The 144,179-nt window shown below is 36.8% G+C and overlaps 1 protein-coding gene across 1 annotated transcript; it reads right to left on the bottom strand.

Moving 5' to 3' along the window:
• Window positions 1-69,672: 69,672 nt before the first annotated feature.
• On the bottom strand, window positions 69,673-70,821 carry LOC141392723 (uncharacterized). Its single transcript, XM_073965608.1, has one exon. It carries the CDS (start codon window positions 70,819-70,821, stop codon window positions 69,673-69,675), a length of 1,149 nt encoding a protein of 382 aa, XP_073821709.1.
• Between the last annotated feature and the right edge of the window lie 73,358 nt (window positions 70,822-144,179).

Below are 144,179 nucleotides of genomic sequence, written 5' to 3'. Positions count from 1 at the left end.
CATGGAATTATCTGCATTTTACCTACGGGATTTTTCCGGGAAACAAAATCATATTTCCCGGGAAATATTTATTTACATTTCTCACAACTGATATTGAATGAATGAATAAACTATGCAATAAGTTAGGAACCAATGAAGACGAATTATATGCCGTCTCTTTCATACCATGGAATCAGAATCCGATTACAATTTTACAGAATCAGTGAGTGACAAAAGATTTGTAAATAAGTTACATCCTTTGGATAATGGAAATGGACTTTGTGGGCTTAATTCGCAGGACATGGTGGATGATGCGCCAATTCATAACCCAATCCATTTATCAATATTTTTTCGTTTTTAGTCGATATAGAGATATCGCGTCAGCCATTTTTCAGAACGGAGCTCCCGAAAATTTGCATATAACTGTGTGGAAAGGTGTGTGGCACCGTGGTGCAATGGTATGCACACCCGACTTGCACATTGAAGGTCGTGGGGTCGATTCCCCGGCCTGGCAACATAAAAAATTTCAACGGTGGAAAAAATACCCTTCAGTAATGTTTGCGACATTTCCTGAGTATTTCAGCCATGTAAAACTCCTCTACAAGTGGTTTCTTAAGACATGACGTTCGGACTCGGTGATAAACTGTAGATCCCATATCATTGAGCTAATATGAATCGGGGTGCACTCATTGATATGAAAGAAGTCTCCATTGTCCCGCATGGGATATTTGTGGAACAATTATTATATAATATGGAAAGATGGAACAAATCACGGAAACAATGATCCACTCTCGAATTTAAGAAAACAAGTAAAAAAGTATCGTTCGGCTTTGCCGACAGAGATATACCCTAAGCCTGTGTGGATTGAAATACTTTTTTCCAAAAAACAGAAATGTATGAGCGTATGAACCGACAGAAATATGGATTGGATTAAAGCTCAAAAATTTGCGGCGGATATCGATAGATAGGGCTTTTGTACCATACTAGCCTACGAAAAGCATAATATCGGGGCACTGGGGAAACCTTCAGTAAAAATGTCCAAAGGATCCTCGAACAGACCCGCAACTACAAAAATGTGTTGAACATTTGTATGATTGGTTCCCCAAGTATTGGACCGATAGGGCCCAAATTTGAACATAAACTGAGCTTGGACAAAAAATTTCGAGATCGAAAATTTGGACCAAATCGGTTACTACGTTTGTGAGATATTGCGCTTATCCTTTTAGCAAATATTTTCAATCATTTTTGGGAGAGGTACAGGAAGAAGTGGACCTATAAGCACTGCCATAGAATTTCATCTAATATTCGAAGAAATATTATGATATCCAAAGTGTCGACGAACGCAGAAATCGGTTCGAGCTCTACAGCCACTAAATATGGTGCCGTAGGGTTTTTTTTTACAACTTTCGGGCTGTTTTCTCAAGAAGTATGGACTTGCCCCTGAAAAAAACGTTTACTGTCGTAATTGAGACAGAGAATGCAAGATGCGTCAACAAAAATCAAAGTGATTCGAGAACAGGTCTTAAAGTTAATTTATCCAAAATTTTGTGTGGGAGGTACCCGAAGGACTGAACAAAACAAATATAGTTGATATTCGAACCTGATCTATATCTGGTAAATATATTAGGATGTGTAACGTATGGACCAAATCGCTCACTCCCATCCAGAGTTATCGTGCGCACAATTTTTCCGAACATTTTTGAACTTTTTTGGGGGAGGTACTTCGAACTTAAACTAAGTTTGCACAAAATATTACGAATCCCACATTTTGGACCGACTCAGTAAATCCGTTCGATCCGTTCCGTGCGCTCCAAACCCTACACACGGTGTCATAGGGGTTTTTTTTTAACCTTTAAGGCTAGTTTCTCAGGAAGTGTGGACTTGCGGGCAGTGAATACAAGTTGCTACAACAAAAATCAAAGCGATTCGAGAGCAGGTCCTAAACTGAATTTTTTACGAAATTTTGTGTGGGAGATACCTGAAGGGGTGCACCTATTGAGTCCACATTGAAACCTCATATTACTCTAGTAGAAAGTTTACGCGATACAATGTATGGACCAAATCGTATCAAAGTGTATATACCGTCTTTAGCCTAAAGGCTAAATTCCCGTGAAATCCCGCATTCCTGGGAATGGCGATTTTATTATTCCCGTTTTCCGCGAATGATAAAATCTGGAAAACCCAAACCCCTAATTTCTCTCTACTTGTTGCTTTATTTCTCCAATTTCTCCAATACCTCGTTTTTTATTCTCGCCTTCCACTTGTTTACTCCAACGAAATGTTGGCCTTCCAGTTCAGCGCGTACCATCATGGGGCCCATATTTATAAGCCTCTTTATCGGGTTCATAATCGCTCATTCTTATGACATGGCCTAGCTAACGCAATCGTTGTATCTCAGCTCATGGTTCATACGTCGCCTATATTCACCGTCAACGCATATTGCCCGAAGATATTTCGATAATTTTTCTCTCAAACACGCCATGTACTGCGTTCTTTGCTAGCGTAAGTACCCACGCTCCGGAACCATACACTATCAATGGTAGTATCAGTGATTTGTAATGTGTTATATTTGTTTAACGAGATGTGGTTTTGTTTGAAAACTGCTTACTTTAGCCAAAGTAGCATCGTTTGGCCAACATTATTCTTCTTCTTATTTTACCACCGATGTATTTGGTTGTGTTATCGGCGGTGCCGAGCTAGAAGAAGTCTTCAAATACAGTCAAAGTCTTGTCGACGTTTACGTCCAGATCCACGTTAGCAGATTCTCCTTGATCTCCTGATCGACCCATGTTGTCAATATCGTCAGCATAAGCAATTCAGATGTGTCTGTTGGTGCAAATTGTGCAATTTATTAACATCTGCATGTTCAAAAGGTCACACGAAAGGCTTTGTCTTGTCTGTAATCTCTTTTGATAATGAACTCCTCGGAGATATTATTTCCTATTTTGACTGAGGACCGAGTATCAGTTAATATCATCTTTAAAAGCTTGGAATATCTTTGAACGTAGCACAGTGCGCTAATGACAAGTCACCATTTTAAACATTTAAAGATGCAAATCGCTTCTAAACATTTCAAATTTTTCGAAACTCATTTTTATACCCTCCACCATAGTATGGAGGGTATATTAAGTTTGTTTTTCCTTATAGCCTCCACCATAGTATGGAGGGTATATTAAGTTTGTTTTTCCGTTTGTAACGCATTGAAATACTAATTTGCGACCCTATAAAGTATATAAATTCTGAGTCGATCTGTGCACGTACGTCCGTCCGTCCGTACGTCTTTTTTTGCAGGCAGGTCAAGTTCGATGATGGGCTATATCGGTCCACGTTTTGGTATAGCCCCCATATAACGGTACCCCCCGATTTACGGTATTTTGACGTTTTTAGCTACATTTTCAGACCGATGTAGCTATAATTTGACATTTAGGGTTCCTAAGTGTCAATAAGCTTACATAACAAAAGTTGTGGGCATAGGTCCACGTTTTGGTATAGCCCCCATATAACGGTACCTCCCGATTTACGGTATTTTGACGTTTTTAGCTACATTTTCAGACCGATTTAGCTATAATTTGACATTTATGGTTCTTACGTATCAATAAACTTATGTAACAAAACTTGTGGACATAGGTCCACGTTTTGGTATAGCCCCCATATAACGGTAACCCCCGATTTACGGTATTTTGACGTTTTTAGCTACATTTTTAGACCGATTTAGCTATAATTTGACATTTAGGGTTCTTAAGTGTACAAAAGTTGTGGACATAGGTCCACGTTTTGGTATAGCCCCCATATAACGGTACATCCGATTTACGGTGTTTTGACGTTTTTAGCTACATTTTCAGATCGAATTAGTTATAATTTTATATTTAGGGTTCTTAGTGACCAAAAAACTTATATTCGAAAAAATTATGAACACAGCTACATGTTTTGGTATAGCCCCATATAACGGTACCCCCCGATTGACGGTATTTTTAAATTTTTACCTACAAGTTTTAACCGAATTAGCTGTAATTTGAACATTTGACATTTAATGTTCTTAGTGGTCACCACGCCTTTCCACCAAAATTGTCAACATAGGTCCATGTTCGGATATAGCTCCCATATAACGGTACCTCCCACTTTTCAGTAATTTGGAAATTTTAGCTACAATTTTTAACCGAACTAACTGTAGTTTGACATTTGAAGGTTGTAGTGGTCACCACACATCTGCAGCAACAATTTTCAACATAGCCCCAATATAACGATACTTCCCGATTTTCGGTACTTTGTGGATTTTACTTAAAATGCTTAATCGAAAGTAGGTCCATGTTTTGGTATAGCCCCAAAACAAACCTCCCGATTTTCCGTACCTTAGCTTTATTTTTTGGACGAACTTTCTGTAATTTGAAATTTAAAAGTCAACAAAAATTCTGCTACAAAAATTGTCCATTTAAGTTCATATTTTCGTATAGCCCACATACCTCCGAACTAGCTGTTAATGACATTTGAAGTTCCCACGTTATGTACCGATTTTCGGTATTTTGAGGATTCTAGCTACAATTTTTAACCGAATTAGGAGTTATTTGACATTAAAGGGTCCCATCAAAAACTGTAACATAGGTCCATGTATAACGGTACCTCCCAATTTCTAGGCTATCAAAAATTTTCAACATACATAGTTAGATAAAGGCACCATAAAAAGGGGTCGAATGAAGCATTTTATGTACATTATCTGACATTTTAACGCACTCAATTTAAGTTGGGACAGGAATGAAAACTAATTATTTCATTTTGCTTCAGAATATTTTATGGTGAAGGGTATGAAAAGTTCGGCCCGGCCGAACTTAACGCTTTTTTACTTTTTTTTTCATTTTTCTCGGTTCTTTTGGAGAAAAAGGCTTACAAACATGACTAATTTTGGCAAACAAATATATTTTAAAATGAGAAAAAATGGTTATATTATAATTGATTTTCTGAAACAAAGCTTCGTTTTCCCACATTTAACAATTTCCATAATTTGCAAGGATTACCAAATATGTTAGTTATAATGTTGGTCATAATTGATAAAAATTTCAGTTCGATATATTATCTAGAAGTATTTTTGTAAGTGTCACCGTAGGGGACTGTCGACGGCTGCTTTTTATAATAGCAAAAAGGTGGCAGGTGTCCACCTGCATTTCTTGGGTCTTTTCCAGGATTTGTCTCAATGTAAATATGTGGTCAGTGGTGGATTTGCCAGGTCTAAAGCCGCACTGATAGGGTCCACTTATTTCATTGACCATAGGCTTTAGTCGCTCAAACAATATGTCAGATACTATCTTATATGCAATAGAAAGCAGACATATGCCCCTATAATTAGAGCACACAGTTTTATCTCCCTTCTTGTTCTGACTTGTTATTCTTCAGTCGGTTTATTGTTGCTTTTACCTCATCTTGGCCGGGCGATATATATTCAATACCATCTTCTGGGATTGGATCTATGGTATCTTCGTCCTCTTCGTTAGTATTGGATGCCAACAGTTTGCAAAAATGCTCTTTCGATATCCCGAGCACACTATCTGTATCAGTTACCAAATTCCCTTGCTGGTCTCTACAGGAGGATGTGCCTGTACCAAAGCCATCAGTTTTATTTTTACTGTTTGGTCGAATATTCCGACTTCATTCTGACTCCTGTACATCTCGATTTGTTCACACTCCCGCTCTTTTTCCTGCGAAGAAGACGTTTCTCCTCTCGCGAAGTTAAGTAACCCTATATGCCGCATTTTTCTCTTCAGTAGTAGCACGACACTCCTGTTCATACCATATTCCTTAGTGGTGGTATCTGGTATCCAAGTATGGATTTGCATAGAGTGGCAATATTTTGCCATTGTGCTGTAATGTTTTCGGTACGAGGAGTGCTTTCATTAAGCAGTTAGGCTAGTTGATCTGTTGTGATTTCAGCTTATCGATTTCCAAATTCCGTGTTGTGTCTGTTTGTATTTTATTTGTTACTGTTAACCGGTTACGTTCCTTTGCTGCAACAAGGTGGTGATTCAAATCGATGTTTACTTCTCGGACATTCAAAACGCTCCATGAATGTCTTTCACCTATCATAACGTGATCAATTTTATTTCTTGATTTTTGGTCTGGTGACGAGATACTTAAATCTATTACTGCAAACTACTATGATTTTTGCCGCTGTGAATTCTATCAGTCTCACTCCATTGTGATATGTTTCACTGTTGGGCCAAAAATATTCTCCTTTCTTGGTATCTTTCGTCCCCTACGTCAATTTCTTAGTTATCATTATTGAAGATTGAATCACAGCGCTAACGGGAACTAACTTTGTGAGTTGTGTGAGTCTATGGACTTACAAGTGATAACACTGGTCAAATATTTTTGGTGACCAAGGATAACGAAATAGGGCATGGTAAAATAGGGCCCCGAAGCTATATCTCAAAAACAAGAACTGATGGCTAATTTGAAAAAAAAAATCCAAAAATTAGAATGAAGCAGCCAACTTGTTTCATTTTGTTGACCAGTGTAACTGATCGATTATTTTGACAATGTCATAGGCTATAAATTGATTTGTTGCTTGAACAAAATGTTCATCTAAAATTTATTTTTTAGCAGAAATCATTCTAGTAAACTAACAAATTTTATCTTATAATCACATAAAAAAATAATAAACATTATTATTTTCAGTTCCTTTCGCATTACAACACCCTTTTCATGATACTATTACATCATATTTGTATGTTTTTATGTACAGTTTACATACGCTACATCTCCATCAAGGACAAACAATCTGTTTTCGCTGTACGACAATAGCCACTGATGTTCGTATTAATGTCCCATAGATGGTTGGCATTTTTTGTGGTGTTTAAACTCTTTATTTCCTTCATTCTATGTATCCCTTTTGAGGAAAAAAGTCAACAATACCAGACCTTAGTCTAGCAAGGAAGTTAATAAAAAGGGGTACAAATGTCGTGTTTACAAAACATCCATTAAAATTAGAAATAGCCAAATGACTTTCAGGCGGAAGTCATTCACGTAGCGGTTGTATGGTAAAGCCATTCCAAAGTGATCGTTTGAAATGTTGGTTTGCTTTCGTTTTGTTGTGTAGTTTCGAATTCTCCCACCAGTTTTCAAAAACAGAAAGCAGAGAAACAAAAGGCATATCCATTAGATTTATATTAAATGCCATGTGCGTTCTATATTGCCTGTGTTATGTTTTTTTGTTTGACCATTTCATCTTAAGTGTCGTTTTTCCTTCCATTCGGTCAATTCCGACCAATGACCAACTACGACTGAGAAAAGTGTGGAATTCTCATAGAAATAATTCAATATCTTGACAGTTTTTGCGTATGCTATGGAGGGTTTTGTTGCCTTTTCAACAATATTTGATTTTAATTTACGTTGGCAATGAACGATGAGTGTTTCAGGATTTATGTGAATTGCAAAGAGGGGGGTGGAGTAGTGGTCATAAAACCCTCCTCAATGCCAATTAATCATGTTTTATAGAAACGCTGAAATTTTGGGATATAATTTATGCATTCCGTTACCGGTTGTTGTTGTTGCTGTTGTTTAGCTTTTTTCGCACTCAGCACAATATCCTGCACCAAAAAATATGTTTTCAAATGTATGAGCTTCTTTTTACAAATTCGTTACAGATGAAATACTGGCATGGATGGCATTCTCCGTGTAATGAACAAAAACATGGGATTTATTGACTGAAAAATGAATTTAATGAAGAGGATATTTTACTTGGAGTTCAGGGGTAGATCTCAACATAATTATGGAGAGGGGCCAGAAAAGTTTAAAATTGATGCATGTAAAACATAGGAAAATTAATTATTTTATTGTAATACACATAGACCAGAAAATGTTAATTATCAAATATAACTATTTTTTTACATGATGACAGTATTTAGGGCTATTTTTGGGGTTTCTGCAACAAAATTGTCAATTGAAAATATTGTGGGCTGAACATTTTGTATTAAAGATAATTAAATTTTATCTTCCTCTGACAAAATCATTTATTTTATATTTCTGTATATAATTCAGAAATAACAAATTTCAATCTTTCGGTGGGATATTGAGAATAAAGAAAATATGGAGGTAACGTTCTATGGAAGCTATATCGAAACGTGGACCTATACCGACGAATTGCAGTCAGAAAGGCTTTTACCTTCAACAAAGACCATTTTCAGCCATTGCGGTGGATTATTCTGACCACAACCTTCAAAATACCGAAAATCGGGTGGTACCATTCTATGGGGGCTATATGAAGGCGTGGACTTATACCAACACATTTCATATGGAACGTTTTATACCCCAAATGAAGACCAAATACTAAACTTCAGCCATTTCGGTGGAATATTGAGACCACAACCATCAAAATACAGGAAATAGGGAGGTACCGTTCAATGGGGGCTATACTAAGGCATGGACCTGTACCGACAAGTTTCTGGGGCAAAGTGTTATACCACCAAGGAAGACTATATACCAAATTTCAGCCATTTCTGAGGAATATTGAGGCCACCACATCCAAAACACCGAAAATCGGGAGGTACGTTCTATGGGGGCTATAAGAAGGTGTGGACCTATACCTACAAGTTTCATATGGAACGTGTAATACCCTATATAAAGACCAAATATCAAATTTCAGCCATTGCGGTGGATTATTATGCCCACAACCTTTAAAATACCGAAAATCGGGTGGTACCGTTCTATGGGGGATATATGAAGGCGTGGATCTATACCGACAAATTTCATATGGAACGTTTAATGCCCCAAATGAAGACCAAATACTAAATTTTAGCCATTTCGGTAGAATATTGAGACCACAACCTTCAAAATACCGGAAATAGGGAGTTACCGTTCAATGGGGGCTATACTAAGGCATGGACCTGTACCGACAAGTTTCTGGGGCAAAGTTTTATACCACCAACGAAGACTAAATACCAAATTTCAGCCATTTCTGAGGAATATTGAGGCCACAACATTCAAAACACCGAAAATCGGGAGGTACGTTCTATGGGGGGCTATAAGAAGGCGTGGACCTATACCTACAAGTTTCATATGGAATGTTTAATACTCTAAAAAAAGACCAATTACCAAAATTCAGCCATTGCGGTGGATTATTGTGACAACAACCTTTAAAATCCGGAAAATCGGGTGGCACCGTTCTATGGGGGTTATATGTATTCGTTGACCTATACCGACAAATTTCATATGGAACGTTTTATATCCCAAATGAAGACCAAATACTAAACTTCAGCCATTTCGGTGGAATATTGAGACCACAACCTTCAAAATACCGGAAATAGGGAGGTACTATATACCAAATTTCAGCCATTTCTGAGGAATATTGAGCCCACAACATTCAAAACACCGAAAACCGGAAGTACGTTCTATGGGGGCTATAAGAAGGCGTGGACCTATACCTACAAGTTTCATATGGAACGTTTAATACCCTAAATAAAGACCAAATATCAAATTTCAGCCATTGCGGTGGATTATTATGGCCACAACCTTTAAAATACCGAAAATCGGGTGGTACCGTTCTATGGGGGGTATGTGAAGGTGTGGATCTATACCGACAAATTTCATATGGAACGTTTAATGCCCCAAATGAAGACCAAATACTAAATTTTAGCCATCTCGGTGGAATATTGAGAACACCACCTTTAAAATACCGGAAATAGGGACGTACCGTTCAGAATACCGAAAATCGGGAGGTACCGTTCTATGGGGGCTATATGAAAGCGTGGACCTATACCGACAAATTTCATGTGGAAAGTTGTATACCCCAAATTAAGACTAAATACCAAATTTTAGCCAATTCGGTGGAATATTGAGGCCACAATATTCAAAATACTCCAAATCGGGAAGTACCGTCCTATGGCGGCTATATGAAGGCGTGAGCATATACTGACAAAATTCTAGGGAAAAGTTGTATACCTCCAATGAAGACTAAGTACCAAATTTCAGCCATTTCGGTGTGATAATGAAGCTAAAACCTTCAAAATGCAGAAAATCTAGGGGTGCAGTTCTATTAGGGCTATATGAAAATGTGGACCGATACAGCCTATTTGCAATAACAAACATCCTAGGAGTAATAGAAACTCCTACACCAAATTACAAAGCTCTATCTTGAAAATTGCGTGCTGTATCTGGATTTGAACAGACGGACAGACTGGCATGGTCATATCGACTAAGAATTTTACCCTGATCAAAAAATGTATATACTTTATAGGGTCTCTGATGAATATTTCGATGTGTTACAAACGGAATGACCAATTTAATTATACCCTCCATGTTATAGTGGAGGGTATAAAAAGGTACATAACAGAAGCATCAAGAAACTCTACCACAAATGTGTTTCGCCACTATTGTAAAAACTATTATCAGTTCATTTGCTAACAATATTATTACAGATATTCGAAATCGAAGGTCTACCATTGCGACCTACAAAATTGAATACAAATTTCGTTTTTGGTCCATTTCACTCCCTAAATACTGCACGATCATCGCCAAAAACCATAGGGGTCTATTCTGGTCTGTACCCGACATCCATGTAAAATTTCGTGGAGATAGGTCCATAATTGCGGCCAGTAATTTGATTAAACTTGTTAATGAACGGACAAACGGACGGACAAACACCCATCTCAAAATCGCGTTATCTCGTCGAAATATGAATTTTGATATACCACATCGGGAGTCTACGACGAATATTTCGGTGTTACATGAATTGTTCGAAAAACAAACCTATAATACCCTTTCCGTACTGTGGGGTAGGGTATAACTAGTAACTTTCTTCCAGAAAAACATACTGTAGAGAGTACAACATGTAAAGTCCTTCTGAAACATGAACATGAAAAGTCTGAATTAGGTTAACTCCTTATATTTTTGTACAGTTTACAAATAATCTGCACCGTTCTACCCCATATCAATGATTTGAAAATAGATTCGGGTTGCAAGATATCAGATATGTTCATACTTGATTCCCTATTATTTCTTGTTATTGAAGTTGGATTATAATGGCAGGTATTTTGTTATAGTGATATAACGGTGTCGGTTTAAGATACTTAGAAGCTATTTGCTTTATATATCAGCTGAATTAGCAGAGTTGAATTAATTTTTCGTATATTCGAATATATCGTACCACTTTATATACCGCTTTACCAAAGTAATTAACATGGGTACACATTGATGTACAGTGACTGTCACTGAAAATGATGCAACCGGAAATAAAAAAGTATCAGTCGGCTTTGTCGGATATACCCTCTACCTATGTGAATTGAAACTGTCATCTACGGACAGATCGAATGTATTTTGGGTCTTTTCAGAATTTTGTGGCCCTATTTAAACATTTGAACAAAATTGTGGATAAGGAATAAAGTTGAAGTTGAATGAATGGACCGACATAGTCCATTATGAAAGTGGATCTAATTGAGGGAGTCATATCTTTTCGATAGATATCGCCAAAACTAGTCATTTCAATGGGTCATCGTATAACATCAGGAAACATGAACATGTCAACGGAAAACATAATATCGCTGTAAACAGGGCCACAACCAATAGTATACATTCCCAAAGGATCTTCGAACAGGATCTTGAACTTTTGCAGGGAAGGTACCTAAGGACCCATAAGGGCCATTTTCGACGTTAAACTAAATTTGGACAAAATATTAGTTGATCCAAAGTGGTTACCCTGTTCAAGAAAGTGTGTCGTGCATACCATTTTAGTGACATTTTTTAAATTTTGGGGGGAAGTACTGGAAGTTGTCGACCAGTATTGCCCATCTTCGAACTGAAACTAAGTTTGGACAAAATAAGCCACTACACATGGTGTAATAGGGATTTTTACAACTTTCGGACTATTTTCTCAGAAAGTATTTACTTGCCCCGTGTACCATCATAAAGGGGTTTATTAAATGGAAGTTGGTTCAACAAAAATCAAAGTGATTCGAGAGCAGGTCTTAAAGTGAAGGATCGGACAAATAAAGTCCATACTTGAACCTGATCTATACCTGGCAGATACATTAGGATGTGTAAAGTATGGACTAAAACGGTCACTCCCTTCAAGAGTTGTCGTACGCACAATTTTCCGAACATTTTTGAACTGTTGTGGAGGAGGTACCTTCGATATGGCTTATATTCGAACTTAAACTAAGTTTGCACAAAATATTGCGAAGGCCAAATGTTGGACGAATCGGCAGATCCGTTGGAGAGTTGTGCTGCGCTCCAACAACTACACACGGTGTCATAGGGGTTTTTTGCACCTTTCAGGCTATTTCGTCAAGAAATATGGGCTTGTCCCTGATGATACTTGTACCGTCGTATGGAGGGCCGTGAATACAAGTTGCTGCTTTTGTGTAGGAGGTACCTCCGATATGGCTTATATTCGAACTTAAACTAAGTTTGCACAAAATATTGCGAAGGCCAAATGTTGGACGAATCGGCAGATCCGTTGGAGAGTTGTGCTGCGTTCCAACAACTACACACGGTGTCGTCAAGAAGTATGGGCTTGTCCCTGATGATACTTGTACCGTCGTATGGAGGGCCGTGAATACAAGTTGCTACAACAAAAATCAAAATGATTCGAGAGCAGGTCCTAAACTGAACTTTTCCGAAATTTTGTGTGGGAGGTACCCGAAGTGTTCAAGGTGTGGACCAAATTGGTTACTCCCTTCAAGAGTTATCGTGCGCACACATTTGCCGAACATTTCCGAACTTTTGTGGGGGAGGTACCGGAAGGGGTGGACCGATATAACCCATCTTCGAACTTAAACTAAGTCTGGACAAAATATTGCGATAGCAATTATGGACCGATCGTCCTGAAATTTGATGTGGAGGTCGGTTTCACATCAGAATAGATCGCTATTTTAATTGGTGATGATCGTGAAATATTTAGCGGGTGAAATGGACCAAAAACAAAATTTTTAACCGATTTTTTAGCTTCTCTGTAGTTCGCAATAATAGTCCGATCGCTTCGAAATTTTAAATAAGGTAAGATAATATCAAAAAGAAGAAGCTTGCAATTTGAGATGGCGATCTTATATTATTTAGATAGTTAAATTAACTACAACTTTTGTGTGAAAATTGTCAAAAATTTTAATATACAGCTTTTATCATTATTCCTGGAAGAGACATTTCGGGCAAGTAAGCTATACTTGGAAGAGGAACGCTTAACCTTTCTATTGATGTCAATTGTTGGTGTACATGATAAGATAACAGAGTAACAGCCTAATATACCCTGTAATTTCTTTGTAGTGTAATCATAAACACATAGAGGTCGCAATTATAGCTCAATAATCACGAAATTTTACCCGAGGTAAAACTTTAGGTTGAAGTATATGCTTACAATTTTAGATGATGATCTGATAATATATAGCGGTTAAAATGGACCATTACTTTTGTATGAAAAAACATTTTTATACCCTCAGCATTTATGCTAACGAGGGTATATCACCAATATTTTTGAAAATTTAACATAGCTGAAGCCAAGGTTTACCCTTTCAGAACACGCGACTTGTGATTGTATATTATACAAATTAAATATTTTTGGATAAAATGAAATGCTTTTGGACGTGGCAAAAAATATTGGCCTAATAAGATAATTTTTTTGTATTTTTGTATTTTTTTTTTTTTGTTTTCTCTCGATTTGTGAGTAAACCACACTTCTCTCGATTTTCCTGTCAAAGTAAAAGTAGAAGCAAAATTTGAACTGTTTCTACCATTAAATGATGCTGACATTTTGATGCCAGATTTTACGTGTTTTTTTCTTATAATTTCGTTCCACAAACAGATTTTTCAAAAAATCATATATAGGAATGAAGAACTCACGATTCTGATTTATTTGATATATGTGTCGTGAATGTAGCCTACACAGCTTCAGAGAAATTTGTATCCAAAAACGAAAATTTTGTGCGAACAAATTTCTAAAAATCATATAATTCGGGTCTAATTTGTACAATTGGCATTCGATTTACTCGTGCATGATTGCAAATTTTGGATTTTTACGTTGCGGATCTAATAAATCATTACTCGTTAAAATCCATCTACTAAAACGCGAGATAGGAGAAATTCCAAGGTAGGAAAATCACTAGTGCAGCATCTTCCCTTTTGCGGAAACGGAGATTTAAAAACTTCACTGATAAGGGAACTACATTAATTTTATCCAAAAAATAGTGTGTGATGCTACATCCACTGTTGTTGACTGATTGCCTTGAAATAGGTATATATCGATGCAGATTTTCATTGTGACACTAAAACCGGATGCGGAACGAAATTGTATGAACTTTGGGCAAATTAGCGATGTTTTATAGGTTTTTTAATGCTAAGATGCAGCCGATGCTACATCTTAGCGTCCAAATTATATTTCGAAAAATATATACAAATTAAAAGATATGGTCTTGCTGTACATGAAAATCACATGCGGACAAAACGATTTTGATAATTACGCGATTTACACATATTTTAATACTGCATATAAGTTAAAGAGGTTTATTTGAACTCTATTTCCGTTTAAGAAGTCTAATGATTTATTTCAACAACCCGATAACTTTCCACAATGGGAAAGCTATGTGAATGTAGATAAAGCAAAATCCGCCCATTTTCTTGGAAGTTTCAAGAAAAATAAAAGAAGTACTCCTATAGAATTTTTCCAATATTTTCAACTCTAGAATGCATGTGAAAACTATTATTCCAAACCAAAATTTGTTTTTTGTAACACAAATATGTGTTATTTTGGCTATAATATCCTAACTACTATCAGGATGATTATAAGTTTGGTCTTATTTGATTCCCCGGGGAGTCGTTATTTAAAACTGTTTTTTTTATACCCTCCACCATAGTATGGAGGGTATATTAAGTTTGTCTTTCCGTTTGTAACGCATTGAAATACTCATAAAGTATGTATATTCTTGATCAGGGTAAAATTCTGAGTCGATCTGTGCAAGTCCGCCCGTCCGTCCGTCTGTGGTAATCACTCTAGCATCCACAGAAATGGAGATAGGACGCTGAAATTTTGGGCAAATGCGTCTTTTGTTTGCAGGCAGGTCAAGTTCGATGATGGGCTATATCGGTTCATGTTTTGGCATAGCCCCCCGATTTACGGTATTTTGACGTTTTTAGCTACATTTTCAGACCGATTTAGCTATAATTTGACATTTAGGGTTCTTAAGTGCCAATCTATTATATAAAACTCAAATGACGTTCGTACGTGAATCAAAAACTCGACCAATTTACCACCGATTTGCTTCGCGTTTGTCTTAAAATGTTCGTATTTATCCAGTGAAGGATCTGACGTATAATATTTTTGAGATATCGCGAAAACTTCGCTAACAACAAAAGTTGTGGACATAGGTCCACGTTTTGGTATAGCCCCCATATAACGGTACCCCCCGATTTACGGTATTTTGACGTTTATAGCTTCATTTTCAGACGGATGTAGCTATAATTTGACATTTGGGTTCTTAAGTGCCAATCTATTATATAAAACTCAAATGACGTTCGTACGTGAATCAAAAACTCGACCAATTTACCACCGATTTGCTTCGCGTTTGTCTTAAAATGTTCGTATTTATCCAGTGAAGGATCTGACGTATTTTATTTTTGAGATATCGCGAAAAATTCGCTAATATTTGCAAACATATATTTTGAAGAAAGATTATTAGGGAATGTTGCTTCAAAATGTTAGTATATCCAAGGAAGGAACTGACGTATTTTATTTTTGGAATATCGCGAAAAATACGCGAAAATTTGCAAAAATATATTTTGAAGAAAGATTATTAGGAAATGTTGCCTCAAAATGTTCGTATTTATCCAAGGAAGGATCTGACGTATTTTATTTTTGAGGTAGGGCGAAAATACCGCGAAAATTTGCAAACATATATTTTGAAGAAATATTGTAAGAGAATATTGTCTCAAAATTTTCGTACTTATCCAAAGAAGGATCTGACGTATTTTATTTTTGATATGTCGCGAAAAATCCGCGAAAATTTACAAAAATATATTTTGAAGAAAGATTGTCAGAGAATATTGTCTCAAAACGTTCGTATTTGTCCAAGGAAGGATCTGACGTATTTTATTTTTGAGATATTTGATGTATGTCCACGCTATGTATGTCCAATTTCATTGAAATTTGGAATGTGGTTTAGAAATATATTTGCCAAATTATATTAAATCAGTTGAGATTTGAATAAAGCTCCCACATATGTGGCGCTAAGCGCCAAAGGGGACTAACCCACATGACAAAAAAAAAAAAAAAACAGGCTATAAAGATCTAACCCGAACCTATTGAAATAACTACTAAAAAATTCCGTATTGCATTGAATAACACTAGCTTTTAATTCTTCTAAAATAAGACAATATGTTTTTTTTAATGTATTGCAAAAGGTTCCAGTTACATCTTTATAGACAGTTTGATTTTTTTGGGCATGTGGGTTAGGTCGTTTTCGCGATGAGCGCCTCACATATTTTCGATATTGAAATCGGTTTAGATTTGAATATAGCTCCCATATATGTATATTAACACGCTATATAAATATTTTTTATATTTGAGGCACCAAACACGATATACATGCCTAATAAATTTGGCAATATATAATGAAATCCAGTCAGATTTAGTTATAGCTCCCCAACATATTTTCGTCCGATGTCATGCATTTGATGTATCAAACACGCTATGTATGTTCAATTATGATTGAAAAATCAGATTGAAATCTGTCAAGATTTGTAAAATATGTGCAGAACTGTTGTGAAATCAGTTCAAATTTCAGTTTGTTCCTTTATTAAAAAATATCACAGGTGTATACATAAGGGATAATAATAAAATATTGAATTTCGGATTCGTTACTTAAGAAGCGATTTTGATGTCAGTAAAAGTCATCATTATAGTTCGCGTGTACTTATAGTCAGAAAGAAATTAACCGAGGCTACATTTACTAAATACCACATAATAAATGCCACATACCACATAAGAGTATAATTTGTAAATGTGACCTACGTAAGAGCACCTTTTTGAAGAGGAGCGTTACCTCCTGCACCATACAAAAGTACCGTGTTATGCTCTATACATAGCACTGAACGGGTAGGAAATGTCTCCATCCTACATGTATACATTGTAATATTTAAAAAAAGAAATTTAATTATTGGCATTTCTTTATAATGTACCTTATTCGGGGTAGCGAAGCGCACCGGGTTAAGCTAGTAAACTTATATAACAAAAGATGTGGACATAGGTCCACGTTTTGGTATAGCCCCCATATAACGGTAGCCTCCGATTTACGGTATTTTGACGTTTTTAGCTACATTTTCAGACCGATTTAGCTATAATTTGACATTTATGGTTCTTAAGTGTCAATAAACTTATATAATAAAAGTTGTGGACATAGGTTCACGTTTTGGTATAGCCCCCATATAACGGTACCCTCCGATTTACGGTATTTTGACGTTTTTAGCTACATTTTCAGACCGATGTAGCTATAATTTGACATTTAGGGTTCTTAAGTGCCAATAAACTTATATAACAAAAGTTGTGGACATAGGTCCACGTTTTGGTATAGCCCCCATATAACGGTACTCCCCGATTTACGGTATTTTGACGTTTTTAGCTACATTTTCAGACCGATGTAGCTATAATTTGACAGTTAGGGTTGTTAAGTGTCAATAAACTTATATAACAAAAGTTGTGGACATAGGTCCACGTTTTGGTATAGCCCCCATATAACGGTACCCCCCCGATTTACGGTATTTTGAAGTTTTTAGCTACATTTTCAGACCGATGTAGCTATAATTCGTTATTTAGGGTTCCTAAGTGTCAATAAACTTATATAACAAAAGTTGTGGACATAGGTCCAGGTTTGGTATAGGGTTCTTAGAGTGGTATAGCCCCGTATAACGGTACCTCCCGGTTTTCGGTATTTTGAGAATTTTACCTACAAGTTTTAACCGAATTATCTGTAATTTGAACATTTGACATTTGAAATTCCTAGTGGTCACCACACCTATCCACCAACAATTGTCAAGAAAGGTCGATGTACTGATAAGGCCCCCATATAACGGTACCTCCCGATTTTCAGGAATTTGATGATTTTAGCTACATTATTAAACCGAACTAGCAGTACTTTGACATTTGAAGTTCTTAGTGGTCACAACACCTCTCCATCAAAAATTGTCAATATAGGTCCATTTTCGGATATAGCTCCCATATAACGGTACCTCCCAATTTTCAGTAATTTTACAATTTAAGCTACAATTTTTAACCGAACTAACTGTAATTTGACATTTGAAGGTTGTAGTGGTCACCACACATATGCATCAACAATGTTCAACATAGCCCCAATATAACGATACTTCCCGATTTTCGGTACTTTGAGGATAGACCAACGTAGGTCTATGTTTTGGTATAGCCCCAAAACAAACCTCCCAAATTTCCATACCTTAGCTTTATTTTTTGGACGAACTTTCTGTAATTTGAAATTTAAAATCAACAAAAATTCTGCAACAAAAATTGTCCATTTAAGTTCATATTTTCGTATAGCCCACATACCTCCGAACTAGCTGTTAATGACATTTGAAGTTTCCACGTTATGTACAGATTTTCGGTATTTTGAGGATTTTAGCTGCAATTTTTAATCGAATTAGGAGTTATTTGACATTAAAGGCTCCTATCAAAAACTGACATTTTAACGTACCCACTTAAAGGTGGGGACAGGAATGAAAACTAATTATTCCATTTTAGTTCAGAATATTTTATGGTGGAGGGTATGAAAAGTTCGGCCCGGCCGAACTTAACGCTTTTTTTTTTTGTTTTCAATTGTTGAAGTGTAAATGGACCTATATTTTCAAAAAATTCGGATTACGTTTAAGATTTTGTCAATTTTTTGTAAATTCCGCGAATGCTGAGTAACATTTTACAAATATTATGCAATCTACTTAATGACGTCACTTCGTAATAGCTTTTTAGTGAGAATTGTGCTCAATAAAATAAATAGCGGTTTTTTAATAATTTTTTCTTAAAAGCAGAAGTAAAACCGCGATAACATTTGTCCGCAACAACCAAAAATTTGCTCGCGAGCGGATTTGGACTGGGGAATTTTTTCTTAACCTATGCACCAAAAATCGTTAATGTAGCGCGTTAAGAAAAAATTCAATTTTTTGGAAATGGAATATGAAATAATTGGCAACATTTCCCATATACCCTTTCTAGCCTAAAGGCTGATGGTATAAAGAGACATTCTTGGAAATTAAATTGATTATTGTGGTGCATCATTTTGAATGATCAATTTAAAAATGAAAATTTTTTGTTTTCCGGTAAAATTTTAGTATAACGTTACTGTAAACAAAATATTTTCGTATGCCATCTTAAAGACAAAATAGTTTTTTGAATTGCTAAAAAATCTCAACTCGTTTCCAAGTTATTAACGTTTAAATTTTTATTACAGGTAGCATCATTTCCAGTCACAGTCACTGTATATCAGTTCTCATACCCAAATATTCAAACCAATTTCCTGTAATGTTATATTTCATACTTTCAGTAGAGAGAAACAAATCCTAACTAACATTTATTTGAAGACATCTTTGCTAGATCCTTCAATATTCAGTAATTTTTATTTTACTCAATTTTTTTACTCAATTCCTGCATACATTTATATAGAACATTGAAGAGAAGTAAATACAACCATTAATGTTGATTGAATTATTGGAATATTTTGGGTTTCCGTTAACGAAGGTATATGTGCATTAATGTGAAAAGAATAAACAATTTTATGGTATTAAAGGTGTCGTCAACTCATAACAATTGATTGTGATTTAAAATATTTACGATGTGAGAGTGGAGGCTGTTCCCAGGCTGCATAGGGGTCTGATTATAAAATCGTACGCTAAAACGAGCCTAAGAAGCCACTTGAAATATTCACATAGACAATAAAAGAAAGTGATGTAGGCAGACAATTCTCATGTCTGGCGACAGAGATAAAAAATAGATTTATTCTCACATTCATTGATTGAATAGTGAAAAGAATCCTTTTTATTGCAGCGTGTCTGGCCATTGTTAGTTTGGACCAATGTCCTTCAACTCATCCATTCTCTCACAAATGATTATCTAAATGCAATTGAATACTTTTTTGTGTTCAAATTTAATTGTCACGTGTCTCTCATTAAACACATCACTTGAAAATTTAACAAATCACTGAAAAGCTCACGTAAACCGTTTTTTTTCGACGTTGACTTAAAGAGTTTTCCACTGTAAAAGGGGATGGATGAGTGGTGCTCTTGCTTTTTTCGTTTTATGGGTGGGAAAATAAGTGCAGAGTACCAACAATAACCCTTAACAAATTGTTGCCAGTCCTTATCTATGGGCAAATGTCAGCCTGCTACAAGCATCTGCCATAAGGCGTCGTCCGTCCGTTCTCCCCTCTTTGTAGCATTTCAAGTGTTCGTTCGCAACAAACGTTCAAGAAGTGAAATGGTTAAGCATAAATTAATTAAACCAATTATAAAAAAGTCAAGTAATTAAGTTGTTGCGTGTTTTGTAGGTTGATTTTACGAGTCTGTGGCACTTCATCCGTCTAAGCTTTTTTGCTCATTTACTCAAGATTGCTTTCTTAGGTAAATTATATGTACTCCATCTCTTTGTGTGACTAGGTATTTTGCTTATTTCCGCTTGTATGTAGTTAAGAAATCATTTTGATTGCCCTGCTTTTTTAGAAATTTGTCATGCTTAGTGGTGGCAAAGTGGGAAAGCTCCTTAGAATTTTCTCCTCACCGAAAGTAAAGGAATCACATGACATTTTATTTCATTCAACTCGACTTTCTTTTTTGCTTAGAAAATATATGTTACTTTAGAAATAAAGGGCTCTCCTAAATCAACAGTGAGAAATGTGAGTCTTCTTTCAATATGTTTGGTTCGACTTTGTTAATTCCTATCACAAACCTTAATGAAAAATATGAAAAGATAAGTAAAAAAGCAAAAGCACAGGGCCGATTATATGACACACTACACCACCTCTTTTGTGCAGTAAATGCAAATTATAGCTACTTCAAAGAACATGGACATCATCTACAAAATAATTTTAGTTCGAAGATGCGTGCACTGAATATTTATTTGAGAACATAATCATAATGTGCACCAATGTAAAACCGAAAATTCCTCTTTGTAGCAAATAAGGCGAATAAACGAAGGCGAATTTGATGAGCAAAAATAAAAGTGGAACCTCTAGAGTAATTATGGTGAACTTCAAACATTTAAAAAACAAGTGAGCAAAGGCTATAGTCGGGATGGGGCCGACCATGTGATACCCTACACCACTACCCCTGTGCATAAGCTTTTCACTGGTAAACATTTCTTTTAGGGAATAAAATCCGACTACTACCAAAAATAATATGCCTCTTTCTCTCTGGGACCCCCATAAGCAACCAAAATTTCGTGACCATCCGATCAAAAGTACGACCTGTAGCTTGATTGCAAAAAATGGAAGAATTAGGTGCATTACCGATTATTGTGGTATCTCCCTTGTTTGACCACCTTCGCCAACCTGCTTTACACCAATGTAAAGGTAATATTTTCTTCTTCCATTGACAGGTTTTGCCGTTGGAATACCACTACTAGAAGCCGATATATTCACAAAGAATAAAACTTTGAATTTGTCTCCAAATGAGTTTTCCCCATTATCCGACTATCACCAAAATCAATAGGCTTCTTCCTCAGTGGGGCCCCCATCTACCCCCAAAATTTTGTCACTATCCGATCAAAATTCCAACTTGTAGCGTGATTACAAAAAATGGAAAAATTGGGTTTATTACTGAATCTCGGTTTGCTCACTTACGCCAACATACTTTGCATCAATATACACGAGATCTTTTCTTCTTCCATTGACGGGTATTCCTTTTGGAATACTCCAACCAGAAGCGGAGATATTCGCATAAGAAAAAAACGTTGACTTTCCTCCACATAAGCTTTTCGCTTATTCCGACTCCTGAATATTATCCGACCATCACCAAACTAAATTGGCTTCTTCCTCTGTGGGACCCCCATTAACCCCCAAAATTTCATAACGATCCGATCAAAATTGCGACCTGTAGCATGATTACAAAAAAAAAACGGAAAATGGGTTGCATTATCGACTATTGCCATATCTCTGCCATTTGACCACCTACGACAACCTACTTTACATCGTTGTAAAGGTGATATTTTCTACTTTCCTTGCCTAGTTTTGTCTTTGATATACCTCTTAAAGAAACAAAGATATTGGCTTCGAAATAAAATGTTGACTTTTCTCCAAATAAGTGTTTAATCATTCCGACCCCTGAATATTATCCGACCATCATTAAAATCAGTAGGCTTCTTCCTCTGTGGGACCCCCATTAACCCCCAAAATTTCGTGACGATCCGATCAAAATTGCGACCTGTAGCGTGATTACAAAAAAATCGGAAAATGGGATGCATTATCGACTATTGCCATATCTCTGCTATTTGACCACCTACGACAACCTACTTTACATCGTTGTAAAGGTGATATTTTCTACTTTCCTTTCCCTGTTTTGCTTTTGATATACCTGTTAAAGAAACAGAGATATTGGCTTTGAAATAAAATGTTGACTTTTCTCCAAACAAGTGTTTGCCCATTCCGACCCCTAAATATTATCGGACCATCACCAAAATCAATAGGCTTCTTCATCTGTGAGACCCCCATTAACCCTCAAATTTTTGTGGCGATCCGATCAAAATTGCGACCTGTAGCGTGATTTCCAAAAAATAGAAAAATGGGATGTATTACCGACTATTGCGATATCTCCGTCATTTGGTTACCTACGCCGACCTAGTTTGCATCATTGTAAAGACGAGATCTTCTACATTCATAGTCAGGCTTTGCTTGTGGAAAGTTTACAACTAAAGCTGTGATATTCGTCAATATAATTAAAATCGCAAAAATTAAAATTAGGGTTTTATTTGCTACTATTGTGATATCTTCGTTGTTTGATCACCTACGAGCACCTACTTTACATCATTAGAAAGGTGATATTTTCTACTTTCATTGCCAGGTTTTGCTTTTAGTATACCCCATATAGAAGCTGAGATATTCGCTTTGGAAAAAAACGTTGTCTTTTTATCCACCTAAGTTTTTTGCCCTTTCCGACACCTAAATATTATCCGACCATCACCAAAATCAATAGGCTTCTTCCCCTCCGGGAACCCCATCAACATGCAAAATTTCGTGACGATCCGATCAAAATTGCGACCTGTAGCGTGATTACAAGGTTTAGATGGACAGACGGACAGACGGACAGACGGACGGACGGACGGACTGACGGACGGACACACATAGCCAGATCGACTCAGCTCGTCGAGACATTCATTTTGGTATATATAAGTATGGGTCTACGACCATTATTTCGATGCGTTACAAACTTTTTGGGCAAAACCAACTTATAATACCCTCCCCACATAGTGGTGTAGGGTATAATGACAGTTTTGTATATTCTGAACATATACATACATCAACATAATTGGCATCAGGGAAAAGGTCAAAAGTTTATGTTTCATATGAAAGTTTCCCCGAAATTATGTGTTCTGCAGGAATAACGATATATTTCAATATCTGATCACATACATCTACATAACACTGTGCTACAGTGAAAATTTGCAGGGGTTCTGATGCATAAATTCGGTTTTGTGGGAGTCCACAGAAGACGAAAATACCTTTAGTTTCTTTGGGTCACTTCGGGTTTTCATTTTATAACGGTAAATGTAGTGAAAAATGGGCTTTCTTCGATTTTCAACTTTAAACGGACATTACTTCCTTTTTCCACAACCGATTTGCACACACTGTTTTTCATTATAAAGGGGAGAGTAATACCTTTCGAACAAGCCATAGATTTTTAAAATCGGTTAACAAATGGCTAAGTAATAGTGGTTTAAGTGTGACAAAAACGCATTAAAAAACAGTAAAATGTTTTTCCTTGTGCTCTAGGCTTCGTAAATGACACCTAACAGTACAATTATTTGCAATTAGCAAGTAGGAAATTTAGTTGGCTTTCCAAAATGAGAAAAACCAACGAAATCGTTTGAAAAATGAATGCGTTATGGCATTTTTTGTGATTCAACTTTTTGGTTTTTTTTCATATTTTCCTTTATAAAACATTGATACCTTGTGCGTGATTGTTAAGCAGGATAATCACAATTAGAATCGTACATGCTAAGCTACCCATCTTTTATAAAGGAAAATATGAAAAAATCCCAAAAGTTGAAAAACAAAAAATGCCATGACGCATTCATTTTTCAACCGATTTCGTTGGTTTTTCCCATGTTGGAAAGCCAACTAAATTTCCTACTTGCTAACAGTAAATAATTGTACTGTTAGGTGTCGTTTACGCAGCCTAGAGCACAAGGAAAAACATTTTACTGTTTTTTAATGCGTTTTTGTCACACTTAAACCACTATTACTTAGCCATTTGTTAACCGATTTTAAAAATCTATGGCTTGTTCGAAAGGTATTACTCTCCCCTTTATAATGAAAAACAGTGTGTGCAAATCGGTTGTGGAAAAAGGAAGTAATGTCCGTTTAAAATTGAAAATCGAAGAAAGCCCATTTTTCACTACATTTACCGTTATAAAATGAAAAACCGAAGTGACCCAAAGAAACCAAAGGTATTTTCGTCTTCTGGGGACTCCCACTAAACCGAATTTATGCATCAGAAATCCTGCAAAAAAATTTTGTCCCCATTTGTATCACAGTGTAATTAACTCCACTGATCCTTTAATTAAAGGTGAAGGTTCCTAGTGGTCAAAAACATCTCCACTAAAAATCTCAATATAGCTCCCCATATAATGGTACTTCCCGATTTTCGCTGTTTTGAGGAATAAAACTACTTGTTTAAATTTGAGATTCGCAGTGGCAACAGTAATTGAAAATTGAAAAATTGAAAACTCACTGTGCCAAATTTCAGCCAACATGATTCACGGTGAGCCTTAACTAATTTTAAATGGAAAGTGCTTACACCTCGGAAGTTTTTGCTGATTCTGAAACTACAATGCGCATAGATGAGAAATATCATGAAACAAAAAAATCGCCGGAGGGATTTTAAAATAAATCGCGATTTAAGTTCACATTTTTAGGGGTTCTTTAGGTTTTCACGATTTTGCTTGGAAACAGCGAGTTCTATGTAAATGACACTAAAGCAAATGTTGTAGCAGAGAAAATTCTCCACAAGATTGGCCTTTATGATATTTTCGTATATTTTACCGTTTTTAAGATATGGAAGTTCAAATGTATCGCCCCCTTATAAAACAATATCATGCACAGTGTCCCTTAACTAACTTTTAATGAAAACGGCTTACACATGGCATGTTTTTGCGGATTCTGAAACAGCAATGTTCATAGATGAGAAAAATAAAAAAAGAGACAAAACCGCCGGAGGGATTTTTAAAAAAATCGCGATCAATATTCACAATTTTAGGGTTTTTTTTGGTTTTCACGATTTTGCTTGGAAACCGCAAGTTGTATCGAAAAGATTCTAAAGAAAATGTTGTAGCTGTGAAAATTCTCCCCAAGATTGGCCTTTATGATATTTTCGTAGGTTTTACCGTTTTTGAGATATAGAGGTTCAATTCAAAATTTTAGGTTTTTATCTTATATAAGTTTAATTTGGGAAATTGCAGTAATGACATTGTTTTATAAGGAGGCGATACAAGTGCATTGTCCCAATTTGAACTTCCATATCTTAAAAACGGTAAAATATACGAAAATATCATAAAGGCCAATCTTGTGGAAAATTTTCTCTGCTACAACAAGCAAAATCGTGAAAACCTAAAGAACCCCTAAAAATGTGAACTTAAATCGCGATTTATTTACAAAAGCTTTGGGTATATACTCGAAATCGGGGTACCCTTATATAGGGGCTATTAGAAAACGTAAACCTATGTTGACACATTTTTGTAAGGATATTTTCTACATATTGAGAACTTACTGTGCCAAATTTCAGCCATTATGATTGTAAAATGTGGCTAGTAGTTACGAAATACCTTAAATCGGGAGGTACTCTACTTTCTATAACCGATTTTCTCTTGATATAAGTATGATTTGAGCCAAATTTCGTCAGCATACGTCCAGTGGTTCAACAGATAGAGTTTTTACCCAACATTTACCCACTTGTTTAATGTATTGCAAAACTATCCATTTTGACACGATTTCACAACCTAAACCCAGAAATAGGGTAGACGTTGTATTGGCGATTCAATATAGTAAATACCCAAATAAATACCACCGTATGGGTATTTACCGGGTAAATTCCCGGTAAATACCATCTCTAAATATTGAGGGCACATGCTTCAAAACACCGAAAATCTGGAGGTACCGTCGTATGGGGGCTTTGCGAAGGCGTGGACCTATACCGACAAAATTCTGAGAAAAAGTTGTATACCCCCAACGAAGAGTAAATACCAAATTTCAGCCATTTCGGAGGAATATTGAGTCCACAACCTTCAATATACCTAAAATCGGGAGGTACCGTTCTATGGGTGCGATACGAAGTCGAGGACCTATACCGACAAATTTCATTTGGAAAGTTGTATACCCCAAATGAAGACAAAATACCAAATTTCGGCCAATTCGGAGGAATTTTGAGGCCACAGCTTTCAAAATACTGAAAATAGAGAGACACTGTTGTATGGGGGCTATATGAAGGCGTGGACCTATACCGACAAAATTCTGGAGAAAGTTCTATAACTCTAACGAAGACTAGATACCAGCCACTTCTGAGGAATATTGATGCCACGACCTTTAAAACACCGAAAAGCGGGTGGTACGTCCTGTGGGGGCTATATGAAGGCGTGGACCTATACCGACGAATTTCATATGGAACGTACAATACCACAAATGAGAGCAAGTACCAAACTTCAGGCATTTCCGTGGATTCTTGTGGTAACAACCTTCAAAATACCGAAAATCGGGTGGTGCCGTTCTATGGGGGCTATATCAAAACGTGGACCGATATAGACTATTTTCAACACCAAACATCCTAGGAGTAACAGAAACTTCTATACCAAATTATAAAGCTCTATCTTAAAAATTGCGAGCTGTATCTTGATTTCAACAGCAGACGGACGGACATGGTTATATCGACTTTGAATTTTACCCTGATCAAGAATGTATATACTTTATAGGGTCTCCGATGAATATTTCGATATGTTACAAACTGAATGACAAATTTAATTATAATCTCCATATTATGGTGGAGAGTATAAAAATGTTCAAATGTGTCTATGTTTTGGCCCCCAAATAACGGTACCTCGATTTTCGGTATATTGACGATTTAAGCAACATTTTTCTTGTCCAAACGAACTGTAATTAGATATTAATGATTACAGAAAACTTCACCACCAACAGCTTTTATCATAGGTAAATATATCGGTATAGCCCCCATATAAGGGTACCTCCCGTTATAGATATTTTGAGAATTTTAGCTACATTTTTTTGACCGAACTACATGTTTTTGACTTTTGGGATTCACACTGTTCAGAAAATTTCTTCACTAAAAATTGTCGATATAGGTACATGTTTTGCTAAAATTGCATGTAATGGTTTATCTAGTTTTTCGCTATTTTAATATTAGCTAAAATTTTTGACCGAGCAGGCTGTAATTTGAACTTTGAGGTTCCAAGTGGTCAAAATAATTATCTACCAACAATTGTCAATATAGGTCCATGTTTTGAAAAAGCCCCTTTGCTACACTAAAATTTGTCAATATAGGCCCATGTTTTGGTAAAGCTCGCATATATCGTACCTCCCGGTTTTCGGTATTTTGATTTTGTTGAGAATTTTTAAGCATTTCTTAAAAAAAGAGATTTTTCTCTAGAACGAATAGTTTTCCTGCAGTATGGTTTTTTTAAAGTTCCGAAAACTTTGAAGAGTAATTCTTACTCGTACATGACAATCCCTTGGTTTTTGATTGAGAAAATACTCTTACTACATTCCTAACAAATCCCTGAAGTTATATGAATGTAACATTTTTTTGGCTAATTTTGGCTAATTTAAATTTTTGATCAAAAGTAGATAATTAAAAAAGTGGGGTTTTTTGAATACCTTGGGTTTTAGGCCAATTGTGTTGAAATGCATAGGTCAAATGAACATTTATAAGGGTTTTAGGCCAATTGCGTTGAAATGCATAGGTCAAATGAACCTTTATAAGCGTGAAATGACACATAACAGACAATATTATAACAGAATGCTAAAAACCCCACAAAAATATTCGAAAATACAGAGTTTTACGCCAATTTTTCCAAACACTTTTTGTGGCGTTAAACTCGTCGTCCACTAGTCTACTCCACCGAAACCTCGGCGTTCAATTTCAACTTGAAGTGCCATGTTGTTCGTATTAATAATTCTTTTAAGTGGGTTCTTCGTTCATTCTTATGACAAGGCATAGCCAAAGCAATCGTTGTATCTTGATACGTTTAACTATACTGATATCGTTGTACAGTCGATACAGCTTCTGCGTCAACGCAGATCTTTCGAAGATTTTTTCGCTCAAACACACAAATCCCACTCTTCGGAACCATTCATTAGCACGGGTAGTAACAGTGATTTGTAAAGTGTTATTATTGTTTGACGAGATGTGGGTTTGTTTTTAAACTGCTTACTTAAGTCAATGTAGCATCTGTTAGCCAGTACTATTTTTCTTCTTATTTCACAACTGATGATTTTTACCGTGTTTATGGCGGTGTTAAGGTAGACGCAGCTTTTATCTAACTCAAAATAACACATTTTCCGTCGATACCATCAGCTATCCTTAGCAAACTACCAGTATCAATTACCAAATTATTTTGCTGGTCTCTACAAGAGTGTGTGCCTGTACCAAAGCCATCAGTTTGATGTTGCACTCTTTGGTAACATTTTCAGATCTCATTCAAGCTACTGTAAATCTCGATTTTTTCACGATCCACTTTTTCTATTTCTCTCTTTTTCCTACAGAAAATATCTTCTCATTTTCTGTCGATACCTCTCGTATGCTATGCGTTGGTATGGATCGTAAAGTAGCCCTATATACGGCATTTTTCTCTTTGGTAGCAGCACGACACTCCTCGTCATACCATGGGATACTTGGTGGAGATCTCTGGTATCCAAATATGGATTTTGCGTCTTTTATGGGTACGAGGAGTGGAGTGGACTATCCTGTGGCTATATGTTGTGAAAAGAGCTAACCGATTATGATTAAATTTACACCCTCAGCCTTTAGGCTAGAATAGGTATATGCACTTTGATACGACCAAAAATGTGGCTCATCTAAAGAACGGGTTTAGACCCCAAGTTTCGTTTCAGACAATTTGGAGTCGATTTAGTCCGATTCCGTCCGTCCGTCCGTCTGTCGGTCTAGCTGCTGCGCACGATAACTCTCGAACGGGTAAACCGATTCGAACCAAATTTTGGGTATCGTAATATTTTGCCCAAACTTAGTTTAAGTTAGAAGATGGGCCATATCGGTCCACTCTATCGGGTACATTCCCCACAAAAGTTCAAAATTTGTCTGTAAAATGGTTTGAACTATAATTCTAGAAGGGAGCAATCGATTTAGTCCAAACTTTGACATCGTATTAGTCCTTCTATATATAGATAGATGGGTGCCACAGTGGTGCAATGGTATGCACGCCCGCCTTGCACGCAGAAGGTCGGGGGTTCGATTCCCCGGCAAGGCAACATCAAACATTTTTCAACTGTGGCAAAATACCCCTCAGTAATGTTGGCGACATTTCCTAAGTATTTCAGCCTTCTCCACAAGTGGTGTCTTAAGACACGCCGTTCGGACTCGGCGATAAACAGTAGGTCCCCTATCATTGAGCTAAATAAGAATCGGGGTGCACTCATTGATATGAGAGAAGTCTCCCTTGTCCCGTATGGGATGTTGTGGAATAATGTTATGTTATGTTAGATATAGATCGGATTCAAATATGGAGTGTATTTCTCCACTCCTTCGGGTACCTCTCACACAAAATTTGGTTAAAGTGAAGATTAAGAGCTCCTCTCGGATAGATTTTAAATTTATTTTCTTGCAGCTCCCTATCTTGCGCAAGTCCATACTTCCTGAGATATTGGCTTAAAAGTTCCAAGAAACCCTGACGGCACCAACCAAAATGGCAAATCCGCAAGTAATTCTCGCAGTGATTTTTTGATTGGTGCAGACATTGCACATCATATTATTTAATCTAGTCATGTATCAGGTTGGAATATGGACTATATCGGTCCACTTCTTCGGGTACCTCCCACACGAAATTCGTATAAAGTGAAGTTTAAGAGCTACTCTCGGATCGTTTTGATTTTTTTTCAGCAGGTTGTCCTTGCCACTCCCTTTATGACAGTACAATTTTTTTCTTGCGCAAGTCCATACTTCTTGAGATATTGGCTTAAAAGTTCTAAGAAACCCTGATTGCCCAACCAAAATGGCAAATCCGCAAGATAATTCTCGCAGAAGTTTCTGATTGGTGCAGACTTTGCACATCATATTATTTTATCCAGTCATGTATCAGGTTGGAATGTGGGCTATATCGGTCCCCTTCGGGTACCTCCCACACAAAATTCGAAAAAGTGAAGTTTAAGATCTCCTCTCGCATCGTTTCAGTAGGTTGTTCCAGCGGCCTCATTTTCAACGGTAAAATCTTTTTCCGGAGTAAGTCAATACTTCCTGAGATAATGATCCAAGCTCCAAAACCCTCCCGGCACATAATAAAATGGCTACGAGGGCAGTTCGGAAACTTCTTAGCCTAGCACAAAAAGCGCGGTATAAACAGAAAAAAAAGTTAAGTGTTTTGGAAACTTCCATCTCTGTTATGAACACATGTTACATTTTGTTTCGATCTGGCAACTCCTTCATATAGAAACAGGTGTTCAAAAAAGACGCATCCGCAATTTTATTACAATGGCAAAATTAGAAATGCGTGCTGTCATTAAATATTTACATAAAAAAGGTTTATCGGGACAAGAAATTCATAATGATATGGTGAATGTGTTAGGTGAAAGTGCTCCTTCATATGTAACAGTAAAAAATTGGGTTGCTGAATTTAAACGTGGTCGTACAAGCATTGAAGATGAAACACGTAGTGGACGTCCAAAAACAGCAACAACAACAGAAATTGTAGCCAAAGTGCATGGTATTAAATGATCGACGAATAAAAGTGCGTGAAATTGCCAATATCATAGGCATCTCAAATGACCGAGTAAATTTAATTTTGAATGAAGAACTACAGATGAAAAAGCTTTCCGCAAAATGGGTGCCGCATTTGTTAACAGTCGATCAAAAACGCATAAGAATGAACATTTCTCAAGCTTGTTTGGATCGTTTTAAGCGAAATAAAATGGATTTTAAGCGTCGTTTCATAACTGTTGATGAGACATGGATCCACTACTATACTCCAGAGACAAAAGAACAATCCAAACAATGGACTGAACTGATACTTTCTTACTTGTTTTTTATACCCCCAGCCTTTAGGCTAGAAAGGGTATATACACTTTCATACAGGCAAAATGTGCCTCATCGAAATAATGGTCTTAGACCCCAAGTATGTTTGGACGAAATGTGTTTCAGACGATTTGGTGTTGATTTAGCAATGTCGTACGTCTGTCCGTCTGGCTGGCTGGTGCGCACAATAACTCTTGAACGGATGAACCGATTAGGTTCAAATTTTGGCTTTCGTAATATTTTGTCCAAACTTAGTTTAAGTTCGAAGATGAGCTATATCGGTCCACTCCTTCCGGTACCTCCCCCACAAAAGTTCCAAAATGTTCGAACATCGTGAAATTTCTACCAGACTTAGATGAGGTTCCAATATGGACTCAATCGGTTCACTCCTTCGGGTACCTCCCACACAAAATTTCGGATAAGTTCAGTTTAGGACCGCTCTCGAATCGCTTTGATTTTTATTGCAACTACTTGTATTCACTTCCCCCCATACGACGGTACAAGTTTCATCAGGGGCAAGTCCATACTTCCTGAGCACATAGCTTGAAAGGTGCAAAAAACCCCTATGACAGCGTGACTAGTGGTTGGAGCGCAATATAAATCTCGAACGGATCTGCCAATTCGGTCCAAAACTTGGCCTTCGTAATATTTTGTCCAAACATAGTTTAAGTTCGAAGATAAACCATATTGGCCCACTCCTTCAGGTACCTCCCTCACAAAAGTTCAAAAATGTTCGGAAAAATTGTGCACACGATAACTCTTAAAGGAAGTGACCGATGTAATCCATCCTATTACATCCACGAGACATAGATCAGGTTCAAATATGGACTATATTTGTCTACTCCTTCTGGTACCTCCCACACAAAATTTTGGATAAGTTCACTTTAAGACCTGCTCTCGAATCACTTTGATTTTTGTTGAAGCGATTTGCATTCAGGGCAAGTCCATATTTCTTGGGAAACAGCCCAAAAGGTGCACAAACCCTATGCCACGAAAACTCTCGAACTGTTCATCCGATTTGGTCCAACATTTGGCCTTCGTCATATTTTATCCAAACTTAATATCATTGGGCAATACCGGACCACAACTTCCGGTACTTCTATCCCAATAAAATGTCACTAAAATGCTAGGACGATATCACTTGAATTCGTCAACCAATTTGGTCCAAACTTTGGTTCTCCTAATATTTTGTCAAAATTTAGTTTAACTTCTAAAATGGCCCATATCGAATGTATTTAGGGTCTCTTCAGAATTTTGTGGCCCTATTTGAACATTTGAACTTGCCGACAAAAATGTTAATTAGGAATTAACTGCAGTTTGACACAAATGTTGAACTTTTGTGGGGAGGTATCCTTAGGGGAGTGCAGTTAATTCCTAATCCACATTTTTTGTCGGCAAGTTCAAATAGGGCACAAAATTCTGAAGAGACCCAAAATACATTCGATCTGCCCGAAGATGAAAGTTTCACTTGACATTGGCTGAGGCTATATCTCTGTCGGCAAAGCCGACTGACACTTTTTTTTTTATTGCTATATTTAGTCGGTGAGGTACCGTTGCTGCAAGAATTTGGTGGTCCGAGTCAATGTTTGCTCTTTGGAACGATCGTACATCCAGTATGCTCGATGATTGCCTCCATCTATCGGAACGTGATCAATTTGATTGCTTTTGTCGTTTGTCTGTTCGCCTTGTATTCAGTGGGAGGCGTGTTGTAGCAAGTCTTTCATTCACTGGGGTGAAGCTGGAGACCAGACGTTTTAACCTCCGACCAACTAAAAATTTGCCATCAAATGCATGCATTATTACATCCTTAATACAGTCTGTCACGCTTAAGTCTTCTTGTGACACATTTTCCAAACTAATGCGAAAACTGAACTTCTCCATAAAGAGTCCGAACATTTCAGGTGCAAATGCGCATAAGCATTTTCGATTCCTTAAAACATTTTAATCAATCTTATGATTTTTAATCCTGATATCTGTTTTAAAATGTTCAATTTATATCTGTATCTAGATATTCTAATATTTGAATGGTAAATGCTGTTTTATTCAGTAAATAACTTATACCAGCACAGGGAAAGTACACGTGCACAGCCAATAGAATACACGCTCTTAAGGTAGATTAAAAATTATTTACTCAATTTCGTACACTAAATAGATAATTATTATATTTCAAGTATGGCCGAAAAGATATTTATTTTTATCACCAACTGACCAGCCTCTTTCATGTCTTGTTTATTTCGAAATGACGTGCAATTCTGAAAATATTCAGTTTCAAGCTGGTGTTCTCCAATACCATAACACACGCATACACTCATTTATTGTGGCTTAATTGCAATTTGTCGATTTTAGATACTCCTTTTGTTTGCACCCACCACATTGCTCCTCTCGTACACACATAACCAGGTATAATTCATACATAGACCATAACAATAACAATAATCGTAACTTTTATTTTATTTTTTCTCGTTTGCAATTTCCACTCGAGTAATTGCAATTGATACGAACGGACGAACGAAGGAACCGGTTAGGTTTAATTCTAACATTTATGATTATGTTGGTCGAAATGAATTTTTTGAGATATGTACAATTATGTTTTTTCTTCAATTGGTACAAAAGGGGTTCAGAATTTGAAAGACAGACTGTTTGGCATATCTCATACAACCCTTAACCACCAAAAATAATAAAAATTTTGTTATTGTTTTTGTGTTTGCGTAAATCTGTCCATGGTATCTTTGATAATTTAATTCCGTTATCCTGTTGTTGTTTTCTATTACTGGTTGCGGCTGGACATTATTTATTTTTGCGATGAATTTTTTGGTTTATTTTGCAAAGGGTTAGAAATTTAATATTTTTACGGGTTTTGTTTATGGTTATATGTGTATATTTTGGAAACCAGTAAAATGTATCAAATAAAAAATTTGATATTTTTTCTATAAAATATTTTGTGTTTGAGGGAGTTTTGTCGTATGTCGAAAAGGAAAGAAATTACAATATCACATGTCGGATGGGGAAGATATTATAATAGGAAGAAGTGGAATGATGGCCACATTTTATATATTTATTGTTAATCGTTAAGCTTTAATGATTTTTTTTACAACAACAGATGATCGAAATTTTCCAAATTTAACGTTTCTTAAATTTGAAAAGGAGTCAACACCTCTGAAAGAAGTTGCGAAATTTAAACATTTTTAATGGAAACGAAAATAAAAGTTGGCAATGTACATACCCACCAAAATATAATGAGTGTTTCTGCTGCGTACGTATGTATATACGGGGATTTCTGAGTGAAATCCACCGACGTAGCCTGCTGAAATGATTTTCGTTCCCTTTTTTTTTACACATTTTTTTTTATTTTTGAGTAAAGTATTTGAAGGAAGTATTACAGAGAATTATTTAACTACATTGGTATACTTATTGTCCAACATATTTGAAAGTATAAAAATAATGAACACGATAGGCTTTTTGAGCAAATTTTCTGCATAGTTGTTGTTAAGTTTTAGGGTGTTGTTTAAGCGTTTAATCGTAATTTTAGGCTGACAGTAAGAGTTATTGAGTTCAGAACAAGACGTTTATATTGTATTTATTGAATACGTCCAATAATTTGGCTTATAAACAACATCTAGAAAAAAACATTTTTGCGATCTTTTGTTTTTGAAATTTTTGATTAGAGCAATTCAACAATAAAAGATAAAATCGTTACTTAATCTTTGTGATTTTAAATTTTCGTATATAGTCTCTAACACGTTTTTGTAATGAACTATTTTGAACATCATAACAATTACAAATTCTTTATTATGTTTGAAATTTGCAAAAAAAAAACAAGTAAGAAAAGTCTATAGTCGGACGGAGCCGACCATGGGATACCCTATACCACTATCCCTGGACAATCGCTCTCCACGGAACTTCTTTTCAATGATTGTGAAAATTTAATTATCAAATATCAGAGATGTAATGTATAATACTTATGACCAAAACCAAAAAGATATCTAGCACGACAAAGACATTTTTGTAGCAGGAAAGGAAAATTTAGTTCACACAAACTGAAATGTAATGAAACCCACTTATGCAGTACTACTACTTCCGTTGTTTAACCGCTACGTTATTGAAATTTTTACCAATTTCACACAAAAGTTTCAGTCCATTTAACCCGCTAAGTATTATCTGATCTTCACGTTGGTTTGTACGCTTCTTCTTCATCATAAACTCAAACTTTGTTTAAAATTTTGCGGGTTATTATTTTGACCTACAGAGCCGCTACAAAATTGGTTAAAATTTTGTTTTTGGTCCATTTCATCCCCTGAACATTTCACGATCATCAGCAAAAACTAATCATTTCTATTCTGGCCCGAACCTAGCCTCCTTAAAAAATTCGTTACAATCGGTCCATAATTGCGGCCTTAAGCTTGTTTACAACTTTTAATGGATGGACACACATCGCTAAATCGCTCTATCTCGTCGAGATATGAATTTTGGCTTACCAAATAAGGGGTGTAGGACGAATATTTCGTGGTGTTACAAAAACTTTTGGAGAGACAATATGTAGCATGGGACGAAAATGTGGTTCTCTACACAGAACCCATTATATATTAGGCAGTAGGCCCGTTATCTAGCAAACACTTTATTGCAATTTACATCAGAGGAAAGGTCAGTAGTTTTTTTCCATATGTAGGCTACTTTGCGAACTATATATGTCCTCAAGGAATTAAAATATCGACCAAATATAAAATTTTTATATGTTTCATACAAAAGCAATGGTCCATTTCACCCGCTAAAGAATATCAGATCATCATTCAAAATTGTAGTCATCTTTTTCGACCTTTACTCTTACCCGGTGCAAAATTTCGTAACTATTGATGTATAATTGCGAGTTTATTATTACACTACAAACAAATAACGGAATATATTAAGCTGTAACTCTGTTATCTGATCATGCACACCAACATAATTGGCATCAATTGAAAGGTCAAGCGTTCCACTTTCAAGTATATCTCACTTGTCCGGAATGTCACTTCCAGGAATTATGATATAAGCTGTACATTACCAATTTCAAATTTTCACACAAAAGTTTTGGTCCATTTAACCCTCTAAATATTATCCGATCGCTATCTCAAATTGCGGGTGACGTAGGGGATGAATGATACCAAGCAATGGTCTTGACTGGCTTTAACATGGCAAAGCCCAGGATCTATCTTGGTCCCTCTTTCATCTCAAGTGGACACTGACCTCCCCGTGGTGTCACCTGGGGAACTGCCTTTAACACCCGTTAAAGGTAGTGAGCTAACACGCGCGTTCACCCATAAGAACGTTAAAAACTTGGGTTTGGGCGTCGGGTTAGTAACCCTCCCCTAGAAAAAACATCCTACTATGAAAAAACGAAAGAAAAGAAAAACAAACCCCTCTAAAGTTGACGAACCCCGCAAACGTTTTAAGGACCATGATCTGCGAATCTGCACCTGGAATGTTCGCACTCTTTATAGAGAAGGTGCAGTCTTCGCATTGGCAGACGTACTTGAAAAGTACAAGGCCGATATTACTGCCATACAGGAAATACGATGGATTGGGAAAGGCGTCACAACAACACCTAAAGGTGACGCACTGTATTATAGCTGCCATGACGTAAAGCATGAATTTGGTTGCGGATTCGTAGTTAGTCGGAGACTAAAACATCTGGTATCCAGCTTCACCCCAGTGAATGAAAGACTTGCTGCAATTCGAATAAAAGCTAAATTCTTCAACATCAGCTTTATTTGTGCTCATGCTCCCACTGAAGAAAAGGACGAACAGACCAAAGATATATTTTACGAGCGCTTAGAAGAAACATATGACCGTTGCCCTGCCCATGACATTAAAATCATTCTAGGCGATTTTAATGCCAAAATTGGAAAGGAGAATATCTTTGGCCCAACAGTCGGGAAATTCAGTCTCCATAGTGAAACATCTGACAATGGTATGAGGCTGATAGACTTTGCAGCTGCAAAAAACATGGTAGTTAGCAGTACCAGATTTAATCATCTCGATATTCATAAGGGCACCTGGCTGTCTCCAGATCAAAGAACAAGTAATCAAATTGATCATGTTGTAATAGATGGAAGACATTCATCCAGCGTGTTGGATGTACGATCGTTCCGAGGCGCAAACATTGATTCGGACCACTACCTTGTTGCAGCAAAGGTACGTACCCGTCTAAACGTTGCAAATAAAGCACGAACAGACTCAACGCGGAAGTTGGACATCGATAAGCTGCAAACACAACAGATAGCCACAGCATATTCCACTCAACTAGCCCAATTGCTTAACGCGAGCACTCCTTGTCCCGATAACATAACAACACAATGGCAGCATATTGCCCACTCCATGCAAACAGCCGCAAAATCCACACTTGGATTCCAGAGACCTCCACAAAGGAATTCATGGTATGACCAGGAGTGTCGTGCTGCTACCGAAGAGAAAAATGCGGCATATAGAGCTACTTTACAATCAGTAGCAACGCGTAGCGCACGAGAGAGATATCGGGAGAAAAGGAGAGAAGAGAAACGGTTTTTCCGCAAGAAAAAGAGAGAAAAGGATAAGCGGGAGTGTGAAAAAATCGAGATGTACAGGAGACAGAATGAAGTCCGAAAATTCTACCAAAGAGTGAAACATCAAACAGATGGCTTTGGTACAGGCACATCCTCCTGTAGAGACCAGCAAGGTAATCTGGTAACAGATACAGATAGCGTGCTCAGGATATGGAAGGAACATTTCTCCAATCTGCTGGTATCCAATAGTTGCGAAGACGATGATACCACAGATCCAATCCCAGAAGATGGTATAGAATGTATACCGCCCGGCCAAGATGAGGTAAAAACAGCAATCAACCGGCTGAAGAATAATAAAGCAGCAGGAGCCGATGGCTTACCAGCCGAGCTGTTTAAAACCGGAGGCGACGCGCTGATAAGGTGTATGCATCAGCTAGTTAGCACCATCTGGCAGGAAGAACGCGTACCCGATGATTGGAACCTGAGCATCCTATGTCCCGTCCACAAGAAAGGAGATAAGACTGTATGCTCAAACTATAGGGGCATAAGTCTTCTCCCTATTGCCTATAAGATAGTGTCAGGGATATTGTGCGAACGACTAAAGCCAATGGTCAACGAAATAATTGGACCATACCAATGTGGCTTTAGACCTGGCAAGTCCACCATTGACCAGATATTTACCCTGCGGCAAATCCTAGAGAAGACCCAAGAGATGCAGATCGACATATTTCACCTTTTTGTCGATTATAAAGCAGCATTCGACAGTCCCCTCCGATCAAAGGTATTTCACGCAATGTCTGAATTTGGTATCCCCGCAAAGCTCATCCGGCTTTGTAAGATGACTTTAACTGATACTAGGTCCTCAGTTAAAATTGGAAAGAACCTCTCCGAAGAATTTTGTACCAAAAGAGGTTTCAGACAAGGAGACAGCCTTTCGTGTGACCTGTTCAACATTTTGCTGGAAAAGGTAATACGAGATGCAAATGTCAAAAGAAATGGCACAATTTACACCAATAGCCACATGTTACTTGCCTATGCTGATGACATAGACATCATGGGACGATCAGTAAAGGAAGTAACTGATACCTTTAGGAAGGTCGAAGCAGAATCTGCGAAAGTGGGTCTGGCGGTAAACGGCGAAAAGACCAAATTGATGGTGTCGACGCGCAAAGCGTCCATAGAGCTCGGACCAACCGTAGAAGTTGGTACCTACAATTTTGAGGTAGTTAAAGACTTCGTCTACCTCGGCACTGCCATAAACACAACAAACAACATCAGTTGTGAAATAAGAAGAAGAATTGTATTGGCCAACAGATGCTACTATGGATTAAGTAAGCAATTTAAAAACAAAGCCACATCTCGTCAAACAAAAATAACACTATACAAAACGCTGATACTACCCGTGCTAATGTATGGCTCCGAAGCATGGGTACTTGCGCAAGCAGATAAGGCAGTGCTTGGTGTGTTTGAGAGGAAAATTCTTCGAAAGATCTACGGGCCGATTTGCGTTGACGGTGAATATCGACGTCGTATGAACCACGAGCTATATAAGCTATACAAAGACATGCATATAGTTAAACGTATCGAGATGCAACGATTGCGTTGGCTAGGCCATATCATGAGAATGAGCGATGATGAACCCGCTAAAAAGGCGTATAAATACGGACCGATTGGCGGTGCACGCAGAATCGGCAGGCCTAAGCTTCGATGGAGCAAACAATTGGATGAAGAAATGGAAAGGCGCGGTATTCCAAAAAGTCAAGCGAAAAACAGAGAGGAATGGAGATCTTTTCTTAGTTCGGTCTATAGAACAAATGTTCTGTAATGGGCCAACTAAGTAAGTAAGTAAGTATCTCAAATTGCAAGCTTCTCCTTTGTGACATACTCTTACCTTATTTAAAATTCTCGTTGATCGGACTATTATTGAGACCTACATAGCCGCTAGAAAATTGGATAAATATTATGTTTTTGGTCCATTTCACCCGCTAAATATTTCACGATCATCACCCATAAGAATAGCGATCTATTCTGATCTGAACCCGACCTCCATACAAAATTTCACCAAAACAAACTTATAATACCCTTTTCCACATTGTGGTATAGGGTATACAAATGGAGTTAAACTTTTAGTCATAATTTCCGCAAAAAGTCTATGCAGTTTTGAAATCTACAGGCGCTAGGCTTCAATTTGGTACTGGTGGCCATTCTTGCGAATTTTTGGAAAGTAACTTAAACTTTAGGGAAATCCATACATCTATATTACATATTTTAATTTTGACCGATATTATAACCAAAATTTGCCATATATTTAGAGGAATTTTCATAACTAGAAAAATGAAGCTTCGACAATTTACTAAACGATTCAACTTAAGTTAAGCCCTTTGTTTCATAAATTCGCTTAGAATATAACCATTTTTCCTCATTTTTAAATACAATTTTTTTTTCAAAATTAGTGATGTTTGTGAGGCTTTTTCTTCTTAAGAACCGCGAAAAATTAAAAAAATAAGTTGAGTTTCGAAAAATTTGGAATGTTTTGAAGCGATTTGCATTTTTAGATTTTTAAAACGATGTCATGATTTTTTTGATTTTTGTCGTTGGTCACATCCACTGTGCAGTGCACAATGGTCTCAAATCCAAATTTTCTGGCCAAAACAATTTCAACGTCCATTTAGTATTGAAATTAATTATTATTTATAATAAATGTGTACAAGCAGCAATTTTTACGTTTTATAGACCAAAATGACCAAAAACTGCCAACATTTGTTGAACGAGGTGGTCCCGTTGTGTGGGGTCTAAACCAAAACATTGACCTATGTTAATAATTTTTGGTACGAAGGATTCATATCTTCCAAGAAGTCAAAATACCAAATTTCAGCCGAATCGGTCATAAAGTGTCGCTAAAATCAAAAAATATCTAAAATCGGACGGTACTTTTATGTGGGGGCTATGACAAAAAATTGACCTATTTTCAAAAAAATTATACGTACTTGTTTTCTACACTCTGAAACCCTTAAATATGAATTTTAAGGAAAGTCGGTTGATAGATGTGGGTATTACCGTTCTATTTCAATTGGATACTACGTACAGTCACAACAGGTATTTACAAAAAATTCTCCCATCTTAAAATAGAAAAATCCACTTTATTTTAACTGTGGCAAATTTGAGCACGATTTGACTTCTGAATTTATTAGTACAGACCCCCTGCTATCTTCAAATTCTATTTGGAGGTGGACATATTTGGAGATTTTTTTAAAAGTTTAAATATATTTAAAAAATATTTGTAAAAAATAATTTTCAATAAATATACACACATTGATTTTATTACGCTAATTTTACAAGTTTCTTCGTTGTTTTTGTAAATATTATGAAAGTACTCACTAACATCTTCCTGATGCATAATAACTTTGATCTCACTTCTGTATATTTATGCAGCGACGCAATACAACAAAAATTGTATAGTTTACAGCACAAAGTCTGTTTTATTTTTACATAAAAAAGTGTCAACTTTGGTACTGCGCCAATCAACGAATACTAACGTTATTTACAAAAACTAATTATTTTCAGATGACTTGATGTGTTTTTTATTATTCTGTGCAAAAAAAAAAAATAAAATTTCGAAACTTCAAAAATAGGGTTTTGGCCAAAAATTCCCTGATTGAAACATATGTGCAGTGGCTTAAATATAAATACAAATTTTACAATTTTTTTGTATGAGATTTTGTGAAAGGAGCACTTTATAAGAAAGATTTTATCTCATTTTAAATACTCATCAATATATTATAGACTACCTCATAAATGTCTTCTACAGATCGAAGACTTCATCATACTATTGGTCATTTTATAGAGCTATAGCCTAAATGCGAAAAGAAACAATTATATAAAACAACAACTCTTTATATATACCAATATATGATTGATACGATCAACAATGTGCCTCATCCAAATAATAATTTGACAAAAGAATGTTTGGACAAAATCCGTTTCAGAAAATTTGCCTATCGGTCTGGTTGGTGCTAACAATTACTCTCGACCGGATCTCGACACTTTGCACCTCGAAAAACGTTGCCCGAACTTATATAAAGTTTAAAGATGGACCATATTGATCCAATTCTTCGGGTATCTATCCAACAATGTTCTAAATTGTAATATATCTTTAAAAGGGAGTAACCAATTTGGTCCACACTTGCCACATCTTAATAATTCTTCCAGACATATGTTATGTTTAAAATTTCAAAATATTCACATTGACATTTTCTATAGGTTGTCCTTGGGATTGTACAAATTTTTCGGGAACAAGTTCATACCTTCTGAGCCGGCACCAACTAAATCCAAAAGCTCAAAAAGTCTTACAGTAACCAACTAAAATTACTGCTTGTAACGAAAAATATTGAAAGGAATGACTCATTAAATTAGATCAAGTTCCATGATGGACTATGTGGGTGCAAAATTACACCAATTTTAGGCTTTAATAATTTCTAAATCTCTCGATAATATTCGAAGCTGACGGTATTACGCTCTTTTAAAATCCAACTGGTTTTTTAATTCTTAATAAATACATATTTATAAATCTGCGTTTTAATGGATGCCGTCTGTCATCAATTGAAAAACGTTAGTATGACTTAAGTGTTTTAAATACAAAATATTTAAAAATAAGCAGATAATATTGTCGTCGGAAAAGAAAAACTGAAGTTGTTCTTTCCGAATAAATATATTAAACAAGTACAAATATGTGTCGTCGGATTGGATTATACCCACACAACTCCTATTGGGCATTCACTTTCGACGGATACAAGTTCATTTTGAAAAACAAACTTACTTTTTTACGTCGGAACAATGCTAAACCATGTTAAGACAGCTGCTACTAATTCACACACAAATTATAGTTATTTCACTCGTTTGACGCATCCGACCGTCATCCAAAATTAATGCAAATTCTTATAACGTGTAAAATATCATCAGTACTGAATTCTAAATTCGACTTCTGAACGCCGTAATTTTCGGAACAATTTACCATTCACCGCTTCGCAGAGCTGTCCACTCCCTCATATCCTCGTGTAGCTAAGATAACTTTCAGGGACATAATCACTTCAGCAGCTGTTATGTAGCGAGCAGTTGGTGGTCGAAAACCCGAATTCAGGCCAAATTCCCCAGCAGAGGCAACGGGACTAGTAATAGAGCGTGATGAGCTTTGTCGTACGAATCCTGATGACCCAAGAGTTGGAGAACTTACTCTTGAAGTCAACAGGCTAGGAGGCGAACATAAGCGGGAAAAGTCTCATGACCACCTGAAGCAATGTAACATTGCACTATGGTCTCAATTCCAAATTTTCTGGCCAAAACTATTTCAACGTCTATTTTGTATTGAAATTGATCATTATTTATTATAATTACCAAAAACTGTAAAAAATCTTTAAAGAGGGTGGTCCCGTTGTAAGGCGTCTAAAACAAAATATTGACATATGTTAATAATTTTTGGTACGAATGATTCATATCTTTTAAGAGGTCGAAATACCGAATTTCAGCCGAATCTAATACCAAGTCGCCCTAAAACCCCCAAAATATCTAAAATTGGGCGGTAGCGTTATGTGCGGGCAAAAGGTGGACCTATTTTCAAAAAAGTGTACATACATATTTTCTATGCTTTAAAAACTTAAAATGTGAATTTTAAGGAAAATCAGTTGAAAAATGTGTGTATTACCGTTCTACATATTTCAATTGGATACTATATACAGTCACAACATAGAAAAATCAAACTTATTTTAACTGTGGCAAATTTGAGCAAGATTTGACTTCTGAATTTGCCCAGCAAAAATGTCCCGCTAAAATAATGGGGTTTTTATAGTACTTTTTGGTAGTAGTAACTACCCTGCAAACTAAATGTTTGATGTCCGACACGTCTGAACAATTTCGGAATCAATGTCGTTCAAATTTCGTTCCGATTTCCAAACGATTTTTCGGAGAGGAAATAGTTCAGATTTTGTACTGATTTCCTTTCCGAATTTTCCAAGGATTTTCTTCAGTTTTCGTTACAAAGTCGGACCGAAATCGATCCGATGTCGCTCCGATATTTCATTGCGAAATTATGTCAACCACTTCATATAACTTTCGTTAAGATATGGTTACGATTTCGGTTCAGATATTGGACGTATCGTCCGAATTTTGTTCCGATGTCGGTACGATTGGCTTGCTGTGTACTTACAAAAACCCATACTAACCCATTGAAATTGAAAACGAACTCCACCTCAACTGTTCCAAAAATAGAAAATATAATTTTTAACTTATAGCTTATTTTTCAACTTCCAGTGTCGCACTGAATAACTAGTTATTCTATGACCAATATAACCACTAGAATAACTAGTTATTTTATGGCCATTGGAAGTTGAAAAATAAGCTATAAGTTAAAAAATTATATTTTCTATTTTTAGAACAGTTGAGGTGGAGTTTGTTTCAATTTCAACACAGTTCATATTTTATTTTATTTTTTTTATTTCGCCATCTGCTGGGTTTGAACCCACAAACTTCGTTTTGTAGCCTAAAACACTACTCACTCGGCCACGCACACGAACGTTAAGGGTTGTTTCAACCCGTACATATGCTTACACGAACACCAGCAATTGTTCTTTGATTTAAAAAAAGTACCCGGCCGACGGTGAGCGTCGAACAACCACACACTAACTCTGTGCCACCGTACTCATTACTTAATATGGAGTAATTTAAGTAGTTATTATTGTATACATTACTTTGTAATGGGTTACATAATGAGTAACGGATCCGAATTTTTGCTGGGTATTAGTGCAGACTCCCTGCTAGCTTCCAAATTCTACTTGTAGGTGGCCATTAGGGATATAACTTTTTGCACTTTTTTGCAAATATCAAAAATACCACCACATAGCCGTGTAGAGCATGAAAAACTATTATGAAAAAAGGTGTAATTTTTTCTCTATCGCGAAAAAAGTTTCCGCACCAAATGCATTGAAGTTCAGTAATGCATTTTTTAATTTTAGCTGTTATGACAACATATTTGCTTTTAATTAAATTTTTTATTTTTTTGTAATCTATTTTAAAATCATTATCAAAGCGTTCTGGACCAATTTCTTCTCAATTCGCGTCATTTCGGAGCATTTTAGGAATTTTTGACACTATTGCAATTTTTGTTTTTTCTTTATAAACTCGTGAATTTTATGTTTATATTTATTTTACCTATCGGACAAGAGAATATGGTGTCATTTGCAACAAATTCGCGAAAGTTACAGACAGTTTTTATGACTTTGCCTGTGAAAATTGTATTTTTTTCTATGAATATTTATTCAAACAAAGCAAATTTAAAATTATAATTAGAAAAAATATGAAAAGGGTTTTAGTATTTACAGTCGGCGCGGAAACTTTTTTCACCGAATCGATCATAGAAACGCGCTTTCATTATTAGGACAAAATTCCCCAAGTGGTACTGGTGTTGTATTTTTGTAAAAAACATATCCGATTCTCACAGGCAAAGTCAACAAAAACAGCCTGTAACTTCCGCGACTTCGTTGCAAATGACCCCATATTCTTTTGTCCGGTAGGTACAAAAAATATAAACATAAAATTCACGAGTTTATAAAGAAAAAACAAAAATTGCAATAGTATCAAAATTTCCTAATATGCTCCGAAATGGTGGGATTTGAGAACAAATTGGTCCAGAACGCTTTGATACTGATTTTAAATTAGATTACAAAAAAATAAAAATTTTAATTAAAAGCTAATATGTTGTCATAACAGCTAAAATTAAAAAATGCATTACTGAACTTCAATGCATTTGGTGCGGAAACTTTTTTCGCGATAGAGAAAAATTGACGCCGTATTTCATAATAGTTTTCCATGCTCTACACGGCTATGTGGTGGTATTTTTTTGGTTATAGCCCTAGTGGCCATATTTGGACATTTTCTAAAGTTTAAATATATTTGACAATTTTTTGTGAAATATAATTTTCAATATATTTACAAACATTGATTTTACTACGCTATTTTACAAATTTCTTCGTTCCTTTAAAGCACTCACTATCAGGTTCCTGATTCATAATAAATTTGTTCTCACTTCTGTATATTTATGCAACGAAACAACAAAAAGTATATATTTTACAGCACAAATTTTATTTTATTTTATACGTGTAAAATTTTGGCACTGCGCCCACTAACCGATTTTACAACAACTAATTATTTCAGTAGATTTGAAATATTTTTTATTATTCTGGCCAAAATAAATAAAAATATGGGTCCATTACTTCGTAGAGCCCCCATGTAACGGTACCACCCGATTTCCGGTATTTTGCTTTTCAAATCTGGTAACTCTTGTTTTCACGCAGTTGCACGAGACCAATCGTACTTAAACTTTGCACACTTTTCAGATTTGGATGACAATACATGAATATGAAATCAAAACTAATATTGGTCCATTCTTACAGTGTTTTTACGGTGTCTAACTTGACCCCCTTTTAAAATCTGGTAACTGATTTTTAGCACGGTTGCAGTTGACCAATCGAACTAACACTTTGCACATTTTTCAGATTTAGATGACAATACATGAATATGAAACCAAAACCAATATGGGTCCATTTTTTCCTATAGCCTCCATATAACGGTACCACCCGACTTCTGGTATTTTGAGGATTTTGTCTTCATTTTTAGCCTGAATTTGCTGTAACTTGGCATTTGGAGTTCTCAATAGTCCAGGAACTTCCCCACGAAAAATTGTGGACGTAGGTCAAGGTTTAATATAGCATCCATTTAACTGTACCACCCAATTTCAAGCATTTTAATCTACATTTTCTGCTCAAATGGACTGTAATTCGGCATTTGGGGATCTCAGTGGTCAAAAATTTTATTTACTAAAAAGTTAAAAATAAAAAATAATTTAAAAAATTAAGTTTCAGTGTTTTATTTAGAAATGCACTTAAAACTAAAAAATAATTTGTCGCTTAGCCTCAATATATATATTCTTTCTCATGATAGAATCTCTCAAATAAAACGCTTGCCGTTTAATTTTGCCACCATTCATAATTTAAATGCAAGCGTTTTATTTGAGAGATTCTATCATGAGAAAGAATATATATATTGAGGCTAAGCGACAAATTATTTTTTAGTTTTAAGTGCATTTCTAAATAAAACACTGAAACTTAATTTTTTAAATTATTTTTTATTTCAATTAAGTAAAAATTAAGTAAATTATGGCAATTCACAGATCACTCTCGGATCAGGAAAAGAAAGATGAGAGAACGGTTATTATTTTCAACGACGAGACAGTAACTGAGCCAAAGAGGTGCACGTGTTATTTTTACTGACAGTTAATAGAGCAGACCGAAGTTGAGCCTAGGAGATACTACCACAATTTACGATGTGCATTCGTTAACGCAAATTCATCCAAACCGTTTGGTTGAACCTCTACATTCTTGAAATGCCACACCCTCCAGACGGCATAGAGATTGCAGTGTATGCGGATGATTCTACCATCTTGGCGTTGGGTCCTGTCGTCGATGACATATGTTGTAGGTTAAATATCTACATAGCTGACCTAGAGCGGTTCTCCATCAGATGAATATGAAAATATCCGCCTCTAAATCCACTGGCACAGGTCACAATTTGGATGGCAGTAATAAAGCCCCCACTGAACACAGTGGTCGATGGTACACTGATTTCGACCATTAACAACCGGCAACATTTGGGGTGCTCACAAGGAAACCTTGTCGACCACTTACAAAGCAATAGGCCTCTCTGTGGTAAGCTATGCGGCGCTAGCGTGGTATTGAAATGTTAGCGCAACGCAAGCATGAATGTTAAAACCTGCCAGAATGTTGCCCGGAGGATTGCAAGGTGCCACCTCATGACACAAGTGGACCATCTTCATGAGAAGGCGAAGGTTTTACCGGTATATCAACGAAATGGGTTGTTGTGGATGCACTACCTGTTTGGGTATTAACAGAGTAAGCAACCATGTCACGATTTAGTAGACAGGCTTCCCCCAACCATGCACGTCAGGAGAGATCTTGACTAAAAAAATATTCATGCGTTCTGATGTAAATTTTCTATCGTGTTGCGGTCCATGGACAACGAATATACCTTTGGTCCCTTTGGGTAACTTCTGTTTTGTTTAATAACGCTAAATTTAGTGAAAAACGGGGTTTTTCTATCCATTGTTTTTCTTTAAAAGGAGCAAATAATATCTTTGGAAACAAATGGCTAAATTAAAGTGCTCGAAGTTCGAATAAAAAATTTAAAAATAAACTGGAAAATGCTATTGCTCGTGCTCTAGGCTGTTTAGAAGATGCCAAACATTATAAAACAAAGAAAACCAAGTGACCCAAGGGAACCGCAGGTATTTTCGTTGTCCATGGACCCCAATACGACAGAATTGTTGCATATGAATTCTTGATTATTCTCATGTAGGACAGTGTTATCATCGGCTATTGATATTGCTATTACCAAAACTACGGATAATTTTACTAGTTTATTCCACCATAACACCATAAAGCGAACATGAATTCACATTAGTTCCAATTTTATAGCTAATCAAATATGACAACGATAAAAATTAACGTTCCGCAGAATTGTAAATATTTTATTTCACCCAAGCCGTTGTCCTCTATTCAATTCACATAATCATCCATAATATCAATTCATTAAAAATTTAACAGTCATCACCGAAAATTATCGGCAAATCCCTTTTTCAAATAAGTTTCATGGGAAACTTTTATGTACCGAACAGGACAAAAGATTTACAACTTCAAGGAAAATTTAGCGATGAAAATAAAATTTAATAATTCCATAATTCACACATCCCCTTACAGCTTCATATTTTTGTACTGGTTTCGAAACATAACCCTTTTAACCCTTCCTTGGCCTTTTACCCTTATCACATAATTTTCATAATGTGTCTGTTGAAGAAAGTTAAGCGGTTAAGAACAAAAAAAGAGTAGTAACCTTTGCCCTGCACAATTCAATGCACCCCATTGGCAACATTTACCTTAGATCTATACATACACACAACAAAGTTACACCAAATTGGATTGAGAATATGAGCTTCAAAAGGGATGATACAATATACTGTGTATGCCAATATATGTGTGTGGGTTCGTTTCAAAGAACATTTCCAATACACCAACACTATCTGTAGACGAAGAAAATAAAACAATAATTATGCATCATTGATTTTATAGTGGGCGTATCAATGGCATAACTTGCCATATCATAACATCGCATAGAAAGGGGTGTGAAAACGTGGTGTCTGGTATAGGCTAAGCCTGTTTCGGTTACCACAACATACCACGATGCTGCTTATTATGATGATGATGATGATTATATTTTCTGTTGTAGTTGACTGGCCATATTTTGTATATCGACTTTTCTTGTCCATGTTCACGACTCGACTTTGAGTAAAAATAAAGTACCAAAAAGCATTATCATCTTTTGGGCCACATGGGGATACTTAGAGTTCAGTACTTTCATATTTACGTAGCATGTTTCAGTCATTCGTTTATTTATTTTGCTTCGTTAGTGTGAATGCCAGAATGAACGAAAAAACACTGTTTTTGAAGTTAGGGATAATAAAAATAGCAACAAAAATCATACACACCATGGAACAAGGACTCCATTGTACCATAACCCTTTGTGTTTAATGTTAATATGGAAAAGGTAGTCCTCGAAAAACTTTACAACTAACTAAACAAATATGTACGTCTTAATGGAGTTATGTCGTTGCATGTGTAGTCAAAAAAGGTGAGATATTTTAAAATATTATTTTTATACCCTCCGTGTAGTATACGCTATGTAGTAGGTCCACGTTTTTGGCATAGACTCTATACAAAGTGACGTATCGATGTTTTAAGGAATTTTTAAGATATTTATCCCAGTTGAGCAGCAAGAAACATGGTAGTTAGCAGTACCAGATTTAAGCATCTTGATATTCATAAGGGCACCTGGCTGTCGCCAGATCAAAGAACAAGAAATAAAATTGATCACGTTGTGAGAGATGGAAGACATGCATCAAGTGTGTTGGATGTACGATCGTTCCGAGGTGCAAACATAGACTCGGACCACTACCTTGTTGCAGCAAAGGTACGTACCAGATTAAACGGAAGTTGGACGTCGGTAAGCTGCAATCACAACAGATAGCCACAGCATATTCCACTCAACTAGCCCAATTGCTTAATGAAAGCACTCCTCGTCCCGATAACATATCAGGACAATGGCAAAACATTGCCCACTCCATGCAAACAGCCGCAAAATCAGTACTTGGATACCAGAGACCTCCACCAAGGAATCCATGGTATGACCAGGAGTGTCGTGTTGCTACCGAAGAAAAAATGCGATATATGGGGCTACTTAACAATCAGTAGCAACGCGTAGCGCACGAGAGTGTTATAGGGAGAAAAGGAGAGAGAAGAAACGTCTTTTCCGCAGGAAAGAGAGAGAGAGAGATGGAAAAGCGGGAGTGTGAACAAATAGAGATGTACAGGAGCCAGAATGAAGTCCCAAATTTCTACCAAAGAGTGAAAAATCAAACTGATGGTTTTGGAGCTGGCACATCCTCCTGTAGAGACCAGCAAGGTAATCTGGCAACTGATACAGATAGTGTGCTAAGGACATGGAAAGAGCATTTTTCCAAACTTTTGGTATCCAATAGAAGCGAAGTCGACGAAGATACCACAGATCCAATTCCAGAAGATGGTATTGAATGTATACCACCCGGCCTAGATGAGATAAAGACAGCAATAAACCGGTTGAAGAATAATAAGGCAGCCCATGGTCAACGAAATAATTGGACCATACCAATGCTGCTTAAGACCAGGCAAGATCACCATTGACAAGATATTTACCCTGCGGCAAACCTTGGAGAAGACCCAAGAGATGTAGATTGACACCTACCACCTCTTTGTCGATTATAAAGCAGCGTTCGACAGCCCGCTACGTTCAAAGGTATTCCAAGCCATCTCTGAATTTGTATCCCCGCAAAGCTCATTCAGATTTATAAAATTACTCTAACTGACATAAGATCTTCAGTTAAAATAGGGAAGAACCCCTCCGAAGAGTTTTGTACCAAAAGAGGTTTCAGACAAGGAGACACCCTTTCGTGTGATCTCTTCAACATCCTGCTGGAAAAGGTTATTCGAGAGGCAAACGTCAAAAGAAGTGGCACAATCTACTCTAATAGTCACATGTTACTTGCTTATGCTGATGATATAGACATCATGGGACGATCAGTAAAAGAAGTAACTGATAACTTTATGAAGGTCGAAAGAGAATCTGGGTCTGGCAGTAAACGGCGAGAAGACCAGGTTGATGGTATCGACGCGCAATGCGTCCATTGAGATCGGCCCAACAGTTGAAGTTTGTTCCCATAATTTTGAGGTAGTAAAAGACTTCGTATACATCGGCACCGCCGTAAACACAACAAACGACATCAGTTGTGAACGAAAAAGAAGAATTGTATTGGCCAACAGATGCTACTTTGGTTTAAGTAAGCAGTTTAAAAACCAAGCCACATACCGTCAAACAAAAATAACGGTCTACAAAACTCTGCTGATGTATTGCTCCGAAGCCTGGGTACTTGCGCAAGCAGACATGGCAGTGCTTGGTGTGTTTGAGAGAAAAATTCTTCGAAAGATTTACGAACCAATCTGCGTTGACGGTGAATATCGACGTCGCATGAATCACCGCATGTTAAACGTATCGAGATGTAGCGATTGCGTTGGCTAGGCCATATCATAAGATTGAGCGAAGATGAACCCGCCAAAAAGGCGTATAAACACGGACCGCTTGGCGGTGCACGCAGAATTGGCATGCCAAGGAATAGATAGCGCAAACAAGTCGATGATGAGATGAAAAGGCGGGGTATTCCAGAGTGCCAAGCAACAAATAGAGATAAATGGAGATCTTTTCTTAGTTCGGCCTATGGAACAAATGTTCTGTAATGGGCCACCTAAGTAAGTAATATATTCAGCAAATATAGATCAGGTTCGAATATGGACTATATTTGTCCACTCCATCCGGTACCTCCCGCACAAAATTTCGGATAAATTCACTGTAAGACCTTCTCTCGAAACACTATGATTTTTCTTGGAGCAACTTACATTCGCCGCCTCAATTACGACGGTAAACGTTTTTTCAGGGGCAAGTCCGTATTCCTTGAGAAAACAGCCCGAAGGGTGTAAAAACCCCCTATTGCACCTCCATGGTCTATGTCGGTGCATTCCTTTTAGTACCTACTCGCAAAACTTTTGAACTTTAACCCTAATCAACATTTTTGTCGGTTCATACGTCCAAAATTTTGAAACCCCCTAAATACATAAGTTGTTTGAAAAAAAAAGTGTTTCAATTTACACAGGCTGAGGATATATCTCTGTCGGCAAAGCCGACTGATACTTTTTCTTGTTTTTTTTATTTTTCTCATCTATGAACATTGACGCTTCAAAATCCGCAAAAACTTCTAGGTGTAAGCTCCTTTCATTTAAAATTGTTTCAAAAGCTCCTTGTTTAAGTTATAATTCGAAATATTTCACTTGTGATTTGAGAATTCCAATTCAATTCAATTTTAGTTGGAATTATTTCATTTGTTGTTCGAATTTTTTCCATTTGTAATTCGAAATATTACATTTGTAATTTGATTTTTTTTATACGTAATTTAATTTTCTTTTCATTTAAAATTCGAATAATTCCATTTGCTCTTCATCTCTATTTTTTTTTTATTTCTCTGTCTTATCCCTTGTATTCTTTATTATTAGACAGCTATCTGTAACATTAGTTTGCGTTTTGTTTGCCAACTTTTTTTGCCTTCTAAAAAGGGGCATAAAAACCCCAGGTTATTACATCACCATCGTCGTCGTCATTGCCAATGTCTGTAATACTCTCACCAACACAACTAATACTAGTAACAGCAAATGCCCCGCGCCTTGCTAGACATCATCATTTTCATCATCAAAGTACAGATATAACAGTTGTCGTGGTGTAAAAGTTACCACGTGAAAAGTCAGACACTTTCTTGTCATAAATTACAACACGAACAAGACACAAAGAGCCACACACACAGACACACTACCACACTCATTCCAAAATAATAAAACACCAAGTAAAGCAAAAGGATGAACTCTAACCCTTTTTCAAAAACCAAAAAAAAAAAAATATTCTAAGACAAAGTCGCGGCACTCTAACGAACGAACGTTAAAAGTCATGCGAACACCCAACTGAATGCCAGAATAACTTCAAGGAATCATCTTTCATTCATCCCATTCTAAGTACTTGAGATTTACAAAGGAATTAGAAACAAATTTTAGCTTTGCTGGTCCTTCTCCTGCCTTTTGTTTTCAAAAATATTGAACGCGAAAATATGAAAGCGTTAAACGAAAGAATGACGGCGCTAGTCTTTCAAAGCAACCATCCCACTACAAAGCGTTTGCGAACAAACGCTAAATGTAGCAACAGCAGCGGCAGTTGTGGTGCTGACTTATTGAAAAGTCAAAGAATTATTATGACTTTGGAAAACCTGACTGCCAAGATTTATGGCTAGTTGGCGAAAGCAATAACCAGTTAACAGAGGCAGATTAAGAAAACTTATGCAAAAGAATATGCACAACAGCGATAATTTTTTGTGTGTATTTTGTTCTTTGTGAAGAGGAGATTAAAAAAAGAACTTTTTGTCTAACCCTTTCTAAAATAATTGCAATAATTTTTAAATGATTATGTTATTCGGTAAGAGGGTTTACACACAGAGAAATATTTCATGTGATTCAAATGGGTGCGCAGGGGATGATTCCTGACCGGCTTTAAGATGGCTAAGTCCAGTAATTATCTTGTAGTATCACCTGGGGTACAGTCTTTAACACCCTTTTAGGGCAGTTACCTATCATGTACCGATAAAAAAAACTTGGGTTGATCATCGGGTTAGTAACCCACTCCATCATACTTACTTACTTCCTTAGCTGGCCCATTACACAATATTTGTTCCATACGCCTTTTTAGCGGGTTCATCATCGCACAGCCTAGCCAACGCAATCTTTGCATCTTGATACGCGTATCTATTCTGATGTCGTTGTATAGCAGATACAGCTCGTGGTTCATACGACGTCGATATTCACGGTTAACACAGATTAGTCCATAGATCTTTCGAAGAAAATTTCTCTCAAACACACCAAGCACTGCCTTGTCTGCTTGCTCAAGTTCCCAGGCATCGGAACCATACATCATCACGGGTAGTATCAGTGTTTTGTAAAGCGTTGTTTTTGTTTGACGCGATGTGGCTTTGCTCTTAAGCTGCTTACTTAAGCTAAAGTAGCATATGTTAGCCAAAATAAGTCTTCTTTTTATTTCACAAATGATGTTGTTTGTTGTGTTTACGGCGGTGCCGAGGTAGACGAAGACTTTTACTACCTCAAAATGATAGGAACCAAAGTCAACAGTTGGTCCGATCTCTATGGACGAGCGTCGACACCCTTAACTTGGTCTTCTCGCCGTTTACCGCTAGACCCACTGCAGCAGATTCCCTTTCGACTTTTTCAATGGTATCAGTTACTTTCTTTACCGATCGATCCATGATGTTAATGTCATCGGCATAAGCAAGTTACATATGGCTGTTTGTATATATTGCGCCACTTCTTTTGATCTTCGCATCTCGTATAACCTTTTCCAGCAGAAAGTTGAATAAGTTACACGAGATGCCGTCTTTTTGTCTGAAACCATTTTTGGTACTAAACTCTTCGGAGAGGTTCTTTCCTATTTTAACTGAAGACCGAGTATCAGTTAATGTCATTCTACAAAGCCGAATGAGCTTTGCAGGGATACCAAATTCAGACCTGGCTTGTAGTACCTTTCGAACGTAGGGGGCTGTCGAAGGCTGCTTTGAAATCCACAAAAATATGGTAGGTGTCAATCTGCATCACTTGGGTCTTCTCCAGGATTTGCCGCAGGCTAAATATCTGATCAATGGTGAATTTGCATGTCTAAAGCCGCAATGGTATGGCCCAATTATTTCGTTGACCATCTTATATCTGACATAGTGTCATATAGGCAATAGTGTCTTGTAGGCAATAGGAAGAAGACTTACATATGCCCCCTATAGTTAGAGCAAACAGTCTTTTCTCCTATATTGTGGACAGGGCACAGAATGCTCAGGTTCCAATCGTCGGGTACTCGTTCTTCCTGCAAGATGGTGCTAACTAGCTGATGAATACACATTATCAGTTTGTCGCTTCCGGTTTCGAATAGCTCTGCTGGTAAGCCATCGGCTACTGCTGCCTTATTATTCTTCAGCCTGTTTATACATTCAATACCGTCTGGGATCTACACACAGAAAAAAGGCCTCCCAAACATATTTTACAGCAAACATATAGTTGTTTGCAAGCAGTCCTAAACATATCATATGTTTGGGTGCTGAAAACAAATATATGTTTGGGTGTAAACACATTATATGTGTTAAACCTAACTAGAATCTAGCGAACTCCATTCAAGCACATAAACTTGAATTGGCACTTAGGATTCTTTTCGGATTGTTCCTTTCAAGCACATAAACTTGAAGGAAACCGTCGGCTAATAATTAATTAAAGAAGCGGTGGATTGTAGTAGTACAAGACGACTGTTTATCTTTATTGATTTCACTCTTTTATAACAATACTTTCTTATGACTAAGCCAAATATTATGCATACAAACAAAAACGTAAAGAAATGAAATTTATAAATATTACAAAGTAAGTGAATTTAAATATAGGTCAGATTAACGATAAAAACTATTGACTTACTTTAATTAAACTATTGACTTACTTTAATTAATGACTGAATAATGCTTTATAGGCAATTTTCACAATTCAACTAAAAAGTGTGAAAACAAAAATAAAAATAATAAATAAATAAAAGCTATGTAAGTATGTATGTTCTTAACATTCTCCGCCGCGTTGACAGTGTCAAACAGTAAGTGTAGCTGAATTGGTTGTATGAGTGGATAAATCAGCTGGGACACTCATTGTTGATGGGTGAGTTCTTACAGCTGGAGTAGGTGCAACTTGAGCCGTTTTGTTTAACCTTGAATGGATTTTCCAACTCAGCAGACCAAGCATAATGATAACACAGCACAACAATGACGTGTAGCTAACTGCATGATGATGAAGACTTGTGGAGTGAATTAGTTGCGGCAAATGCTTTAGAGTTGATTCATTCAGCTGTCTTTGGATGTTCTCCAATTCTTCTAGACGGACCTTGTAAGCAGTAGTGTTAGTGCGTGTTAAAACCCTTTCTACCTCCTGTGGTGAACTTATGTAATGGATGTCTCTCAATCTCACATAAGAAGCACGTAGGCTATTGGAGGCTTCAAAATGTCCGTGTATGGTAACAAAATTGTTTTTCATAACACAGTTGGAACCAATTTCCATTATACCCGTATTCTTAATGGTGATAAGACTAGTTTCCGTTCCACATACAATGGAAGATTCAATATCGGCGGTAGTAGCAAAAATCCAACTATTTTGACGATGCAATTGGCTCCAAGCTGCCGTTCCAATAATTCTGTTGAGTTTGCAATTGGTAGTTGAATGATTGTTGAAGACATTGATCTCGCATGGGTTGACGGCAGCGTTCCTCCGGAGTTTGGACTGCTGATTTTTGCAGATATATTCCCCATCCCTCGGTTTGAGGCATCTTGATATGACCTCTGATTGAAAAAGTATATATTCATCTCTGTGGGCATCTGTAGCCATATACGATGTTTCTGGTTGAATGGCGATTAAAGTGTCATTTTTTATGGTTGGGACGGGTATTACCTTGAATAGTTCAAAAAACTGTTGATTGACTAAAGGTATCCTGACTTCAAAGATGACTTCATATTTTGTAACTGCTCCCTTGACGCTCATCAGCTTATACAGTTCAATCAAGTTATCACCTGCAGTTGGCAAAGCATGCGAAATTGGAAGATTAGCTTTGATAACGCTAATTTCTTCCTTCAATTGATGAGGAGACAGTAAGAGTGGGCTTATTTTGCCACTATGTGTATCGGTAAGCACACTGATGATCTCGGAATCTACACGCTGAAGGTTTATGGCCGATAATGCCAGGTACGTTGACAAGAGACCAACAAGCTGTGAGTTGCTTAGTTGGGAAGATTCCTTAGCGACATCATTCTTGATCCTGTCAACCATTTCTGAGATCTCTTGTATTTTTCGCTGATTGCTGATCTCATCCTGTTTGATGATATTAATGGTTGAGTCAATTATCGATGTTTGATTTTTAAGTAATATTGACATGTGATCGTGATCGTTCTTTGCTCTGTTTATAGTTTTCGATATTTCTTCAGCGTAATCTGCATCAAGAACGCCAAAAAGAGAACGGGCAATATTACCAACTATATTAAACGGAGACCTTCTAAGGCGCCTGTTGACAAATAACTCCTTCTCTTGTAGTAGTTCATTCTTCATCTGTTTAAGATTGTTTACAAATATGTTGCACATCTCTTCCTGATGAAGTACAGGGCACATTTGCTGCAGCGTCTGTTAACCGGATGACAGTGATTTTATTTCCGATACAAACGGCGTTAAATCATAGTACACCAACATTTTCCACTCCGCCGTATTCTGTTTCACTGTTCCCAATCCTTCAAAATACAATCCCGGATCATTCTGAAATTGCGTAACCTGCATGTGGTTGCAAATGACCATAGGCATCAGGAACAGTGCTAACAACACTGACAGTATTGCCGGGCTATACGCCATCTTCACTCTTTTTGCCGGAATGACATCCCTTTTATATTCGTCTTCTCGGGGTTGACTCGTTGCCGAAATTGAATCGTCTTGCGCTGATTCGCTGTCTTTTGACACTTCATCTTGACCTTCTGGAAATAAGGGAGCCAGCCTGTGAATGGCCCGCTTGAATATCCCTGACTGCGTTTTTACTTCCGCAACTCTTACAGCTCCGTCCTCACCGGTAAACACCTTAAGAATTCTTCCTAATGGCCACTTCATAGGGGGTATATTGTCTTCCTTGACAATGACCATATCTCCTTTCCTAAGATTGTCCATCTTTTTCCTCCATTTATTTCGCTGTTGAAGCTCCTGTAGGTATTCTTCTGACCACCTTTTCCAGAACTGCTGTTTGATATGAGAAACTAATTTCCAATGTGACGTACTGGATGTCTTCACAGTATCTGCTCTGCTGTCTACTTGCGAAGTTAGAGCTTCTCCTATTAGAAAATGCCCTGGTGTCAATGCTTCAAGGCTATCAGGGTCGTTTGATAGTGGCGTGAGTGGACGGGAATTTAAAATAGCTTCGATTTCTACGATAATTGTTTCTAGCTCTTCAAATGTTAGGGTTTCTGTTGAAACACTGCGTACTAAGAGACGTTTTGCAGACTTCACTGCCGCTTCCCACAAACCACCGAAATGTGGAGCTCTCGGTGGAATAAAATGAAATTGTATGCCCTTAGCACTGGAAGCTGATATTATTTCCTCTTTCGCTTTGGTAGCATAGATGCTTTCCGATAATTCCGCTAAACTATTTTTGGCTCCGACAAAGTTTGTAGCATTGTCACTGTTTTGTTTCAAACCGTTTTGGGTAAAATCCCAACAACAACAAAAAAGAAAATCACCGGCGGAGCACAACTGGAGCCAACGAAAGCTAAAATCAGGCAATTTTTAAAGAAATAAAAAACACTTTTATTTCCGCACTTGCGATTTCAAAGCAAACACTTTTTTATTTAAATTAAAACAAACGAAAAATTTCGATATCGATTTAATTTACAAATATTCCAAATTTATTTCGATTTAAATACTCGGACGTATGTTCCGTTCAACAAAAAACAACGAGTGATTATTTAATCCAAAAAATGCTTAAATTCGCTAAATCTAAACTAGCGAGTGCGCCATTTCAGCAACCATATGAAAAAATGTCCCAAGCTTCGCACAGAGTGGCCAGATCCATCCATGATGTGATGGTTTCACATAACTAACAGGGAGTCCCAAACTTTGACCCTTCACGAACGTGAACATCCCGGCCACCTTTCAGTCTTTCGGAGTCAGAAAGTCCCGAAAAGAACTCGAAAACCATGGAAAGATAAAGAAAAAAAAAAACGAAATAAAAATCATTAGTGTGTTGCCAAAACACAGTGCATAGTATGCACATTGATTTAAATTTTAATTCAGTTTTGAAACCATAAATTCAATTCAAAAAAATAATGATAAATTCAATCATCAACATATATAAAATAAATCCATTCCAATAATTCAATATTCAATCCAAAAAATCCAAGTAAGGAGAGGCTACAAAAAAGAATTATATAAAAACGTGTCATGGTTAAAGCAAAAATCCATGCTGCCTTACGAAAATTCAGGGAATGTAAGTCCCGGAGATAACGTATCCGAATATCGTAAACTGGGCCAGGGGTTTTCCAAAAGTACCTCCGCTAACCCCATTTCGGATAATTTTAGCATACAAATCTCCACCCAACGTTATATGTACTGGTGCCGATGTATGGAAGTATTCGTCAGCCAGCTGTAGACCTGGGAACTCCTCTACAATCCGAATATCTACAGATTTCTTCGGAGTTACCACTGTATGGATACGACGAACTTCTGCATATGTCTCCACTGTTGTCGACATCCCATGATTGCCTCTGAGCTGAAGTAAGCATCTGGTCTTGTCTCCAACTCGAACCACCTTCTGGCCCATTCGTTTGACCAAAGACTCAGCGACAATTGAGCTCTCGCTACTGGGATCAATCAGGGCTCGCTCGTGAATATATCGATCGCCACAGATAATTTTCACCACGGCTGTCGCTTTCAATAATACAGTCTCCTGAAGGCTATATGTTGGGATCACTTCCGTAGATGTTTCCTTCTTCCAGTGAGATTTCCCTTTTCGACCCTTGTACGGCACCATTTCATTAGAAGACTCCTTTGAGGATGCATGTTGGGACGAACGAGGTCCCTTATGCTTAGAAGCGTGGGACGAACTGGGTCCCTTTTGCTTTGAAGTTTGGGACGAACTGGGTCCCTTCTTAAATGCATTTTTGGACGAACTAGGTCCGTTATGCGATGGTTCTGGCTTATCTGAAGAATTAGACGAACGAGGTCCTTTCTTCGGTTGAGATTTGGACGAACTAGGTCCTTTCTCATCAGAACCTTTCCTCACTAACTCTTTAGACGAACGAGGTCCAGGTTTGTGAAGTAAAGTGTGGTGCGTATCTCCGCATTTTTTGCACTCCCCTTTACTCGTGCATGTGCGCCAGGTGTGGTCGTGTCCCAGACAACCCGCACAATGTTGATAAATGGACACCATCTTCATCCTCTCAGCGTATTCCATGCTCAAAAATTTTTTACAAAACCGAAGCGGATGATCGTTGAGGCAAACGCGACAAACAATACGTTTCTTGCTCACACGATTTTCGGCATTGTACTTTTTAGCTTTAACCATGATTCTAAAACAAACAAAATATCTTTAGTTAGAGGGTAGCACGACCAATTTAACCACTGGTCTGACAATTAGACCGCGTTCGGTCTTGACCTCTGCAACCCGCACCAGCTGATCGGCGCCTGGCAATACGCTAGTGACACGACCTAATCTCCATTCATTAGGTGGAATGTTATCTTCTTTGATAACCACCATGTCATTAACTTTAACATTTTCGTCTGGATTTTTCCATTTGTTCCGTTTTGTGAGCTCCTTTAAATATTCATTCTTCCAACGTATACATAAGCGTTGATTCAAAGCTTTAACCCTTTGCCAACGATTTATAATTGACTCCGGTGCCTCGTAGATTTCGGGTTCCGGCGGCGACAAAATAGGCCCACCCACCAAGAAATGTCCCGGAGTTAGGACGTCAAGGGAAGATATGTCATCTGATAAAGGACAAAGAGGTCTTGAATTCAAACATGCCTCTACCCGAGCCAAAAGCGTGGAAAACTCTTCGAAAGTATACTTCAGATTTGCTGCTATTCTTCTGAAGTGGTGCTTAAACGATTTCACACCAGCCTCCCATAAGCCACCCATATGTGGTGCGCCGGCTGGATTAAAATTCCAATTTAGACCTCTGGTGGAATAAGTCTTTAGAAGTTCAGGACCAACTGAATGAATAAATGTTAAAAATTCCGTTCTCAAAGCCTTTGATGCACCTGTGAAATTCGTTCCGTTGTCCGAATACATTTCCTTTGGACAACCACGACGAGAAACAAAGCGGGAAAAAGCAGCCAAAAAAGTAGTTGACGATAAGTCGCTTACCGCTTCCAAATGAATGGCACGTGTGGCAAAACACACAAAAAGGCATACATACCCTTTGGTAATCAAACACGCTCGACCTGTATAATTCTTGATATCATAGGGGCCCGCAAAATCAACCCCAGTTCGAGTAAAAGGTCTGTCCAATATAGTTCTAGAAAGCGGCAATGAGGCCATCAATTGACTTCGAGTCTGTTTGGCCATTATGGTACAAATTCGGCACCGACCAATAGACCATCGAATTAAATTCTTTGCTCTGGGTATCCAAAATTCTGTTCTTAGAACCCGCAGCATCAGTTGATTACTGCCATGCAAAGTCACCTGATGAATGAAATTAATAAGCAGCCGTGACATTTTGCAATTATAGGGCAAAATGAGTGGATGCCTTTCGCTAAGAGCTAACTCTGTAGCATTTGACAGCCGGCCACCAACGCGCATTAAACCCTTCGAGTCAATAAATGGATGTAGACTAAGCAAATTACTTTTCGAAGAAAGTTCTTTGCCATTCAATAAGCAATGATACTCATCAATGTAGTTAACCTTTTGAGCAATAATTACTAAACGTTCCTTTGTCCTTTGAAGCTCTTCGGAACCAATCAATTTATTGGAAAAATTTTTTTGTCCCTTGAGACGGTCAACGAAGCGGAACACATATGACATAAGACGCAAAGCTTTCGCATACGATGAAAATTCGCCCAAGACATCATCATAATCTTTGATAAAAGTAGAGAATACTTTAACTTTTCTCCCTTCTTCCTGCGAATCAAAATCAACAATGTCCCTTTCCCACTGACTACTCGAATCTTTAAGCCATGAGGGTCCAGACCACCAGAGCGGCTCATCAACAAGATTTTGAGGTCGAATACCTCTACTGATCAGGTCTGCAGGATTAAATTCTGATCTAACATGCCTCCAATTGTGTTTTCCAACCTTATCAACAATTTTCGACACTCTATTAGCAACAAAGGTGTTCCACGAACTTGGTGGTTTTTGTAGCCACGCGAGGACGATCATGGAATCAGACCAACAATAAAATTTTGTGTTCTTCTCATCAAGACACAAATCGGTTCTAATAGATCCCATTAAATCTGACAGTAAAAGAGCTCCGCATAACTCCAATCTGGGCAACGAAACAACTTTCAAAGGAGCCACTCTTGACTTTGCCAACAACAAATGAGTTTGCACTGAACCATCATCAGATGCTACCCGTACATAAACGCAAGCCCCATAAGCTTTCTCAGAAGCATCTGAAAACCCATGAATTTCAACTTGGGCGCTCGGCCGAAAACCAACCCATCTAGGGATTTTAATACTATTTAGTGAAACATAGTCGGCAACGAATTGTTCCCACTTATGACATATTTTCTCGGGTACTATGTCATCCCATCCAATCCCTTCACTCCAAATCTCTTGCATTAACATTTTAGCAACGACGATCACAGGGCCTAACCAACCTGCGGGATCAAACAAACTGGCAATGATGGACAAAACTTCCCTTTTCGTAAAATTCGACTTCATTTGGATGGGCTTGACCGAAAAATAGAAAAAATCATTCTTGGCATTCCATCTAATGCCTAAGGTTTTGGCGTTACTTTCATCCTCAATCTCAAGAAACTTTTCCGACAGAAGATGATCTGGTGGTAACCCTTGCAAAATTTTTTCTTCGTTAGAGGTCCACTTCCTCATAGAAAAACCAGCCGAAGACAGAGCACAAACCAATTGATCCCTAGCTTCTATTGCTAATGCTAATTCATGAGCGCCTGCTAGGGCATCATCCACGTACATCATTCTGCGCAAAATTTTGGCCGCTAAAGGCAAGTCCTTTTCAACATCTGACGCCAACTGGAGCAAAGTCCTAATGGCCAAAAAAGGTGCACAATTTACTCCAAACGTGACTGTCTTCAATTCAAAACTTTTTAAGGAAGCTTTAGGGTCCTTACGAAACACCAATCTTTGGAACCTTGTGTGATCCTCATTCAACCAAATCTGGCGATACATTTTTTCAACATCACCATTGAAAACATAACGATAAAAACGCCAACGAATTATCAACAACATCAAGTCGTTTTGCAAAATCGGACCAGGATATAGAGTATCATTCAAACTCAAACCTGTAGTGGACTTACTGGAGGCATTAAAAACCACTCTAACCTTGGTTGAAGAACTTTCAGGTTTAATGACAGCGTGATGGGGCAGATAAAAAGAACTGAAGTCTTCCTCATCTTGTACCACTTCTGTCATATGACCCAATGTCTCATATTCCTCCAATACTGAATCATATACCGACTTAAATTCAGGTTTCTTAGACAAGGATGCTTCATTTCGCAAAAATTGTCTACAAGCTCTCGTTCTTGACAGGCCTAGACCCTTTCCATCCGCATACTGAGGCTTAAAAGGCAACGAAACCACATAACGACCATCAGATAATCTTTTCTTGGTCTTTTGATAAACTTCCTCACAATATACTTCTTCAGGACTGTATTCTGAAATTTTCGGTGGTTCCTCTAACTTCCAAAAATTTTCTAACAATTTGTCCATTTCGACTGCCGTACAAAAAGAGACACAGGTCGTAAATGACCCTGAGTTCGGGCTAGCAATCGGACCTGTGAGAACCCAACCGAAAATAGTTTCTTGTGCCAAAAGAGAACCCAGCACATTCCGTTGCACACCACCCAACAATATCTGTGGATAAATATCTCCACCTAGCAAAATGTCAACTTGGTCACTCTTAGCAAATTTGGGATCAGCTAAAGGCGCAATGCCCAACGAATAAATATCTTGAATGTCCAAAGTGTAACTAGGCAACTTTCCAGTTAATCTTGGCAAAACCCAACTAGAAACTTGGACTTCAAAACTATCGCTATGAGGCGATTTCAACCAAAACGTACATTGTTTCTCAGTAGATCCCGCTAAAGCATCATTGAGGCCTGATATTCGTGCGTTGACTTTCTTAATTGGAAGGTTAAGTCGTCGCTGAAGCTTCTCAGAAATAAATGTTGCCTGAGATCCCGAATCAATCAAAGCTCTGGCAGCAAAAATTACACCATTGACGTCAATTTGAACAATGGCTGTTCCCAATAAAACCTGTTTTCGAGTAGCAACAAAACAATTTTGAACTCTGGACTCAGTATTAGTTACTGTCTGTGCAGCCTGTCGGCTAGTACTAGGATGATCACCAGAATCGATAATCACATCAGAACCACTCTGTTTAGAGTCTCTATGCAAAAGAGTGTGGTGCTTTAAACTACATTTTGAACAACTCATCCTTTTTGTGCATTGGTTCAACTTATGGTTGCTACTGAAACAATTTATGCAGAGATTATTCCTCTTTACAGCAACAAATCTTTGCTCTTGCGTCATTTTCAAAAACTTCGGACACGATTTCAACCAATGATCTTGTGAACAAACAAAACAGACATTTTTGTTTATATTTGCCTGGTATGTCTTTACTTTCTTGCTTGAACGAGAAGTATCATGATCCCTTTTTCCTCCAGTAGACTTAAAATCCTGGGAATGCGTTAAGTCATACACTGTCTCTAATGATTGAAATCTGGCTGTCAAAAACTCATCAAGATCAGACCACTTAGAAACTTCTGTTTTCTTACTCACCGTCTGCTCCCAAAGCGATAAAGTATTTGTGGGTAGTTTGGTCGAGCATAAAAACACAAAAATTGGATCCCAACTATCTATGTTAATTTGATGCAACTTCAGGGCCGTGATACAATTGTTAACATCCCTTTGGAGTCGCTTAATCTCTCCAGCGGATTCATTTTTGACAGACCCTAGATTAAAAAGAATCTTCAATTGGCTGTTCACTAAGATTCGCTTGTTCTCATATCTATCTTTTAGATTGGACCATGCGTTTGCAAACCCATCGTTTGTCAGAGGTGATTTTTTAACAATCTCCAAAGCCTCACCTTGAGTACTTTGGCGTAAATAAAATAATTTTTCCACCGGCGTAATAGATTTACACTCAATATATACCGCGGTGAACATGTCTCTAAAAGACGGCCACGACAAATAATCACCATGAAAAATTTCCGTCGTGCACGGAGGCAAACGCAAACGATGATCGGCAACATTATTCTCTGAGAACCGTTTTCTTTGGCTTGGGCTAGTCATTGTGGACGACAAAGTCGAATTGTCCATAAAGGTTTGGGATAATTCACCCATTTGCGCAGAACAACTCATATAAGCTTCTCTACACTGCCTATAGAGAATGGCTACTTCGTCCTTGGACCCACTACACTCAATACATACATGTTCATATATAGAATTAATTCTAGCCCATAGCCTTTTCAATTCAGCCTTACGAGGCTCAACATCAAAAAACGTGACACTACTCTTTGTAGCATTAAAATCTGTCTCAAATTCTAACAGCAACCCCGCAAGTGCTTTAAATTTCAATAAAACTTTCGACTCTGCCATAATTTCCAAAAAAAATCACAAACTTTCAATATAAATTTAAGAAACTGCCTTTGAATTTTATAAAAACAACAACAACTTCACTTAATTTTGTGCAGAAAATAAATCACTCGCAGCAAAATATCTTAACGGTGTCAACAAACCGCTTAAAACAGGAAATAACCACAAAAAATATCCTTTTTTAAATAATCTAACACCAATAATCTGTTATTGTTAAGTGAAGGACGACTCACCTTGTTATTACAAGTCTCCTTGTACCATAAACTGCACCTGTCACTGGCAATAAGCGATGGGCAACAACAAACAACCCATAAAATTTTTAAGAGAAACACAAAAAAATATCGCTATTGCAATTAAAAGAAAATAAAGCACTAACGAAATTGTCCTTTATAGTTAGGTAGCAGTCACGCACTTTTTATAATGTCGATAAAATATTTGGCCACAATTTATTAGAAACAGATATTGACAAATGTCCGTCCGTCTGTTTCAATTCCAAATATTCATTTATTTCTTAACAACAACACTGGCGATCACTGGCACAATTATTTATATATGTATTCATAAATTATTTTTATATTTTTTCCTTAATTTAGCCTTTTCACTTTTTAAGAAATATTTTAATTTATTAAAATAATAAAAATGATCTTGCAAATAAAAAGGAAAATGAAAAAACCAAAACAAACAACTAAATAACTAACAAGAAGAAGACCAACGAGTAATCCACTGTTAGTTGTTAGTGTTTTCTGCCAATACGGCGATCAGCTGTGTCGGCGTTGCCAGATCAACACCTTTTGGTCAAAAACTGGGGTAATTAAATATTTTTTGGGAATTTTCCAAATAATTTTTATTTGCAAAAAATATTAATTTTATGCACAAATTAGATAAATTATATCCAAAAATTGACAGTATTACCTGATTTTCGCCAATATCCAACAAAAGGACAAAAAAATGATCCTCGTACTCACGATCCGGCTCGAAGGACTATGTTTTGTTTCAAACCGTTTTGGGTAAAATCCCAACAACAACAAAAAAGAAAATCACCGGCGGAGCACAACTGGAGCCAACGAAAGCTAAAATCAGGCAATTTTTAAAGAAATAAAAAACACTTTTATTTCCGCACTTGCGATTTCAAAGCAAACACTTTTTTATTTAAATTAAAACAAACGAAAAATTTCGATATCGATTTAATTTACAAATATTCCAAATTTATTTCGATTTAAATACTCGGACGTATGTTCCGTTCAACAAAAAGACAACGAGTGATTATTTAATCCAAAAAATGCTTAAATTCGCTAAATCTAAACTAGCGAGTGCGCCATTTCAGCAACCATATGAAAAAATGTCCCAAGCTTCGCACAGAGTGGCCAGATCCATCCATGATGTGATGGTTTCACATAACTAACAGGGAGTCCCAAACTTTGACCCTTCACGAACGTGAACAGTCACAATATATGTTCTGGCAGTGCCCACGTCGTGCAACAAACCGCTTTAGAGCACCAATGAATGCTTCAGTGGACAAATCGGATACCAGTTCTAGATGAACCGCTTTTGTTGCAAAGCAGCAGAACACTGCTACATACGCCTTGGTTGGCCGTTTGCCTCTCACCTTGTAATGAACCCAAAATGGTCCACAATAGTCTACTCCAGAGTTTATGAACGGTCGAGCAGGAACTATCCTTGTTGCTGGCATATTACCCATTACTTGCTGATAAAGCTGCGGTCGCGCTCTAGTACATCGTACGCATTTTTGAACAGTTGATCTTGCTGTTATTTTGCCTTTGATTGGCCAAAATCGCTGCCTTATTGTGTTTAAGAGCGCTTGGGGCCCACAGTGCTTGTTCTCTTCATGAACCATTCTGAAGAGCAATTTCACTAAAGGATCGTTATATGGTAATATTATCGGATGTTTTGCATCTGGTTGTAGCATGGAATGTTCCAATCTTCCTCCGACGCGAATAATACCTTCATCATCCAAAAACGGTGATAGACTGCATAAAGAACTATGCTTGCTGGGTTGCTTTTCAGCCTTCAACTCTTTTATTTCGACTGCGAACTCGGTAGACTGTATAGCGTGAGTAATTAATCGAAGGGATTGATCCAACTCTTTGGGATTAAGTGCTATGTTTTCAGGCCGTTCCGTCCTTGGTATCCGACAGTTTCTTGTAAACCTAAGAACGTACGCCACGATTCTTTTCAATCTCCTGAAGGAATTTTTGTGCTCGATTCCATAAACGAAATTGATGTCAGCAGTTACTATTCCTGCAGTAGCTGCCCCCTTTAACTCCATGTTATTAGTAACAGCATTTTGAGAACAGAGTTTTGCCGGCCATAGCTCCTCTTTTCCATGAAGAAAAACTGGCCCATGAAACCATAATCGACATTTAGCCAGATCTGATGGTTGAAGTCCACGCGATAGAATGTCAGCTGGATTCTCTTTCGACGGAACATGTTTCCATTGGTCTGGTAATGTTAATGTTTGGATAATCGATACCCTATTAGCAACAAAAGTCTTATATAAAGTTGACTGTGATTTTATCCAAGCCAGTACAATTTCCGAATCGGTCCATAGAAACATAGGATGGTCTTGAAGCCTTAAATCAATCTTCACTCTGTTAGCTAGCTGAGCTGCTACTACTGCCGCACATAGTTCCAGTCGAGGCAATGTTTGTTGCTTCAACGGAGCCACTCTGGATTTAGCACAGATCAGACGCACAGTTATGCGCCCATCATTAGTAAGAAATCGGATGTATACAGCTGCGCCAAAAGCTCTTTCAGATGCATCCGCAAACACATGCAATTGTGTTTTTGTCGGAATTTCCCCACAAAATACATGTCGAGGTATTTTGAAATTGTTGAGACCTTCCAACTCACATCGAAATGTTTTCCAAGTAGCACAAAGTTTCTCGGGTAATGGTTCATCCCAATCCAATGTAAGCTGCCACAGTTGCTGAATAAATATCTTTGCTATCACAACAACCGGAGCCAGTAGACCAAGAGGGTCGAACAGTTTTGCGAGTTCAGACGTAACTGATCGCTTTGATATAACTTGACGATGGTCGATGTTTGTTTTCACGCAAAATTGATCGGCTTGAGGCATCCAACATAACCCCAACGTTTTTATTGTTTTGTTTATATTTTCATCCAAATCTAAGTTGATTTCTCGATCACTATGCGGTATATCTTTCAGCAATCTTGGAGAATTCGATGACCATTTTCTTAAATTGAAACCATGTTGCTTCAAAATAGCTATCAATTCCCTTTGTGTTTCAAGGGCTGTACTTAAGCTGTCGGCACCACTGAGCCCGTCATCCATATAAAAGTTTTCTTTGAGCATCTTTGATCCAAGTGGATACCGATCCATGTTGTCGTCTGCAATTTTCTGCAAACATTTTGTAGCAAGATACGGCGCTGTACGAGTGCCATATGTTACGGTATTGAGCTTGTAATAACTAACAGGATGCGACGTATCTTCTCTCCATATAATCAGTTGATATTTTTGATCATCAGGATGTAGTAGTATCTGCCTATACATCTTTTCAATGTCTGTGGTGAAGACAAATTTTGGCAATCGAAAACGCAGCAATATAGAAAAAAGTTCACTTTGGACAGTTGGCCCAGTGTACATTAGATCATTTAACGAATAACCTGATGAGGTTTTTGCGGATGCATCAAATACGACCCTTAGTTTTGTCGTGGTACTATCGGGTTTTAGAACACAATGATGGGGAATAAAATATTTTGGGTTTGATATCGTCCCCACGTCAATCTTTTGCATGTGTCCCAATTGCTCGTATTCTTGCATAAACTTAATGTATTGACTTCGGATGTCTTCCTTCTGTAGAAGCCGGCGTTCCAGGCTCATAAATCGGTTATACGCCATTGAATGTGATTTCCCCAATGCTGTTGGAGATTCTCGGAAAGGGAGTCTGACAATGAAACGACCGTATTCATCAGTCTGAATATGTTGATTGTAGTGGGACTCACACAGCTTCTCTAACGGAGACATTACTTTCTCACTCGCTTCTACTTCCTCGAGCTTCCATAGTTTTTCGATTGCTTGTTCTAGTGATGCTTCACTATCGAAAATTGCACATGTCAACGCTGCTGATGTGACATCCGTTTAGGTTTGTTCTATTAAGCCGCCAACAATCCAGCCGAGTGTCGTATTTTGTAGTATGGGTTGATTGCCATTGAGTTTTATTGTACCTGGCTGCATTAGGCTAAAGTAGAACTCTGCTCCAAGCAGAATATCAACCTTTCCTTGTGTGTTAAAGTTGGGATCGGCTAATTTAATATTCTGTGGAATCTGCCATTTAGAGATGTCCAGATCTCGATTCGGTTGCGCTGGTATAATTGTTGGCAAAACAAATGCCTCCAAATCAGTTGAAAATTCAGCATTATTAGATAACATCTGTACATTCACCCGATGATAAGCCTTCCTTTGAATCTTTCCAACTCCGTCAATGGCCAATGAGGCACCCCTGGTTCTAAGTGATAACTTTTTTATCAGCCTTTCAGTAACAATGTTCACTTGTGAGCCCGAGTCGAGTACCGCTCTAAATTCGCCTGACATACCGTTTGCAGCCTTGATGATAACTTTAGCAGTCGCTAGAATTATGCTCTTCTGATCTTCAACTGATGCTGACGAGATTGCAGCTGTGTTGACTGGTGTGGCATCATTACTTGTGGTTGGTGATTGTTTCGAAGCTATTGAATATGTCTTCGATTTGCTTGGCAAATGTAGTAAAGTATTATGCTTATTACTACATACTTTGCAGCTACTAGAAGTACATGCCTTCGATACATGATCGTATTTAAAGCAGTTCGTACACATTTTATGTTGTTGTACCCATTTGAGCCTCTCAGATTCCCTCATTGCCAAAAATTGTTTACAACGATAGATGGGATGGCGGCCATTTTTGCATAAGCTGCATTTGCTGTTATCCTCCACTGATGCTATGGAGGAAACTGTTTTATTAGAACCTTTTTGAGTAGTCGTCACTTTTCCGATTGATTCCATCGATTCAAATTGTAGCTCCAAAAATGCAAATAGCTCATTCATGGTAGGGACCTCCTTCGGCTTTGTTAACGATTGCATGAATCGTATGTACAGCGTCTGATCCAATTGTTTCGTGATCAATTGGATCAGCAGAGCGTCCCACGACGAAGTGTCGATATTCAAATTGTTCAGGGCTAGCATGCATTCCCTCGTGGTGTCATGCAGAGCCTTTATAGAAGCGGTAGATGAGATTCCTGTTGGTTGGTTCATAATCCTTTCTACCAATATTGCAACCAGAATTCTTTTATTGTTGTAACGATCTTATGAGTTTGTCAGCCTCGCCCGACAAATTCGTTTTAAGATACCACATTTTTTGGACGTTTGGGAGTGGCTGTTTGTCAACCATCTCCAAAAACAGTTCATAGAACTGTCGCCACTTCAAACAATCCCCATTGAATTGAGGGATTGTTACCTTCGGTAGCGGAAGTGCGCTGTATGTTGCCAAATTACTTCCCACTTGAGGTGCGTTTGTCGCATTGTCAGAGCATTTGTCTTTCAGGACCGCCAGCCGAATTAGGTTATGTTGAACCGCATCTTCTAGGCTATCGTAGCAATCTTGATCTAGCCCGATTCTGGAAGGGTCCTCAATCTGCTGCCAAATTTCGTCGTACAAATCTGTGATTTGACTCCACAATTTTTTGATCGTCTCTTCTTTTATTGCATAAAATTGGTTTTATTGTTCCGTATCGATATGGATCAAGCTCTGCAAAAGGCGACTAAGTGCAGCCATTCTAGCTTTTATCCTTCGGGCCAGTCCCTCTACTTGGGTAGATTCAGATTCTTGAACAGTTGCCTGGACAGATGTTTGACCTTCTGCACTAGTTCTTTGGGCTTTTGCCGTTGGACCTGGCTTGCTCTTTGCAGACTTCAACTTGTCTAATTCCGCCTCTATATAGTCCATCGTTGAACTAAACTTTTCTCCAATGTTCTTGTGTAAATTCTGCGCTACGTATGGGTCATCCTCTGGCAAAGACGGATCATTGCGGATCTGGTTCTCTGCCTTTTCAAACGTCTGCCAGAGCCCCACTAGCTCATTACGCTTTCCTATGTAGAACTCTTCCGTTCTTCTTTCAAGCGGAGCCTTTTTAATTGTCGCCACGACTTTATCAAAATTACTGCCCCTTACTTCTTGCTGGGCTATGAGTTCTTGTACTGTCGACATTGTTATTTTTTTTTTTTCAAAAATACTTGTGGGGTTTTAATGGATTTATATTTTGTAAAATTTTTTCGAAACCACTCGTGGGGTTATTGGATCCTCACCACTTGAACGGTGAATAACTGCCTTTTTTTAAACAAATTCCAGGATACGTGTTGTGTCACGTCTGGTTATCTTACCGATGATTCGGTTTGCGTCCTTCTTGAAATAAGGTACGCTTCTGTTTGCTTCAAAATTCCTAGGATGCGTGTGGATAAGCGTGGTATCCTAGGTTGCGAGTAGAATCTGCAAGGATCTGTGTTGTATCCAAAGTCGCTTGTAGAATCTGCAAGGATCTGTGTTGTGTCCAAAGTTGCCTGTAGGAACTGCAAGGATCTGTTGTATCCAAAGTCGCTTTGCAAGGATCTGTATTGTGTCCGAAGTTGCTTGTAGGATCTGCAAGGATCTGTTGTATCCAAAGTCGCTTTGCAAGGATCTGTATTGTGTCCGAAGTTGCTTGTAGGATCTGCAAGGATCTGTTGTATCCAAAGTCGCTTTGCAAGGATCTGTATTGTGTCCGAAGTTGCTTGTAGGATCTGCAAGGATCTGTTGTATCTGAGGTTGCTTGTAGAATCTGCCAGGATGTAGGGACGCGAGGATTCGAATTAAAAATACGCGACGCGTTACACTTAAACCGGGGTCACCAAAATGGGTATTATCACGTCGGGGTCACCAAAATGTTAAACCTAACTAGAATCTAGCGAACTCCATTCAAGCACATAAACTTGAATTGGCACTTAGGATTCTTTTCGGATTGTTCCTTTCAAGCACATAAACTTGAAGGAAACCGTCGGCTAATAATTAATTAAAGAAGCGGTGGATTGTAGTAGTACAAGACGACTGTTTATCTTTATTGATTTCACTCTTTTATAACAATACTTTCTTATGACTAAGCCAAATATTATGCATACAAACAAAAACGTAAAGAAATGAAATTTATAAATATTACAAAGTAAGTGAATTTAAATATAGGTCACATTAACGATAAAAACTATTGACTTACTTTAATTAAACTATTGACTTACTTTAATTAATGACTGAATAATGCTTTATAGGCAATTTTCACAATTCAACTAAAAAGTGTGAAAACAAAAATAAAAATAATAAATAAATAAAAGCTATGTAAGTATGTATGTTCTTAACAATATGTTTGGGTGCAAACAAATTATATGTTTGGGTGCAAACAAATACAAACCCAAACGCCACAAAAAAAACAAGTGAGCAAAGGCTATAGTCGGGACGGGGCCGAAGATGTGATACCCTACACCACTACCCCTGTGCATAAGCTTTTCACTGGTAAATATTTCTTTTAGGGAATATAATCCGACTACCACCGAAAATAATATGCCTCTTTCTCTCTGGGACCCCCATAAGCAACCAAAATTTCGTGCCCATCCGATCAAAATTACGACCTGTAGCTTGATTGCAAAAAATGGAAGAATTGGATGCATTACCGACTATTGTGGTATCTCCCTCGTTTGACCACATTCGCCAACCTGCTCTACAAAAATGTAAAGGTAATATTTTCTTCTTCCATTGGCAGGCTTGGCTGTTAGAATACCCCTACTAGAAGCCGATATATTCACAAAGAATAAAACTTTGAATTTGTCTCCAAATGAGTTTTTCCCCATTCCGACCCCTAAATATTATCCGACTATCACCAAAATCAATAGGCATCTTAATCTGTGAGACCCCCATTAAACCTCAAATTTTCGTGACGATCCGATCAAAATGGCGACCTGTAGCGTGATTTCCAAAAAATAGATAAATGGGATGTATTACCGACTATTGCGATATCTCCGTTATTTGGTCACCTACGCCGACCTAGTTTGCATTATTGTAAAGGTGGAATCTTCTACTTTCATGGGCAGGCTTTGCTTTTGGAAAGTCCCCAACCAAAGCTGTGATATTCGTCTTTATAATTAAAATCGCAAAACTGAAAATTTGGGTTTTATTTGCGACTATTGTCATATCTTCGTAGTTTGACCACCTACGAGAACCTATTTTACATCATTAGAAAGGTGATATTTTCTACTTTCATTGTCAGGTTGTACTTTTGGTATACCCCATACATAAGTTGAGATATTCGCTTTGGAAGAAAACGTTGTCTTTTTATCCACATAAGTTTTTTGTCCATTCCGACCCCTAAATATTATCCGATCATCACCAAAATCAATAGGCTTCTTCCCCTCCGGGACCACCATCAACATCCCAAATTTCGTGACGATCCGATCAAAATTACGACCTGTAGCGTGATTACAAGGTTTAGATGGACAGACGGACAGACGGACGGACGGACGGACTGACGGACGGACACACATAGCCAGATCGACTCAGCTCGTCGAGACATTCATTTTGGTATATATAAGTATGGGTCTACGACCATTATTTCGATGCGTTACAAACTTTTTGGCCAAAACCAACTTATAATACCCTCCCCACATAGTGGTGTAGGGTATAAAAAACACATGCACCAGTGGGCGGTTACTGATAGCAAGGGAGCGTAAATTTCAATGTAAACACACATTGAAATGCATGCTCACTTGCTCTCAGTAAGCGCTCACTGGCTATTTCCATTATGTACACACATTTTAAAATGGTGGTTGTTTATTGAAAGGCAAAGCAATAATAGACACATAGGTACATACAAAATTCCAAAGAAATACATAACACACTTTAATAAAAGAAAAAATGAACAAGTAAAAAAGTATCAGTCGGCTTGGCCGACAGAGATATACCCTCAGCCGGTGTATATTGAAACAATTTTTTCCCAAATAAATGTATGTATACATGGGGCTTTAAAAATTTTCGGCGTATAAACCGACAAAAATGTTGACTAGGATTAAAGAACAAAAGTTTAGCGGGGCAGATACTAAAAGAATAATAAAGGAATGGATCGACATTGACCATTATGGAAGTAGATCTCCAGCCACTACATATGGTGCCATAGGGGGTTTTTACACCCCTCGGGCTGTTTGCTCATGAAGTGTGGACTTGCCCCTGAAAAACGTTTACCATCGTAATTGAGGCAGTGAATACAAGTTGATTCAAGAAAAATTAAAGTGATTCGATAGCAGGTCCTAACGTGAACTTATCCGTTGGTTAACAACAACAAAACAAGAAACACATGTGTTTGACGCATAAACGCCAACAAAGTCCCCTTCTTCGCTTCTACGTCTTCTATTATACAATACACTAAACTCTTTATTATAAAACAACATTCCGCAGCCGCGAGAGCACTGTTATTACTCTCGTTGACAAACATCCTCTCTCCACCCATGAAAAAGATGTTCTAACATAAAAAATATGTTTTATCCAAACATATCAAATTGAGATATGTTACAAAATGTTGCAAACATATATTTGTGTGGACCCAAACATATTATGTTTGGATCCAAACTTATATTTGTTTGCAACCGGTCCCAAACATATATTTGTTTGGAACCAAACATATTTCTAACATAAATTTTTCTGCGTTATGGTATCTTCGTCGTCTCCGCCACTATCGGATACCAACAGTTTGGAAAAATGTTCTTTCCATATCCATATCCAGAGCACACTGTTGTGAAGAAAAAAATTTTTCCTAAAAGTTGAAAGCATCAGCGGGAAATCGGCATCTGGAATCAAATGTAATATCAGTTACCAAATTACCTTGCTGGTCTCTACAGGAGGATGTGCCTGTACCAAAGCCATCAGTGTGATGTTTCACTCTTTGGTAGAACTTTCGGACTTCATTCTGGCTCCTGTAGATCTCGATTTTTATACCCTCCACCATAATATGGAGGGTATAATTAAATTTGTTATTCCGTGTGTAACACATCAAAATTTTGATCGGAGACCCTATAAAGTATATATATATTCTTGATCAGGTTAAAATTCTAATGGTCCGTTCGTCTGTTGAAATTAAGATACAGCTCGCAATTTTTAAGATAAAGCTCTGTAATTTTGGTATAGACGTTTCTATTATTCCTAGGATGTTTGGTATTGCAAATGGGCTATATCGGTCCACGTTTTGATATAGCCTCCATAGAACGGTACCACCCGATTTTTGGTACCTTGAAGGTACCAGCCTCCATATCACACCGAAATGGCTGAAATTTGGTACTTAGTCTTCGCTGGGGCTATAAAAGTTTCCCATAAAAATGTGTTGCTATAGGTCCACGCCTTCATATAGCCGCCATAGAACGGTACCACCCGATTTTCGGTATTTTGAAGGTTGTGGCCACAGCAACCCGCAATAATCCACCAAAATGGCTGAAATTTGGTCTTGATTTGGGATAATAAACGTTCCATATGAAATTTGTTTGTATAGGGCCACGCATTCATATAGCCCCCATAGAACGTACCTCCCGATATTCGGTGTTTTGAAGGTTGTGGCCTCAATATTCCTCAGAAATAGCTGACATTTGGTATTTAGTCTTCGGTGGGGGTATAAAACATTTCCACAGAAACTTGTCGGTACAGGTCCTCGCTTTAGTATAGGTCCATAGAACGCTAACTCCCTATTTCCAGTATTTTGAAGGTTGTGGCCTCAATATTCCACCGAAATGGTATATTAAACGTTCCATAAAAAAGGTGTCGGTATAAGTCCACGCCATCATATAGCCCCCATAAAACGGTAGGTTTTAGCTTCATTATCACACCGAAAGTGCCACCGTGGTGCAATGGTATGCACACCCGCCTTGCACACATAAGGTCGTGGGTTCGATTCCCCGGCCAGGCAACATCAAAACACTTTTCAACGGTGGCAAAATACCCCTCAGTAATGTTGGCGACATTTCCTGAGTATTTCAGCCATGTAAAACTTCTCTACAGAAGTGGTGTCTTAGACACGCCGTTCGGACTCGGCGATAAACTGTAGGTCCCATATCATTGAGCTAATATGAATCGGGGTGCACTCATTGATATGAGAGAAGTATCCCTTGTCCCTTGTGGGATGTTTGTGGAACAATTATTATCACACCGAAAGTCTTAGTCTTCGTTGGGGGTATTAAACTTTCTCCCATAATTCTGTTGGTATGGGTCCACGTTTTGATATAGCCCCCATGGAACGGTACCTCCTGATTTTCGGCATTTTGAAGGTTGTGGCCACAGCAACCCACCGAAACGGTTGAAATTTGGCATTTAGTCTTTGTTGGAGCTAAAAGCCTTTCTGACTGAAATTGGTCGGTATAGATCCACGTTTCGATAAAGTCTAGATCTGGCAAACTATCGATAGTCCGTCTATAGTTTTGATCGCTGTCGTAAAGCTGTCTTCATATCGGACTCAGAAGCAATTATTTTTTTAAATAATTCACGACAGATAACCCAACCCACATGTTTTGGTGGCCGACGTTACATTTCGCGACATCAATCAAAACGATAGTTTGCCAGCTCTAATACAGCCCCCATTGAACGGTACCTCCCGATTCTTTCGTAATTCTAAAGGTTGTGACGTCAATATCACACCGAAAGACTGAAATGTGTTGTTTAGTCTTCCATGGGGTTATAAAATATTCCAGAAGAAATAATCTGCGGGTTTCTATATCCCCTCTTGATTTTCGGTATTTTTAAGGTTTTACCGAAATATAGGAAATTTGGTATTTAATCTTCTTTGAGTCTAAAAACTTTCCGCCTGAAATTTGTAGGTATCGATCGACATTTTGATACAGCCCCCATGGAACTGTATCTCCAGAGTTTCGGTATTTTTAAGGTTAGCAAAATTGTTTTAGCGAACTTGCTGAAATTTAGTATTTAATCTTCTTTATAAACGTAAGGAAACTATTTGTTCCATTTTACTTCAATACAACTCATGGTGGAGGGTATAACAAGTTCGGCCTGGCCGAACTTAACGCCGTTCTTACTTGCTTCACACTACCGCATTTCTCTTTCTCTCTTTTTTTTCTGCGGAAAAGGGGTTTCTCTTCCCTCCTTTTCTCCCGATACCTCTCTCGTAGAGTCGCCCTATATACCTCTCTTCGGTAGCAGCCGACACTCCAGGTCATACCACGGTTTCCTTGGTTGAGGTCTCTAGTATGCAAGTATGGATTTTGCGGCTGTTTGCATGGAGTGGGCAATATTTTGCCATTGTGCTGATATATTATCGGGACGATTAGTGTTTTCATTAAGCAATTGAACTAATTGAGTGAAATATGCTGTGGCTATCTGTTGTGTTTGCAGCTTACCGATGTCCAACTTCCGCGTAGTATCTGTCCTTGCTTTATTTGCAACATTTTGACGGGTACGTACCTTTGATGCAACAAGGTAGTGCACAGAGGGGAAATTTGTGTTAAAAGTTGATCAAAAGACCTAGATAGCTCATTTATAGTCCGATTGATATAAAATTTTGCACAAAGCATATCTTCTGTATAAGGATTAATCCTATAGAAAATAATGAAAATCGGTCCAGATTTGGATGCAGCTTCCATATATAATCGCATCTGATATGAGATAAAAATGCACCAAAATCACTGAAATTTGACACATGCAACCTGAACTAGCCTAAAAAAACATTGAGCCATTTTTCAAACAAATCGGTACAGATGTATATATAGTCCAAATTTTATTTTTTGAAACTTACTTAAATTAAATTTTTCTCAATTCACATGAGAAAAGCCGTGAATGTTTCTGAATAATGCAAACATATTTGATAGGTGTTGGTTTAGTCTGATAAATAAGAGCCCCGGTTATAAGGCGGAGCAAAATTTAGTGTGAGTAAACCTTGCAATTCCATATAAAAATATTTCATATCTTAGTTGAGAAAAATTAGATTTTTTCGGAATGGCGCAAATATGCGCAATTTTTTATGATTGAATCTGATATTTGAGACTCAAGCGCATAAAACATTAGAAGAAACTATGGTCGGGAAACGACGGGGAAATAGACTTTTTCACTATTGAAATTGTAGTAATCTTAAAAATTATCATAAAAAAATTTCATAAAGAGGATATGTATCACCATTATTAAAGAGCAAAGATGTAAAATCAATCCGAAAATTTTAAATGCTAATCTTGTTCGGAGACTATACAAAAACAATAAATCTTGAAAAATATAAATTTTCGCGAAAATAATGTCATTTTAATGTTCACCTAATTTCTTAGTTTTCGAAAATTTACTTTTTGTTTTCAGTATGGCTGAGTTCAATCGACTGCTGCATTGGATTGGTTAATCTTACAAAGTCGAGGATGGTTATAGCAAATGTAGAAAAGAGTCTGGTTGCCGTTTATCAACATTTTTTCATAAAAAAACAATTTTAATATTTTGAGTTTTGAGCAACTTTAGGCCTATGTTTCCCCTCTGTGTATTGGTCCGAATCTATGTTTGCTCCTTGGAACGATCGTACATCCATCGATGAATGTCTTGCATCTATCACAACATGATCAATTTAATTACTTGTTCTTTGATCTGGGGACAGCCAGGTGCACTTATGAATATTGAGATGCTTAAATCTGGTACTGCTAACTACCATGTTTTTTGCAGCTGAAAAGTCCATCAGCCTCATACCATTGTCAGATGTTTCACTGTGGAGACTGAATTTCCTGACTGTTGTGCCAAAGATATTCTTCTTTTCAATTTTGGCATTAAAATCGCCAAGAATAATTTTAATGTCATGGGCACGGCAACGGTCATAAGTTTCTTCTAAGCGCTCGTAAAATATATCCTTGGTCTGTTCGTCCTTGTTTTCAGTGGGAGCATGATCACAAATAAAGCTGATGTGGAAGATTTTTGCTCTTAATCGAATTGTATCGTGTCCAAACCAGGAGACCAGATGTTTTAACCTCCGACCAACTACAAATCCGCAACCAAACTCAACCTTTGTGTCATGACAGCTATAATACTAATCCATCATACTACGCAACAATCTATATATATAAAAGAGCTTAGTGAGTGAGTGAGTGAGTGAGTGACTGAGTGAGTGACTGACATATCATCGCCCAGACGAAACCGCTGAAGCTACAAAGCTGAAATTTTGACTGTGGGTTGCTGTCGGTGTGTAGGGGTGAGATAAGGCTGGGTTTTTGGAAATTCGACCTAGAAGGGTACGAAAAGTACTAAAAGGTACAAAATATGGTACCCTTTGTATTAGGCAAACGGGAAGAGCTAGAATTCTGAAATTTGGAATGAGGGTAACGGATGGAGAGTTAGAAAGATGTACCAAAGGGTTTTTGGAAATTCGACCTATAAGTGTACGAAAAGTTACTAAATTTAGTACCAATTGTATATTTTGAATGGATTTAGCTAGAAACTTGGAATTTGGTATGGAAATGAAGGTTGGGAAGTGGTGTTTATAAAAGGAAATGGTTTGTGAAATTCGTACTCATGTGTGAGAAAAGTACTAAATGGTACTAAATTTAGTACAATTTGGATTTGGGTGAAAGGATGGAGCTGGAAATGTGTAATTTGGAATTAAGATTACTGACGGAGTATAGGATTGCGATATGAGGGTAGTTTTCGAAATTTGTACTAATGTGTACGACAAGTTCTAAATGGTACTAAATTTTGTACAACTTGGTTTTGGATGAACGGATAGAGCTGGAAACTTGAAATTTCGAATTAAATAACTGTTGAAGTGTACGATTGATATATGCGGTAGTTTTAGTACTTATGTTTACGAAAAGTACTAAATGGTACTAAATTTGGTACAGTTTGGATTTGGTTGAATGAATGGAGCTGGAACCCAGCAATTTCGTACTTACTTCGTACTAAATATGGAATCCATGGTATTAGCCAACGGGAAGAGCTAGAATTTGAAATTTGGAAAGAGGGTCACTGATGGAGAGTTATAGAGAGAACCCTTTGGTATGGTTTTTGAAAATTCCACCTATAAGTGTGCGAGAAGTACTGTATGTTACTAAATTTGGTACCAATTGTATATTTTGAGCGGATATAGCTACAATATTCAAATTTAGTATGGGAATCAAGGTTGGGAAGTGGTGTTGATATAAGGAAATGATTTTGGAAGTTCGTACTTATGTGCACGAGAAGTAATAAACGGTACTAAATTTCGGTGAACGGATAGAGCTGAAAACCTGAAATTTGGAATTTAGATTACAGTCGTGAAATTTGGGGTAGTTTTTGAAATTCATACTTATGTGTACGAAAAGTACTTAATGGTACTAAATTTGGATTTGGATAGACCTGGAAAGCTGAAATTTGGAATTAAGATTACTGATGGAGTGAAGGACTGAGGTAGTTTTGGAAATTCGTACTTATGGGTACGAAAAGTACTAAACGGTACTAAATGTGGTGCAAATTGGATTTGGTGAACGGATATAGATGGAATCCTGAAAGTTTGAATTTATTTACTTTTGGAGTGTAGGATTGAGGTAGTTTTGGAAATTCGTTCTTATGTGTACGAAATGTTGTATACGGTACTAAATTTGGTACAATTAGGATTTTGGTGAAAGGATAAGGCTGGAATGCTGAAATTTGGAATTAAGATTACTTTTGGAGTGTACTAAATATTAAGATTACTTTTGGAGTGTACTAAATACTTATGGGTGCGGAAAGTACTACATGGTACTAAATTTAGTACGATTTAGATTTTGGGTGAACGGATAGAGCTGGAATCCTGAAATTTGGAATTAAGATTACTTTTGGACTGTAGGATGGAGTTAATCTTGGATATTCGTGCTTATGGGTACGGAAAGTACTAAATGGTACTAACTTTGGTATAATTTAGATTTGGGTGAACGAATAGAGTTGGAATCCTGAAATTTGGAACTAAGATTACTGCTGGACTGTTGAATTGAGTTGGTCTTGGAAATTAGTACCTATGGGTACGGAAAGTACTAATTTTGGTACAATGGTACTAAATTTGGTGCAATTTAAATTTAGGTGAACGGACAGAGCTGGAATCCTGAAATTTTGAATTAAGATTTCTATTGGGGTGTAGGATTGAGCAAGTTGTGGAAATTCGTACTTAGGGGGTACGAAAAGTACTAAATGGTACTCAAATTGGATTTGGATGCACGGACAGAGCTGGAATCCTGAAATCTGGAATTAAGGTTACTGATGGAGAGAAGGATAGAGATAGTTTTGGAAATTCATACTTATGGGTACGGAAAGTACTAAATGTACTAAATTTGGTACAATTTGGATTTGAGTGAACAGATAGAGCTGGAATCCTGAAATTTATAATTAACGTTATTTATGGGGTGTAAGATTGAGGTAGTTTCGGAAGTTCGTGCTCATGGGTACTGAAAGTACTAAATGGTACTAAGTTTGGTACATTTTGGATTTGGGTGAACAGATAGAGCTGGAATCCTGAACTTTAGTATTAAGATTACTTATGGAGTGTAGGATTGAGGTAGTTTCGGAAATTCGTACTTATGGGTACGGGATGTACTAAATGGTACTATATGTGGTACAATTTATATTTAGGTGAACGGATAGAGCAGGAATCCAGAAATTTCGAGTTAATGTTATTGTTGGAGTGTAGGGTTAAGGAATGGTACTAAATTTGGTTAATTTGGATTTGGGTGAACGTAGAGAGCTGGAATCCTGAAATGTTGATTAATGTTGGAGTGTAAGACTGAGTTTTGGAAGTTCGTACTTATGGTTACGAAAAGTACTAAATGGTACTAAATTTGGTACAATTCGTACTTATGGGTACGAAAAGTACTAAATCGTACTAAATTTGGTTAATTTAGATTTGGGTGAACGGAGAGAGCTGGAATCCAGAAATTTAGATTACTGTTGGAGTGTAGGACTGAGATAGTTTTGGAAGTTCGTACTTATGGTTACGAAAAGTACTAAATGGTACTAAATTTGGTACAATTTAGTTTTGGATGGACGTATAGGGTAGAATCCTGAAATTTGGAATTACTGTTGGAGATAGTTATTGAAATTCGTACTTTCATACGAAAGTATTAATGGTATTATGAATAGAGATGGAATTCGGAAATGTGGTATTATAGACACTCCTGATGTGTAGGGTCGAGATATGGATGTGGTTGTGGATATGCGTACAATAAGTGTACGAAATTTACAAAATGGCACAGAATTTGGTTCAAATTTTTATTGTGTAAATTAGTAGAGCTGAAATTGTGAAATTCGGTATTATGCATACGTACTTATGTATACGAAAAATACTAAATTGCGGTTGGGATTTAGTTTTGGATAAAAGGCAGTAGTTTTTTAACTTATACATATTATAAGTACTGCATTTGGTACCAGTTTGGCTTGAAGGGATAAAGGTGGAATTTCGAATTGTTGTATGAGGGATGGTGTTGGTGTTTAGATTAGGGTTTTTTGAAATGCATACAAATTCCGAAATTAGGCTGACTTATTGAGAAATACGAAATGTACTGAATGGTATTAAATTTGACGTTGGTGTAGCAATGAAGCTGGGATTATATAATTAGTGTGTGCAAAGTACAAAATTGCGATAAATTTGATATTGGGCTAAGGAACAGAAGTGGAATTCTGGTATATTATTTATTTGTCAGGTTCATTGTTAGAAGTGGTCGTACAATAAATATACTAGAAGTATTAAGTAGTACTAAATATTGAAGCACTGGTATTGAGTGAATCGATAAATGAAATTTGTTGTGAGGATCACTGTTGAGATTGAATCAGAATGTTTATTAAAATCCGACTTTAAATGTATGAATGGTTTCTACATGTAATACCATTGGCATTGGGTGAACAAATAGAGCTAAAACTGTAACATATGAGCTGAGGTTCTGGATTCTAAAAATTGTACTGAATAATGTACTATTGTTTCTATGTTAACACGAATTCGGTTTCTATATAATGTAATAATTGTTCCACAAACATCCCAGACGGGACAAGGGAGACTTCTCTCATATCAATGAGTGCACCCCGATTCATATTAGTTCAATGATATGGGACCTACTGTTTATCGCCGAGTCCGAACGGCGTGCCTTACGACACCACTTGTAGAGAAGTTTTACATGGCTGAAATACTCAGGAAATGTCGCCAACATTAATGTGGGGTATTTTGCCACCGTCGAAAATTTGATGTTGCCTGACCGGGGAATCTATCGGTTTTCTACATTTTGATATCACAAATTCCAAAATTCGGTTGGAAAATGTGGATAAAATTTTCAAAAACATGGACTGGACATGGACTAAAATTTAAAATGTAGGCCGCTGTTGAAGTGTAGAGGTCTTTTATTTTGAGATTGAAAGAAATTAAATGTCAATTCAAATAGGTATTAGTACATAAAACTTTTCAGTGATGACCATATTAAATATTGTTTATTTGAATATTATTCCTTTTCCGCATACGAAGTAGCGGGTATTTTGCTAGTAAAAAATAAATAAATAAGCGAACACCTCTGAAGTTGAGTACCATATAATCTATTGAAGGATCATGATCTGCGAATCACCATGAATGTTTGGACTCTTTTAGAAAATGGGTAGTTTAAGCACTAACGAATGTACTTTCCATATACAAGGCCGATAAAACTGCCTGGATGGAACTGCCAGTAGACACTTAGAACTGCTCGGGTCCATCGTACCATCCCTCTATTACAACATGACCAAATTACGAATACTTTCAGTCTCATTCCGTTGTCAGATGTTTCAGATAATGTGCGTACCTGACTAAACGTAGCAAGTAAAGTACGAATTGACAAAACGGAAGTTGCACCGTAAGGTGCCATCACAGCATACATATTACATTTGATGGAGTGCTTACTACACATTTTTTTCTCTCGATGTATATTTTGTTCTATACAACACACTACTTATATGCCACACCCTTCTCTAGATATAACTTTTATCAATTCCTTAAAACGTCTGTTCAATTGTGCAACCTAACAAATAAGTTTCTTCCCCCAATTTCTGAAATTATTCACTTGTTTTACCAACACCAAACAACATAACCGGTGAAATAATCATAAATTTCATAAACATATAAAAAGGGGGAAAGAAAACTTCAATGGGATTACACAAGTACGTATGAGCTGATTTCCTAAAGTTGGAATTTTCAGACGTTACGCAAACAAAACTCTAGACGTAAAGTTTTTCATAAAATATTATAAAAATAAGTGTAAGGCCATATAAATGCGTTTTTCGCTTTTGTATAAATAACATTACAAATATGCGCAAACATTTTTAATTTCATTCGAATAAGAAACACGTGGCTGTGGAATGTCGTACTACGGCGGACGGTTTCCGCATTGCATTTCAATGAATGTCACGAATAAAATATTCTATTCTATTGAAGAAAATATTAAGGTTTGGTTTGAATATCATGGATTAGTGAGTGAGTAGTTGTGGTGAAATATTTATTTTTCATTTTCAATATGAATTACATTCCGAACGGAAGACAACAATAAAGCGACTGACAAAAAGGAAGTGGAAGATTATTTGAGAAATGTTACGCAAGAAATATTTGCCAAGGAAATGAATGATGATTAATTCATTTTGTTGGCCACAAGTAGTATGAGAGCATTAACAATACATTTGGGAATCATGATTAAGGGTTTGTGGTGGCATTTTGAACACTTACTTCATAGCCAGCGGAAAACACTACTGCGAAATATTAACGGCACGATTTTTCGATCATATTGAATATAACAATCTTTAAATTACAACTTTTTCACCATTTCTCAACTTGCGTCATGAGAACATGCTATAGATACTAATTATTTTAAAGAGATTGTCTTCTATACTCCCAATGTAAAATGGAGAATCTTGCGTAGGAACTTTTTGGTATGCTGGAATACCTTAGTCAGCTATCTCTGAACTACTATGGACAATGCAGTGTTGCGATTGATGCCTTTAAATTCAAAACGAAATATATTTGAAGAAAATATTTAGATTTACTGTGAATGTTAGCCACATTTATTTTAGGTCGAGTATTTGAAGGTATATCCTAAAACTGATGGGACAACACCCTACGGATATTCCCAAAAATATCCAGTGTATATTAAAAGAAGTATAAATGTATAAGTCAGCTTTGCAGACAGAATGTGTGAATTGAAACTTTCATCTATGGCCAGATCGAATACAGGCTACACAACGAAAATTATTTTTAGATGTTTGTGGACCATTTTAATTTGTCGACAAAAATATGAAATTTGATTAAAGCTCAAAAGCGCTGTGGAAGAGATACTTGAATGATTAGACCGATATAGTCCATTTTGAAAGTTTATCTTATTTCATAATTTGAAGCTTTTTGATCATTATGTCAAGAACACCGAACTGAAATTTTGTGTGTGTGAGGAACCATAAGGAGTGGACCAATATAGTCCATATTAGAACCTGATCTATGTCTTGTTATGGACCAAATCTGTTAGTCCCTTCGTAAGTTGACGTGAGAAAAGGTTTGAACTTTTGTGTGGGAGGTACACGAGGGAGTGGACCGATATACCAAATCTTCGAAATTGATCTAAGTTTGGCCATATTTCGGAACGAATCCGTTGATCCGCTCCAGCATACCAGACAGACGGATGGCTAAATCGACTCCAAAGTGTCTAAACCGAATTTCATCCAAACATACTTGGTATCTACAAAAATTATTTCGATTAGCTACATATTGGTCATGAATTAAAACAAATTTATAACACCCCTTCCACATTGTGGTGTAAGTATAAAAATTTCAAAATATTAAACTAAATATCAACTCTACCAATTCTGTTGTTAATTTACAGCTCAGACAGTCTACTTGCATTATCCGGCCTTTCCCTTGAAATATGTCTAATACAAGCAGAGATGAAATTGAAAATTGGTATAGTTGAGCGACATTTTCTATATCGCTTTCTATTAAACAAGGCTTCATAACAGTGAGACATCGATGTTTTCTACCCATTCAGAATCTGAAATAGCACGTTACAGTCATTCCATTTGGACGATGCGTGTATAACCTTTAAAATACATAAAATCTGGAGGTAAATTCATATTGGGAATGTACCAAAATATGAACTTATATTGAACATTTTCTTCGTGGATCTTTTCTACCCATTGAGAATTCTTAATACCAAGTTATAGTCATTACAATAAACTAAACCTTTTATAGACTTCAAATAGTGCAGTATCGTAGTATCTTCGAATTTGACAACCCGCAATATCTCTTCTGTGGGGCTATATTAAAGCGCACATATATAAAGCGCACATATATAATATATAATTCTCTGTAGACATATTCTATACCAATATCAAATACTAAATACTAAATTTAAGTCATTTCGGTGGGATGATGTGCCAAATCGGGAGGTACTTTTCTATATATACTACTCGTATATTAAGACGAGGTCATATACCGAAAATATTTTGCAGGAATGCTGTGTATCCTCAGTGCAAACTATACACCCAAGCTTATCCATTTCTATAGGATACTGTTTCCAAAACATTGAAAATATCAATAATCGGGAGGTATAGGGCTATATCAAAACGTGGACCTGCACAGAACATTTTCTGCGGGAATATTTCAATGCTCCAACAAAGACCAAATAACAAATTAAAATTTAAAAGCGAACAGGTCTCCAACAGGCATTGTAGGGGAGGTACCGGAAGAAATTGACCGATCTAGTTAATCTCCGAATTTGATATAAGTTTGGAACAAGATTACGATGTACAAGGTCTTCAAATTGAGGACTCCCATTGGGAGCCACATTTGAGTTTTTAAGCTTTAGGGTAATTGTATGTGTCAGTATGGACTTACTCACGAAAAAATTATACTGTCGTAATATGATCCCAGACATGTCTCTGGACTGCACATTTCTGAAAATTTGAAATTGGGATGGGAGGTATCCGATGAATTTTGACCGATGTAGTCCATATTCGTACTTGATTTAAATGTTAAAGAAATATTACAATGTACAAGGTTGGACCAATGTTTATCACACCGCTAGATACATAGTTATCGTGGCCATTATGTCGGGGATCATAGGTTGGTCACGATAAATTTATATCGATATAAAGAGGTTACAAGGAGTATAATTTGCAAATAATGCTCGAACAATTTCGTGAGGGAGGTACCCGTAGATTTTATTCGAACTTAATGTGCATTTGGAAGAAATTAAGATGTGCAAGGATTCGACCAAATCGGATACTTAATTCGTAAGTTATCGTGTTAATAAGTTACTTTAATTGATGCTTACAGCGTTTCTTACAACTTTTGGGACCATTATCTCTGAAAGTATGGAATTCCCCGAAAATGGACGATGCCGTCGCGAGGACAGCCATCTGCAAAAATGTTGAAACGATCCGAAGATTTTTAAATTTTGTGTAGCAGGTACCCAAAGAAGTGGACAGGTATAGTCTGTACTCGAACCTGATCAATGCCTGCATAATATATTACAAGAAACAAGTTTTGGATCTATCGTTTGGATCCTTTCCTCAATTGGACCATTTTTTATTGAGTCTAAGTTTGAGCAAAATATTACCAGGACCAAATGGGTAATTATCGATTGCTCTTGAACGGTATATTGTTCTCCATCCACCAAGACAAATTATCTAAAACGGATTTCGTTCATACGTAGTAGGGGTCTACTGACGATGAGGCACATTTTTCAGCCTTTAGGCTAACAGGGGTATATACACTTCCGTTTGAGGCAATTTGAAGTCGATTAAGTCATGTCCGTCCGCTTGTCTGACTGTCTGGAACGCACCATAACTCACGAACGGATCAACCGATTTGGCCATAGTAGTGTTTTGTCCAAACTTAGATCCAGTTCGAAGATGGGCCATATCTGTCCACTGTCCCCGGGTACCTACCCCATAAAAGTTCTACACTTTTCACTCGAATGGAGTTTGACAGTCGGTACATTCTCGCGGCCCCTATTACGATAGTACACGTTTTTTTCCCGCACAAGTCCATACTTCCTAACGGTGTAAAAAATCCGTACGGCGTAGACTAACTTTACACTTTCAAACGACAAAAATGTATCTAATGAAAATAATGGTTTTGTCCCTAGGTACTGCTACGGAATTAGGCTTTAACTTAATCCCGTGTAGACGTTGTTTTTATACCCTCCACCATATGGAGGGTATAATTAAATTTGTCATTCCGTTTGTAACACATCGAAATATTCGTCGGAGTCCCTATAAAGTATATATATATATATATATATATATATATATATATATATATATATATATATATATATATATATATATATATATATATATATATATATATATATATATTTATTTATATATATATTATACTAGCTGAACCCGGTGCGCTTCGCTACCCCTTTAGATTGACATGCATTTGAAATTTTACGGATTTTTTGAAATCAGAAAGAAATCAAATTCAAAAATTTAAAGTAAAGTATTCATTGTAATACTTTAGGATATACAATAGGCCGGGGCGATTTGAAAACCTTAATGGGCCCTTCGCGCTTCTGATTCCTGGGGTTGAACTGAGCAAAAAAGTCTACTGGACCATATGTCTACGATGAAAATCGAGCCTCCCGATTTTGACTTTATGTTTTTTATCTACGTTGTTTTGACATCTTGGCATATAACAGTCAAACCATTGAGATTTTCGAGCCAACACAAAGACACAAATTGTAGCCAAGACAGTAATTAAGAACTCTCTAATACATCGCAAAAGCATTGGAACGCTCCTTCAGGCAGTTTTGATCTGAAGAATGTGCAAACTTTTCGGAAAGTGTCGATAAATGGCACTGTGCTACAAAATTTGACCCGATAAATATTCAAGTGTTCTGATGCAAAATTCCATCGTGTTAAGATCCATGGAGAACGAAAATGCCTTTAGTTCATTTGGGTCACTTCGTTTTATTTTTATATAACGGTAAAAGTATTGAAAATCTGGGTTTCTTATATATTCAAATTAAAACGGTCATATCTTATTCTTTCCACAACGGATTTCTTTTAATCATTCTTCCTTTTAAAGGGGTGAATAATGTCTTTTGAATAAGCTATTATTGTTTTAAATCGGTTAACAAATGGCTAAGTTATAGTGGTTTATGTCTGAAAACCCCACAAAAAACCTATAAAGGAATTTCTCATAATTTTCAAAATAAATACTGAACAAAACTAAAAAACATTATATTTTTGAAAATTATGAGAAATTCCTTTATAGGTTTTTTGTGGGGGTTTTCAGACATAAACCACTATAACTTAGCCATTTGTTAACCGATTTAAAACAATAATAGCTTATTCAAAAGACATTATTCACCCATTTAAAAGGAAGAAGGATCAAAAGAAATCCGTTGTGGAAAAATAAGATATGCCCGTTTAAATTTGAAAATGTAAGAAACCCAGATTTTCACTACTTTTACCGTTATAAAAAATAAAACGAAGTGAGCCAAACGAAATAAAGGCATTGTCGTTATCCATGGATCCCAACACGATATAATTTTGCATCAGAACACTTGAATATTTTTCGGGCCAAATTTCGTAGCACAATGTCATTTATCGACATTTTCCGAAAAGTTTGCACATTCTCAAGGTCAAAACTGCCTGAAGGAGCGTTCCAATGCTTTTGCGATATATTAGAGTTTTCAATTACTGTCTTGGCTACAATGTTTAACTTTGTGTTGGATCGAAAATCTCAATGGTTTGGCTGTTACATGCCAAAATATCAAAAAAACGTCAATAAAAAACTTAAACTCAAAATCGGGAGGCTCGATTTTCACGGTAGATATATAGTCCAGTGGACTTTTTTGCTCAGTTCAGTTCAGTTCCCAGGAAGCAGAAACGCGAAGGGCTCATTAAGGTTTTTTTCCTTCCACTCAAATCGCCCCACCCTAATATACAATGTTTTTTGTTTTTCCTTCAGGAGCGTAAACAAACAAATCGGCCGATCTACCAACACGTGAACATGCAACGTAGAGCTGACCATTAGAAAAGCAAGAACATGCTAAATTTAGGCCGCATACACGAAGAGTCTGTCCTTGGGATTTATTTGTAGTCATTGCAAATGCCAAACGTACAGGAAACTGCAATCTTTTAAAATTGAATGGCGTTTCTGTTGCTATTAGAGGGATTCGAGGTAGAAGTACATCTGAACCTATATACTTCCCAGTAAAAATCGTTGCCTCAATTAAATAGTTATGTAGTTTTTTTTACTGTTAACCTTGGACCATTGCAAAGGCGAGGTGGGTCTATGTTTCTTAATAAAATAATAGGAACACCAACTTTTAGCACTAAATTATGTGGTGGAAAGCCTGAAGGTCCAACGAACTTAGGAATTCAACTGGATAGTTAACCGCGTCGTCTTCAGTTGCCACAATATCAATGGATTTGTACGTTCGTGCATTTCCTGAAATTCTATTGACTGAAATTCTTTCAATATAATTTACCAATTTGTTTTGTAGACCAATTCCCGCCACATATTTCAAATTTCATTGAAATTTGGGTTACATATCGTGTTTGGTGCATCAAATACATGAAATCGGCCGAAAATATATATGGGAGCTATATATAAATCTGAACCGATTTCAATATAATTTGACAAATTTTTTTGTAGATCAATTTCCGCCACATATTTCAAATTTCATTGAAATTGGACAAACATAAGGTGTTTATTGCATAAAATACATAAAATCGGCCAAAAAATATATTGGAGGTATATCCAAATCTGATCCGATTTCAATATAATTTGGCAAACTAATTTCTAGGATCAATTCCGTCAAAGATTTCAAATTTCGTCAAAATTGAACATACATGGCGTGTTTGGTGTAGAAAATACATGAAATCTGCCGAAAATATATATGAGAGCTATATCCCAATCTGAACCGATTTCAAAATAGTTTGGAATATTTATTTCTGCAATAAATTCCGTCACACATTCCAAATTTCATTGGAATTGGGCATACAAAACGTGTTTTATGCATCAAATGTATTAAATCGGTCGAAAATATATATCCAAATCTGAGCCGATTTCAATATAATTCGGCATACTCATTTCTACAACAAATTTAGTCAACATTCCAAATTTCATTGAAATTGGACATACATAGTGGGTTGGGTGCATCAAATACATGAAATCGGCTGAAAATATATAAGGAGCTATATCCAAATCTGAACCGATTTCAATATAATTCGGCATACTCATTTCTACAACAAATTTAGTCAACATTCCAAATTTCATTGAAATTGGACATACATGGTGGGTTGGGTGCATCAAATACATGAAATCGGCCGAAAATATATGTAGGAGCTACATACAAATCTGAACCGATTTCAATATAATTCGGCATACTCATTTCTACAACAAATTTAGTCACACATTCCAAATTTCATTGAAATTGGACATACATATTGGGTTGGGTGCATCAAATACATGAAATCGGCCGAAAATATATATAGGAGCTACATACAAATCTGAACCGATTTCAACATAATTTGGCATGCTCATTTCTGCAAAAAAATTAGCCACACATTCCAAATTTCATTGAAATTGAACATACATAGTGGGTTGGGTGCATCAAATACATGAAATCGGCCGAAAATATATATAGGAGCTATATCCAAATCTGAACCGATTTCAATATAATTCGGCATACTCATTTCTACAACAAATTTAGTCACACATTCCAAATTTCATTGAAATTGGACATACATATTGGGTTGGGTGCATCAAATACATGAAATCGGCCGAAAATATATATAGGAGCTACATACAAATCTGAACCGATTTCAACATAATTTGGCTTGCTCATTTCTGCAAAAAATTTAGCCACACATTCCAAATTTCATTGAAATTGGACATACATAGTGGGTTGGGTGCATCAAATACATGAAATCGGCCTAAAATATATATAGGAGCTATATCCAAATCTGAACCGATTTCAATATAATTCGGCATACTCATTTCTACAACAAATTTAGTCACACATTCCAAATTTCATTGAAATTGGACATACATATTGGGTTGGGTGCATCAAATACATGAAATCGGCCGAAAATATATATAGGAGCTACATACAAATCTGAACCGATTTCAACATAATTTGGCATGCTCATTTCTGCAAAAAAATTAGCCACACATTCCAAATTTCATTGAAATTGAACATACATAGTGGGTTGGGTGCATCAAATACATGAAATCGGCCGAAAATATATATAGGAGCTATATCCAAATCTGAACCGATTTCAATATAATTCGGCATACTCATTTCTACAACAAATTTAGTCACACATTCCAAATTTCATTGAAATTGGTCATACATAGTGGGTTGGGTGCATCAAATACATGAAATCGGCCGAAAATATATATAGGAGCTATATCCAAATCTGAACCGATTTCAATATAATTCGGCATACTCATTTCTACAACAAATTTAGTCACACATTCCTAATTTCATGGAAATTGGACATACATATTGGGTTGGGTGCATCAAATACACGAAATCGGCCGAAAATATATATAGGAGCTATATCCAAATCTGAACCGATTTCAACATTATTTGGCATACTCATTTCTGCAACAAATTTAGTCACACATTCCAAATTTCATGGAAATCGGACATATATAGCGTGTTTGGTACATCAAATACTTGAAATCGGACGAAAATATATATGGGAGCTATATCCAAATCTGGACCGATTTCGATATATTTTGGCACATTTATTTTTAGGCTAAAATCCATCACACATTTCAAATTTGGAGCCTGTATCTGTAACCGTTCTATAGATATTTGCATACAAAATTAAAATTTTTTGGAGGTACCACCGATTCTGATGCTATATCTCCGGATCAGAGCGGAATTTCGAAACTTTTTATAGCCTATGTTACTTTCAGGCGATGTAGTCATATACCCTGAAAATTTCAGCAAGATCGGTTCAGCGGTTTTTGAGTCTATAAATTTCAAACAAACAAACAAACAAACAAACAAACAAACATACAAACATTTTTCTATTTTATATATATAGATATTTACAATTTAATTTTTTGTGTTATTTTTTACAATTTCAAGTTCTATCGGGCTTAAAAAAAACACCCGTTATTATTGATCAGCATAAAATTCTATGTCGATTTAACCATGTACGTCTGTCCGTCCGTCCGTCTGTCTGTTTAAATCAATATAGAGAGTCAATATTTGTTACAGAAGTTTTTATTACTTGCAGGATGGTTGGTATTGAAAATGGGATATATCGGTCCACGTTTTGATATAGCCCCCATAGAACGGTACCTCCCATTTTTCGGTATTTTTAAGGTTTTAGCTTCATTATCCTACCAAAATGACTGAAATTTGGTAGGGGTATTAAACTTCCCCCCAGAATTTCGTCGGAATCGGTCCACGCCTTCATATAGCCCCCATAGAACGGTACCTCTCAATTTTCGGTATTTTGAAGGTTTTAGCTTCATTATCATTATTTTCGGTATTTTGAACGTTGTGGCCTCAATATTCCACCGAAATGGCTGAAATTTGGTATTTAGAATTCGTTGAGGGTACTCAAACTTCCCCTGGCTGAAATTCGTTATTTAGTTTTCCAAGATTTATAAAATATTCCAGAAGAGTATTATCAGTATAGGTCCACGTCTTCCTATGTCCCCATAGAAGCGTACTTCTTGATTTTTAGTATTTTTTAAGTTTTAGCCACATTCTATAACCGAAATATAGGAAATTTGGTATTTAGTCTTCTTAGAGTCTTAACACTTTCCGTCAGAAATTTGTCAGTATAGATCGACGTTTTGAAATAGCCCCCATAGAACGGTGCCTCACATTGTTTTACCGAAATTGCTGAAATTTAGTATTAAGTCTTCTTCATACACGAAATTATAATAATTATTCCATTTTACGTCAATACAACTTGTGGTGGAGGGTATAACAAGTTCGGCCCGGCCGAAACTTAACTTCTTACATGTTTTGCATAGAGTTTACATCTAGTAAGCACACAGCTTTAGTCTATTCACGTTACTCTTTAGATTACACTGACGATTATGAATCGCGGAATGCTTTATAACTACTCAAACTCCTTTCCCGTATATATACGTGCCCACTGATACATAGACTGTGTCAATAAGATAGAATGTTCCACAATGATCAAGTGACATGCTAGTTGATTCGCAAATACACATACGCACATACTCGTACACAAACTGACAAATTAATGTAAAAAACTAAGAGGGCAGTGGTAATAAATTGGCGAGAGGAGCAATGACGTCACAATGCAGAACAACAAGGGAATATTCCAAATAAATGAAAGAGAGAGAGAGAGAGAGAGAGAGAGAACTGAAAGCGTACAACATGAACAATAGCAAACCAAACATAGAAAAGTAGTGGTTGGAATTCTATAGAGTAATTGCTGTTGTAAATAGTATTTAAACAAACTAAATACTTAATGAACATGTGCGCTACAATTCGAATTCTTTAAATAATAGAAATTCATGTAAAATAGCATAAGTATATACGTTATAGTACGTTTATATATGTAACCGGATTAAACAAACCCACTGGGTTTCAAATGCCAATTTCTTTGCGTATAAGTCAAATAAAGCCTCATTAAGAAGGTTAACCCCGCAAAGGCTATAATATAAACATGGCCTTACTTTCGTAACAGTACTTAGACGCCAGGAATGTTTGGACGAAACCTTTACTTTAACATTGATCCGTTTCAGACAATTTGTCGTCGATGTAACCCTGTCTATCCGTCTATCTGTCTATTTTTCTGGCTATATTGCATAATAAATCTCGAACAGATCAACCCATTTAGTCCAAAATTTGGTGCTCGTAATATTTTGTTCAAACTTCACCTTCATGACCCACAAAATTTTAAAATTGTCCCTAATTTCGAATGAATCAACCGAATTGGTCTTTTTTAAATGTTTTAAATGTTTCAAGAAATATGTAAAGTATTTGGAGGAAGTATTGCAGAGAATTATTTAAATACATTGGTTACTTATTGTCCAACATATTTGAAAGTATAAAGACTAATTAACATGTTAGGATTTTTGAGCAATTTCCGCATAGTTGTTAAGTTTTAAGGTGTTGTTTAAGCGTTTATTCATAATTTTAGGCTGACGCAAGTGTTACTGAGTTCAGAACAAGATGTTGATTTGTATTTGTTGAACTTTGTTGCATATTACGTCTAATACTTTGGCTTATAAACAACATCTAGAAAAAACATTCTTGCGATATTTTGTCTTTGAAATTTTTGATAAGAGCAATTCAACAATAAAATATAAAATCGTTGCTTAATTTTGTGGTTTTAAATTTTTGTATATAGTTTCTAACACGTTTTTGTAATGAACTATTTTGAACATCATAACAATTACAAATTCTTTATTATGTTTGAAATTTGCAAAAAAAAACTATATCAACCATTTTTTATGATATAATTCTGTTCCAACGCAGTGTCGCCCGTTGAGATTATTTGAAACTGGTCTCTTGCTACAAATTAGTAAATGCTATTGTACAAAAAAAAGGATTTTTCTGTCGTATTTTTCAGGGTTATTATGAATGAAGTTGATATTCATAATTGGGCTGTTCGACCCTTCGAATGATAATAAAATCAAGATTATTGAGGTTAAAGTTAATATTTTATTTATTGCATATTATTTCCAATATTTCGAAATTACATTGAAATGAATTGTATTTTGGGGCGTACTTTCAATGGATACACATTTCTAGAAATGTTCCCTTTTCCTTCTTCGGCAGAGGACTTTGTGACGACAAACGAAATCAAACAAGTGAGAAAAGGTTATAGTCGGGACGGGGCCGACCATGTGACACCTTACACCACTACCCCTGTGCATAAGCTTTTCACTGGAAAACATTTCTTTTAGGAAATAAAATTCGACTACCACCAAAGATAATATACCTCTTTCTCTCTGGGACCCCCATAAGCAACCAACATTTCGTGACTATCCGATCAAAATTACGACCTGTAGCGTGATTAATAGGTTTACATGGACAGAAAAACGGACGGACGAACACACGTACATCGACTCAGCTCGTCGAGACATTAATTTTGGTATATATAAGTATGGGTCTACGACCATTATTTCGATGCGTTACAAACTTTTTGGCCAAAGCCAACATATAATACCCTCCCCACATAGTGTGTAGGGTATAAAAAAACTTGTCGGAAACAGATTCTTCTTCGTCAAAGTCTCAAAAAGTATCAGTCGGCTTTGCGGACAGGAATATATCCTGAGCCTGTGTGCACTGAAACTTTCATCTATGGAGAGATTGAATAGCGGCTGCATAACCAAAATCCTTTAACCCGAAGGTATGTATTAGGAGATTTTCAGAATTGTCTAGCCATTTGCGTACGTATGAACTTGCCAACAAAGTATAGATTTTTTCATTGATCACAAGTGTTGCGATGAAAGTACCTGAAGAAATGGACCGGACCAACATAGTTTATTTTGGAAGTAGATATTATTTTGGGGGTCATTCCTTTTAAAAGATATTGCGCCCACCACTCATTTCAGTTCTTCACCAATGTAGTTCATTTTCGAGCTAAAACTAAGTTTGGACAAAATATTACTAAATCCGAAGTTTGGTCCAAATCTATTGCTCCATTCAAGAAAAATCGCACATACCGCTTTAGCTAACATTCTTGAAATTTGAGGGGAAATACCAGAATGAGTAGACCGAAAATCACCATCTTCGATCTTTATATAAGGCTCGCAGAAATATGGCGACAAAGTTTGGACCAACGTAGTATCCGGTTCGAAAGTTGTTGTGCGCACATGGTAGGTGCCTTAGGTGTTCTTTACAGCTTTCGGGCCATTTTCTCTGGAAGTATGGACTTGCCCCTGAAAAAACTTGTACTGTAGTAATAGCGGACCCTAGAACGCTTGTTGCAAAAAAGCAAAGCGTTTATTTATTTCATATTTTTACTTATAACTAAATTATTAGCATAAAGGAAGTGAAACCATATTCCTAGTTCCTGATCAACTTATGAGAAGATCCACGATAGGAAACCAGAATTTCTATAAGAGAAGCCCGACGATTGTCCCGGGTGCTAGAATTTCATCATGGATAGACTCACTATTGCTCAGCATTAGTTCTCTATCAAGAAAACCACTATCAGCCTCCAGAAATTCTTTGCGATAAGATCTACGATTGGACACCAAAATATACTTAGGGAAATAACTACAATTGGTTTCTTTATGACAATAGCAACGATTGAATTTCCGAAATTGACCACATTCTGACACGGCAGGGTGATAAAAGACAAAAAAGAAGACACATGTCTCGGCGTTTTTTCCTTTATTTATATAACTGCTAAGTATACCTGTAAATATAAAAAATATTACTGGATAACGTCATGATATCCGAACGTTCTCTCTGCATAAATCAATTCTCTACTAATCTCATTTTCTTTCCATAAATTACTCAATAAAATTGGAGTGGAAAATTAAAGCCTTGATTTTGAACTTTTGTGAAGTAGGAAAGGAAAGGTCCTTAATATTCCATGTAAACAAAAAAGTTAAATCTTAAGATATTTCTAAGGGTTTCCGATTGTATACTCCTTATTTTGGTCTTACCGAAGTGATATCACTGAATTACATAACATTCACTGTAGTTGTGAGTTATTTGATAAATGATACACCCAACAATATATGCGATTATTAATATATCCATTGTTTTGAACATATATTAACTCTGATATATTGTCAAAAAGACAAGGGACATTGGCCAAGAAGTCTTACGTCATTTTATTTAAAATATAGTAATGAACATTATTTTATCAGTAATATAAGTCTAAAATAAGGTTTACGTCTTTGATAAATAAGAAATTTTCGCTAACATGAACTTTCAAAATTTTGGTCAGGTGGGCCCCCCCCGAAATGAAATCCTGGCTACGTCCCTAGTTCTTTGTAATATTTCTTGTAGACATAGAGTAGAGATATGGGCTTTATCAGTCCACATCTTCGGGTACTTTCAGTGAAAGTGAAATTTTTTCAGGTTTGGCACCAACTAAAATGTCTGATGAACACAATAATTTATGAATTGAGTATCCGATTTACCAAAACTTTGCACATCGGACAAAATTTTTGAGTAACTTCCTCATAGAAGTTCAAAATTTTTGTTTAAGGGCAGTGTATAAGTTTGATATTTTCTAACTCAACTTCCCGAGCTCAGTCGATCACGGATGCTGATTGACATCATCAGGCATCTCCTCTACACGTTCCCTCTGCGGACACCGTATAGCGCAGATGTGGTATGGTAGTACAAATCGACTCGATCGCTGAAAACCTCTGCGATTACAAGAACCTCTGCGTTCACTTGTTGACTAACCGTTGAATAGTTAACTTTTCGCGTATTAGCCAACCGTCTCGCGTTTATACTAACCGGGCTCTGTCGCCAACCCATATTAAAATTGGTAATCTTTTTTGTTACTAACAAAACCCTATGGATTTCCCCTCCCTCACCGAAACAGGCAGTTTGAGGTCTGCTCGAGGATCCCTTGAATTTTTTTCTGAAGATACTCCATGTGGACCCGTATACAGCCATATTATGTTATATTTGGGCAAGTTCATGCTTCCTTATATTATGTATAACTAAAATGACTGTTAGGCGCGATATCTATCGATAGGAATGACTCCCAAAATAAGATCCAAATTTGAAACTTCCATATGACGCAAAGGCCATGAACCCAATTCAAGCTATAATAATCTCCCACTAAATAGGGTATAACAATATGATTTTAATTAATTAATATTGTAGCTTGTGCTATTTATTAAGTTTATTCTATGAAACTGTTTTATTTTAGCTTTTCTTTTTCTGCTCCGTAAATATGAAAATGAAATATTTTATAACTCTTTTCAACATCAACATATGTGTGTATCTACAGTCGCAGAAAACTGAAATTATCTCAGAAACGATCAAAAGTTTTCTGACCCCAGCAGTTTGGGATTAGACATTTGACTTAGACGTTTCGACTTCCCTTATATGTACATACAAAACAAGCAACGTACTATGGGCCCAATGAGAGGTTTTTGAGGCAGTAAGTCACTGGAAGCAGCTGGACCTTTCCCGATGTTTATAATGAGCATAAAAATACACCAATACATCCATACAAAATTTGAAAGGAATGGGTTCAGATATAGATATAGCTTTCATATATATTGTTTCAACCGATTTTATCCGATTTTATATTTAAGCCGCACTAAGGTCACAATTTGCATCCGATCGCTTTAAAAATTGATATGGTAAATCCTTTTTCAATTTAGAATCAAGTCCGGAAAGTTTGGTTCTGACCGGTTCAGGTATATATATCTACATATGTATAGTGAAGCCATTACATAGTCGATACGTCTGAAGATCTGCTTTACCAGTGAAACCAGGTAACGTAATTTGGTGACTATGTGGGTTCGAGTCCTTGGCTTTCCTTTCTCACTTGCAAACAATTTCCGATCATCAAGCTTAACTCTAAACGACAAAATTAATAAAAAATTATTCAGTTCTGCCACGATGTTCGAAATATAAATCCTCTGGAATGGCTGAACTGAATTTGATTAAAATTTGACTGGGGAGACCCCCCCCCCCCAACGGGATTTAGCCAAAGGGGAAATCTCAGAGATTATTAGACGTATTGCTATACAATACAATAGTAATTGTGACCTCCATCATTAATTGATGATTTGGAAGTAGAATACCGATTTTTGAATACCTTATAATTACAGGTTAAGATTTTAAATTTTAGTAGGTATTTGTAGTGGCAGTTACTAAATTAAGAGATCTTAAAAATAAACGATTTCAATCTATATATATAAAATAGAAAAATGTTTGTATGTTTGTTTGTTTGTTTGTTTGAAATTTATAGACTCAAAAACCGCTGAACCGATCTTGCTGAAATTTTCAGGGTATATGACTACATCGCCTGAAAGTAACATAGGCTATAAAAAGTTTCGAAATTCCGCTCTGATCCGGAGATATAGCATCAGAATCGGTGGTACCTCCAAAAAATTTTAATTTTGTATGCAAATATCTATAGAACGGTTACAGATACAGGCTCCAAATTTGAAATGTGTGATGGATTTTAGCCTAAAAATAAATGTGCCAAAATATATCGAAATCGGTCCAGATTTGGATATAGCTCCCATATATATTTTCGTCCGATTTCAAGTATTTGATGTACCAAACACGCTATATATGTCCGATTTCCATGAAATTTGGAATGTGTGACTAAATTTGTTGCAGAAATGAGTATGCCAAATAATGTTGAAATCGGTTCAGATTTGGATATAGCTCCTATATATATTTTCGGCCGATTTCGTGTATTTGATGCACCCAACCCAATATGTATGTCCAATTTCCATGAAATTAGGAATGTGTGACTAAATTTGTTGTAGAAATGAGTATGCCGAATTATATTGAAATCGGTTCAGATTTGGATATAGCTCCTATATATATTTTCGGCCGATTTCATGTATTTGATGCACCCAACCCACTATGTATGACCAATTTCAATGAAATTTGGAATGTGTGACTAAATTTGTTGTAGAAATGAGTATGCCGAATTATATTGAAATCGGTTCAGATTTGGATATAGCTCCTATATATATTTTCGGCCGATTTCATGTATTTGATGCACCCAACCCACTATGTATGTTCAATTTCAATGAAATTTGGAATGTGTGGCTAATTTTTTTGCAGAAATGAGCATGCCAAATTATGTTGAAATCGGTTCAGATTTGTATGTAGCTCCTATATATATTTTCGGCCGATTTCATGTATTTGATGCACCCAACCCAATATGTATGTCCAATTTCAATGAAATTTGGAATGTGTGACTAAATTTGTTGTAGAAATGAGTATGCCGAATTATATTGAAATCGGTTCAGATTTGGATATAGCTCCTATATATATTTTAGGCCGATTTCATGTATTTGATGCACCCAACCCACTATGTATGTCCAATTTCAATGAAATTTGGAATGTGTGGCTAAATTTTTTGCAGAAATGAGCAAGCCAAATTATGTTGAAATCGGTTCAGATTTGTATGTAGCTCCTATATATATTTTCGGCCGATTTCATGTATTTGATGCACCCAACCCAATATGTATGTCCAATTTCAATGAAATTTGGAATGTGTGACTAAATTTGTTGTAGAAATGAGTATGCCGAATTATATTGAAATCGGTTCAGATTTGGATATAGCTCCTATATATATTTTCGGCCGATTTCATGTATTTGATGCACCCAACCCACTATGTATGTTCAATTTCAATGAAATTTGGAATGTGTGGCTAATTTTTTTGCAGAAATGAGCATGCCAAATTATGTTGAAATCGGTTCAGATTTGTATGTAGCTCCTATATATATTTTCGGCCGATTTCATGTATTTGATGCACCCAACCCAATATGTATGTCCAATTTCAATGAAATTTGGAATGTGTGACTAAATTTGTTGTAGAAATGAGTATGCCGAATTATATTGAAATCGGTTCAGATTTGTATGTAGCTCCTACATATATTTTCGGCCGATTTCATGTATTTGATGCACCCAACCCACCATGTATGTCCAATTTCAATGAAATTTGGAATGTTGACTAAATTTGTTGTAGAAATGAGTATGCCGAATTATATTGAAATCGGTTCAGATTTGGATATAGCTCCTTATATATTTTCAGCCGATTTCATGTATTTGATGCACCCAACCCACTATGTATGTCCAATTTCAATGAAATTTGGAATGTTGACTAAATTTGTTGTAGAAATGAGTATGCCGAATTATATTGAAATCGGCTCAGATTTGGATATATATTTTCGACCGATTTAATACATTTGATGCATAAAACACGTTTTGTATGCCCAATTCCAATGAAATTTGGAATGTGTGACGGAATTTATTGCAGAAATAAATATTCCAAACTATTTTGAAATCGGTTCAGATTGGGATATAGCTCTCATATATATTTTCGGCAGATTTCATGTATTTTCTACACCAAACACGCCATGTATGTTCAATTTTGACGAAATTTGAAATCTTTGACGGAATTGATCCTAGAAATTAGTTTGCCAAATTATATTGAAATCGGATCAGATTTGGATATACCTCCAATATATTTTTTGGCCGATTTTATGTATTTTATGCAATAAACACCTTATGTTTGTCCAATTTCAATGAAATTTGAAATATGTGGCGGAAATTGATCTACAAAAAAATTTGTCAAATTATATTGAAATCGGTTCAGATTTATATATAGCTCCCATATATATTTTCGGCCGATTTCATGTATTTGATGCACCAAACACGATATGTAACCCAAATTTCAATGAAATTTGAAATATGTGGCGGGAATTGGTCTACAAAACAAATTGGTAAATTATATTGAAAGAATTTCAGTCAATAGAATTTCAGGAAATGCACGAACGTACAAATCCATTGATATTGTGGCAACTGAAGACGACGCGGTTAACTATCCAGTTGAATTCCTAAGTTCGTTGGACCTTCAGGCTTTCCACCACATAATTTAGTGCTAAAAGTTGGTGTTCCTATTATTTTATTAAGAAACATAGACCCACCTCGCCTTTGCAATGGTCCAAGGTTAACAGTAAAAAAAACTACATAACTATTTAATTGAGGCAACGATTTTTACTGGGAAGTATATAGGTTCAGATGTACTTCTACCTCGAATCCCTCTAATAGCAACAGAAACGCCATTCAATTTTAAAAGATTGCAGTTTCCTGTACGTTTGGCATTTGCAATGACTACAAATAAATCCCAAGGACAGACTCTTCGTGTATGCGGCCTAAATTTAGCATGTTCTTGCTTTTCTAATGGTCAGCTCTACGTTGCATGTTCACGTGTTGGTAGATCGGCCGATTTGTTTGTTTACGCTCCTGAAGGAAAAACAAAAAGCATTGTATATTAGGGTGGGGCGATTTGAGTGGAAGGAAAAAAACCTTAATGAGCCCTTCGCGTTTCTGCTTCCTGGGAACTGAACTGAACTGAGCAAAAAAGTCCACTGGACTATATATCTACCGTGAAAATCGAGCCTCCCGATTTTGAGTTTAAGTTTTTTATTGACGTTTTTTTGATATTTTGGCATGTAACAGCCAAACCATTGAGATTTTCGATCCAACACAAAGTTAAACATTGTAGCCAAGACAGTAATTGAAAACTCTAATATATCGCAAAAGCATTGGAACGCTCCTTCAGGCAGTTTTGACCTTGAGAATGTGCAAACTTTTCGGAAAATGTCGATAAATGACATTGTGCTACGAAATTTGGCCCGAAAAATATTCAAGTGTTCTGATGCAAAATTATATCGTGTTGGGATCCATGGATAACGACAATGCCTTTATTTCGTTTGGCTCACTTCGTTTTATTTTTTATAACGGTAAAAGTAGTGAAAATCTGGGTTTCTTACATTTTCAAATTTAAACGGGCATATCTTATTTTTCCACAACGGATTTCTTTTGATCCTTCTTCCTTTTAAATGGGTGAATAATGTCTTTTGAATAAGCTATTATTGTTTTAAATCGGTTAACAAATGGCTAAGTTATAGTGGTTTATGTCTGAAAACCCCCACAAAAAACCTATAAAGGAATTTCTCATAATTTTCAAAAATATAATGTTTTTTAGTTTTGTTCAGTATTTATTTTGAAAATTATGAGAAATTCCTTTATAGGTTTTTTGTGGGGTTTTCAGACATAAACCACTATAACTTAGCCATTTGTTAACCGATTTAAAACAATAATAGCTTATTCAAAAGACATTATTCACCCCTTTAAAAGGAAGAATGATTAAAAGAAATCCGTTGTGGAAAGAATAAGATATGACCGTTTTAATTTGAATATATAAGAAACCCAGATTTTCAATACTTTTACCGTTATATAAAAATAAAACGAAGTGACCCAAATGAACTAAAGGCATTTTCGTTCTCCATGGATCTTAACACGATGGAATTTTGCATCAGAACACTTGAATATTTATCGGGTCAAATTTTGTAGCACAGTGCCATTTATCGACACTTTCCGAAAAGTTTGCACATTCTTCAGATCAAAACTGCCTGAAGGAGCGTTCCAATGCTTTTGCGATGTATTAGAGAGTTCTTAATTACTGTCTTGGCTACAATTTGTGTCTTTGTGTTGGCTCGAAAATCTCAATGGTTTGACTGTTATATGCCAAGATGTCAAAACAACGTAGATAAAAAACATAAAGTCAAAATCGGGAGGCTCGATTTTCATCGTAGACATATGGTCCAGTAGACTTTTTTGCTCAGTTCAACCCCAGGAATCAGAAGCGCGAAGGGCCCATTAAGGTTTTCAAATCGCCCCGGCCTATTGTATATCCTAAAGTATTACAATGAATACTTTACTTTAAATTTTTGAATTTGATTTCTTTCTGATTTCAAAAAATCCGTAAAATTTCAAATGCATGTCAATCTAAAGGGGTAGCGAAGCGCACCGGGTTCAGCTAGTGCTTGATATAACTCGATAAAGATAAATATCAAAATTGGCGACATGTGTCACACTATCTATTAATAGGTTTATATAAGTTTACGCGGCCATACGCGGATAAATTATTCTACACATGTAGTACCCACTATTACCTTCTACCACATATATGTATATAGTTTCGCGGATACGTCATGATACCAAAGGTTCTACTCCAAAGAACATTTAAAATACCATAAAAACTACACAAACAACTCATCACATGTCTACGGCAACAATTATTTATCGCGTCTAACTTTTTTTAATTCTTAATCACAATCTTACTAAGCATACCTTTCGACGTATTTTTCGTTTAAAAAACCGTTAATTAAGTTTACGTCGTTTAATTGTCGAGCGAAACAATTTTGTTCTTCTTTTGATTGAATATTATAAAATTTTACTATATTAGATGTAATATATTTGAGAGCCAGGTATGTGATCATGAAACGTTGGCAGGTTGAAATGTTGTTCTTATTAAGTGGCCCAAAGTGTCAAGAATCTAATCCCGTTACTACTTTATTCAAATACGTGACTTGAAAACAGGACTTTTTACCTCAGAAACTTGCCATTGCGCCTATAGTGCAACTCAAAGAATAGTTGTACCGTAATTTTAAATTCAGTTTACGCCGATTTCACTTGCGTCATATTGACTTAACTAAATTTTCTTTGAATAAATTTTATTGAAACTTTTTTTAATACTTAATTTAATTGCTACTGGCTTTTAATCCCCAAAACATTATTCTGTTTGCCCATTGGGAATTATATATAAAAATATTCATGTTTGCTCTTTTAATAAACTTAAGATAAGAATTTAATCTCCATAAATGTCAGACTCTTAAAGGAACTAGCCAGACGATTGCCAAGAAATTTCCAAGGAAAACTGAAGAAACAAAAACTACAAAGAAAAGAATCATGAAAAGCATAGAATTGAATCGAAAAGAATAAAGAAAAATTCTCTGAACATAATCATCATAATCATCGAGACAATAACATTTCAATAAAATCTATAGAAATGAAATTTCACTTCTTGTGCAATAAACGGAGAAATATAACAGAGCACAGCAGCACCACTTGGAGCTTCATACTCCAGATACATATTCCACATTTATACTTCAAAACTATTTTATACCCTCCTAAGTTGCTAGCCAAAAACTCCCAAAAAATGTGAGGAAAAACAATAAGAAAATTGAATGGAAATAATAATGTTTGGTAGTGTGTGTGTGTATAAAGGAGTATGTATGTGTGTTTGTTTGCTTGTGTGAGAAAAGGATGAATTTCATTGAGATAAAAAGGCATAATAATGATTTATATATTTTTGGATACGATCCAAATTTAATTACAATTATGCTCACAATCGCCACAAGACGAAGTCATGAAGCGCTTGCCACATAAGTTTGGTTATGAGAAACCCCATCATTATATCCAGACTTGTTTCCCAGCAGATAGCAAGGAACCGAGGATGTCTAGTATGTATGATCTTTTGTGGTATGGCTTGGCCTGGCAGTGACGCTGTTGTACACACACACGCACCACCACCAATGGACGAGCATAACAATGGAAATGTGAGACCTCTACTGATTGAAAATAAGCATAAAATTGATAAACAATGGAAAATTGAATAACAAAAGGATAAAGAACAACAACAACAGTAGCAGCACCAGCAGCAGTCATAACAAATAAGAATTTCAAGAGGATGTGCATGTCTGCCGTTCTGCTCACATATTTCTACATATCCGCTCATACGCACTCACTCCCTTACCCACTCGTACCCTGGCACATGTTGAGAGAAGGATGTGAACTAAAGAATGGCTTTGGGTAAAGTATCAGAGAAATATTGCAAGGATAAAAAAGTTTGCCAAAAATATTATTATAAAAAATAAAATAATCATATGAAAGTGTTTATGGGGAAATAACACAAATTGAAAACAAAACACGACATATGACGAAATGTGTGGTGGAACATTTTTGGGGGAAGAAATTATGACAGAGATGATGGGAGGGTATGTTAGTGTTTTCATTTGTGCAAAAAAAGGGTTAACAAATTTTTTAAGCAATTAGGGGAATGGGATTTGCTAATTCTATTATGACTCAAAATTTTAATTTAACAAAGAGGGCGTTTTTCAAAATAACAAACAGTGGTACATGAAGACGTTTTCACTAACTACGTGATAAAGATAAGCTGAGAGGTATTTTAATAAATCATATTTGCTTTTTATATCCTTCATCAAAATATTTGTAAGGAATTGAAATACAGCTCAAAATGCGCTCGTACTTTAATCAAAAACTCAACCAATTTTCAACCGATTTTTTATACCCTACACCACTATGTGGTAAGGGGTATTATGTGTTAGTGCATTTGTATGTAACATACAAAAGGAAGCGAGATAGACCCATAGTTCCTTCTAGGGATATACATACAATCACTTTCTGAGTCGATTTATGCATGTCCGTCCGTCCGTCCGTTCGCAACATACAGGTCGCATTTGTTGACCGATTTCGCTGAAAATTGGGGAATACCATTTTTTTAGCCGTCGGAAGATCAAGTGCGAAGATGGGCTATATCGGTCCAAGTTTTGGTATAGCCCCCATATAACGGTACCTCCCGATTTAAGGTATTTTAAGGATCTTAGCCGCATTTGTTGCCCAAACCAGCTGAAATTTTACATTTGAGGTTCCCAATGGCCGCGAAATTGCTCCACTAAAAATTGTCAAGATAGGTCCACGGTTCGGTATAGTCCCCATATAACGATACCTCCCGATTTAAGGTATTTTATGGATCTTAGCCACATTTTTTGCCCAAACTAGCTGAAATTTTACATTTGAGGTTCTCAATGGCCGCGAAATTGCTCCACTAAAAATCGTCAAGATAGGTCCACGGTTCGGTATAGTCCCCATATAACGATACCTCCCGATTTAAGGTATTTTAGGGATCTTAGCCACATTTTTTGCTTGAACTAGCTGTGGTTCCCAGTGGCCACGAAATTTCGCCACTTAAATTGAGCCAAATTATATCGAAATCGGTTCCGATTTGGATATAGCTCCCATATATATTTTCGGCCGATTTCAGGTATTTTCTGTACCAAACACGCTATATATTTCCGATTTCGATGAAATTTGGAATGTGTGACCGAATGCAGTCTAGAAATAAATGTGCCAAATTATATCGAAATCGGTTCAGATTTGGATATAGCACCCATATATATTTTCGGCCGATTTCGTGTATTTTCAGCTCCAAACACGATATATAAGTCCGATTTCAATGATATTTGGAATGTGTGACTGAATTCGGTCTGGAAATAAATGTGCCGAATTATATCAAAATCGGTTAAGATCTGGATATAGCTCCGATTTATATTTTACATATTCACAGTGGTGTAGGGTATTATATAGTCGGCCCCGCCCGACTTTGATCCTTTCCTTACTGGTTTTGTTTTGATTTTTCTGTTTCTAGCAGAAATGCATACAAGATAATTTCTATAATCCGGACACCACATGTTTTGGCGGTGTCCGGATTATCGAATATAATAACGGACTTTTGCTAGATAATAATCTGAAACATAAGGTAAACAAATTCATACTAAGCAAATATCATGGATTGCGCCCAGTTTGAGACCTGGCTACCAAATTTACATCTTATATTCCTCCAGCGTAATTGAGGTGACTATTGCTGATTATTTTTGTCATCTAAAACTTATTTCTCTGCAACTGGTGTATATTTATTCATAGCGTTTTTAAGGGTATAAACATCGTAGCCCATGCACATACATATATTGATATCCCTTGTCCATAGGACGTGAGCCTCTTATGACTCGCGATAGAACTTCAGAATTCAAATATTATGTGGAATATTTCACGACTTTATCTCGTCGACAAAACCAAAAAGAGATATTGTTATATATAAATGTTATAGCTTACGAATAAGACATAATGTAATTTAAAATCTATCGGTTGTATAATTACGAGATTGCAATACAACAATCTTTAATTACCGATGATTTTGAATGTCAAAGAGAAACAAGTAAGAAAAGCCTGGCCGAACTTTCTATACCCTCCACCACGAGTTGTATTGAAGTAAAATGGAACAGCTAGTTTCCTTTCGTTTATGAAGACAACTAAATACCAAATTTCAGCAAGTTCGGTAAAACAATGTGGCTAACCTTCAAAATACTGAAATTCGGAGGTACCGTTCCATGGGGGCTATATGAAAACCTTGTTACATTGTACGTAATTATTATGCAGTAAAATTCATGTTGCAATCATACGCACTACGCTACCAATCTTTTATAAGGGAAAGTATACAAAAAACCAAAAAGTTAAAACACAAAAAATGTCATAACTTATTTATTTTTTAATTAAATTTTCGCATTTTGGAAAGCTAACTAAATTTCCGTCTTGAAAAAAGTAAATAATTACACTGTTTGTTATCTTCTTCGCAGCCTAGAGCACGAGCAAAAACATTTTCCAGTTTTTTAATGCGTTTTTGTCACAGTCTAATCACTACAACTTAGCCATTTGTTAACCGATTTTGAAAATCTATGGCTTCTTCGAAAGACAACATTCTCCCATTTCAAGGAAAAAAATAGGCTGTAGAAATCCGTTGTGGAAAAAATTAGATATGCCTGTTTAAATTTAAATTCCAAGAAACCCCATTTTCACTACATTTTCCCGTATAAAATCAAAAAACTAAGTGACCCAAAGAAACCAGAGGTATTTTCGTCTTCCATGGACTCCCACAAAACCGAATTTATGCATCAGAACCACTGCAAATTTTTCGTGTAGCACAGTGTTATTAGCATCTTCCTTCGTGGAAATGTCGATATTGAAATATAAATTCGTCCGTCCTCTAGCGTGATCCCTGTATATACATGTATACATGTACGTCAATATATTCGGCATCAGTGGAAAGTCCAAGAATTTCTCTTTCAAATACAACTTACCGGGGTGGAACGTTTCTTCCAGGAATAAAGATATATTCATCATATTGAAAAAAATCACCAATTTTCACCCAAAAGTTTTGGTCCATTAAACCCGCTAATTGTTATCTGATCATCATTCTGTCAATTTCGCTCCGATTGGAGTATTATTGAGACATACATAGGACAGATACAAAATCGGATTAAACATTTTGTTTTGGTCCATTTCACCCCTTAAGATCATCACCAACATCTAATGGGGTCTCTTCTGGTCGGAACTCGACATGTCTACAAAATTTCGTGACGATCGGCCCATAATTGAAGCCTGGAGTTTAACTAAAATTAAGAAGTTTAATTTATCTCCTCAAGACATGAAAAATGGGAAGTAGGGGTCTACGAAGAATATTTCGCGATGTTACACGAATATTGGACAAAACAAACTTATAATACCCTTTCCACATTGTTGTGTAAAGTTTAAATACTTTATTTTAAAAAATCCTTAAATTGTAGGAAAAGGTGGTAAGTTCCTGCAAAAATACAAAACTGTACCAGGAAAAGGTCGTAAGTCCAAAGATATCCAATTATCTCCCAAACGCGACTGAATTTGATCAAACAAAGTACAAGTATTGAAGCGGAATATAATATACCACCATAATAAAATCTTTAATACAGAAAGGGCTGAAATGTTTTTTCTTCCTCCTGAAAAAATTATGAACAGGGATTTACGACATTTCCCGACGAGGCAGACGAAATACCACATTTCTGATATTTCGGTAAAATCTTCACAATACCGAAAATCAAGAGTAAAGCTTCTATGGTGGATATAGGAACCCGCGGACCTAGACTGATAATTCTCTTCTGGAATATTTTATAACCACATGGACGACTAAGTAACAAATTTCAGTCATTCTGTGGGATATTGACGTCACAACCTTCAGAATTACGAAAATCGGGAGGTACCGTTCTATGGGGGCTATATCGAAAAGTGAACCTATACCGACGAATTTCAGTGGGAAATGCTTTTACCTCCAACAAAGACTAAATATCAAATTTCAGCCATTTCGGTGGGTTGCTGTGGCCAAATCCTTCAAAATACCGAAAATCGGGAGGTATCGTTCTATGGGGCTACATGCAGGCGTAGACCTTTACCGAACATTTTCTGACAGAAAGTTTCATACCCCCAGCGAAAACCAAATACAAAATTTCAGCCATTTCGGTGGAATATGGAAGGCTATATGAAGGCGTGGACCTATACCGACAAAATTCAGGGGGAAAGTTGTATACCTTAAACGAAGCTTAAATACCGAGTTTTAGCATTTCGTTGTGATAATGAGGCTAAAACCTTCAAAATACAGAAAATCTGGTGGTACCGTTCAGATATTTCGGTGTGATAATGGGGCTAAAACCTTCAAAATACCGAAAATCGGGTGGTACCGTTCTATGGGGGCTATATCAAAACGTAGACGGATATAGGCTATTTTCAATGCCAACCATCCTTGGAGTAAAAGAAACTTCTACACCAAATTACAAATCTCTATCTTAAAAATTGCAAACTGTATCTTCTCTCTACCGAAGTGCCATATGGAAAGCACTAAGAGATAAAGGAGTCCCTACAAAAATAATAAACATCATAAAAGCGATGTACGACAACTCCACCTTACAGGTTTGTCATGACGCCTTGTACAGGGACCCTTTTACAACCAATGTAGGGGTAAAACAAGGCTGTCCTCTCTCCCCTCTACTCTTTGCAGTTTCCCTTGATAGCATAATGTCCGAAATTTGCAAAAAGAAAAGAGGAATAGTTTGGGGTCTACATCAACACGTTGAAAATCTTGATTTTGCAGATGATATATGCCTGATATCACATAAACACCAAGACATGCAAAACAAAATAAACCAATTGGTATCACTTGCAAAAAATAGTGGTCTGCATATTAACATATAAACAAACAAAAGCGACGCGGAAAAACAATCAAAACAACAACAAATTACATGTGGAAAACAAAGAAATCCCTGATTGTTGGGCGATTTATTGATCAGATTATTCTTCTGCGCTTCTTTCCGGCGATCCTGTAGCGAGTTTTTATATAAAATTCACCCGGGCGAGTAATTTGCCATTCGTAGGCGATTCTCTACAATTATTGTTTATTATCAATCGCTACAACGAATCTTCTGCTATGCATCACGGCGACCTTTCCACGAATTTGTGTTATGTTTCGCTTGTTGTTAATATATTATTCTTCTTCACGCGATTGTTACCAAAACTTTTGATTTGGTTCCATATAATTCTCATATACACATTCTACATAACTTTGATGTAAATGACACGTATAATATTATGAGTATTGACAAACACAAGACATGTCCGGTTTTTGCCAAATGAAGAAAATAAATGGATCCAGCATACAACCACTATAACATAAGGAATAATTAAAAATAATAACAAATCAGAAAAGAAAACAAAAAGGGTAAAAATCAAAGACAACAAATTAAAGAAACAAAAAACAAAGAAGAATGAAAAATAAATTTCCTTTAATTTTTTCTTTAGATTTTCTTCTTCTCAAGATCTTCCATATGATTCGTCAGCGAATCTTGGTCGCGATTCGCATTGCATAAACACTTACTTTAGGTTGGTGATACGCGAAAGATTTTTAGGCGATATCTCCTGCGACAAATTATTCGCCCAGGAGAATCGCGAATTATTCTTAGGCGACAGAAAATGTTTGCAGGGATAGAATATGTAAATAGTTTCTGCTACCTTGGATGTATTATGTCAGTGAACGGAGGAACTGAGAAAGACGTAAAATATAATCTAGCTAAAACCCGCGCGACTTTTGGACGACTAAACAAGATTTGAGATCTAAACAAATCACATTACACACAAAATAACGTTTGTTTAATGCATGTGTGAAGACAACACTTTTATATGGAAGCGAGACATGGTTAACAAATGAAACCACTAAAAAAGCAATCCAAATTCAAATTAATAAATTCTTGCGCATTATATGCCGTATTTTCTGTCCCAACACTATAACGAATGCGGTCTTATGGCATAGAACCAACGAAGAACCTATAATCAAGCAGATTACCATGAAGAAATGGAGATGGATAGCCCACACCCTTCGGAAAACTTCAGACAGCATCACAAGATACGCCCTTGAATAGAATCCCCAAGTAAGCAGAAGACGTGGCCGCCCAGGAAATACTTGGCGTCGAACAACTCTAACATATGCCCGAAAAATAAATCTTTCATGGGAAGAAATAAAATCACTATGTCATATTAAAGTAAATTATAATAACATTGTAGAAACCCTATGTTTACATTGGAATAAATAAAGGGAAAAAAATCTTGATTTCAACAGACAGACGGACAGTGTTCTATCGACTTAGAATTTTACCCTCATCTAGAATAAAAATACTTTATAGGGGCGCCGATGAATATTTAGATGTGTTACAAATAGAATGACAAATTTAACCCACTAAGAGCCAAGACTTTTTTGTGGGAAAACATAAAATTTTATATGAAAATTACATTTCTCTAAAACGTATAGTTCTCCTGTAATCGGGCCTTCTTTTAAAAATGACGAAAATTTTAAGGGTAATATCTGTGTATTCTTACATGACAATTCCTTGGTTTTTGATGTAGAAAATACTCACTATATCCTAACAAATCCCTGAAATTATTTGAATGTAACACTTATGATTAAATTTTTATCGCATACTAGCGGACCCGGCGAACTTCGTCTCGCTATTAAGGAATAAAATTTCATACAAAAACTCAATTTTCGATTTTTCGAATTTTCCGACTTTTCCAGAGAGATTTTCCAAAATTTTCTTCCGTAAAGACCTTCTTCTCGAAAATACGAATAACTGACAAAAAATTTTACAGAAATCGGCCTAGCCGTTCTCATTTTATGAATTACTATACATTTTTTACACCATTTTTATATATATGAGGAAAAGTCAAAATTTTTTAGTTTCCATGAAGCCAAGGTTTGCACTATTATAATACGCGAACTATTGTAGATTACCAGTAACTATGACTATTGCTGGATTATTTTAGATGTTTTTGTACAAAGCTAAAAAATTTAGCAAAAAAATTTAATTTACGTGGTAGTTACGACCGCGTAAAGGAAAAAACATAGGTAAAAACACGTTGAAGCTAAACAGGTTTTTTACATTGCTATTCGATTTCTGATTAAACCATTCAAATGACGGACATCTGTCCAAAGTAAAAGTAGGAGAATGCAAAATGAAGATTACACTTCTAATGTATCACTTTCCAAAATTTCCACTGCACACACCTATTATGGATGCTGACATTTTGAAGCCGGATTTCAGGTGTTTTTTGTATTTTTTATGTAACTGGGACGAGCATTCGGATATTTCGAAAAACCAATTATAGGATTAAAGAACTCGCGATTTCGCATAATCTGATATGTATATTGAGTATGTAGCCCACACAGCAGCAGAGTAATCTACTGCCAAAGGCCAAAATTTAGTGTGATATTTTTTCTAAAAAACCTATTTTTTGGGTACAGTATTTACAATATCGTTTTGAGTGTGCTGGTACCCCGCGATATTTTAGTTTTTCGACGATCCGGATCATATGAATCACAGATCATAAAAATCCATCTACAAGAACGGCGGAAATGGCTACTGCAAAAATTGAAAAATTTGCGAAAAATGTTTTTCAAAATATCGCTGACTAATTCGCGTTTTATGTGGATCGTTTCCATTTCAATGAAGAAAGTGAATCATCACTCGCGTTTGTGCGAAAACAGCGGTTTGAAAAATTTAGTGGCGTGGGAGCTGTATCCGATTTATCCAAAAAATACTGTGTGATGCTACATCCACGGTTCTTGATGGATTTTAAGGAAATATGTTTAGATCGATGTATTTTTTCACGGTTGATAGTGAAATCGGATGCGCATAAAAAGTGTATGCACTTTGTGCAAAATATAGCGTTATACAGTTTGTTGCACACTAAACTGCAGACGATGCTACATCTTAGCGGCCAAAGTAAATCCTGGCAAATGTGTACAAATTAAAAGAGAAGAATTCGCTGTATTGGTAAACCGCATGCGCATCAAGTGATTTTGAGGATTTCGCGATTTACACGCATTTCAAAATGAACATTACCCGATACAATTTTATTTCAAGATTATACCCCATTTAAAGGAACCCAACATTTATTTGAAAGATATCCATAACTTCTGCTAGATGTTAGCGTGTTTTCGAGAAGTGATTAGAATAAAAAATGTGATTTATTGCGTGAAATTTAACTAAAATAGAAGAAAAACTCCGACCTATTTTTCTTACATTTTGTTCAACTAACTCACAAAATAAATTTTAATAAATATTTTCTCTTACAAAAATTTTATAAATTTCCTCAATATATTTTTTTGTTTTCGCTATAATATGAAAACCACTAAACGGATTTGTATAGTTTTGGTTTCATTTGAATCTTCGCGATGTATAGATTACGTACATATTTTTTATATATTTTTCAGAGGCATAAGCAGGTTGAATTTTATTAAAACAAGTTGCAAACTACCAATTGTTTGGAATTATTTCCTAATTTCCGCGTAAATGCACAACTTTTTCACTAAAGTTATGGGACCTCAGTAAACATATAGTATGTAGGGAGCTCCTAATTAAGAGAGTTTCTCAATATAATGATTAGAGTCTTTTAAAGATTTTTTCTTTTTATCAGAATTGAAACCGCCATAACTTTTGCGCGCAACAACCAAAATTAGTATCAGGAACAGATTTAAGAATGGCATTTTTTTCCAATCTATGTACCAAAAATCTTTCATGTAGCTTAAAAAAAAATTTTTAATTTTTTTTTTATGGAAAACTAAAAAATTTTGTCTTTTCTTCATATAAGATTTAAATTGTTCATCAAAATCGAATATTACAAAAAGTAGACATTTTTTAATTGTTTGCGTTTTAGGCCGATTGCGTGGAAATGCATTGGCTAAATGAAGCTTTATAAGCATGGAATGACAGATAACAGACAAAACTATAACAAAATGCAAAAAAAAAAACACAAAAATAAGCGAAAATGTCCCAGTTTTACGTAAATTTTCGAAACCATTTTCGGTGGCGGTTAAACGTCCAGTGGCTTTATGTGGGTTAATAGTACCTCCATATTATGGTGGAGGGAACAAGTATAAAAGGAATTTCCTGAAAATTGTCAGTACAAGCAACATTTTTAGAACATCTATTCCCCTTACGTGTCTCTCCTACAAACAGCGACTTGCCGCAAATAAACTTTTCTAATGTAGATTGGGACTAAATTAAGTGACCCTCTACAAAACATTTGTCCTACAAGCAGCGTTGCCGACCGTTTTTGATCAGAAATCGTCAATAAAATTTGGAAAATCGTCAACATAGTCCAAAACTAGGTTTGGTTTCCGCTTAATGTGAATTTTTCGCTTATAGTTGTGACAATGAGACTGACTACGTAAGTATGTCTTACGTACCCGCAGCAGTAAAAAATTTGTTCCTTTAATTTTTTAATGATAAAAGTGATAAAAGAGAAAACTGTCAAAATTGCTCTCTCGTGACCAGTTCTACTAGAAAAGTAAAGGAACGGAAAATGTGAGATCTGGTAACAATGTCAAAAATAAACATAAAAATTCATTTTTCTTCTTTTTTACCGCCATAAAAATCTTTCACCAGATGAGAGTTTCCCCTATGAATATCGAGTTTGCAACAATGCAGCAAGGTAAATACACTGCTAGTTTTGAATTACAGCTTTGCTCAAATATCGCCTGATCAACTGTGTGACCGTCCATGTCATTCGGTCATGAATGAGGCCAAAAGCTGGACCCCTGCATTTTTCACAACGAGATAGACGATTTTCATCTATTAACAATCCTTAACGAAAATTTTCCACTGATATAATTCGAATGTGAGACAAAAAGCTCAAACTACCTGTATTCCAAATATGTACCTAAATATAACCAATCTAGCTGGAAATTGATAAGAACATTAAAAACTCATAAAGTTGAGTTTGCAACATTGTCTTCGTTATATTTTGGTTAAATAATAGTTATCCTGTTTTATTTCATGTAATTTTGGCCAACGTGAAAAATCGTCATTTCAGGGCATAAAATCGTCAAATCGTCATTTTCCAATTTTGGGCCAAAAAATCGTCAAAATAACGATAAATCGTCAAATTCGGCAACACTGCCTACAAGCCGAACAAATGATAGATCGATTTGCACTTTTATTTATTTCTTGCTTTCCATTCCCAATTTGGAATCTCGTCTTCAACTGTTTACTCATGGAAGCCTTAGTATTTCAGTTCTGCGTGTACCGCCATGCGTCCTGAATTTATTCGCCCTTTTAGCGGGTAATGTCGTTGTATAGCCGATACAAAACGTGGTTCATACGACGTCGATACGTAAATTTTCGAAACCATTTTCGGTGGCGGTTAAACGTCCAGTGGCTTTATGTGGGTTAATAGTACCTCCATATTATGGTGGAGGGAACAAGTATAAAAGGAATTTCCTGAAAATTGTCAGTACAAGCAACATTTTTAGAACATCTATTCCCCTTACGTGTCTCTCCTACAAACAGCGACTTGCCGCAAATAAACTTTTCTAATGTAGATTGGGACTAAATTAAGTGACCCTCTACAAAACATTTGTCCTACAAGCAGCGTTGCCGACCGTTTTTGATCAGAAATCGTCAATAAAATTTGGAAAATCGTCAACATAGTCCAAAACTAGGTTTGGTTTCCGCTTAATGTGAATTTTTCGCTTATAGTTGTGACAATGAGACTGACTACGTAAGTATGTCTTACGTACCCGCAGCAGTAAAAAATTTGTTCCTTTAATTTTTTAATGATAAAAGTGATAAAAGAGAAAACTGTCAAAATTGCTCTCTCGTGACCAGTTCTACTAGAAAAGTAAAGGAACGGAAAATGTGAGATCTGGTAACAATGTCAAAAATAAACATAAAAATTCATTTTTCTTCTTTTTTACCGCCATAAAAATCTTTCACCAGATGAGAGTTTCCCCTATGAATATCGAGTTTGCAACAATGCAGCAAGGTAAATACACTGCTAGTTTTGAATTACAGCTTTGCTCAAATATCGCCTGATCAACTGTGTGACCGTCCATGTCATTCGGTCATGAATGAGGCCAAAAGCTGGACCCCTGCATTTTTCACAACGAGATAGACGATTTTCATCTATTAACAATCCTTAACGAAAATTTTCCACTGATATAATTCGAATGTGAGACAAAAAGCTCAAACTACCTGTATTCCAAATATGTACCTAAATATAACCAATCTAGCTGGAAATTGATAAGAACATTAAAAACTCATAAAGTTGAGTTTGCAACATTGTCTTCGTTATATTTTGGTTAAATAATAGTTATCCTGTTTTATTTCATGTAATTTTGGCCAACGTGAAAAATCGTCATTTCAGGGCATAAAATCGTCAAATCGTCATTTTCCAATTTTGGGCCAAAAAATCGTCAAAATAACGATAAATCGTCAAATTCGGCAACACTGCCTACAAGCCGAACAAATGATAGATCGATTTGCACTTTTATTTATTTCTTGCTTTCCATTCCCAATTTGGAATCTCGTCTTCAACTGTTTACTCATGGAAGCCTTAGTATTTCAGTTCTGCGTGTACCGCCATGCGTCCTGAATTTATTCGCCCTTTTAGCGGGTAATGTCGTTGTATAGCCGATACAAAACGTGGTTCATACGACGTCGATATTCACCGTCGACGCATACCGACCCATGGAACCTTCGAAAAAAGTTTTATCTCAAACCAAACAATCACTGCTTTATAAGGTTGTGCAAGTACGCAGGCTTCAGAACCATTAATTAGCAAGGTTTTTTTTAAATGTAATTTTTGACGATATATTGCTTTGTTCTAAAACTGCTTACTTAATCCAAAGTAGCATCTGTTCGTCACTACTATTCTTCTTTTTATTCCACAATTGATATTGTTTGTTTTCCTGATGGTGCCGATGTAAGCAAAGCCTTTAACTACAAAAATTTTAGTACCAACATCCACAGTTGGTCTTAGTTCTATAGACACATTGTGCGTCGTTACCATAAGTTTTGCCTTGTCGCCGTTTACTGCCAGATTTACCTTAGCAGATTCTCCTTCGATCTTCTTTAAGGTATCCGTTACTTCTTTTACAGAGCGACTAATGTTAACAATATCGTCAACATAAGCAACTAACATGTGGCTATTGGTGTACATTGTGACATTTCATCTGACGACGAAAAGATCACAATAAAGCTGTCTCCTAGTCGAGAACCTCTATTGGTACTGAACTTTTCGGAGAGGTTTATTCTATTTTAACTGAGAACCGGGTATCAGTTAAAGTTATCTTTCAAAATCGAAGGAGTTTTGCGGCTTGGCTTGAAATACGTGTGAAAGTAAAGGGATGTCGAAGGCTGCACTATTATCAACAAGAATATGGTTAGTGTCGCTATACATCTTTTGAGTCTTTTCCTGGATTTGCCGCAGGGCTAATATCTGGTCAATGGTGAATTTTCCACGTCTAAAGCCTTATTTGTACGGTCTAATCATTTCGATGATCATAGGCTCTAGTCGTTCGCACAATATCCTTGGTGGTATATTCTTTATTGTGGACGGGACATAGGATTCTCAATTGCCAATCATCGCGCACGCATTTCTTCAGTCAGATTGTGTTAACTAGTTGACGCCTTACACCTGAACCTAATCAGCGTGTCGATTCCAGCTAAATTATCGGCTTCCAAGGCCTTATTATTTTTAATCCGGTTTCTTGCTGCCTTTATATTATCTTCGCCGGCGGTATACATTAAATACGTCGAAGGTCGCTTTGGATTGTTTCATCGTAGCGATATCAATTATGAGTCCTTAGACCGAGTTTCATACTACAGTAAAATCATAAAATTCTAAGAGCTCCTAATGTTTCAATGACAACACTCTCGTTCAACCTTCGACTAACATCTTCTGTGATTGGATCTTTGGATTGGATAACAACGATTTGGAAAAATGCTCTTTCCAGAACCTCATCACACTAACTGCATGTGTTATTAGATTTCCTTGTTCGTCTCTACGGGAGGATGAGTATTTACCAAAACCATTAAATTGATATTTTACTTTTTGGTAGAATTTTCAGACTTCATTTTGACTACTGTCCATCACGTTTTTTCGCACTTTCGCTCTTCAACTTCTCCAATTTTCCTGTGGAAAAGTCGTACACCGCGTACTTTGGTGGAGTTCTCTGGTATCTAAGTATGGTTTTTGTGGATGCTTGCGTTTTATCGGAACGAGGAGTTCTTTCGTTAAGCAATTGATTCAGTTGAGTGGAATAAGATGAATTATAAAATATTTTGAGTACCTTTAATATAAATATTAGATTCCCGACATTTCGTATTCCATAAGATCCAAGAAAATTAATAATTCATAAAAAAGTGCGCTCCCTTATACTTTTGAAATCAAAAAGGTTCGTCATTGCTCGGTAAATGCAATTAAGTGATAACTCCGCACATATATAGAGATTACAAGCACATACGAAAAATCGTTTTAAATATTTTTCAAAAATCTGGATTAGCCCATATCGATTTAAATAATTGTATTGAATGAATTGCTCTTGAAATATTAATAAGCATAACCATTTTGGAAATTAGGCCAAATATGCACTTCAAATTCCACTGTACCCATCAACCATCCATCCATTTTATAATGTCAATGCGGCTATTTTGAAGCACAAAGGCAAAATATTTCAATCACGATGTTTTCACCCTTCTCAATGTTTATTAAATCAACAGCACTTCATTAAAATTACAACAAAATATCAAAATCAAAATTCATTGTATTCCAGTTAAGAGGGGGAATTAGTTTTCACCCTTCGGTTTTTTTCAATTCAAGCGCAAAACGAGCAGGATTCATATTTGTTCTACAGCTATGGAACAATAGCATCTCACGCATACATTGTACTGCTTCTTATTTGCATATGTCATGTTCGAAGTGCGTCCATATTAATTTTCACCTAGAAACACAGCTGGAAGGTAAACAGCAAGAATTTATGTTCGTAAATGAATAAACATGATTTCGGGAGTGTTCCTGGTGCGTGTGACACGCGTATGGAGTTGTTTTTATTCAAGCAAACTTTATTTAATTCTCGAGTGTTTGTTAAGATTTATGTCGCTTCAATTTCATTACCGAAAATGTTCAATGTTAGTCAAAATCAAAATGGAATTGCATGCACGCATATTAAAGTGGTTAATATGTCATGTCTTATTTCATCACACTTGTGGATGAAAAAGTCAGTTAGACACTTTTAATAGCAAGAAAAATTGAATGTCTAGGTCCAAGCATGGCACAATTGCCCAGGTAGTGGTATCGTAAAATTATGTACATTTTTTTCTTTATGTTGTTGGGGAAATTACAACAAAAATATTTTTTTTATAAAGGGATTTGACATTTCATATTCGAACAGCTGGTGTGATGCCACTACCTTGGTAATTGTGGCATGGGTCCAAGTTACGTATTGTATTTTATTATGTTCTGGTAGATTTTGATTTTGAAACAAACAAGTAAAAAGTATTAATCAACTTTGTCGACCGTTTGTCGAGCACCCCGAGAGTGACAGGGCGAAGAGAAGATGTTACGTCGCATTAGATCTCTTCCTGCCGAGTATGAACCACCACAGTTTACAATGGATGATGTTGCGAATGCCATCAGGAACGCTAAATCATCCAACTCGTTCGGCCCTGACGGAATTTCGATGGTAATGTTAAAACAGCTGGATGAGCCGGGACTGGAGTAGCTCACTATAGTTCTCAACCTGTCGCTAGCAACCCTTATTGTTCCCGAAGTCTGGAAAATGGGCCGGGTGGTCCCGCTACTGAAGCCAGGCAAGCATGCCAGCAAAGGTGGATCATACATGCCGATTACGCTTTTGTCGCCTGTTGCGAAGACCCTTGAGACTTTAGTCCTCCCCAGCATTAGAAATAGCTATCAAGTTGCCGATCATCAGCATGGATTCCGTTAGCAGCACAGCACGACAACAGCGCTGCACGTCATCTCTACACATATTTGTCGAGGACTCAACCAGGATCGGGCGTGTGATAGAATAGTGATGGTGGCGCTTGACTTATCAAAAGCCTTTGATAGTGTCAAGCACTCCACGCTGTTCGAGGACATCGAGCAGACAACCCCCCGGCCAAGTATAAAAAGTTTGATAATCAACTATATGTGTGGTCGCCAGTCGTACGTGGAATTCAGGAACAAGAAATCCAAGCCCCGTAGAGTGAAACAGGGAGTTCCGCAAGGAGGGGTAATATCCCCGGAACTGTTTAACCTCTACCTTTCCTGTATTCCGCCCCTACAGACCGCATTGAGATATGCGGATGATTGTACCTACCCTGATTATATCTGTGAGAGACTGGACTACTAGGAATATGCAGATATCCGCCAATAAATCGACGGCCACTCTGGGGTTCACATTCGACACCACTTTCACGTCGTCCTCGCATGCCACAGCTATCTGAGATAAACTGAAATGTAGGAACAAGGGCCACAAGTCCCTAGCCGACAGCACTTGGGGTGCAGATAAAGAAACCTTGTTGACCAAGTATAAAGCGATAGGTCGGTCTGTGGTAAGCTATGCGGCCCCAGTTTGGTCCACGAATTTATGTGACATACAGTGGAATAAGATTCAAATTTGTCAGAACGCCGCCCTGAAAACAGCAACAGGGTGCCTCCTCAAATCTACAGTGGACCATCTACATGAGGAGGTAAAGATTCTGACGCTGAAGAGCGTCAGCTGCCACGACAAACCAGAGTAGTTTTGGCTCAATTACGCTCGGGATATTGCAGTCGCCCAAATTCCTATTGGGAGGAAATGATCGCACCGTGCAAGAAATCTGTCCAGTGTCTGGCATGGGCCCGCACGATACTAAGCACCTATTCAACTGCCCCGCCAAACCTACTCATGTAACTCCAGTGGATCTGTGGTTACATCCCATCGAAGTAGCCACTTTCCTGGAACTGGAGATAGACCCAGAGCCAGATTGAACAGGAGAACGAGCATACAAACATAATTATAAAATACTGTTACAATAACAACAGAGATATACCCTCAGCTTTTGATTAAAATAGTAGGTAAAAAAATAAGTGTTAAATTTTTAGGCTCTTATGGGGTAGGTATCATAAAGACTGGGCCTAATTTTTCGACTGGCAGGCATAGTCAATACAGTCTGCACAAAATAAAATTATAGCATTGTATCAAAGACAATAAAAATTGAGTGCGATGTAGGGCACTTCCTTCCCTAAATATTTAGTAATTTCGGTGCACATACATCAAGAAAAATTTCTCTGCCCTGGCAAAAGCTATACTTCAGTAGTCATGATTACAATAACTGGATGCTATTAAAATTTCCACAGGCCAAATTTTCCAAATTTTACGATGCGCAAAGTTTGGACCAATGTCAGTCACTCCTTTCGATTTTGCTGACCAGTTGGTCACCTTAGGATTTAGAAATTTTGAACGCATGAACTTGCCTACGAAACACCGTTTTTAATGAGATCTATGTATGGACTATTTCTCATGTCTGCAAGAAATATCGTCATGTGTAAAGATTGGACCAAATCAGATTTAGAACTTTTGAACCATTGCACGATGGGGCCAGTAGCAGGTTTTCGAGGCAAAAAGTCAATTTTTGAAGTGAACAATTTGAAAAAAATAATAACGGATTTCGATTGCCAACACTCTGAATCACTAAAAATAAAAACATAAATCAATCTGGTAACATCACATAGCGACATACTGATCTGGCAATGGTGACATATTTTCTTATGCATCATTTTCCGACATTCATTATAAATAAGTAGTGAAAGCATTTTAGGCGCCAAAAAGAACATTTCAACATTTTTATATTTTTTTAAAAATGGAAAGCTCTTCAATTTGTACGTAAAATAAGATAGTGTAAACATATAATAAAAATATTATGTGTGATAAATGTATTTTTGAGTTAAGATGTGATGTCTTTTTTGGAGTATTTTGCTTTGTTATCCATGTGTTCTCTGGAGTATAACTTTTGAGATCTAGGTAGATCTAGGATATTATATATATGTGGTGAAAGGTATTAATGTGTACTATCATTTTGTGAAAAAATTAGCTGCGCCTAGCTGCGCCTTTTCATAAAAATCTGATTTCAGATGTCGTAATAAAATTAAAAAATATGGACATTTTTATGTTTTGGTTGGAGAATAATCGGAAACAAATTGATGTTATCAATTGGATTTCGGAAAAATTTAATAGACGTATATAATAATATATAATTTCTAAGGTATCTCAGACAAACTTGGCTTTTGTGGCGGAATCTTAGCCGATTTTTACTAATTTTTTTATTAACTTATAACAGACCACAGACAAAACCATGAAATTTGAACATATGTATATAAGGGGGCTATTTCTATATCTGAACCAATTTCAATATAACTTGACAAACTTATTTGTAGTCCGAATTCCGTAACATTTTCCAAATTTTATTGTAATTTGATGGAATTAGCATGCTTGGTCAATATATGGGAGCTATATCCAATTCTGAACCGATTTCAATATGATTTGTCAAAAATGTTTCTAGACCAAAATCCGTCACACATTTCAAATTTCATCAAGATTGGACATACATAGCGGGATTGGTGCCCAAATACCTAAAATCGGGCGAGAATATATATATGGGAGCAATATCAAAATCTGAACCGATTTCAACATAACTTAGGAAACTTATTTGTAGTCCTAATTCCGTGGTATTTTCCAAATCGCATAAAAATTGGGCAGAATTTGCGTGTTTGGTCCATCAATTGCTTGAAATCGGGCGAACATATATACGGGAGCTATATGTATATATGAACCGATATGAACTAAATTTGGCATATTAGTTTCTAAGCCCATTATAAACATCTGTACAAAATTTGGAAGGTCTAGCTTGCCCCAGTGATTTGTTGCCTCGAAATCCAGTCATTGGCCCCATCGTGCATTGTGTCAGGAAGCATGAACTTGCCCACGAAACACCGTTGTTAATGAGATCTATGTATGTCTGGAAGAAATATTGCGATCTGCAATGTTTGGATCAAATCGGTTACTCCTTTCGAGAGTTATCTTGTGCGCCATTGTAGCCAAAAAATGTTGAACTTTTCTGGGTGAGGTAACCGAGGACCATCTTACCGATAAGGACCATCTTCGAACTTGAACTTAATTTGGAGAAAATATTATTTCGAGAGTTATCATGCCATCCAATCAGCCAGACAGACGGACTGACAGGGCTACTCGACTCCAAATTGTCTGAAACTGAAACCTCTTTGCCACGAAATGGTCTGTCCATATTATTTCGAGAGTTATCATGCGATCCAATCAGCCAGACAGACGGACTGACAGGGTTACTCGACTCCAAATTGTCTGAAACTGAAACCTCATTGCCACGAAATGGTTTTTCCATCTTTGAACTTTATCTAAAATTCGCTGAAATATGAAAATTTTCTTAGTTTTGACCAAAGCAGTATCTTGTTCGGAAGTTGTCGTGCGCACCAACCACAACACTTGTTGGCAGTAGGGATTTTTACACCTTTCGGTATGGAAGTATGGACGTGCCTCTGAAATTATTTGTACCATCGTAATGGGGTAGAGAATACAAGTTGTTGCAAAAAATGCAAAGCTATTCGAGGGCTGCTCTTAAATTGCCCTTTACCGAAACATTTTGAAAATTGTTTTATTTATTGATGTCGTATTAGGACGTCATTATTAATGCAAGTTTTTAATTAATTGAATTAATCGAGCTAAAATAAACTAAGGAGTTTGTATTGAAAAAAATAATTCTAGCGAAGTCCCGCAGAATTCTAGCGAAGTTTCGCTGACATTATTCTAAATTTGCAGATATTTCATATTTTTGAAGCATTGGCATCTCTTTCATCTCAAGTGGACACCAATCTCCCCGTGGTAGAGATCTAGCATGAGCCTAACGTTCACCCACAAGAACGTAAAGAACTTGCGTTGGGATTTGGGAAGGCGTCACAACGATACCTAAAGGTGACTCACTGTATAATATCTGCCATGACATAAAGCATGAGTATGGATGCAGATTTGTAGTGGATCGGAGGTTAAAACATTTGGTCTGTAGCTTCATCCCAGCGAATAAAGTCTCGCTACAATTCGGATAAAATTGAAATATCAGTTTTATTTGCGCTCATGCTCCTACTGAGGATAAGAACGAGCAGACAGACTACAGATATATTTTACGAGCGCTTAGAAAAAACATATGACAGATGTCCTGCTCATGTCAATAAAATTATTCTAAGCTATTTTAATGCCAGATGGGTTGGGAGAATATCTTTGGTCCAACAGTCGGAAAATTCATACTCCATAGTGAAACGTCTTATTATGTAATGAGGCTGATAACTTTCGCAAAAACATGGTAGTTAGTAGTATCAGGTAAAAGCATCTCAATATTTACAAGGGCACCTGTCTCCAGACCTAAAAATAAAAAAATAAAAAATCAAATTGATTACGTTGCACAGTGTGTCCAAAATGGGTTTTTTGTGTCAAAACTCTATATTTTCTAAACGGATAAAAATAGAGCTATGAAATTTGAAGGAGATGTTTATCAGACATGGATCTTTTATTCCATGTGGCTACAAGCGATTCGGTCAACGTCTTCTATAGAATTTTAATGAATAAAAAAGGTTTTCGAAATTTTAAAGTTTGTGTAATATAGATACATTTAAATAAGAATTAATAATTTCTTAGAATTATTTAAAACACGTTTTGGAGTTACAGAAACATAAAACGCTATAATCTCAAATACAGACTTGTGTTTTAACAACATAAAATAATTCAATTAATATGTATACTAAAACAAAAATTTAACTAATTAAATTCATGGAGGAATATTTACTTAGCGCAAAAAATGGTAATATTTCGGTGTTTAAACTTTTTGTTTATAGGTGCTATTCATATGCGTGGGACTATGTTAACGACAGCTGATTCATATACCGCAGCTGTGGGACATTATCAAAGTATGGGCCATTATCAATGAATGACAACGTCATTGTTGCCATAAATAAAAGAATGACAGGCTGTCAACAGTGAAACTATTTTCGTTATTTCATTTTGTTAAATATTAGCAAATTATATTTACAAATATTAAACAATATATACATAATTCGGTCGGAAAATGTATCTTTGAACTCCAAAATACCAAAAATCAGGGGTATCCTAATATGAGAGTTCTATCATAAAGTGGACCCATCCCACAATATTGTGTGTGCAAGTTTATTGACCAATAGTAACCCTAAATGCAAAATTGTAGCAACTTCGTTCCGAAAATGTATTTAAACACCCTAAAAAACCTGAAATCGGGCGGTAGCCTTATATGGGGGCTACATCAAAACGTGGACCTATATATACAATTTGTAGTGAGGAGATAGTTTACTCGTAGGAAACGTTATATTTAAATTTTTAGCTAGATCGGTTAATTATTGTAGGTAAAATCCACAAAACACGTAAGATCGGGTGGTAACGTTATAAAGGGCCTATTTTCCGGCTTCGCACTGGGTCGCAATTTCTCTATTGAAAAATTGATAGTTCGAGAGCTCCTCTATATTTGGGTACCATTACAACCGTGGAACCCCGTGGAACTTTTTAGTTATATCCTTTTAAAAAAGAACTTATTTAAAATATACACGTAAAAATGTTCAAAAAAAATCAGGTTATTATACAGAATAGGAACGAAAGTACATTTACCTCTAAGCACAGTTTAATACGCCAGGTTTCATATTATCGGATAGGAACAAGAATCATTAAAAAATTCCAATAACTCGTGATAATATGGTCCTCACAAAATCGACCAATTTCCTTGCGATTTTTAGTATTTGTTTTAACGAAAATAAGATCATGTTTTAGGTACCGTTACTTCAATTATAACGGTACAACCTACGACATTTTTGTTTTTCTCTCTTTGCTAGCATGTTTTCTATCCCTTCATATAAAATTTTTGGGAATTTTCGACAATTTGTTTTTTGCATTTTTGGCACAAAATATTGAATTTGGACACCCTGTGCGTTGTGATAGATGGAAGACATTGATCGAGCGTGTTGGAAGTACGATCGCTCCGAGGAGCAAATATCGACTCGGATCACCACCTTGTTGCAGCAATGTTACGTACCGATTAAACATAGTGTAATCACAACAGATAGCCACAGCATATTCCATTCGTTCCTCGTTCTATGGCAAAGTATATCCCACCTCATACTAGGAGCCGAAATCCATTGGTTACCAGAGACCTAATCTAAGGAGTGTTTTACTGCTACCTAGGACGAGTCTACATTCAGTACCAACGCTTAGCTCACGACTGAGGTATCTGGAGGAAAGGAAAAACGTCTTTTCCGCGAGAAATAGAGGGGAATAAAAAAGCGAGAGTGTGAAAAATCGAGATGTCCTGAAAGAAATCCTAGAAAGAATTCCGAAAATTCTACCAAGCAGTAAAACATTAAACTAATGCAAAGAGTATTTTCCAAACTGTTGGTATACAAACTAGCGAAGACGAGGAAGATACCACATATCCAATCCCAGAAGAAGGTATCGTCTGAACAGTAACAAGGCCGCGGAAGCCAATGGTTTACCACACGAAGTGTTAAAGACCGGCCGCGCTGATAAGGTGTATGAATCAGGTAGTTAGCACTAGGGATAAGTAAAGTCGATTTCGGTCAATCGATTAATCGATTATTAGACGTAACTGTGAATACATGTAGTCGCCTAATGACTGGGCGAAAACCGGATAACCGAATATCCTTTATCGACTTTCGAAAGACGGAGACGACTATGAGCGGAATGACGGAAGACGACTATGAGCGGTAGGCGACTACTAGTCGTAGTCTACCATTAATCGCAGTCGACTATAAGTCGTTTTTATATACGCATGTACAGATCGCTCCAAGGAATATGGTCTATTATATTCGATAAAAACAGGTTTTCGGTTATTAATGAAAAATCGAAAGCCGACTTTTAGAACAATCTTAACAAAACGATTAACCGAAAATCGAGTTTTATGTTTTACACGGAGGCCGAATAATTATTATATTATATTGCATTTCACTACATATCCCTTGATAGCACCATCTGTCAGGAAGATCTCGTACCCGACCATTGCAATCTGAGCATCCTGTGTTTCGTTCACAAGAAAGGAGATAAGACCACGTGATCTAACCATAGCCCCTATGCATAGGGGCATAAGTCTGCTCCCTATTGTTTATAAGATAGTGTCAGGGGTATTGTTAGAACCACTAAAACCTATGGCCAACGAGATAATTTGACTATACCAATGTAGCTTTAGACCTGGCAAATCCACCATTCACCAGATGACCCTGCCGCAAATCCTGAAATGACCCTAGAGATGCAGATCAAACTTATCATATTTTTGTCGATTGTAACGCATCATTGGAAACCCCCTTGCGTTCGAAGGCATTCCAAGCTATGTCTGAATTTGGTATCCCCGCAAAGCTCATTCGGCATTGTAAGATGACATTCACTGGTACTCGGTCCTCAGTTAAAATAGGAAAGTGTATCTCCGAACAGTTAAGTACCAAAAGAGGTCTCAGGCAGACTTTTGTGTGGCCTATTCTTGCCCAAGTAAAATAATAATATCGCTGTGTAATGGACCACAAGGAGTAGCATCGGTATAAATTTCTATAAGATCTTCGAAAGGATCCTAAAGTGCACTTAAACAAAAATGTTGAACTTTTGTGGGGGAGTTGCCCTAAGGGGAAGATTAATTTGTACAATTCTCAAAGTTAAAGTACATTTAGAGAAATTATTAGGAGATCCAAAGTTTGAACCAAATCGGTTGCTCCGTTCAACAGATATAGCGCATACCATTTTAGTGTCATTTTCTTTAACTTATGGGGAAATATGATTGTTCAATGAAATGATGATTTTTTAATGAAAACCTGAACTATTTAAGCATCGAGTATCCTCATGTTAATGAGAATGACGCTCAATTTTCGGCTTTCCCAAAAAAAACACCAGAAAAAAATATTTGCAAGCTGACAGCACGATTCAACTAAGAAATCATCGATTTCTGTTAAGTTGAAATAACATCAGCACAGTTACCTGTGAGTATGTTGTTGGAATTTTATTTACAAAATTCCGTTTTGCGCGTGCCTTCGCTCTTTTTTGTTTGTTCTGTTTTAGTTGAAGATTCAATCATATGATTGTTTAAGTCTGGAATATTCCCCCATTGGCTTAACTTCATCACTTTCCTCTTTGCAGAGAAAAATAGTAGAAGGTGGGGAAATATAGTAGAAGGTGTGAATCGATATTGCCAATCTTCGTATTTAAACCAAATTTGGACAAAATATTACGAAGGCCAAATTTTTACAGCTTTCGTGCTATTTTCAAAGGAAGTATGGAAGTGCCCACGAAAGACTTGTACTGTCGTAATGGGGGCAGCGAATGCAAATACAAGGTGGCGCAAAAGTAAACTTCCGATATTTTTTGGCCTTAAATTAAAAAAAAAAAATGTAAAACTTTGATTCTTCTTGTGGATTATTTTTATTTGGTCTTTTAATTTATATGATATGAAATGATAATATGATGTCAGATAAATGGCCGTCGCCACAGTTTATTGTCAATTGAGCCCTTTTTATGGCATTTTCCATCACTTTGGCCAAAACTTCCAGCGATAGGTTCTCACATTCTTGACGGATATCGTCTTTAAGAGCTGAAAGAGTCCGAGTCTTGTTGACATAAACCCGCGACTTCAAAAAGCGCCAAAAAAGAAGTCTGGAGCGGTCAAATCAGGCGATCTTGTTGGCCAGTGCAAATCGCCAAAACGGGAGATTAGGCGCCCGGGAAATGCATCCTTCAGTATATCGGGTGTGTCACGTGCAGTGTGTGCCGTTGCACTGTACTGTTGGAACCACATATTTACCAATCCCAACACATCAAGTTTCGGCAAAAAGAAATCGTTGATCATTGCTCTGTAGCGGTCACAATTCACAGTAACCGTTTGGCCCGCGACGTCTTCGAAGAATGAAGGTCCGATGACTCCCCCAGCGAAAACAGCACACCATACAGTGACTCTGAGCGGGTGTAATGGCTCTTCATGGGTTACACGCGGATTTTCAGTGCCCCAGAAGCGTAAAATTGCTTATTTACGTACCCGCTAAGATGGAAATGCGGCTCATCACCCATGATTATTTTTGATGAAAAATCATCTTCCTCTTGGTGCCAAGAAATCTGCGACGAAATTCACGTTGTGCCAAAGTCACCGACCGATTATTGGTCATGTGACCAACATTTTGAAGTTCATGTTAGAGAAAATGCCCTATTTAGCAATGATGTAAACCTTATTTTATGCTTATATTACTGATGAAATAATTTTCATTACTATTTTTAATTAAAATTACGTAAGATTTCTTGGACAATATTCCCTTGTTTTCAGAACTTTTTGACAATATATCACAGTTCATATATGTTCAAAACAATGAATATATTAATAATCACACGTACTTTTGGGTGTATCAAGTAACACACAACTAAAGTGAATTTTATGTAATTCAGTGATATCACTTCGGTAACAACAAAAGAAAGAGTATACAATCGGAAAACCTTAGAAATATCTTAACATTTAATTTAGTTGTTTACATGAACCTTTCCTTTGCTTACTAATTCACAAAAGTTCAAAATCACGACTTCAATTTTCCACTCCAATTTTATTGAGTAATTTATGAAAGGAAAATGGGATGGATTAGTAGAGAATTGATTTATACAGATTTATGTCGCCCAATCGTGCATCTGTCAATAGACTTTTTTGGCGTCCAATGGCGTCGGACTTCTCTTATAGAAATTCTGGATTCCTATGGTGGATTTTCTCATAAATTGATCACGAACTGGGAAAACTCTTGTCTTGTCAGTCTTGAATACTTTAAAAATGAAATTTTGGTGCCCAAAATTTTAGCAAAAATCTATAAACACAAATTTTCCCAATCTACATTTTTTATACTTATCGAAATAATGGTTTTAGTGCGAAAGTGTGCTTGAAGAAATCTGTTTCAGAAAATTGGGAGTCGACTTAGCTATGTTCGTCCGTCTGGATAGCTGCCTAGAGAACACGTTAATTCTCAAAAAGATCAACCGATTCGGTCCAAAATTTGGCATCCCTGATATTTTGTCCAAATATTGATATTTTGATATTTTTGTCCAATATCAAAATTCAATAGCCTCCCAAAAAATTTCAGAGCAGTGCAGTTTAAGACCTCTCTGGATAATTAGTAAATATACCTGTGTAAGATTAAGACCTCAGAAGTCATGGCTTCACTTCCTTTAAGCTAATAATTTAGTTATAAATAAAAATATGAAATAAATAAATTAATAAATAAAAAGACCTTTTCGGAAACGCTTTGCTTTTTCAATAATTGTTCCCGGGGCCCCTATTACTACAATACAAGTTTTTGTCGGGGATAAGTCCATACTTCCTGAGAAAATGGCCCGAAAGCTGTAAAGAACACCTACGGCCATCATGTGTAGTGGCTGGTGCGCTCGACAACTTTCGAACCGGATATGGCTTTGGTCCAAACATTATTTAAAGTAATATTTCTGCGAGCCTGTGATGTGGGATGTTTCTTGAATGGAGCAACAGATTCGTGCCAAACTTTGGTTTTAGTAATATTTCGTCCAAACTTAGTTTTAGCTCGAAAATGGGTACATCCCCACAAACCTTCAAAATAGTTGTTTAATGCAGTTTAAGGTCGGTATTCCTTGTGGTTAGAGCGGTATTATGTTTTTGGTGGGCAAGTCCATATTTCCTGAAAAAAAAAAACTGAAAATTATACTGTGACGTACTGAAATGGCTGGTGGGCGTAATATCTTTTAAAAGGAATGACTCCCAAAATAAGATCTACTTCCAAAATGAACCATGTCGGTCCGGTCCATTTCTTCAGGTACATCCTCCGTAACATTTGAGATCAATGATAAAAGCCATATTTTGTTGGTGAGTTCATACGTCCGAAAATGGCTAGACAATTCTGAAAATCTCCAAATACATAGCTTTGGGTTGAAGGATTTTGGTTGTGTATCCGATATTCGATCTGTCAATAGATTAAAGTTTCAATTCACACAGGCTCAGGGTATATTCCTGTCCGCAAAGCGGACTGATATTTATTGAGATCTTGACGAATCTGAATCTGTGTCCGACCAGTTTTTTCTTTTTTGATTTCGTTTGTCGTTATAAGGTCCTCTGCCAAAGAAGGAAAAACGAACAATTCTAGAAATGTGCATCCATTGAATGTAGATGAAGATGAAATTCAATGTAATTTCCAAATATTGGAAATAATATTCAATAAATAAAATGTAAACATCGACCTCTATCTCAATAATCTTGATTTTATTAACATTCGAAAGGTCGAACAAAACATAAAAATACGAAAGAAAAATCCTTTTTTGTACAATAGACATTTACTAATTTGTAGGAGAGACTAGTTTTAAATAATCTTAACGGAATAGATATCATAAAAAATGGTTGATATAGTTTTTTTTTGCAAATTTCAAACATAATAAAAAACACTGTGGCACAAAATGGAGGTGAAAATTTGGGGCAGAGATAATTCTTTTTGGGGATGAAAGCCATTGGTGAGTATATTAAGAATCCCGAAGGACAGATCCGCCGCGAATCGAACTTCCGAGTTATGGCGTGATGAAGTTTCTGCTGAAGTACAGGGTCTTTGAAATTAGCGTTATATATTTGTTAACTATTGTTTTAGCTTACTTATGAGATGGCATGTCTTCAGTCAAATCGAATGAGTATTATTTTCGTAGAGCCTTTTCATCCTTTATTTTAAGAACTGCTATAAAAGTATCACAAGATGACGTTTTTCTGCACAAATGTCGCTCAGAAAATTTTAGGTACGACTCTCATTAACAACTAATCGATTTTGTCGCGTTTTCATGGTCATTTTTGACATTTACCCGGTTTTGTTCAGAAAAACTTTGTTTTTTGTATATTCGTTATTTATTGGTTGTTTGAATATACAGAGTACACAAAAACACAAAACATAGTTTCTGAGCCAAAACAGGGTAAATGTCAAAAATGACCATGAAAACGCTACAAAATCGATTAGTTGTCAATGAGATTCGTACCTAAAATTTTCTGAGCGAAAAACCGACTCACGGCGGATCTGTCCTTCGGGATTCTTAATATACTCACCAAGGGCTTTCATCCCCAAAAGGAATTATTTCTGTCCCAAAATTTCGGTTCACAGTGGAATTTGTAATTGTTATGACGTTCAAAATAGTTTATGACTATATGCTTATTACTCTTATCAAAAATTTCAAAAAGAAAAGATCGCAAGAATCTTCTTTCTAAATGTTGTTTATAAGCCAAAGTACTGAAGGTAGTATGATACAAACGTTCAATAAATACAAATAAATGTCTTGTTCTGAACTCAGTAACACTTACAGTCAGCCTAAAATTACCATTAAACGCACAGAAACAGAAAATTTCTCAAACAGACTAAAGTATTCATTATTTTAATACTTTCAAATATGTTGGGCATCATGTATACCAATTTAGTTGAATAATTCTATGTAATACTTCCTCCAAATACTTTACATATTTCTTGAAAAATTCAAAACAGTTTAAAATTTTACTCAAAAATAAAAAAAATGTGTAACATAAGCTAATATCCTATGGGAACGAAAATCATTTCGTCGGTGTACGGACATGGCTAAATCGCCTCCGAATTGTCTGAAACGGATTTGACTACTATAGTGCGACTATGCACCTAGTTAACGGCAGAATCGGAATAAAATTTACCGATAGCAACAATGTTGTTAACTTTTATTTTAACTTTTCATTCATAATTTTGCATTTGAATTTTACCGATTTTTGTCGGTAACCCGAAAAAGAGTTACAGAATTCCACTACTGTATAGTTAAACATATCGAGATATTACGTTTGCTTTGGCTAGACCATGTCGTAAGAATGAACGACGATGAACCCCCTTAAAAGCCGTATAAATACGGGGCGCATCACAAGGCCCGAGTTACAAAGAGGTAAACAAGTGGAAGATTCCAAATTGTAAAAATAAAACACCAAATAGGGAGGATGACAAATATTTTCTTCTTTTGTTTATAGGACAAATGTTCTGTAGAGGACCAACCAAGTAACTTAGTAAGTAAGAACCCTTATGGCACATCTTTGAACTTGATCTAAGTTTGGACGGCCAAAATTTGTGGACCGAACGGGTTAATCCGTTCAAGAGTTATTTTCATTTATTCAGACGCACGAAAAGGGCTAAATCGACTCCAAATTGACTGAAACAATTTTCACGCAAACATGTTTCGGGTCTAAAACCATTATTTCTGTGAGAAACATTTTGGTAGTATGAATTGAATGTGTATTAGCCTCGTTAGCATAAGGCATGCTTATCCAGATTAATTAATTACAATGCGAAATTGTTGCGTCCATTCAGAATAGAGTATCAACACCTCAATGAAATGAAAGTAGGGTGTATTGACTCCTGATGGTCTTAATTTTTTTTTAATATTTCGTCGGTAAAATGTTATAACCTAGTAAATGTATTAATATTTAGAATGGGTTAATTAATGACTGTAATAATATAATTGTTCCACAAACATCCCAGGCGAGACTTCTCTCATATCATTGAGTGCACCCCGATTCATACAGGGTGTTTTTTTAAGCCCGATAGAACTTGAAATTGTAAAAAATAACACAAAAAATTAAATTGTAATCAAACATTTTTTTTATTCGAAAGATCAATACGTAACATTAACATTTGAAAACAAGTGAGCAAAGGCTATAGTCGGGATGGGGCCGACCATGTGATACCCTACACCACTTTTCACTGCTGAACATTTCTTGTAGGGAATATAATCCGACTACCACCAAAAATAATATGCCTCTTTCTCTCTGGGACCCCTATAAGCAACCAAAATTTCGTGACCATCCGATTAAAATTACGACCTGTAGCTTGATTGCAAAAAATTGAAGAATTCGATGCATTATCGACTATTGTTGTATCTCCCTTGTTTGACCACCTTCGCCAACCTACTTTACACCAATGTAAACGTAATATTTTCTTCTTCCATTTACAGGCTTTGCCGCTGGAATACCACTACTAGAAGCCGATATATTCACAAAGAATAAAACTTTGAATTTGTCTCCAAATGAGTTTTTCCCCATTCCGACCCCTAAATATTATCCGACTATCGCCACAATCAATAGGCTTCTTCCTCTGTGGGGCCCCCATGATCGTCACCATCCGATCAAAATTCCAACTTGTAGCGTGATTACAAAAAATGGAAAAATTGGGTTTATTACTGAATTTTGCAATATCTCGGTTTGCTCACTTACGCCAACATACTTTGCATCAATATAAACGAGATCTTTTCTTCTTCCATTGACGGGTATTCCTGTTGGAATACTCCAACCAGAAGCGGAGATATTCGCATAAGAAAAAAACGTTGACTTTCCTCCACATAAACTTTTCGCTTATTCCGACTCCTGAATATTATCCGACCATCACCAAACTAAATTGGCTTCTTCCTCTGTGGGACCCGCATCCACTCCCAAAAAACTCGTGACGATCCGATCAAAATTGCGACCTGTAGCGTGACTACAAGCATCTCAGAAAATGGGATGCATTACCGACTATTGCGATATCTCTGTTGTTTGAGCAGCTATGACAACCTATTTTACATCGTTGTAAAGGTAATATTTTCTACTTTCCTTGCCAGGTTTTGCTTTTGATATACCTCTTAAAAAACAGAGATATTGGATTTGAAATAAAACGTAGACCTTTTCTCTAAATAAGTTTTTGCCCATTCCGACCACTGAATATTATCCGACCATCATTAAATTCAGTAGGCTTCTTCCTCTGTGGGACTCCCATTAACCCCCAAAATTGCGTGACGATCCGATCAAAATTGCGACCTGTGGCGTGATTACAAAAAAATCGGAAAATGGGATGCATTATCGACTATTGCCATATCTCTGCTACTTGACTACCTACGACAACCTACTTTACATCGTTGTAAAGGTGATATTTTCTACTTTCCTTGCTAGGTTTTGCTTTAGATATACCTCTAAAAGAAACAGAGATATTACCTTTGAAATAAAACGTTGACCTTTCCCCAAATAAGTTTTTGCCCATTCCGACCACTGAATATTATCCGACCATCATTAAATTCAGTAGGCTTCTTCCTCTGTGTGACTCCCATTAACCCCCAAAATTGCGTGACGATCCGATCAAAATTGCGACCTGTAGCGTGACTACAAGCATCTCAGAAAATGGGATGCATTACCGACTATTACGATATCTCTGTTGTTTGAGCAGCTATGACAACCTACTTTACATCGTTGTAAAGGTAATATTTTCTACTTTCCTTGCCAGGTTTTGCTTTAGATATACCTCTAAAAGAAACAGAGATATTGGCTTTGAAATAAAACGTTGACCTTTCCCCAAATAAGTGTTTGCCCATTTCAACCCCAGAATATTATCCGACCATCATCAAAATCAATAGGCTTCTTTCTCTTTGGGACCTCCATTAACCCCCAAAATTTCGTGACGATCCGATCGAAATTGCGACCTGTAGCGTGATTACAAAAAAATAGGAAAATGGGATGCATTATCGACTATTGCGATATCTCCGTCATTTGGTTACCTACGCCGACCTAGTTTGCATCATTGTAAAGAAGGGATCTTCTACTTTCATAGTCAGGCTTTGCTTTTGGAAATTTTACAACTAAAGCTGTGATATTCGTCAATATAATTAAAATCGCAAAAATGAAAATTGGGGTTTTATTTGCTACTATTATGATATCTTCGTTGTTTGATCACCTACGAGCACCTACTTTACATCATTAGAAAGGTGATATTTTCTACTTTAATTGTCAGGTTTTGCTTTTGGTATACCCCATATAGAAGCTGAGATATTCGCTTTGGAAAAAAACGTTGTCTTTTTATCCACCTAAGTTTTTTGCCCTTCCCGACCCCTAAATATTATCCGACCATCACCAAGATCAATAGGCTTCTTCCCCTCCGAGACCCCCATCAACATGCAAAATTTCGTGAAGATCCGATCAAAATTGCGACCTGTAGCGTGATTACAAGGTTTAGATGGACAGACGGACGGACGGATGGACTGACGGACGGACACACATAGCCAGATCGACTCAGCTCGTCGAGACATTCATTTTGGTATATATAAGTATGGGTCTACGACCATTATTTCGATGCGTTACAAACTTTTTGGCCAAAACCAACTTATAATACCCTCCCCACATAGTGGTGTATGGTATAATGATTTCGGGCATATGGGCACCGCGGCTGTTCTTGACGAAGTGCATTCTGGACGTCCAATTTTTGGCCACTTTTTCGAGCACTGCTGGCCGTATGTCACGAATAACACGAACAATGCTGGCCTCCAAGGCATCAATTGTTGCTGGTTTATCAGCATAAACCAGTGACTTCACGTAGCCCCACAGGAAATAATCGAGAGGTGTCAAATCGCACGACCTTGGAGGCCAAGTGACAGGTCCACTTCTCGAAATCAACTTATCGCCAAATTTTGATTTCAATAAGTCGATGGTTGCGTTCGCCGTATGGCACGTAGCGCCATCCTGTTGAAACCACATCTCCTCCGGATCAATGTCATCCATATTTTCAAACAAAAAATCATTGATCATGGTGCGGTAACGATCTCCATTGACCGTAACGCGAGCTCCGGCCCCATTTTTGAAGAAATAAGGTCCGATGATGCCACCAGCGTGAAAACCGCACAATACGGTGCATTTTTCTGGATGTAATGGAGTCTGTAGGGTCTCTTGTGGATTGGTCTCACTCCATATGCGGCAATTTTGCTTATTAACAAACCCGTTAAGCCAAAAATGCGCCTCATCGCTGAACATAATTTTGCGATAAAACAACGGGTCATTTGCCAACTGCTCTGGAGCCCAATCGGCGAAAGAACGACGCATATAATGGTCTCGTGGCTTCAATTCCTGCACCAGCTGGATCTTATACGGGTGTAGGCCGAGATCTTTGCGCAAAATTTTCCACGTAGTGGACGGACAGAGCCCCAATTCCTGCGACCGACGACGAATCGATAAATTTGGATTTTCTTCCACACTTTCGTTTACAGCGGCGATATTGTCTTCAGTACGCACATTTCTTCGACGTGCTGGTGTTATTGCATCCTCTAGAGAGTATGTGGTACGAAATCTATCCGCAGTTCAGATGGACGATTATGTACACCATACAAATGACGAAGTCGTCTATAAGTTGCGCGAATCGACGACTGATTTTTAAAGTAAATTTGGATAAAATCGTAAATTTGGATAATTTTTACAATTTAAAGTTCTATCTAGCTTAAAAAAACACCCTTATTAGCTCAATGATATGGGACCTACAGATTATCGCCGAGTCTGAACGGCGTGTTCTAAGACACCACTTGTAGAGAAGTTTTACATGGCTGAAATACTCAGGAAGTGTCGCCAACATTACTGCGGGATATTTTGCCAGCGTTGAAAATTTGATGTTGCATAGCCGTGGAATCGAACCCACGACCTTCTGCGGGTGTGCATACCATTGCACCACGGTGGCACCCAATTAATTAATGTATTTTTGAAATAAAATCAATAAGTACTGAAAAATCATCCTGTCAAGTTAACAAAAGCTTATTTAATCCAACAACAACAGCAAGAACATAATCAACTAATTATGATTTTCATCAAGTCATCGTTAAACAATGAAGTCAACTAGCCATGTAATCGAATTAACATGTCTTGATATTCTTTGTTGGGCATTAAATTAATACGTTTGTTATAGATTTCCTTTTATAATCCTGATTTAACATCCATGTATTTCAAGGCACCTCCTACTACTTATCGATTACATCACTTCATTAAACTTTTCTAATGATTGAAATGTGAGTCCGTGATTATCCTCTAAACTATTGCCTAAGTTTCTTTATATCACTGGCTTTGTGTGTGTGTATGAGTGTGTGTGCTTGTATTGTACATATACTCCATCCACATCCACTTCAAATGTTCTATCATCAATCTATTCACGTAATTTAATATCCTTTCAACTCCTTGTACTGCTGGCACTGCTGCTGCAGAGAAAAGATGAATGGATCGATTTAAGCAAACAACAACAGACACATAAATCTTTGATGTGCGTAGTAGAAGAGATACACATATAAACTGATTAAAATTTATGTGAAACTGATTATTTGTCTTTAAAAGGATTCAATTTCTCAATATGCTGTTCAAGCTCGTAAATATCTCGATATAGAGATGATGCGACCAATGCCAAAAACACAGACGTCTCGCAACTTCGTTGACCCTCTCCTCCCACCGAACTGACAAAAAGTAAAACCACATAAATTTTCCAAATATACACATTTCAATACAACAACGTTTAAGCACGTGGCCGTGCAATGCGTTTGCCTTGTGCACACCCACTTGGCTCCTTCTTGGTGTTTGGCGGGAGATGGAAGGGATAGACATGCAAAGAAAGTCTAAAATTTAATCAGTTTTCTGTGTTTTGAACATAATGACATTTGTATTGAAAGGTCAAACAAATTATCTACCCTGCACGTTATCCTCTCGTTTATTCAGTTTTCTACCAGCCCCTTGCAAAAGGTGCTGGGATATTGGTTGGGGTAGCAACGATACCCTAAGATGATTTGGATAAACATCTATGCATGGTTGTATTGTTGTTTGCATACATATGTCTTTGTTGTGATTGTAACAATGCCCATAACTGGTTTTCAATTGAGTGAAATATTTCAATGTGAGTTGGGGAAGTTCCTTTGGTCAAAGAAGAAACAATGAAAAAAAAAACACAAAGAATGTGTTGAGAAACCACTTGAAGTGGTACTTCATTAAACGCGTACCATTGCTTCCTTTTTTGATTTTGAAAACAATGGCAAAAGATACTGGGGAAAGCGATTGCAAAAACGAAAGCCAGACAAATTTTGCAAACATTTACTGTAGGTCGAAACATGAAGAGTGTTGGCCACAAACGTAATAATCAATAGGAAATTTTACGGATTATCTGTTTCCAGTATACAGAGTCCTCAACGAAGAGCAGTCTAAAACCTGGGTTTTCGTTGTGAAATTTTATGTTTGTTAAGCAAAAAGAGTCCTCGTAATAATAACCTAGTTAACTTTCCTCCCAATATACTGGCTTTTTTACGTGTGGTGAAGGACCGTGTGCCTGCATTATTGATCTAGTTGTGACGGATGAACTCGCTGGTTCGAGCGATATTCGACCAGTTCAACTTCCAGGACTATTTTTATGAAGGTGGTGATAGGGCGACGTAATGGATAAATTATACCAAGAAACTGTCCTGACCGGCTTTAACTTGGCAAAACCCCGAATTTATATGGATTCCTCTTTAATCTCAAGTGGACACAGACCTCCTCGTGGTGTCACCTTGGTATCTGCCTTTAAAAACCATAAAGGTAGTGAGCTTATATTTGCCGCCCATTCACCCATAAGAAAACTTGTGTTGGGCGTTGGGCTAGTAACCCACCCTACGAAATACATCGTACTATGAAACAACGGGAGCCGCCGTACAGTGGAAAGCACGTCCGCACTCAGAATGTCTACGGTTTAATCCCCGACCACAACATCAACATCTTTGGCCGGGGAAAAATAACCCTCAGTGTAATGTTGTCGACATTTCCTGAGTATTACAACCATGTAAAGCTTCTCTACAAGTGGTGTCGTTAGACACGCCGTTCGGGCTCGGCAATAAATAATAGGTTCCACATCATTGAGTCAATATGAACTATAAAAATAATTGAAACCAGATTTCAGCGATTTTTATTGAATGGTTGGCCTGAAATGTTAAAATTCTCAAAATCTACGGGGCCTATATGAAAACAGGAACCTTTACCGACAATTCTTTGCAAGAATGAATGAAAATAGATTAAATACGAAATTAAATACGAAATTCCCGAAAATCGGGAGGTTCTGTTCTATGGAGCTTATATAAAGACGTGGACTTACTATAATAAATTTCAAGTGAAAATTTGTATAGCCTGAAAATACCAAATTACAGCCGTTTTGCTGGGATATTAAGGCCACAACCTCCAAAATAGCGAAAATCGGGAGGTACCATTCAATGGGGGCTATATAAAGACGTGGACCTATTCCAACAAATTTCATGCGGAAAGTTGTATAACTCCACCGAAGACTAAGTAGAAAATTGTAGACATTTCGGTGGAATACTGAAGCCATAACCTTCAAAATACCGAATATCGGGAGGTTCCGTTCAATGGGGGGCTATCTGAAGATGTGGACCTATGTCGCCAAATTTCAGATTGAGAGTTTTTACCTCCAACGAAAACTAAGTACCAAATTTCGTTGGAATACTGAAGCCACAACCTTCAGAATAATACAAATCGGGAGTTACCGTTCTATGGGGGCTATATGAAGGCGTTGACCTATACGGAAAAGTTTTATACCCCCAACTAAGACTAAGTACCAAATTTAAGCCACTTTGGTGGAACACTAAAGCCTTACATAATTACTTACTTAGCTGGCCCATTACAGAACATTTGTCCCATAGACCGAACTAAGAAAAGATCTCCAATTCTCTTTGTTTAGTGCTTCGCTTTTTGGAATACCGCGCATTGTCATCTCGTCATCCACTTGTTTGCGCCATCTACTCTATGGCCTGCCAATTCTGCGTGCACCGCCATGGCTCGAATTTTTACGCCTTTTTAGCGGGTTCATCATCGCTCATTCTTACGATATGGCCTAGCCAACGCAATCGCTGCATCTCGATACGTTTAACTATATCGATGTCGTTGTATAGCAGATACAGCTCATGGTTCATACGACGTCATATTCACCGTCAACGCAGATCGGTCCGTAGATCTTTCGAAGAATTTTTCTCTCAAACACGCCAAGCACTACCTTATCTGCTTGCGCAAGTACCCAGGCTTCGGAACCCTACATAAGCACGGGTAGTATCAGTGTTTTGTAAAGCGTTATTTTTGTTTGACGAGTTGCGGCTTTGTTTTTAAAGTACTTACTTAATCCAAAGTAGCAACTGTTGGCCAATACAATTCTTATTTTTATTTCGAAACTGATGTCGTTTGTTGTGTTTACGGCAGTGCCGAGGTATACGAAGTCTTTTACTACCTCAAAATTATAGCAACCAACTTCAACAGTTGATCCGATCTCAATAGACGCATTGCGCGTCGACACAATCAGCTTGGTCTTCTTGCCGTTTACCGTCAGACCCACTTTAGCAGATTCTCCTTCGACCTTCATAAAGGTATCGGTTACTTTTTTTACTGATCGTCTCATGATGTCTATATCGTCAGCATAAACAAGTAACATGTGGCTATTGGTGTAGATTGTGCCATTTCTTGTGACGTTTGCCTCTCGTATAACCTTTTCTAGCAGGTACAAAACTCTTCGGATAGGTTCTTTCCTATTTTAACTGAAGATCTTGGGTCAGTTAGAGTCATTTTACAAAGGCTAATGAGCTTTGGTGGGATACCAAATTCAGACATTGCTTGGAATAGCTTTGAACTTAGCGGACTGTCGAAGGCTGCTTTATAAACGACAAAACGGTGGTAGGTGTCGATCTGTATCTCTTGGGTCTTCTCCAGGATTTGCCGCAGGGTAAATATCTGGTCAATGGTGGACTTGTCAGGTCTAAAGCATAGCCGACCAAGAAGAGGGCACACAAAATTCTCAATATTTGCAACTTTTGACAGTGTGTTAGTAACGTTGTATGCACGCATGCTGCAAAACAAAAACAAATCAAAACATGTGTGTGCTCTTTCGTTGCGTTCGGGTCGTGCGTGTGTGAATTGCCGAAAAACTTCGTAACTTTAACAAAATCAAAGCACGACATTGGTCTAAAGCCGCATTGGTATGGTCCAATTATTTCGTTGACCATGGGCTTAAGTCGTTCGCACAATATTCCTGACACTATCTTGTAGGCGATAGGGAGAAGTCTTATCTCGTTTCTTATGGACGGGACACAGGATGCTCAGGTATCAATCGTCGGGTACGCGTTCTTCCTGCCAAATGGAGCTAACTAGCTGATGTATACACCTTATCAGCATGTCGCTTCCAGTTTTAAACAGCTCGGCTG

Source organism: Musca autumnalis, unplaced genomic scaffold, assembly GCF_047663935.1.
Source record: "Musca autumnalis isolate F117 unplaced genomic scaffold, ASM4766393v1 scaffold_1, whole genome shotgun sequence".
NCBI lineage: Eukaryota > Metazoa > Arthropoda > Insecta > Diptera > Muscidae > Musca > Musca autumnalis.
The sequence above is the reverse complement of the archived record's forward strand: the minus strand, read 5'-3'. Positions and strand labels throughout refer to the sequence as shown.

Excerpts from the sequence above, each read along its gene's own strand:
- LOC141392723 (XM_073965608.1), bottom strand. The coding sequence starts at position 70,821 with ATGAACCAACCAACAGGAATCTCATCTACCGCTTCTATAAAGGCTCTG.